Source organism: Danio rerio, chromosome 4 (assembly GCF_049306965.1).
Source record: "Danio rerio strain Tuebingen ecotype United States chromosome 4, GRCz12tu, whole genome shotgun sequence".
Classification (NCBI taxonomy): Eukaryota; Metazoa; Chordata; class Actinopteri; order Cypriniformes; family Danionidae; genus Danio; species Danio rerio.
In genome coordinates this window covers 7,150,353-7,294,531 of record NC_133179.1, presented here as the reverse complement: position 1 = coordinate 7,294,531, position 144,179 = coordinate 7,150,353, and the positions used below count along the sequence as shown (strand labels likewise).

Sequence of the window (144,179 nt, the reverse complement as noted above, 5' to 3'; positions counted from 1 at the left end):
AATAATATACACTCACTTTCACCTGCAGTGACTTACTACAAAAAGAATTATCTTGAAGACCTCTTACAGGGTTGTCAAAACACTTCAAGTCCACCTAACTCAAATGATTTTAATGAAGCAGTATAAAACATCAAATAAAGCAGCTGCTTGCTGAGTGAGCGGGCCATCTTTAGATTTTTAACAGCGCTGTGAATTTTACTGACACCCTGTACAGACCCTCGGGGTAAACTATTAATTAATCATCAGAGTTTACATATATGCAATGAATACATATATTTAAACTTAACACCCATTCATCGGTTTCTTTCTTCATTTTCAGTGGTTTTGTAAAGACATGCATCATTTGCATTCATGTGGCTTTGACCGATATTGTTGCGCTCTATTGGAGTATGCATGCATTGAATATATTGAATGTGGCATTATAATGAGGATTTCGCACACTAATTCAGTCATTTAAACTAATACACGACTCAATCAGGTGAACAGAGATGCTGAAAATGCTTGATTATAAAGCTACATTCACATCACTGCAATCCAAAATGTGAAAATGAAGATAAAAGCTTGTTAAATGTTTAATGGTACGCTAGGGTATTCAGTCATTGAGAATTTGTAATGGGGTTGTGAAGGATTTTAGGCTATTATAGTTTCGTTATAATTTAACATGTTAACAATTAATGTGCATTTTTAATCAATTAAAGTTAGCTAAATTTTGATGCCATTGCTGCTGCTTTGTGTGTGAAGCTGAAAAAACACACACAAACACACACACTCACAAGATTTTTGCAAAAAATAGCAATAAAATAAAATACTCCTAATTATTAATTATTTATAAATAATTATGAATTTTAAATTATGAATGAATAAATAAATAAATAAATAAATAAATAAATAAATAAAACTAACAAACAAACATATACATTAATAAATAAATTAACAAACAAACAAATAAACTACATAAATAAATAAATAAATAAATAAATAAATAAATAAATAAATAAATAAATAAATGAATACATAAATAAATGTATATAAATAAATAAATAAAATACAGTACATAAATACTCAAATAAATAAATCTATACATGCATGAATAAATAAATACATACACAAGTACAAATACAAAAAATAAAACAAATAAATACATAAATAAATAAATACATAAATAAACCAATAAATAAATAAATAAATACATACATTCATGCATAATTAAATGAATACATAAATACATAAATAAATAAATAAATAAATATAAAATAAATAAATAAATAAATAAATAAATATAGAGGTAAAGTCAGAACTACCATTATTTCTTTTTTAAATATTTGCCAAATGATGTTAAACAGAGCAAGGAAATTTTCACAGCATGTCTGATAATTAGGTTAAGCCTAGTTAAGTCTTTAAATGTCACTTTAAGCTGTATAGAAGTGTCTTGTAAAATATCTAGTCAAATATTATTTACTGTCATCATGGCAAAGAGAAAATAAATCAGTTATTAGAAATGAGTTATTAAAACTATTATGATTAAAAATGTGTTGGAAAAAATCTTCTCTACGTTAAACAGAAATCAGAGAAAAAAAATAAACAGGGAGGGTAATAATTCCGGGGACCAATAATTCTGACCTCAACTGTAATTAAAAAAATAAATATATACTAAAAGGTTTTTAGAAAGATTTGTTTACACAAAATCTGCCTGATTACAGAATATTTAATTCTACAAAAAATAATAATAATAATTTAATATAATTTTTTTGATTCCCGGAATCCCCTCTAAATGCATTTAACTCTAATATGTCAATATTATTGGATTTGTTTATTTAGTTAGTTAGTTATGGCATAACATATAAACCTGGTGCAGAGTGCAAATCTAATTCTGAGTATTTCTAAAGGTCAGCCAAAGAAAAAAAAGAAAAAGAGCATTTGTTTATGCCATTTAAAACAACAATAATCCACAGGTCAGACAGAAAAACAGCCTGATGACATTATCTAACAAAAAACCCATTATGATGAGAATGCTTTTATTGTTTATGCTTTATTTTACCAAAACTATACTGAATTTAGGAAACACCACAGAGACAGAAAATGCAATGGCACCTCCTCAACCTCCTCAATCTAAATTTGATTTGACTGATCTTGAATCATCAAAAGAGTCTCTTTATACATTATGCAACACTTCAGATCACTCAGAAGTGCAGCTTTATAATCTGACCGAGCTCCCTCTAGTGGTGTGTTTATCTGTGTCCTCATAGGATTCTGTTGTCAACCTGTCACAATAAAATATGTACTAGAAATAGTTTACCCAAAAATTAATTCTAAAATCTAATTCATTTATATTAATTATTTTTCTAAAAATATGTTCCCTAGCATATTAATTTGGGTGTACTAATTTTAGCAGCACGATCTTAAGCTATTTTCTTATTAATTCCAGTTTTGACTTTGCTACTTACTAACCTAATCATTGATTCATTCATTTTCTTTTTGGCATAGTCCCTTTATTAACCAGGGGTCGCCACAGCGGAATGAACCGCCAACTTATATGTTTTACGCAGCTGATGCCCTCCCACCTGCAACGTAGCACTGGCAAACACCCATACACTCTTGCATTTGCACGCATACACTACGGCCAATTTAGCTTATTTAATTCACCTGCATGTCTTTGGACTGTGGGGGGAAACAAAGCACTTGGAAGAAACCCACACCAACATGGGGAGAACTACACAGAAATGCCAACTGACCCAGCCTGGGGTCGATCCAGCAACCTTCCTGCTGTGAGGTGATTAATCTAATCATATTTACACAAAAATATGTATAACTTAAAGTAAAGGTTTACTGATATATGCTAAATGAGTAATGATAAACAGAAAACATTGTCAGGCGTCATTGATCACAGTATTGAATGTCAATAGTAAATCCTCCTCTAACCATTTGCGATGCTTCTTATAAGCGCAGTATTGTGCTGTTTGTTGCACATGGTTATCAGTGCAGCAGCTGGACTCGTGGCAATGCTGACACTTTGACCAGCTGCCTGGCTAAAACACTGTGTGCTACACATTTTCTATATCTGTATGCCCTTGTTAACTCTGCAGGGTTAAATAAAACAACTCTGATGCAAAAAATGTTTTTGCTATTATTTAATCTTAACTTCTACTCTAAATGCTTAAAATAGCCCAAACTGATTTGTAACAAGTCAAGGATGAGTAAATTATTTTTGGATTTGCACATTTTTCACTGTTTGTGTGAACTGCCCCTTCAAGGCAGATTGAATCAATCTGCATCAACGTGTGCGGGTTTGCTTGAACAAGCACATGTAAATATATTGCATTAACAGAGTTATTGATTAAAAAAATAAGGAACATTATTAATAATAACTCCTAATAAGCATGTAGCTCTTAAAATTATGAATACCAATAATTAATTTTGCAGATAGAAACACCACTAAACAAGATGGCCATTGCAAACCTGTATCTAAAACTCTTGCACTATTGTTTATTCATTTTCTTTTCGGTTTAGTCCCTTTATTAATTAGGGGTTGCCACAGTGGAATGAACCACCAACTTATCCAGCACATGTTTTACACAGCGGATGCCCTTCCAGCTGCAACCCATTACTGGGAAACATCCACACACACACCCATACACTACGGACAATTTAGCTAACCCAATTCACCTATACCGCATGTCTTTGGACTTGTGGGGGAAACCGGAGCATCCGGAGGAATCCTACACCAACACGGGGAGAACAACGGGGAGCCAACTGACCCAGCTAACATGATTGGACTTAAAAATGCAAGACAACCCTGTAATTTTTCTACAGTGTAGTATTTATTTTGCTCATGGTTTTATCGGACCAGGCTATGTGGCACTAGTTTTGCACGTTTAAAGGGATAGTTCACCCAAAACTGACATTTCTTTCATCATTTACTCCCCATTAAGTGATTTTAAACCTTTATAAGCGTCTTTCTTTCCTTAAACACAAAAGCAGGTATTTTGAAGAATGCTGAAATTGTGTAACCATTGACTTCCATTGTAAAAAACAAATATTATAAAAGTCAATGGCTACAGGTTTTCATCTATTTTTCTGGCATCATTTAGTCACTAGCAAATGGTTGCAAACCTTTATGGGCTTCCTTCTTCTGTTGAACACAAAATAAGACATTTTGAAGAATGCTGTAAATGTGTAACTATTGACTTCCATAGTAGAAAAAAAAACAAACAAATACTATAGAAGTCAACCTGGCTACAGGTTTTTAGCTATCTTCACAATAACTTCTACAATCAGAATTGTAATAATTTCTTTCATCATTTAGTCACCAGCAAATGGTTTCAAAGCTTTGAGTTTCTTCCTTCTTTTAAAAACAAAAGAAGATACTTTAAAGAATGCTGTAAATGTGTAACCATTGACTTCCATAGTATTAAAAACAAGTATAAAGGAAGTCAATGGCAACATGATTTCATTTATTTTTCTGTCATCATTTAGTCACCATCAAATGGTTTCAAACCCTTATGAGTTTCCACTGTTGAACACAAATATTTTGAAGAATGCTGAAAACGTGTAACGATTGACTTCCATAGCAGTATAAACAAACATTATAGAAGTCAATGGCTACAGGTTTTCAGCTCTCTTCACAATAACTCTGTATTCAGAATTGTAATAATTTCTGTCATCATTTAGTCACCAGAAAATGGTTTCAGACCTTTATGAGTTTCTTACTTCTTTTAAAAACAAAAGAAGATATTTTAAAGAATGATGAAAACGTGTAACCATTGACTTCTATAGCAGAAAAAACAAATACTGTGGAAGTCAGTGGCTTCAGGTTTTCATTTATCTTCACAATAACTTCTGCAATTAGAATTGCAATAATTTCTGGCATCATTTAATCACCAGAAAATGGGTCAAACCTCTATGAGTTTCTTCCTTTAAAAACAAAAGAAGATATTTTGAAGAATGATGAAAACCTGTAATCAAACTTTGCAATTTTTTTATTTAACTCTCAATTTATTAAACCCCCAAATGAAAAAAAAATGTTTATATTCTTTATTTCATTTCAGAGGATCTGTCATTTATTAGGCTACTGTGGCAATACAATAAAGTACTGTACCTTATCTAGCTATACATATACCTGAAACAAAGTAATGATACTTTAAGGCAAACACATTTTGACTTACGATGACTCATTTTGACTGCAACTGTATATAAAAGTAGGCACAGTTGACACACAATACTACATTAAAAACATTAATCCTTTACAGAGCAACGTGTACACATAGCAGCCGCAGGAGGACGTGACAGCAAAATCCATTACAAAGCCGGCGGAAGTGTGTCTTATGTGATGACGTCGACGCATCCCGTGTTGTGATTGGCCCTACTGTTTCCAGGTCCACGTGAAGCAACGCCTTTTTAAGCGCGTCATCAGCGGTCGTATAAAAGCGCTTCGCGGTAGCGCGCAGACACAGCCCTAGTTTGTGAGGGAAAATGTATCGCTCGCGCTCCAAGTCTAACACCGGAATCGCTTTTAATACTTTCCTTTTCACTGTGCCACTGGAATATACTCAAACGAAAAGACATTATAGTAAAAACTGGTCGTGTATTGGTTGATTTTAGGTGCGGATCTACTCATTTAAGCAAGATGCCACGGGCCAAGAAAAGGAGCGGCAAAGGTAGGTAGGATGGAATGTCTGGAAATGACCGGTTGTTTTTCGTGGCCTGCTTCGCGGAAGGGATTCTGGGATTTGTAGTTCTTTAACACGGCGCTCGCGCGATGAAATGGAAGGAAGGGAACTACAAGTCCCATGACAAGGCTACCCGTTTGTTTGACAGCCAGGAGTGTCTTTCTTTGATACAAACAAAAGAAAAATTCACAGCACGAGTCTTTGACAGGTGTAAATGTACATCTGCGCATCAAATTTTGGTGTTTGTTTTTAAAGGAATGCTTATTTTTAAATATTAGCGATTGTCCTACTAATGACGTTATTTAAACGACGAAAGTTACAGATTGTAATTAATTAATATATGTCATACTATACAATGTGAATAATAATAAAACAAAGCTATTTATCTTGTAATGTAAACGTTAGCTTTAAGATCAATAAATTATTTTATGATAAAGTATTTGATCTTTTGTGAAATTAACTACTTAAAATATAACATGTATATAATATAGTACTATATATAATATAGTATTATAATACGTGTGATCTTTATATTGTTTAATGTAAGTCAGTGTGTGTTTGAGGTTATTTGAGGCCACTAGCCTGCTTATATAACAGGCCTCTTTTAAGATCAGCTAGAGGACAGGAAGAAAGAAGCAGGGGCATAAAGCCCAAATATTTCAATATAAATAAGTTTGTACCTTGATATTGACTGTTCTCAGTCCATCTGCTCACTGGATCTGAGAAGGTTTTTGAGAAGAGACTTTGTTCTGGCACCCTGCTGTAGTCCTTCACACCATCCCACATGTTATCTGTATCTCTGCTGTGCTTTTCAATACCCAGTATTTACTTTAGTCTGGGAATCTTCACACAGCAGCTGTTTTGTTTGTATAATCTCGAAAATAGCAGTCATTGCATTCTCTGACCTTGCCAAACAGAGTTGGGGACACTTTGTACTTTCTGCAGATGACTGGCTTTTGCCGGGTGGTAACACGTGGCTGACACACACACACACACACACACACACACACACACACACACACACACACACACACACACACACACCCACACACTCATTAAAGGACTCAACAGTTCATTAGGGTCAAAGTGACATGTCAAAAATGACTGGCTGATATTAATTGTCAGACATGCTTCACTGTAAGTGTCATAATGAGGTTTGTCACCGTTTAAAGTATACTCATAAAATGAGATCATTTGTTTATTATATTGAAGTTCATTCAAAGTACACTATAAATATATAAATAAATGTATATTATTATTATTATATATAAATAAATATATTATTTATTTATATAAATAAATATATAAATAAATATTATTTTATTTATTTATTTTTGCTTGTTCAAACTCATTTAAAATGAGCTCAAACAACAATTCTTGAGATTTCATTGGGAAAATTTATTTTATGTTCAATCCACATAATTTGTTAATGTTAATTTAATCGATTTGTGTTGGGACAGCATGAATTAATTGTGTGGAACCCTGCATTTTTTAGCGTGTATGCTACTTTTGCATAACTTTTAGTGATATTTACATTTTATTAAGGCATTAATTTAGTTGGATGCTTTTAAATTGTTTTAAATAACCGTAAAGACAACAAGAACAATAATAATGTTACAAATATTTCTATATTAAAGTAAATACTGTTCTTTTGAAAGATTGTTTAATAATTTAAGTATAACAACTGTATCCAACATTGATAAGTAGTTAGCGACTGTATATTAAATTAAAATATTCTGCACATTAAAGTATTTTAATATTTCATAATAGACACAGAAACCTGGAATACTTGTATATTAAAATATAAGAGACTGACATTAATCAATTTAAGCCAGTGTAGGAATAAAATTATACAATAAATTCTGTAGTTTTGCCATTTTTAATGTTTCTAGTTCCTCTTTAATCCAGTAAAATGGTTATTGTTGGTAAAAATACAATCTTCCTGCTGTCATACTGTAGTTTCTACAGTACTCCATTAAAAGGCTGCTTATATAAACTGCTCTTTTGAACATTAAAACAAGAATTTTACCTCTGCACATCTCTATGGTTGTATATAAAACATATTTTTACCCCTTAAAAAGGGATTTAGCTTACTCTTTTATTTTTATATATATATATATATATATATATATATATATATATATATATATATATATATATATATATATATATATATATATACTAAATTAACAGCATATCCATGTTAGAGAACAAATGCTCAAAAATAACAAACTGATTTTGCTTCTCATAACACTTTTTACAATTCTGAAACCTAAAGTTATAAGGGAAAGAATGGCAAATGAGCTTTTATAATGGCTTTCATGATATTTTACTTGTTTTCTAGCAGGTTTCATCATTTGGTTAAGCTTTTGGCTATAGTGATGTGGACTAACTGTACCAAACTTACAGTAGGAAAACTCTAATGCATTGAGTAATGCAGTCTCTATTGTCAAGGTTATGTCTGACTGTAGTCTTCACCAGTGACAGCAAAAGAGATGACAAAAGCAGCGTAATCTGCTAAAATGTTGGCGACAGTCACTTTTGCAAATGGATCGCATTACCAAAAATGATTGAGGTCATATCCAAATATCACATAAGTCAATAGTATTATTGCAGCACGCCTAACTGGCTCATTTTCAGCATTGATCTGAATCTGTTCCAGTCTTGTACTGCAGCTTGGCAAGAAAGTTGTTATCGAAGTGTGAAACTGCTTTTTGTTTTTGCAGGTGGACAACAGGGAAATGTCCAACCGTTCAGTGATGAAGACGCATCAATCGAGACGCTCAGTCACTGCAGCAGCCTCAGTGAAAGAACCAGTGCTGCAGAGGAAGGTGGGTATATTACTGCTGCATGATATTAGAAAAAAAACCTGATATTACGGCATTTTATTTGTTTACTTATGTGTTGATTTTGAGTAGAAAATGTTTTTATTTAAATTTATATATTAATTTTTTTCTATTTATTTTTCTATTTATTTATTTATCATTTTATTTATTTATTAATTGCTTTATTTTGTTTATTCTACATTATTATTATTATTATTATTATTATTATTATTATTATTATTATAAATATATAAATAGCTATATTTGAAAAGAATTCATTAATTTAGATTGATTGGGGGGATTTTGCAGGGCAGTGTATCAATAATAATGTAATAAAACAAATTACTAACATGGATAAAAGTGGAAAAAAACATTGATTTATGGTTTTCAAGGGAGTCAAACACTACTGAAATTGAATAATGCATCGTAAAATATCACTATATTGTCTTCACTTTATAAATAATTTAATAATATTTTAAATCCATCTCAATTATGATTCAATAAAATTATATCTGTCTGAATGCTTTGAACTCCTTTTCCACTATCAACCAAGACTGCGTGTTATAGAGTATAATTTTACCAGATTTAATTATTTATGTAGAAAGATTTAATCATTTTAGATGCATTCGGATGATTCTATTGGATGCAGTTATTGAGTTTGGATCAAATATAATAAACCAGTCACAAGCATTAATAAATACAAAATATCAAACCGCACCGCATACTTCACATTTATTAAAGTTACAAATATGTCTTATTCCTGAATGCTTTAAAGTCACCTTAAATGCTCACACAGTCACACTCAAAGTTACGTTTTGGTAACATTTATGGTTGATTTTTACAATGACTTAAATCAAGAGTGTTTTGAAAGCTATACGAGTTTAATCCCTGTTCAACATTTTAGATTCTGCAATGTAATTATTGGATGAGCACATGGTGATATTGATGCTGAAACGATGTATTGAGCAGCTCTATATTTTCTAAGATAAATTCTACATGTCTGATTTCTCCATCTGTATTTGACAGCTGGTGAAACTGAAGAGATGGCTGAAGAGGACTTCCAGTACAAGCTGAAGGTGTACATCGACAGCACGGTGGATAAAAGGTTTGTGCTTGAGTATGTTTCTGAAATCGATTGTTCTGAATAATCCATTTCTGCCACAGTCTTGAACTAATTATGCTCCCATTCCAGTGCCAAGACCAGACAAGGTGCCCTTGATGGACTAAAGACTGCCATGGCAACCAAAATCCTCTACGACTTCATTTCCGAGAGAAGGATGACCATCACGGACGGCATTGAACGCTGCTTGAAGAAAGGTCAGTTTTGTTTGAGAATGCTGAATAGTTGAGTAATGAAGGATTGAATTTAATGTAAACCAGTTTGTTGCAATGCTATCGGTGCTGAAAGTTGGTTGAGTTTGGCTGTTTGCATTTGCAAACCAGGTAAAGGAGTGGAGCAGAGTGCCGCAGCCTCGCTGGCGTGTCTCCTGTGCATTCAGCTGGGTTCGGGGATTGAGAGCGAAGAAGTTTTTAAGAGCCTTAAACCTGTATTCAAGACCATCCTCAATGATGGAACGGCTAACATTCAAGCCAGACAAGCTGTAAGCTACATCCTTACAAGATGTGAATGTGCCCCTATTATGCATTTTTAAACCTTCCTAATTTTGCTGATCGCCTTTTTAAGCCCAATACCAATTAAAGTATTATTATATATATATTTTTTTTAAACCCCTTCACCTCGGCTCTTGAAATTAAGTGTGAAAGGGAAGGGCTTCAGTTTTACCCCTAAGAAATGGGACAACACCTACACACGTCATCATATGTAGTCACAAGTTTATACTTCGTATGAGACCTGCTGTAGTTATTGCAGTTGCATTATTATTTTTGGTATTCATCTTCAGGAAATCACTGAAGGCTATGTAAAAATCTATTGCAATATATTGTTTTGCTTTGTCGCAATAAATAATCAATGTTTTATTGCACAAAATTATTAGTTTACCCGACGTCAGTGTCACTGTCACTCCTCAATATCCACCATTCTGTTTGCGGTGGGCGCTGTTCGAGTAAATGGGCGCAAGCAGCAGCCAGTGTAGAACACAAGTTACAAACAACAAAAAAAAGGAGCGCTGGGGGAATAAAAAGGGTGAAAAATGGCGAAAAACAATTAATAAAGTGGGGAGACACTTCGGGTTTTACGGGACAGTCGATGGAAAGGCACTGGAGAAAAACTATGCAATCTGCAAAAGCTGTTTTGCAAAGATTAAATATAACCATAATACTACAAATACACCTTATTTGACATCACAGTGAACTACTGTTAGGAGATAATGTTGGCAAACCAAGTCAGCCGACAATCACTACTGTGTTTAAAGGCACAGAGTATAAAGCACTTCACAGTAAATTACTATCGATGTTTCTTGGTTTACACGCGTTAATTAATTTTCATGTTGTTGTTTTTTTTTTATGTTCATGCACTTTTACCTGTATAGCTGTACAGCGTTTACCATTAAGACCAGCAGGCAGTGAGTTATTATGCAAATGCATATTTCTTTGCACAGTGTTGGCATTAATAAATGCATAAGATTTCCTTATTATGGTTATTTTGTTCTTTGTCAGTCAGGTATATCGTGTTATATCGTTGAGGAAATTTCGCGATAGATTTCGCAAATCGTGATATTATCATTATCATGGGCTGCATATCGCCACAGAATTGAATCGGGAGTTACCTGTATCATCCCACCCCTAATCATGTTATCATAATTATATAATGTGGCTCGTAACTGCACCATGTATTTATACCGTGGCCATATTATAACTACGCAAGAAAACAACATTATAGGTATATCAAACACTGTAAAAGTGTTCACAGTTTTCTGAAACGGTTCAAGCATACCTATAAACCACACCAAATAAGAGACGAATAACATCTGAAAAGCATAAAGGGGCACTTTTAAATAAAACTTTGAAATCCTGCAAAATGAGAGACTAACAATCTGCTGATCTACACTTTGTGTTTCAGTGCGCGACAAGTCTAGGCCTCTGCACTCTTGTAGCAGAAGATGATATCATGGTAAGTGATGGAATGCAATAGAAGTCTTCTAGACTATTTACACTATAGATGTGTACATATGAAGTTAATAACATTTCTAAATGCTAAAAGAATAAAGAAGTCCATATAATGCACTATTAAATGAAATATGGATTTAAAAATGTCATGACGAAAGCTTTTGTTTAACCTTTAATTCAGGGGTGTCCAAACTCGGTCCTGGAGGTCTAGAAAGCCTAGTAGGAGCATGATTAGGTAGCACAGGTGTGTCTGATTGGGGTTGGAGCCAAACTTTGCAGGACAACGGCACTCCAGGACCGAGTTTGGGCACCCTTGCTAACTTATTTATATTAGACTTCAACATTATTTTAAGTTAACACATTTTAACTTGATGTTTTAAGTCTGTCTGTTTGACTTGTAAAATAAATTGGGTACAACTTTAAAAATCAAAGTGAGCAACCATTTTTATAAAAACCCTTAAGATCATTGGAGTCACATTGAGATGCATATTAAGAGCCTCTGACAACCAGTCATTGTGACCGCTTTCATTTTTGGGTGAACTATCCCTTTAAGAGCTCAAAGTGATTCGGAGTTCAACTCAAAACTGCTTTCTTTAAGCACTGTGATGCATGAAGTGGTTTCTGACCTGATGTTTTTGTCTCCTCCAGGATGTGTACGCCACCATGGAGTGCTTTGAGAGCCTGTTCACCCGCTCGTACATCCGGGAAGACGGAAGCAGACCTTCAGTGAGTCCTCCAGTCACGCAGCTCCACACCAACGCGCTCTTATCCTGGGCTCTGCTGCTCACCATCTGCACCGGCAGCCACATCAGAGCCATCGCGCAGAAGTAAGTGCTGGAAAACACTATATTCAGTGCAATGGGAAAACTGTACACGTAATAAACTGTAAAAGAACACCACAAGCATCCATTTATTGAAGAATTATTGAACATTAGCATGTAATCTCAGTTTATCTTCCCTCTTCATAAGGCATATTTTATTAGAAAGTGAACATTTGAAGACTATGAATGCAGTTGCAAACTGATATTTGATTGTTTTATTTAATTTTGTATATTATTTTTTATAGACATCTGGCTAAACTTCCACGTCTGCTGGAGAATGACGATGTCAACATGCGGATTGCTGCTGGAGAGACCATCGCCCTCCTGTTTGAACTCATTAGAGATGTTGAGCCTGTAAGTTGTGCAATTAATTAATAAATACATTTTCCTCAATTTGTACGACATATTTAAATGTTTATTCATTCTGTTCAGTAAAGTATTAATAATGAGAGGTAAACCAAGTACATTTAAATCTTAAACCTAAAAATGCAAGTAATTATTTTAATACAATTGTTGTATATTAATACATAATACATTAATAGTTAGTAAAATAGTTTAATTGTTGTATTTTAAGGTTGCTGAAATTTGCATTTGTAAAATATGTAACTTATTACTAACTTTTTGTTTAAATGATTAAACTTTGTTTATTTTAAATATTACAATCTAATGCTATTACTATTATTCATCTAACATGTATTAAAATAAAATGTCATTTTTTAAAATGTTATTGTAATAACATGATAGTAGCACGATTTAAATAACATTTTCCTAAATCTTACTATATAGCTAGCAGTTAATTTTACTTGTATTAATTGATTTCAAATGCATTAAATATGAATTATAGTAATTAAACAATTAACAAATGTTATTTTAAACGTGAATGCATTTCTTAAATATTTCAGTGAATTCATGTTGTTTATAAAATTATTCCACAAAATGCATGTTTGATACGCTTTTAATATTTTGAACAAATCTTGTTATATATTTTGTGGTTTTATTTATTTTATTATTATTATTTCTTTGTTCCTAATCTACCATAACCTGTAATTTTACAGGAGTTTGATTTGGATGAGTGGGAGCCGCTGTGTGAGAAGCTGAATGCTTTAGCCACAGACTGCAACAAACACCGAGCCAAAACGGATAAGAGGAAGCAGAGATCTGTTTTCAGAGACGTCCTGAAGGCTGTAGAGGTGAGACTGAAAGTAGACCGAAAGTTGACAGACTCAGGTGTGCTGTAGTTAAGATTCTGACCTCTACTCTACTCTACTCTACTCTACTCTACTCTACTCGGACCAGGATGGAGATTTCCAAAGTGAAACAATCCGATTTGGCACAGAGCGAATGCTCATCGACAGCTGGGTCAGAAAGAGAACTTATGACGCCTTCAGAGAGTTCGTCGGCTCTGGGATGAACTACCATCTACAGGTAAAACTCTCAGATTGGATGAAAATGAATCCAAAATTTTAATAATAAAGTATTTTTTGATTGATTAATCAATACTTTGATTAATTGATTGATAATGTTATTTAATACAAGTTATTTGTTGCCTTCAACTTTTTTCATTATATGTCGTTAATAATAAAATAATTAATTATTAAATTAAACTTAATCTTTAAATAGTTTGTTTTGCTTTTGCATTAAACAATCTTAATAAATTGAGTTAACAATAGTAATATAGATAATTATTTTTTAAAGTTGTTTTAATGTTGTATTTTCTTCAGCAATATATGTAATTTTAATAGTTTTTTTTAATTTTATTATTATTATTTTTTTACCTAAGCATTAAACAAATTCAAAAAGAAAAAAAAAAACTTACTAAATCTTTTCTTTTTTTTGTTTTCTTCCATCATTTTACTTGGGTTCACATTACTAAAACAAATTTTCATGTGATTCCAAGTTTCAGATAACTTTTGTCAAAATAAATTGTCAAAATATGCATGATGTAAAACTTTAGATTTTAAATCATATAAAAAGTTTGATTTTTAAAATGCGTCCAAAAAAAAGGTAATGAAATATGAGGTTTATTCTTCTGTCCACAGGCAAACGAGTTTATAAGAGACGTGTTTGAACTGGGACCACCAATGTTGATCGATTCAGCCACTCTCAAAGCCATGAAGAGCTCCAGACTGGAGAGAGTAAGCAAACTGCAGCTTCTCCATGCTCATTTCTACACAAAGTTCTTTCTTTAAAATATAAAGTTATAAATATATCTTTTCTTTCCCCAGCACCTCTACAATGCAGCTGCGTTTAAAGCTCGAACCAAGGCGAGGAACAAATGCCGAGACAAAAGGGTGGATGTTGGAGAGTTTTAGGAAGTTTTGTAAAGCACATGAATTCTTTCTTCTATTTATTCTTTGCATTCCGGTCATTTTTATAAATACAAACACATTTCTATTAATATATATGTTAATATTTGCTATTGATTAACTCACTAATTCCTCATCGATCCTAATGTATGTCTGTATTTAAGTGGTGTTGGTGTGGAGTCAATTTTCCTTCTACTGTAGTTTGTGTATTTGTAGGTCTGTAATGTAATGAGTGGGAAAGTATTTATGACTCTTGTGTTTAGGGCGGTACTGTAGTAGTGGCAAGGCTGTACAAAATGATTCAAAAAAGTTAATAAAATTAGATTGATTGCCCCTATTCTGAAGTGGTTGTTGTTGTTTTTTTTTTTTGGTCTGCATGATTATAATATACACAGTTGAAGTCAGAATTATTAGACCCCAGTGTACCCCCCCCCCCCCCCATTTCAGTTTAACACACTTCTAAGCATACTAGTTTTAAAAAATGATCTCTTATCTTTGCCATGACAGTACATCATTTTACTAGATATTTTGAGATGCTACTAATACAGGAATCAGATTGAAATGCAATACCTTTTAAGACTTTCCATTCATTTTAGGACCTCATTACTACAAGTTTCTACCAGTAACATTGCCGACATTTTAACTTGCAGTACATTTACTAAATGACTCACACTTTACAATAAGGTTCATTAGTTAATGTTAATTAATGCATTTACTAACATGAACAAACAATGAAAAATACATTTACTACGATATTTGTTCATATTAGTTAATGAAAATACAGTTGTTCATTGTTAGTTCATGTAAACTCACGGTGCGTTAACAAGCATGGACTTGAATGTTAATAATGCATTAGTAAATGTTCAATTATGATTTATAAATGTTGTACATGTGTTGTTCATGATTATTTCATGTTAGTAAATGTATTTACTAATGAACCTCATTGTAAAGTGTTACCACTAAATGAAAACTGATTGCAAGACACAAATTTTAAGCTAATACTCTATTTATATACTGAATAAAAATGTTAATCCAGCAGGTGGATAAACCTTCACAACAGCACTAATAACAGTGTTTTCCTGGTTACTGCAGTAAACCCAGCAGCATGATGTCAAAGCAGGAATTATTTTTTTTTTTTTACTTCATAAGCTAAACAGCATCCCAATATTCAAAGATTAAATTCAGGTAAACTTTAGCATACTGATACTGCATTTAATACCTTGTAAAATAGCATTTAAGACTTTTTAATACTTTAAGGGCCTTAAATTGATTTAGCAATTTAATACTTGTATATACAGTTGAAGTCGAAATTATTAGCCCTCCTGAATCATTAGTCGCCCTGTATATTTTTCCCCCAATTTCTGCATGGAAAGAAGATATTTTCAATGAATTTCAAAACATAATACAGGGCTACCACACTTCTTGAAAGTACATAAAAGTACTTAAATTTCAGACATATGGATTCAAGGCCTTGAAAGTACTTTAAAAAAAAAACACAGGTTCTTAAAAGTGCTTTAATTAGGTTTGAAATTAAATTTGACTGCACTAAAAGAGAAATTATTAAATTACAAATCTTAAATTTAAATCTTGTGCAATAAGATTGCTAAACAAGGCACATTTTTATCAATATTTAATAATCTAAATGTGAATATTACAGAACGTGACCTTTAAACGATGGTTAAAAGATACATTTTTATTGTAAGTAAAATGTTAAAGTACAGTAAAGACTTTCATGGCGCTATTTATGCCAAGTATGAAGTACTAAGGTGCGTAATTTAAAATTAATGGTGATTTTAAAAAGTCCTTAAGTCACTGAATCTGCCGTTGGTGAAAGCTTTGGGAACCACTTATTAATTTCTAATCACTGATTTCTTTTATCTTTGCCATGATGACAGTACATAATATTTGCCTAGATATTTTTCAGGATGCTAGTATTCAGCTTAAAATTGCATTTAAAGCTTAACTGAGTTAATTATAGGCTAGTCATTGTACAGTATATCTGCAGGGACTTAATGTCTTAAATTAAAAAAACAAAAACAAATTATAGGCTTAAAGTCTTAAATCCACTGAAATTAATTTCCTATGTTCTATGTCTTAATTTCCTATGTCCATGTAAAGCTATACCCAATTGGACCAACACTTATCCAAACACTAACAATACATTTTAATTAAAGTTTTAAGAAACATTTATTTATTTACTCTATTTACTTAAAATTGTAGTTTAACGATCTTCCTTACAATAACATTATCTTCCTAACCATTTTATTGTTTTTTTTTTTTTTTAAGTTTTAACTTGGCTATTAAAAAAAACAATCGTTTAGCCTTTAAGTCTGAAATCTCATTCATTGTTGTCTTAAAAAGGTCTTAAAGTCTTAAATTTGACTTGATGAAACCTGTAGAAGCCCTGTTAAGCAACAGTGGCTTGTTCTAGTCAATCAAAAAAAAAAAAAAAAAAGGTTGCTTTAGGGGGCTAATATTGACCTTAAAATAGTATTTAAAGGGTCATGAAGTGCTTCTATTCTAGCCAAAATAAAACAAATAAGACTTTCTCTAGAAGAAATATTATTATAGAAAATACTGTGAGACATTCCTTGCCCTGTTAAACATTATTTGGGTAATATTTGAATAATAATTTAAAAAAAAACTAATAATTTTGACTTTAACTGTTTAATAGTAGATTTTTGCTATAAGATAAGAGGCAAGGAATGATACATGTGGCGTCCTCCTGAACCACCATTGCAGTTTCAGGGATCTGTTCACTTGTTTGCTTTGTTCTCTGTTGCCATGGACACACATTCACCGAACCATGTGATGTTTTGTGATCAAACAAGCACGTCAACACCACATGATCTTGAGGACTCCGTGTACCACAAACACTTTTCCATAATAAACCCCTTTCACAGACCTTACGCTATTTTCAATGCAATTATTATATAAACAATATTCATTGTATTTAAAGGATAATATTAATTAAAACCACTTTTATAGACTTTGTTCATTTATTTTATTTTCGGCTTAGTCCCTTTATTAATCAGGGGTTGCCACAGTGGAAAGAACTGGCAACTTATCCAGCACATGTTTTGCGCAGCAGATGCCCTTCCAGCCACAACCAAACACTGGGAAACACCCATTCACTCCTGCATACGCACACTACAGCCTTAGCTTATTCAATTCACCTGCATGTATTTGAACTGTAGAGCACCCAGAGGAAATCCACTCGTAGACCTTATGCTATATTCTCAATGCAATTATTATGTGCTTCTGCATTCTGTATGAATAATAACTGCATATGCGATATTTCTGCTTCACTGTCATGACTAGTATTTGGCCAGTTGTTCACATTGTTAAATTATGAAGCATTTTACGAGCACATTTTTGTTTTAAACAGTCATAGTAGTGATTTTAGCATCACTGATGCACTATTATGCAGTTTTATATTGTTTTTAAAATATTTTGTTTAATTTTAACTATAGTATTTATTAGGTTTTAATTTGTACTTGAACAAAACAAAAGTGAGAAATATTGAAAGTACTACAAAGGTTACTTTAGTCATTTCACCTGCATTTATTAAATACATACAGTGTAAGTCAGAATTATTTGCCCCCTTGCTTAATTTTATTTCCCCAATTTCTGTTTAATGGAGAGGAGATTTTTTTCAGCACATTTCTAAACATAATAGTTTTAGAAACTCATCTCTAATAATTGATTTATTTTATCTTTGCCATGATGACAAATAATGTTTTTCAAGACACTTCTATACAGCTTAAAGTTACATTTGAAGGCTTAACTGGGTTAATTAGGTTAACTAGGCAGGTTAGGGTAATTAGGCAAGTTCTTATATAAGAATGGTTTGTTCTGTAGACTTTATATATATTTATATATATATGAATATTGCAGTAGTAATTTATGTAATATTTCTGCTCTGTTCACATTTTGGAAACCTTTTCAATTAATAAGTATTTATGAACGGTTAGTTTTTTACGGTCAAGGTAGTGCTTTCAGCATCACTGATATTATATATTTTGATATATACATATTGGTTTAATTTGAGCTAAAGTTACGTTTTATACTTGTATAGATTTTATTAGGTTTTAATTAGCACTTGAACAAAAAAAAAGAGAAATTACTAAATTTATAGACTATATTAAGTATTACATTATGTCTTAGTTATATTTATGTATTTATTAAATATTTTAAAGAAAAAGTGATCATACGAAATCATATTTGATTTATAAATGCTGTAAAAATTATTTCTGATTAATATCAATGTAGTCCACATACCTATGGTAATCGTTTAGCTGTTGAATTTTTTTAAAGCTTAGATGAGATGTAAATAAATGTATGGTACTTACCTAATAAACGCTGTGGTCTCTTTGTGAGTTTGACATGTTGCTTCAGGGATTTTCTGCTCTTCATTCTCCACCCAATTTTGAAATATATTTAACCTTAAAGTTTTCTTCAGATCCTGTCACAGATTTACATTCAGGTCAGGAGTTCATTCAGCCATTCAGGACATACACATGTACTGCTAGACCATTATTAGAGTTTGCCAGGGCTTCATAATCCTTCATTAATAAACTGATTACCTTTCTTGACTGAACCGACCGGGTTTTTAATTTACTTGCTCATTAACCTTCGGATCTAAGGTGTTATTGGTTAATTTTGATGATTTGCTAACGATGTTATTATTGGCACAGGTGTAAACCATGTGGTTGCCCTTAAGACAAGGTGATACCCTCGGAAACGCGTTAAAAGAAGACGTTCATTTCAGTATTTATACCTGTAAATATGAATAAAGGGCTGACTTTAAATACACAGCTTCATAAAGACAAAGCAAACAAACATAAATTCCCGTACATCTCACTTTGATGATGAAGTTTGTCTTCAACTTGATGTCAAACAACCCAAACAGGCAAAACAGCGTTAGCAAAAGCAATGGAAAAAAGCGCGCGATTGATGAAACGAATCAAAAATGGCGTCTGTGTAATTAAAAAGGCTACATTTAGAATCGAAATGTGTAATTAAATATATATACATGTTTCAAACACTAACAAAAGACACTGAGACATTTCAACAACAACAAAGAGAGAAAATTGTAATTATTTACTCACGTCTAAACCTGTTTGAGCGTCCTTTTTCAAAGATATTTGGAGGAATATTGTGAACCAGTAGCTATTGACCTGCATAGTATTTCCCCCTACTATTAAGTTATTTATTTTAAATTTTGGATAAAATATACCCTTTTAAGTTAATTCCAAAATGATGCTTTTTTAATGAAACACAATACTTCATTACTTAATGTACATTACTATAAGTCATTATACCAGTTTCCAACATGATTCATATTCAATTTTGGATGAACAATACCCTTTAAATTAATTCCAAAATGATGAACTTTTTTCAATTAAACACAATACTTCATTACTCATTGGTCTGTTTTATACATAGAATCCTATCAGCAAATAAAGCTGTGTGTCTGAATGCATCTCTGGTAAAATAAATAAATAAATAAATGAATACAAATCTGTCATTATTTACTCATAATTATTTACTTTCTTTTGTTGCACAAAGATATTTTGAAGAATGTTCCAGTAGCCATTAACTATGTATTTTTTACTTATATGTTTTCCCTACTATTAGTCAATGGCTATAGCAGTTTCCAACATGATTTATCTTCAATATTTGGTGAACAACCCATTTCATTCATTTATTTTCTTTTTGGCTTAGTCCCTTTATTTATCCGGGTTCACCACAGCGGACTGAACCACCTTTACCCCTATACATTAATTCCAAAACTAATTCATTACTTATTGGACTATTTTAGCCATATCTAACTGAGCTCAACAATAGAATCCTATCATACATCAGCAAATAAAGCTGTGTCTGGCTGCATCATTGTAAAAAAATATATATATATAAAAATCTGTAATTATTTACTCATAATTATCTCATGTTGAACATAGGTATTTTGAAGAATGTTCCAGTAGCCATTGATTTATATATATATATATATATATATATATTCCCTTCTAAGTCAATGGCTATACCAGTATCCAACATGATTCATTTTCAGTTTTGGATGAACTACCCTTTCATTCATTCGTTTTCTTTCCGACTTGGTCTTTTTATTAATATGGACGCCACAGCGGAATGAACCACCTGTACATTAATTCTAAAATTAATTCATTACCTATTGGACTGTTAAAGCTTTCCATATCCAACTGAGTTCAACAGCAGAATCCAACATCAGCAAATAAAGCTGTGTGTCTGACTGCATCTCTAGTAAAAATAAATAAATAAATAAACAATCAGTCATTATTTACTCAAAATTATTTACTTTCTTCTGTTGAACAAAGATATTTTGAAGAATGTTCCAGTAGCCATTAATTTATGTATTTTTTTACTTTTATTCCCTAATCCCTACTTTAAGTCAATGGCTATACCAGTTTCCAATTACCAGATTCATTTTCAATCATTGATGAACTATACCCCTTCATTCATTCATTTTCTTTTTTGGTTCAGTCTCTTTATTAATCCAGGGTCACCACAATGGGATAAACCACCTTTACTCCTTTAAATTAATTCCAAAATTAATTCATTACTTATTGGGCTGTTAAAGCTTTCCATATCTAACTGATTTCCCAGAGATGGGTTGCAACTGGAAGGGCATCTCTGCATAAAAACTTGCTGGATAAGTTGGCGGTTCATTCAGCTGTGGCGACCCTGGATTAATAAAGGGACTAAGCCGACAAGAAAATGAATGAATGAATATATAAACTGAGTTCAACAGCAGAATCCCATCATACACTGTAAATATATATATATATATATATTTACAGTGTATGATATTTACAGGTTTGGATTTTGGGTCAGAGTGGGAATCTGATGAACACATTTACAGTCAGCAAAATGCACAAGAATGTCAAAATGCATGAAGATTCTCCCAATGCAAGATTAAATTAAATATATGAATAAATAATATTTGTTGTTAAATATTTAAAGGATAATATATTCATTCAAAACATTAATGACCATATGCATATATAATAAATGTTAAACATACCATAATATTAAAATATAAAATGTAAGTAATATATTAATAGTAGATATTAATTATTAAATATTCAAATGCTGACATATTTAATTAATATTAAAATATATTACATTTATATTATGCATATAATATTAAGCAATATATATATACACACGTTGATTAACAGTTTCCATATTTTAGTGTTTTCCCTTTATTTATGGTTATGAATTAAATTATGAGATGTTGATCTCTGCTCAGTCCACTTTTGATGTTGAAAATGAAATATGAAGTGACATTTATTGAGATTTTAGTCATGCAATGTATAAAATATAGCAAAATAAGTCTGTAAAACATTTTTATTGTTATTATTATTACAACCCCAACCCCATGTGTCACTTTAAACTCTTAAAAATGTTTTATAAAAGTTGGAAAAAAGATCAAGCTCCCATAATGCAATTCAAAAACATATTGGGGGACAATAAATAACTAAAAACGTGAATAACAAAATATGAAAAGCTGCTAATTTGGGGATATTTTTATCAGCAGATAAAGCTGTGTCTGACTGCATCTCTGGTAATGCAGTGCTGTAGCTTTCATAAATCAGACCTGATGTTTCCTGACAGATCTCCTCCTCTCCGGTCTGCTTCCCGTTGCCACCTTCCTCCTAGTTCAGACCGAGCGCCATGAAAAATTCATGCACAGATTAGAGTTGTTTTGTCACTGCACATGAAAACAGCATCTTCAGACGTTTACCTTTGGAGTTTCCATCTCAGATCTCTATAAAACCCTCCATTCAAGGCCTGTTTGGAAGGAATAGGGGATGCAGGGAGTTGCCCTGACCCACATATTTCATGGCACAATGGCGGCCTTGTGTTTATGTGCGACCTGCATTGTGGTATAATTAGCTTCCTCTGGCCTCAAAACGCAGCATGTAGAAGCCAACAGCAGGTTTGGATTTTGGGTCAGAGTGGGAATCTGATGAACACATTCACAGTCAGCAAAATGCACAAGAATGTCAAAATGCATGAAGATTCTCCCAATGCAAGATTAAATTAAATATATGAATAAATAATATTTGTTGTTAAATATTTAAAGGATAATATATTCATTCAAAACATTAATGACCATATGCATATATAATAAATATTAAACATACCATAATATTAAAATACAAAATGTAATAAATTAATAAATTAATAGTAGATATAAATTATTAAATATTTAATTGCTGACATATTTAATTGATATTAAAATATATTACATTTATATTATGCTTATAATATTAAGCAAATAATTTTTTATATTAATTATATTGATGTATATCATTTAATAAATGTCATAGATGTATAAAATATAAATGTTATACATAATATATTATTAATTATATATATATATATATATATATATATATATATATATATATATATATATATATATATATATATATATATATATATATATATATTCTGCACTATATAAACGCTAATCAAAAGTATTATTTTAATAATAGCTAATATTAATTGTTAAATAATAATATATAATATAAATCCTGATTATTGTCTGACAATACAAGAAATATAGACTATTATAAACAAATATATTCTAACATTAATTATTTCAAGTTGAATACATTAATGCCTATATTTAGATCACAAATATATCAACGTTATCATTTTTAATGCACAAACTACATTGTTTTAAATGTGCCATTATTAAATTACAATCCAAAGTACTATATTTAATATGAAAAGTGCATAACATTTAACATGAAAAACAACAACCAAAACAAACATATTAAAGGTGTGTTTTAATCATGTCAATAGATCAATGTACTGTATGGTTCATAAACAGCTTTCTGCAGTAGTTGAATCTTCCAGCAGATGGCGCTTGTTCACTGTTGAGATGTTAAGTCTATCATCATCCTAATGAGGTTACATCATTAATCAGACAACAAACACATCCGCAGCAATTTATACCTATTAAAACCTACAATTTAGACAGGTCAGCAAACATTTAACAGAACTACAAAAACTAATATATATATATATATATATATATATATATATATATATATATATATATATATATATATATATATATATATATATATATATATATATATATATATATATACATACAATACTTTACCCAAACACTGAAAATAATTTTACAAATAGTAATTCGTCAAATAAAATGAAAATACACCTCATTAGTGTGGTCACACTTTACAATAAGGTTCATTAGTTAATATTAAGTAATGCATTTACTAACATGAACAAGCATTGAACAATACATTTACTACAGTATATATTCATGTTAATAAACATTAGTTAATGAAAATACAGTAGTTCATTGTTAGTTCATGTTAACTCATGGTGTATTAACTAATGTTAACAAGCATGGACTTGGATGTTAATAATGCATTAGTAAATGTTCAATTATGATTAATAAATGCTGTACATGTGCTGTTCATGATTAGTAAATGCATTAACTAATGAACCTTATTGTAAAATGTTACAATTAGTGTCAAGCGGAGTGTGCAAACAGCTTAAGGCCATGAAAAGACATGTATTAATGATATATTTCTGGAAATGGAAAGCGGCTTGTGCCAGCATGTGATGTTTTTTTTAATATATACAATCTTAATCTTTAATTTAAAAAAATAAATAAAAAAATAGGCCTACTCATTAGGTCAGAGGTGTCCAAACTCTGTCCTGGAGAGCCGGTGTCCTGAAGAGTTTATTTCTAACTTGCTTCAATACACCTGCCAGGAAGGTTCTACTGTAGTATATCTAGTAAGAGCTTGATTAGCTGGTGCAGGTGTGTTTGATTAGGGTTGGAGCTAAACTCTCCAGGACACCGGCCCTCCATGACCGAGTTTGGACACCCCTGAATTACGTTAATGTGAAAGTGTGTCTTATGTTTGTGTGTGTTTTAAGATTAAGGTTTAAGACTGTAAGAGATTACTGTTAGCCACTGAAAATAGTCAAAATAATCTGTCAAATAAAAACAAAACACGACTCATTAGAGTCATGTGGAGGGCACAAACAGCCATGATAAATTGTGTATTAAATACATATTTCTGGATCTGGAAAGTGCGCGTGCCAGCTTGTGATGTGAATTTCCCTGCCAGGCGCAGATGTGTGGTGACTCTTCCAACAAATAACGCGTAAACATAGAATAGTCGTGTGTTTAAACGCTTACTCCGATGGCCAGGCAAAAATATACGCACGGAGTTGATTTATTGTGTCACACGGTGGAAGCTGGAGCTGCACGAGCTCGTGATGGAGATGGTGACACTTACAGTCGCCTACAGGGCAGGACAACTGTTTACCGGCCGGTGCCAAGCAGGGCAATGCTGGAGTTCATGCAAAGGCACCTGTTCACGGGCAGAATGTTGGCACGGGCATTGAAGAGCACCGAAAAAAAAGATTCATTGGATTTACTACATTTATTTTAAGGTAAGTGGTTGCAAACAATGTATATTGGCTGAATTTAAACAAATTCAGTTTAATAATGTTTAACTTAATGTGTTTATAAAATTCAAAGTTTAAATTATGAATTAAGTTTTATTATAAAGTTTGTAAAATTTAGCCCATATACATCGTTTGCAACCATTTAAATTAAAAATAATGTAGTAAATCCAATGAATCAGGTTTTTCAGGGAGCAGCGGGTGAGATGCTTTAGCTGCTTCATTCATCACTGTATTAGATCACTGCTAGAGCTCCATTCACATAGAGCCTGAACAAGAGGAATGATGGTATAAAAGATTGATATCATAATGGATCTTATACAAGGTGTCATAGGTCTGAGTCTCTTGTCAGTGGGTTTGATGGTGTTGTGTGTCATGGAGGCCTATTACATGCTCATTGCACGTTTAGACAAAGATTATTCCTAATAAATTTTAACTTGTGTTGTCTATTTACCTGTCTGTCTGTCTGTCTGTCTATCTATCTACACATCTGTCTATCAATCCATCCGCCCGTCCGTCTATCTACACATCCATCCATCCATCCATCTACACATCTAGCTACACATCCATCCATCCGTCCCTCTGTCTGTCTGTCTGTCTGTCTGTCTGTCTGTCTGTCTGTCTGTCTGTCTGTCTGTCTGTCTATCTATCTATCTATCTATCTATCTATCTATCTATCTATCTACACATCCATCCACCTATTCATAAATAATAATAATAATAATTCAGAACTAAATTGATGCTATCTACCTGTAGATACGTAGATGAAGAGGCGCCCTCTAGTGTACCTAGGGTGATAATGGTCTGTGTTCGAACTGGCTAAAATGTGTAATGACGTTAGCCGTTTCAAACATGACAGGGGGCGCTAAACTGCGATTTTCTCTGTGTTATTATCTATGATGTTTATCAGAGTAAATGAATGTTCATATCTATCTATCTATCTATCTATCTATCTATCTATCTATCTATCTATCTATCTATCTATCTATCTATCTATCTATCTATCTATCTATCTATCTATCTATCTATCTATCTATCTATCTATCTATCTATCTATCTATCTATCTATCTGTCTATCTGTCTGTCTGTCTGTCTGTCTGTCTATCTATCTATCTACACATCTATCTATCCATCCATCTGTCCGTCTGTCTGTCTATCTACACATTCATCCATAGCTATTATCCATCCGTTTTTATCTGTCTATTCGTCCATCTGTCTATCTATCTGCACATCTATCCATCCACCCGTCCGTCTGTCTATCTACACATCCATCCATCCATCCATGCATCTATCTAATAATAAAAAATAAATACTAAAATTAATCAAATACTACATCTAATTTAAGAAAAATAACAAACAAATGAACACCAATCGGACTGAAATAAAAATAATAACTATACCATAAAGCATTTAAATAAATGATGCAATACATTTGCCCTGCTTGTTTATATGGGCATTAATATACAATTTACATATTATTATTATATATAAAAATGGTTTTAATTAATAAATAAATATAAACATTTTATTTCATTTTTTGATTTGATTAAAACTAATAATAAAACTTTGATCTAACGTTAAAAAAGTGATAACACTAGATAATAATAAATTGCTGTTATAGAGCTCCGTTCACACAGAGCCACGAGCTTGTCCAAGAGTAATGATAGTAGAAAAGATGGATATTATAATGGATTTTACAAGATGTTACAGATCTGACTTTCTTGTCAGGTTAGATGGTGTTTGGTCATACATCACAGGCTTTTACTGTACGCTTCACACCATGAAATAAAGGCCTTTATACTTTAAATCCAGCTATTATTAGACAGATGAACAGAATGTAAAGGGAAAAAAAACGTGATTATAACTAGTGCTGTGAAACAATCAATCCTATCCAAAATAAAAGTCTGTATTTACAAATTTAAATGGACGAAACACCCATACACTCTCAATCTCATACACTACAGACAATTTAGGTTACCCAATTCACCTGACTATAGCGCATGTCTTTGGGCTTGTGGGGGAAACCGGAGCACCTGGAGGAAACGCATATGAACCTGGGGAGAACATGCAAACTCTGCACAGAAATGACAGAAATGCCAACCAGCGTCCTTCTTGCTCTGAGGCGACATTGCTACCCACTCCATGTCAGCAGATCTGCAGGCTATATATCTGTTCAGAAAGCCTGGAAATCTGTGTGGAAAGACGAGCAACACTTTATAATTCAGTCTGTCCCGTTACAGCAGCTAAATCAGCATCGCTCCAAGTGAAATGTAGGTTATGAGGGCAGATTTCAGTTCATCCGTGGTCAGTTAAATAAGAGCAATCAGGAGTAAATAGCACAGGGCATTCTGGGAGAAAGGCAAGAGGACGGGAACTGCAGCGCAAACACCCAGCTGGCCTTTCAGAGACCAGTGTGCGTGTGTGTGTTTAGATGAGTCCTTGCATTGTGTATGTGTGTTATGGATGTGTGACTGTACAGTATGTGTGTGTATGTGTGAATGTAGTTTGTATGTGTGTATCTCTGTGTGTTATAGATATGTATATGTGTGTGTTTGTATGTTTGTTTATGTGATGGATGTATCTGTGTTAATGTGTGTGTGTGTGTGTGTGTGTGTGTGTGTATAAGCATGTGTGAATGTACAGTGTGTATATGTGTGTATTATAGATATGTATATGTGTTTGTGTGCATTTGTGAATGTGTATGTGTTGCATGTGTAAATGTACAGTGTGTGTGTGTGTGTGTGTGTGTGTGTGTGTGTGTGTGTGTGTGTGTGTGTGTGTGTGTGTGTGTATGTGTGTGTGTGTGAACACGTGTGTGTATCTCTGTTATGGAAATGTATATGTGTGTGTGTGTGTGTGTGTATACGCGTCTGTGTATCTCTGTTTTGGATATGTATATATGTGTGTGTGTATGTATACGAGTGTGTGTATCTCTCTTATAGATATGTATATGTGTGTGTGTGTGTAAGCATGTGTAAATGTACAGTATGTGTGTGTGTTTGTGGGTGTGTATATGCGTGTGTGTATCTCTCTTATGGATATGTATATGTGTGTTTGTGTACGCATGTGTAAATGAACAGTATGTGTGTGTGTATGTGTGCATATGTGTGTGTGTATCTCTCTTATGGAAATGTATATGTGTGTGTGTGTACGCATGTGTAAATGTACAATATGTGTGTATATGTGTGTATATGCGTGTGTGTATCTCTCTTATGGATATGTATTTGTGTGCGTGTGTGTGTTTACGCATGTGTAAATGTATAGTATGTCTGTGCGTGTGTAATACAGTAGATGTTTGTTTATGTGATGGATGTGTGTATCTGTGTGATTGTGTGTGTGTAGTGTGTTTATGTTATGAAAATGTGCATGTATGTATGTGTAAATGTACAGTTTGTATATGTGTATCTCTGTGTGTTATGGTTAGGTGTGTGTATGTGTATGCATGTGTGTGTGTTTGTATATTTGTTTATGTGATGGATGTGTGTATTTGCGTGTACAGTATGCGTGTGTTTAGATGAGTCCTTGCATTGTGTATGTGTGTGTGTGTCATGGTTGTGTGACTGTACAGTATGTGTGTGTATGTGTGTGCGTGTAAATGTACAGTATGTATGTGTGTGTTATAGATATGTATATGTGTGTGTTTGTGTATATTTGTGCTATGTATGGGTGTGTGTGTGTTTTGGATGTTTTGTATATTTGTTTTTGTGATGGAAGTGTGTATCTGTTCATTGTGTGTGTGTGTGTGTGCGTGCTTGTACAGTATATGTGTGTGTATATGGCTGTGTAAATGTATAGTATATGTATGTATGTCTATGTGTGTGTGTGTGTTATGGATGTTTGTTCATGTGACAGATGTGTGTGTGTGTGTGTGTGTTATGGATGTTTGTTTATATAATGGATGTGTGTATCTGTGTGATTGTGTGGTTGTGTGTTATGGATGTGATTGTATGTGTGTGTATGTGATGGATGTGTGCATCTCTGTGTGTTATGCATACACTTTTGTGTGTGCACATGTATGCATGAATATAACGTGTATGTGTGTTATGCATGTATTCTGTGTATGTAATGGATGTGTGTATCTGTGTGTGTGTAAATGCATGTGTGAATGTAAAGTATGTGTGTGTTATGGATGTGTATGTATGTGATGGATGTATGTATCTGTGTTTGTGTGTATGTGTCTTATGGATGGATGTGTGTGTGTGTGTGTGTCTACTATTGGCTGCTCAGTAGAATGATTAAAGCACACTTGCCCTGCTCTGGGGGTTGTTGCCAAGGCTCTGAAGGAGAGAGCGATCTGATTGGTTCCCTAAAATGACTGAGAATCCCAAACTAGTCACATTAACCCATTTAAGGCAAGACACTGCAGGTGAATAGGGGTTAAAAACAAAAGAACAGAGTTGTCATCAGGCTTAATCAAAACTTATGTATTCAGACGTTTTAAAAATATATTATGCAAATTATGTATTATGCACTAATTTGCATGAATATTCTGAACAGGTTAAGACATACACAGGCAGATTGTTTTCTATTTAATTTTTACTAAGAGATTTTGGGAATCTCTTTTTGCTGCAACTCTCAAAACGGCCCCAAAATTAAATAGAAATGATAATACCATGTTTTTAAGATAAAATGACACCTTTACAGGAAAAATTAAAATGATAATGTAATGTAAACAGTCAGACAAAAACCTTTAGTATACACTGCCTGACGTAAGTCTTGTCACATATCCAAGTTTTAGGAACAACAAATACTTCTAGTTGATCAGTTGGTATCAAAAGTGGCTTATATGAAAGGCAAAGGCCTCTAGATTAGGCTTACGAAACCAGAGCACCCGGAGGAAACTCATGCCAACACGGAGGGAACATACAAACTCCACAACGAAACACCAGCTGACCCAGCCGGGATTCAAACCAGCGACCTTCTTGCTGTGAGGTGACAGCGCTACTCACTGTGCCACTGTGTCTTTCTCTGAGCTTTTCAGCACTGCCTTTCCCCGTTACCGTCCATCTCTGACAAGTAGCTTGTGTTGCACTTAGTGTTTGTTTGACATTCTTGCCAGATTTTTAAAACTTCCGCATAACCTCTGATTAAGCTAGATTGGGTCAGCCCATCTCAAAACCAGCTAGCCGTTGCAAATTGGGCCAAATGCTTAACATTTCATGCTTTCCGCTTCATTCATTCTTCCGTGGCGTGCAAATTCATCCCGCCACAGCTGCATTACAGCTTCCTTTTCAAAATATTTGGTCGTGTTTTAAATAGCGGGTTAAAAATCGCACCGAAAACGTATTAAAAGTGAATAATAACAGCGCAAACTTTTCTGTGACCGTAGTAGTGCTGTGCGTTCTGTTAAACCCTTTAAGGTGACGTACTGACTGACTGACAGATGCGTGATGTGTGAGACCAGCAAACACGGCGTAGCTTTCAGTTATGATGAACACAGTTTAATTATACTTGATTTATAGATAAATGTCTGTGGCTCTGCATATAATGACTTTATCTTGCTTGAGTTTATAGCCGTTTCACTTTACTTCAGGACGCATTAATGCCGCGGTCCGCTCCGCAAGTCTATCAGAGATATTGATAAATATTCCTAGCAAATCTAATAAATGTTGGAGACATACTCGGTACATAATGCACTAAATCACACTTCAGTCGCGTTTATTCGAGGGCGCGCATGAAGTTTTGTGCACGAACAGAGGAAATCAGCGCTCAAGCAGAGATTGACATGCTCGTAGGCTATTACATGAATGCGATCTCGACTCAATACTGCGCCCATGACATTTGTCAATGAAATAATGCCACATGTAGTGATAGATATGTGTAAAATGGTCAACCGAGTCTGCCGCCACAGCTGGAAAAAATCCTAGAGGAAACACTGCATTTATTATTATTATGACTATTATTATCCTCACAATCATCATCATAACATTCACATCTTGCAAAAGATAAAAGCTGCCTGCATGTAAAAACAATCAACCCAAGCTCATTCTGGAAAGGTAGCCCCGTGGACATTTCTGGAGACTTTTTTTATCGAGCGAACGCTGCGGGGCGGTGTGATGCCACTCCGCTCCTCCTCTTCGCGCTCGCCGGCTGACAGCTCGCCTCCGTGTGGAGGGCTTTCCCGCCTCAACCAGTTTGTCTGCTTAGCTCGCATCGTTACGTCGTCGGAGCGGAGGCCCGGAGGGAGGAGGAGCCGGCCACGGCGACGACCGGGATCGAGTGCGGGGAAAAGTGGTTCCAGAAATCAGGTAAGATGAAAAACAGAATCCAAAAAAATAAAAGTGAACGAGTTCACGACGCGGCGAGATCTGAAAACGTGGTCAAAATCGGACGTGGGCTTTTGCTTTTTTTTTCTGGATGGCTTTTGCAAATCATCACTTGGGTTTAGAGAAGGAGGAGGAGAAGCTCAGTTGATCGTTCAGTCGTTCAGCCAGTCAGTCCGACGGATGGTCGCTCTACCGCGGCCTCCGGCGACTTTTCACGTGAGAAAATCGCGGGCGCGAACGGCATGCGCTCCCGAGAGGCGTCCGAGACACGAAAAAGCGCACACAGCGGCCTTTCACAGATTTGCAAAAACAAACACTGCTCGAATACGTACATCCCGGGACGTATTTCGCGGTCTCTAGAAACGTCCGTGGGGCTACGCTTCCACAATGAGCCCGGGTTGAAAACAATACATAAAAAAAACCCCAAAAAAACTGACAGGCCACATTTAAAAAATGGTCCGGTCCTGCTGGCATTTGCCAGAATTGCCAGATGGCCTATCCGCCCCTGCTCTGGACCACCCCTTTATGTAAACGGTGTGTATATTTCCACTTCTGTGCGAACTGCCCCTTTAACTCAGCAAGAACTCTACCAGAGAGCACGTCTCAGTCAACAACTCTTACAGAAATCCATACAAATCAATCCCACAGTTCACGTTAATTGATTCCTTTGAAGGTTGCCTTTCATTTTCAAAGAGTTCGGCAAGGCCGAAGTGGCATCATTGGCAGACGACGGGCGACTAGACGGAAAATCGCATTAAAATTCACGGCGTGCTTTCGCAGAGGTATAAAAACCCGAGACGTTTTAAAGAGCGGAGGGAGATTTTTAAAGATCGAGATTTTTTTTTTTTGTCCCAGCTTTAGGGATGATGGAAGGTCAGAGATATCGCTGTTGTGGATTAACATTTTTCACTGCACAATTTTCTCCTCTGTCACCCTGTAAAATATTCTAATATCGCTGATAACCTCTTTTACAACAGCTCGCAGAAAAACACACGGCTGCTCAAACAAAAGGCACCAATTACTGCCAGTCATGATTTCATGCATCTCTCGTCTGGTTTATTATGCACTAAGGCTTCAAAAGTATCCCGTTGTCAGCCTTTTACAGCTGTTGTAAATAAGCTGGTATTATTTATTGGGCGGCCGAGTTTCTCCAGCAGGCCTGAATGTTGCTTTTGTGCCTGTGAAGCAGAGCTGCTCCTGAAATTGTGATTTCATTAAATGTCTTTAATGTACAGTGGGGTATTTTATATTGTCCACAAGAAAAAAAAAAAAGTTATCTTGTATAAAAATATGCTTTTATAAGTGATATTTACTCACAAAAATAATAAAGTTACTTGTATAAAAATAAGGGTCACACTTTACCATAAGATTTAATTTGTTACTAACATGAACTAATTATGAACAATACTTTTACAGCATTTATTATTCATAGTTCAACATTTACTAATGCATTGTTAACATTCTCACATTGGTTAATGCACCGTGAGTTAACATCAACTAACAATGAACAACCAATTAACTAACATGTACAAACACTGTAATGAATGTATTGTTCACTGTTTGTTCATGTTAGTAAATGCATTAACTAACATGAACTAATACAACCTTATAATATAGTGGTACCAAAAAATGTAATGTTTCTTTATAATGTTGATAAAGGATGCGTTAAACTGAACAAATATGTTTACCGTCTATCTTCTGCTGTGCCATCAGAAATAAAATATATTTTAAACTATATTAAAATTCAAAACACAGAGACTTTTATTATGAAATACCTTTTGGGTTTATGAAGCAGAGCTGCCCCTGAAATTAGTGTTTTTCATATCTCTTATATACAATTTTGTAAAATATTATTTAAAATATTAATGTTCACTTCTGTACAACTTTGCAAAAAAACTTAAGTAATATTTTTCTTTATAATGTTGATAAAGGATGTGTTAAATTGAGCAAATACTTTTACCATCCGTATTCTGCTCAGCCCCCAGAAATAAAAATACATTTTTAGCTATTTTAAAATTAAAAATACAGAAACTTTTATTATGAAAATTCAGCCATCAATGAAACTTAAAAGGCTATTTTGAAAACTGTAATAGTAAAATGTTAAATTCTTTCTGAATTTCATAATCAATTTTGCATAAATATACAGCATTTGTTAAAAAAACTCTTTAATCAAATGTATTAAAATATTAAAAAAAGTTTTACACAAGTTTTACACTATATAATGCATAAATAATTTATATTATTTATATATATTAATTTATTTATATTTATTTATTTATATATTATATAATTTATTTAATTATTTAATCAAATAAAAACATTTTAAAATGATAAAAAATACAAATAGTATAAAATTTAAAATTATATTATTTAACAAAATATTTATTTTATTTAGATTAAAATTAAAATTTGCATTGCAATCACAGTAATAAACAATATACATTTACAGTTGAAGTCAGAATTATTTGCTCCCTTTGAATTTTCTTTTCTTTATTAAATACTTCTTAAATGATTTTAACAGAGCAAATACATTTTCACAGTATGTCTGATAATATTTTTCTTCTGGGGAAAGTCTTATTTGTTTTATTTTGGCTAGAATAAATGCAGTTTTTATTAAAAAAAAAAAACATTTTAAGGTCAAAATTATTAGCCGCTTCAAGCTATATTTTTTTGTCTACAGAACAAACCATCGTTATACAATAATTTGCCTAATTACCCTAACCTGCCTAGTTAACGTAATTAGCCTAGTTAAGCCTTTAAATGTCACTTTAATCTGTATAGAAGTGTCTTGAAAAATATCTAGTCAAATATTACGTGCTGTCATCATGGCAAAGATAAAATGAATCAGTTATTAAAACTATTATGTTTAGAAATGTGTTGAAGAAATCTTCTCTCCTGGGGCTGTGGATATTGCATTAAATAAGTATTTATTATTTTTTTAATTTTTATACTTAAAATTTTAATGTATTTTAAAAACAATATATTTGCACCATTATTTAAAAAAAATTAAAGCATAAATAAACAAAACACAGTCAAAACAATCAACATTTTGTCTGTTTAAAACATACAACTGTCAAAATTTTATTCTTCTTTCCCACACACAAATCTCAAACCAAAAAGTACTGATAATCTGACGTAATAATGCAGAACATCTGAATGTTTTGCATAATCCAACGACATTTTATCACACCAAAACAAAGCATAATGAAAGCAAACGTCTCCATAAATCCCCTTCAGTCTACAGTGTTGTGTGTATTTGAGTGTTCAGTGTTGTGTTGCATATATGAGTGGTCAGCGTTGTGTTGTTTGGCTATAAGTGTTCAGTGTTGTGTTGTATGTCTGTGAGTGTTCAGTGTTGTGTTGCATGTCTACAAGTGTTTAAGTGTTGTGTTGCATGTCTGTGTGTGTTCAGTGTTGAGTTGTATGTCTGTGAGTGTTCAGTGTTGTGTCTGCAGGCGTTTATAGAGTGTCCTCAGCAGACCCTGTGTGTCCGCTTCACTGCAGATTTCCCACTCCATCTCACATTTTTTTTCATCCCGCTCCACAAACAACCTTTTCCCGCTTGATTATTCCATCTGTGGAAATGCCATTGTGAGATGTGATATTTCTAATAAAATCCAAACGTAAGACAACGGCCGCGTGTTTCTCCACCGATGATCGACAAGCAACAAATGAAAATCTAATAGATAATGCAAAAGGCAAGGCTCCAAAAACACACGAAAATGGTAATCACATTTCAGACGAACCCATGCATATCAAATCAGAACATCCAATCTAATGCTAATCTGCCCTGTTTCTTTCTCCTTTCGTGGTTTGCATGCGAGTTTGCGTCGCAGTTGCACCGAGCATGAGCATGGATGAGGGTTTCTGTGCTTGCGTGGGGTTATGAGTGTGACAGCATTATATTTTTTGATGATATTAGCTACTTTATTAAAGAAAAGCCTTTGCTGAGTGACAAGAGGATGATTATCATCTAATGGCTGCTGGGAATAGAAGCAGGGTTTCTAATTTGAGCTCTCATGATCAGGCGGGGAAAAAAAATCGTCAGTGCTTCTGTTCACATCTCGTATAAGTGACTAATATGAAATAAAAAAAATATTAACAAATGCCGAGAAATATAAAGAGACCTTATCTTATATTTGAGCATTAATTCATTCATTTAATTTATTTTCAACTTAGTCCCTTTATTAATCTGGGGTTGCCAAAGCGGAACCGCCAACTTGTTTTACGCAGCGGATGCACTAACTGGGAAACATCCATACACACCCATTCACACACATACACTAGGAACAATTTAGCCTGTACAAATTCACCTACACATCATGTTTGGAGGAAACCCAAGTGAACACTGGGAGAACATGCAAACTTCCAGACAGAAATGCCAACTGACCAAGCCAAGGCTCGAACCAGCGACCTTCTTGCTGTGAGGCGATTGTGCTACCCACTGTACCACCCTTTAAAATGGTATTATTTAATAATAAATCATTTTAATTGAATTAACTTTTATAGCCTTGTGATTACAGCAACAAACAAAATATGTATTTAAAAAAATATTACAATCGTACAAATAAACAAACTGGACACAGTGGATTTTATACAGTGGATAATTGAATATGTATTTATTTTATAATAATTAATTAAATAATTACAAATATATACATTATATATATAAATTATTAAATAATTACAAATATATACATTATATATATATATATATATATATATATATATATATATATATATATATATATATATATATATATATATATATATATATATATATATTGTTAAAGTCAAAATTTTAATAATTAAATATGTATTTAATATTTATTTGTTAATTAATTGATATACTTTTTACAAGTATTTAAAAAACATTATTTTAATAAAAAATGGCAAACAAACAAAACAAAAAATATAGTAAACAAAAGCACACATATGTATATAGTCCACACAGACACAGATACATATAAATATATTTATAAAAAAAATTATACAAATAAAATATACTTTATACAACACACATAAATATACTATAAAATAACAAAAAATGTGATAAGTAAATAAGAAAGTAAATTATTGCACAAAAAATAATTATAGCTTATAATATGTTATTTCACATTAAGATGTTCCAAAAAAATATTATGTAAATACAACTGCAAAAGATTATTTTGCAATATGTCAATAAAAACACAATAATATAATATAATATAATATAATATAATATAATATAATATAATATAATATAATATAATATAATATAATATAATATAATAACAAATACATCAAAACAAAAAGGCCTACAGTGCATTAAGAAAGTACCAAATACACAAATACTTCAATAAATATGACAATATAATTAGGAAAAGGGCCTAAAATATGATATTTTACATTAACTTAAAAAAATATATAGAATCAATAATTATGCAAATACAAAGACAAAAAAATACCAATTAAATTCGCAAATAAAAACAAAATAATAAACAAAAAATAAATAAAATATAATAAAAGGCCTACGGTGCATTAAAGAAGTACCAAATACATAAATATATCAACAAATATGATAATATAGTTAGGAAAAAAAGCCTAAAATACGGTATCCTGCATTAAAATGTTGCAAAAAATATAGAATCAATAATTATGTAAATACACAGGCAAAAAAAATATTGTTGTAATACATCAATAAAAACACAATAACATAACTTAATATAATATAATATAATATAATATAATATAATATAATATAATATAATATAATATAATATAATATAATATAATATAATATAATATAAAGGAAAGGTCTAAAGTGCATCGAGGCAGTACCAAATACATAAATATTACAATAAATATGACAATATATTTAGGAAAAAGCCCTAAAATATGGTCTCCTGCATTAAGATGTTACAAAAAAAAAGAAAGAAGTAATCATGTAAATATAAATGCACAAAAGTATAGATTGTATTAAGATCTACAACTGAGCATTTTGCATTAACTCAATAAAAATATGCAAAAATAAATGTGCAAAAAAACGTGAACAAAATATAGAAATGCACAAACACACAGCTACAAATACGGTCCTTTACGCAATCTTCCAGTATAAACCCCTGATTTTTCCTCCGAACACAAACAAACAGCATCCAGACGGCGGAGAATAATTCAGCGACATTGTGCATCTAATTTATCCGCCGTCTCTCCTGAGCAGAACATCATACCCCATAGACAATATCTTGTGACTCAGGCATAAATCACGACGCATAATCTCATTATGGAAATAAGGCAGAGGAAACACATCTTGCCAAATACCATCACAGCATCCAGATGTTGCATCGACCAGCTGATATACGAGTGCTGGAGCATTCCTGAATGCAACGGATGCGATACAAATTCATCTTTAACGCTACCGTGTGCCAAATCTGGCCTGAAAATGTCCCTTTGCATATTTCCATTTGTTTTTAACCTGTTGAACGGTGTTTATCTGTAGCCGTGCTCCAAATCCTAGTGAGCTTTATTCTTGTAGGGAATAGGAATAGGCAGGTATGTCCAAAATTGTTGTTTATTTCACCTAGGGCTGGGCCGAAAGTAACAGTGTGTGAATATATCTAGCTCTTAATATTGTACAAATTCATCATTTCACACTTTATAAAAACTGGCATCCATATAAATGGTCCACCCTGTAGTTTCTGGTTATATGGATTTTATTTCTGTTTTATTTTGTTATTATTGTTCTTTGGTGCAAAAATTAAGAGAGAAAATCCATAAACATGCACTTAATATTAAAATAAGCACATTGAAAAAAATACTCCTAAGCATTTTTTAAAATTGCCACAAGGTAAACACTTTTCCATGCAACTTCCCTGCATTTAATACCCGACTGTGTGCATTAAACAAAAAAACAGAGACTTGATTACAGCAGTCTGTCAATGCAAAGTGCTGTTCACAGCCATACCTAATACTCCAGTTACTACTTTTCATTGCATAGAGGCTCTTTATCTGTTAAACCCCAACCTCTGGGTCTCAAACCAGTGTTCAGATGCCCGTTATTGATGTCTTTACATTGGCCCTTTGCTTCGGCTCCTCCCCATACACCTTAATTCATTGCCAGAGCCGTCTTGCCCTTTTAAAACTGCAAAATCATTTCGCCCTCACTCTGTGATTTAATGTTATTGCATGGCAAGACTTTTGGGAAGCAATAATAGCGTGAACAGTGGGACGGTTCAAGGGTGCAACTCATCCGCAACCCCTGCAGAATGACAAATATACCAAGAAAGCGGAGAGGATGATTTGCTAACATCCTTGTAATGGTTATCAAGCCCAGATAAATAGTTTGATATGATACAGAATAGACAAGCAGGCAAATCGATAGTCTTGAGAAATCATTTAAAGTCGGATAATGTGTCAACCATGGATATTACTCACAAAGCAGAGATGTATGAGGGGTTTAAGGGGTTAAAGCACCACTAAAAGTCGTTTTCTGTGTGCACTGTCACCACAAGTGGGTTTTAATACTGAAACACTCCAGAGCCACTATGAAACAGCTCTCTAAAATGAGAATGGGCATTTCACGTTTATATTTGAAGCTTATATTGAGGTTTTATGAAGGTCTGTTATCATATTTTACAGTCTTTTTGTAATATATAAGTGTGTACAAGCTATTAGATGGCCTTGAAGGTCAAAGCCTTTCTTTTTGTGCAGCAAACTTAACAGCAAAGTTTATTAAAGTTTCTAAAATGGATCTGTTTTGCTGATATAAAATACTAAACTTCAGGAAACACAAACAATGAATGTAAAACAATTCTGTAGTTTATGAAGATTCAGTTATTATGCTCTATAAATGCTGGGTTGTTTTAACACAACATATGGTTACATATGGAAATACCGAATCGTTTAAAATGAATTACATAGCCAAGGTTAAGAAGTGTAATTTAAACTTAAATAAATTAGCCTAACATAGGGTTTGTTTATATTTGACCTGAAGTTGGGATACAACAACCCAGCCTTTTTAAACATGTAGTTCTTTGCTGTAAGTGTAATTAAAAAAATAACCCAACATGGGGATTTTAATGGTTGTCAAATTATTAATAAGTGTAATTTAACTTTAATTTAAAATTAACTCAACATTGGGTTTTCTTCATATTTGACCATTTGTTGGGTTACATCAATCATGTCTTTTGTTTTTGTTGCAAGTGTAATGTAAGTTTAATTAAAAAAATTAACCCAATGTCGAGATTGTCAATATTTGACCCATAGTTGGGTTTACAAGCCATCATTTTTTAAAGTGTTTTTTTTTTTTTTTTTTTTTTTTAACATTAAATTTAAATGACAAAAATTGCAATGTTGGGTTTCCAACCTCGGGTTATCATTTTTTTAAAGAGCGTAGTTGTTTGGCTGTAAGTGTAATTTAAGTTTAATTAAGAAATTAACCCAATATTGTATTTGTAAAGGTTGTCAAATTATTATTAAGTGTGATTTAAATTTCATAAAAAAATTAACCCAATGTTGGGATTGTCAATATTTGACCCATCATTGGTTTACAACAACCCAGCATATTTTTAGGTAGGTTATTTTTGTATGTGTAATTTAAACTTAATTTCAAAATTAGCTCAACATTGGGATTGTCAATATTTGACCCTGCATTTTTATGTAGTTTTTTTGTTGTACGTGCAATTTAAATTTAATTTTAAAAATTATCTCAACTGTGGGTTTGTCCATATTTGTACCTGTGATAAGTTACAACAACCCAACATTTTTTAAGTTTAGTTTTTTGTTTTAAGTGTAATTTAAATTACACTGAGTTTGTCCATATTTGACCCTACAATGGATTACAGCAACTCAGCATGTTTTGAGTGTATTTTTTGTTCCAAGTATAATTAAAATTTAATTAAAAAATTAACTCAATGTTGGGGTTGTAATGGTTGTCAAATTATTATTCAATGTAATTTGAATTTAATTAAAAAATTAACCCAACATTGGGTTGGGTACCAGACACAATGTTGGGTAACAACAACGCAACATTTCTGCAGTGTATTTTTTGAGAGTTTTTTTTTTTGTACGTGTAATATGAAAGTTAATTAAAAATTTACCCAATAATAGGTTTCAACAACCCACCATATTTTAGAGTGTATTTTTTATTTTTTTTTGCTATAAAATAAAAATAATTATTAGGAAACATGAGGAATATGCATTTGAGTGCATGATATTCAACGGGTTAATGCATTACTAAATCCAGGTCATTGTCTGCTGCACAGTCTCCACAAGAGGGTTTAATACAGTAATGCCTCAGATCAGCTATAAAACGCTGCTTTAAAATAGTACTAGCGGCGTATGTGGATATGCACACACAGGTCGTGACTTTGAATGAACGAATGAATGACTGAATGAGACAATGATTGCTGTAAGGGGGAAAAAAAACAAAACAAGAGAAGCAAAATGGTTTTAAGAGGTGGAGTGGGCGGACTGAATCAGCAATGTGAATGCGGAGCTGATCATTCATCTTCTTGAAGAGCAAGCAAAACATGCAACCGGCTGAGCGACGCTCCTAATGGAGTTTAAGACGGAGGTAAATATGTTGTTTTTTGCCTCAAAACACGTTCACAACCCTGATCTGAGGCTCTCATGAATGTTTACAGAGAAGACTTTGAGACGATAAATAAAAAAGTCAAGACAACCAAGTAGCCCCGTGCCCAAATCACACTATTGATTGAACTAATGTTGCTATTTTCAGCACATTAAACTAGTAAACAGTAGCAAAATGCTAACATGCACCAAGCAACAATACAGAATACCGTAAAGTAAAACTACATAGCAGCAACACCACGAATGGGGAAACATCGAATTCTCCAAGTTTGATTACATTTAATATTCGGAATCACCAATACAATTAAACAACAATGGATTTCTGTGGTTTATAAACGTTTGGATTTGAGCTGCACGAAATTTGGAAAAATCAAAATTTTTCTGCGATTAAATACTGCGATATGAACACAGGTTCACAAGATGAAATAGCTCTGTTTGACGGTTTTCTGGGGAGTCTAACAATATTCAGATACAGATATTTAATAATGCAAAAAAAATGCTTTTCTTATTTTGCTTCGTCTCATTTCTAGTCTAGATATTTAAAAGTTCTTAGATCAAGTAATGAAAACTGTTTTACCTTTAGAAGAAATAAGTCAAAATTAAGAGTTTAAGTAAATGGGGTAAGCAAAACAATCTTATTTTCAATAAAAATAGTAGATACTTAGACTAGTAACGAGACAGAAGGTGTGTCCCAAATTGCATACTTATGCACTGTTCTACGCCATTTTGTAGTATAAATTGTGTAAGTAGTGCATTCACACTGAAATTCTACAATTAATGAGTGCACTTTAATTACCAGGATGATGCACTTATTCAACCGGTAAAATGAAGTGTGTAATGTTGGACACTTCACGTATTCAATGGCCGCTAGCAAAACGGGTTGAGCTTTCGGGCGCTCATGTTGGATTACTTTGGCTGTTTCTCAATTCCAAGAATGCAGAGAGTGGACTTGCATTCTTGCTAGGTCACCTCAGAAGAACGAACATTGTGCTTATGATCGCACTAAGTGAACACAGGGAGATGGGGTGGGATTGGGGGAGGCATCCGCTAAGCCACTGGCTGTGACCCTAATGGCTCCAGTTTAACTATAATTCAGACTCAACTTTGCATATCCTATGATCAGTGGCGGATTTAGACATGGGAATTATGGCCAATCGCCCAGGGCGGCAACTTGCTAGGGGCGGCATGGAGACCCCCAGATCTTCACATTCGTCCATGACACCAAAACACAACCCACTTCACTTTAATCTGAGACACCAAATCCCCCACTCTTCACTTTCGTCCATGACACCAAAACATCCCCCTTTCACTTTAGTCTGCAACATCCAATCCCCCACTCTTCACTTTCGCCCATGACACCAAAACATCCCCCTTCTTTACTATAGTCTGCAACACCCAAATCCCCTCTCTTCAATTTTGCCCACGACACCCAAACACCCTTTCCCCTTCTTCACTTTTGTCTACAAAACCAAATCCCACCCCCCACTCTTCAATTTTGCCCGCGACAACAAAACACCACCCCACCTCCTTCTTCACTTCACTCGCCGACACCCCCGCTCTTAACTTTCATCCAAGACCCCTCCCCCTTTCATTTTAGTTTGCAACAACCAAATCCCCCCTCTTCACTTTTGCCCACAATCCCGAAACACCCCCTCCGTCTTCACTTTAGTCTGCGACACCCAAACACCCCTCCCCACTTTCAATTATGCCCACGACACCATCTTCACTTTCGAAAGTGGCATGAACTCTTTCAGGGGTAACGATCGCCGTTTGCCTAGAGGGCCAGTTAGGCTTGCGCCTGCCCGCGATGTATTACAAATGTGCACATATTGCGTTATCAATGTTGAAATCATATATTGTATCACTCGATGATTGGCTTCTGTACTAGAAGGTGGGCTTCATTCGCCATATTGACTTATTTAAAACCATACAAACGACATGTCTTGTGTATTCTACAGTCTTTGGTTCTGAGAAGAATGTGGCTTATCGACTTCTTTTGAGACAACGTCAAATTGTAAAGTTTTCTCAAAGTTTTCGAAACTGTATATTGTCCTTGCATTTTGATCTCCATTAAATTATTTAAATATACAGTTTGTTTCAGCCTGAAAATGACAGTTTGGTAAGAAATGACCACATTATTCAAGGTACCACACAGACACGTTGAGTTTTTAAATATTCTGAAATCCAAATCAAACTTCAAAAGGGAATATAAGCAGTAACCTTCAAGTTTAGGAAATTGTAGGTTGTCCTCGCATTTTGATCTCCATTAAATATTTAAATATACTCAGTTTGTTATATATAACAAACTTGAGTTTGTATGACCCTGAAGAGGACTGTTCTGTAGATATTACCACATTATTCCGGTTACCAAATAATCTGAAATACATAACATGTTGCTCTTGAGGACACCAGAATAAATACGGTGCATTAAAGTGCAACGGTTTATTTGTAGCATCTTTGCAGCAAATATTTCAGCCTTGAAGCACTAAATTATAAATCTCAGTTCAAATTCGCATATTGAATCACGACAGAATTTAACCAAGGTTGCATATCTAATTAACCCAGAAAAATGAATCTACATCTATCATAAATTCCTAAACTGCATCCATCATAGATTCGCAAACTGCATTATTCTGTAATCACAATCCATTCTTATCCTACACGTGAACTCTTTGTCTCCAGGTGTTTTAAATTGTCCTCATGAGACAAATGGAGGGATCGCGCCCTCGTCTCTGCTTTGTAAAGTGGAATCGATTAAGATTAATTTCACGTGTACTGAGAGTCTCGTGTGGTCATAAGAGAGAACATAAAAGGCTTGCTGCTTTAAAAAAAAAACTCCCTCTCTCCCTTTCTCTTTCATTAAGTTATCTCTTTGACAGTGTTAAAAATATCAGCAGAGCTAGGCTTTGATGAGCTTTGGTTAAAAAGCCAAACTTAGAAACTCCATTTAGTTTAAGCAGCTATGAATTTAAAAAGACGAATCTTATTTTATGTCATTAAACGGGTAGGAAGAAACTCCTTTATCACCGAATGAGGCTGCTCGGCGTACGATTGGGGTGAAAATAACATGATTTATCAGGGCTGTGAGACTGGAGATCAGTTACAGGACTGTAAAGCTGTCAAATGCAATTTTTCTAGAAAGTTTACTGGAGGGTTTTTGTGATCTCGAATGAAATCGAATGGGTGAGTAGGCTGCATAGAACAGCTACAAACAGATCAATTCTTTGCACATCTTTCTTTAAGCGTATTTGTACTGCAATATTGAACGCATCAATATGAAAGTGGTCCACACATATCACAGTTATTCATAGATTGATAGAAAGTAGTAGGAAGAAATGTACTTCTCTTTGAAAAACTTTCCAACATGAGGTTATAGCATCATTAATTCCCTAAAAAAAGCAGTTGCTATAGTATTTGGAATGCTTTTTAGCATGTGACTGTGCTGCTGCTAGGGTAAATTGTGTGGTTGCTAGGTCCTTACATCCTTGATCATGTCAACTTCCAGGCTTCTAATGTGTTCAGAATGTTTTGTGACATCATCAAAGCTGTTGTTATGCTGTTTCTAAATGGTTGCCAAGGCATTCTGAATGTTGCTATCCAGTTGCTAGGATGATATGGGTGGCTGCTAGGTCCTTACATCCTTGAGTGCATCAACTTTCAGGCCTTTAATGTATTCAGAATGTTTTAAGGGCATCTTTTTGACTATGCAATTTCCCGTAATGCTGTTTCTAAATGGTTGCTAAGGTAATCTGAAGGTTTTTATGCAATTGCTAGGGTGATGTGGGTGGTTGCTAGGTCCTGACATCCTTGATCATGTCAACTTTCAGGTCTATAATGCATTTAGAATCTTTTATGACATCTTCTATGCTGTTGTTATGCTCTTTCTAAATGGTTGCTAAGGCATTCTGAATGTTGCTATGCAGTTGCTAGGGTGATGTGGGTGGTTGCTAAGTCCTTATGTCCTTGAAAGCGCCAACTTCCAGGTTTTTAATGTATTCAGAATGTTTTAAGGGCATCTTCTTGACTATGCATATTCTTGTAATGCTGTTTATTAAGTGGTTGCTAAGGCATTCTGAATGTCGCTACGCAATTGCAAGGGTGATGTGGGTGGTTGCTAGGTTCTTACATCCTTGAGACATGGATAGCATGGATAAATTGTGATTTACGACACGCACTGCATAGATTGAAGCTGTAGCAGTTGATGACGTGCGCTCTGAATGTTCTAATCACACCGGTGTGATCGTATACTTCAGTGACCAGCCAAGGCTGATCACACCGGTGTGATCACATGCATGAAAGGGTTAAATAAGTAGTTTAAAAGGCAGCAAAAGTTTTTTTGACGGTACATGCCTATTTATTAAAAGTGTGTTTACACCAACCAACAAGCTAGCATTAGCATCAAAGTAATGTGTTCCTCAGCATTACAGACAAATTAAACAGCTGAGAAAGCAAAGCTCACTTCTCTAATAACTCCTCAGATGGATAAAAAAGCAATAAATGTGGTAATTACATTTAGAGCAACTGGTTGCTGCTTTTTGGACAAGCACTTCTCTGCATTTATGTGGATAGACAACCCTGTCATTACAGTTAGCATTTTACACAAATTAACACTAGCCTTATGAGTGTTGGTGTTTGGATATTAATTAATGAAATCGTCTCTTATCCCCTCTAATTCCATTTAATCAATAACAGTAAGCCCTTGATGTTGAGGGTGCTTAAAACAGATTTGTTTTCTCATCGTTTTTTTTAAGTGAGATAAGCTACAAAAAAATAAATAAATAAATAGAACATGCTGTTAATTATGAATCAGGCTGAATGAATTATGAATCAGGTCTTATATACATTGAAGGCATATTAAATACAAGCAAATTGGGTCATATTTTTAGTTAAGGTAGAATTCTTGCTATTAATAAACCATTAACTATGACTTTCAGCTCACAAACTCATTCAATTAATATTTATTAAGGTATTAGTCAGGTTAAGGTATATAGGAATAAGGATGTAGAATAAGAGCATGAAGAATATGTATTTCATAAGCACAAATAAACAGCCAATAGTATGCCACTATTTCTTGCTGTTTGTTCAAACTACTTATTCTTGAGATTTTTTGGGAAAAATTAATTGTTTTATATTCAATCCACTTAAATTTGTTAAGTTAACTTAATGGATTTGTGTTTGGACAAAGAAAACATTGCTTTTTTTACAGTGTAGTTAATTGTGAGAATTGGCACTTAAACTATAGTGTTATTTAAAATTTTGTTGAATAATCTTTATGTGGACAATGCAGTTCCAGTCTTGCAGTTCTGTATTGATACACACTCTTCAATACACATTTGCTACACCTTGTACTCAATGTGATTAAAACAGTCACTTTTGAATAATTTATTTTTAAACAAAAAAAACAAAAAAAAAAACAAAAAAGAGCATTTTATTTCATTTTGTTGTTGTTTAGTTTTAGTTCACAAACTAAGCCCTGGCTGCAGCTACTAATAATTTGACATCTAAACAGGTTGGGAAGCCTTTTTTATTGGTTTCACTTTTTGAAAGCGATATTTGTAACATAGATAGAAGGTTCAAAAAAATGTAACAAGTATTGTGTGATCAGTATTTACATCCTGTTTAGGTTCCCTCAGAGTTGTTTTGTAAAACCTCAGATTTCTTTCTTTAAATTTTAATGTATAATAATTGTTTATAGTGTCAGAGAGACATAAACATGAGATGACATATTTAAGATTCATTTTTAAAATTAAGAGATATAAAAATGCATTTTTGATTAGTTAAATTATATATTTTTGTTTAATTAAGAGGTTTTATCAATTGATTCTTTTTAACACTAAATTGTGAGTTAAGAAGTCAGAATTTGGAAATTAAAATATAAATGAACAAATAAAGTCTTTTGTGTTCACCTCAGAATTGTATTTTGTAATTTACAATTGCATCTGCAACTGAATTGTGATAAGAAAATTCAAAATTGTTGTTTTATTTCTGCCAAATTCTGACTATTTTTCTTTGCAATTCTTGCGTTTTGTCCTTACAATTACAAGTATTTATAGATAGTAGCTTTAAAATGATAACTTAATAGTATTTCAGGGTCAAACAGTGGTCTTTTAATAGGTCATCAAATTGTTCTCATTGTAAAAACATCTAATTACATTTTCTTCATCCAAGTTTCACTAAATCACATTTTAGTAGCTGAAATCTGTAAATCATGCTAAAAACACAATATTTGGTTTATTAAAGTGTTACACATTTTAAAACATTAATTAAAATGATCACCAAACCATCTGGTTTAACTTGCAATAATAAACTAGCTACTTTAAAAATAGTTTTCAGGAAGCAACGAGTCGGCTTACAAACATCAATCTCTTCTTAAAGTGGCATACAGTAGAAGAAGACTTACAATGCGAGTTCCCATTCCTCCCATTGGTCCACAAAAGATTTAGTAAGCCACAGCCAACTAGACCTGCAAGGCAAGCATTGCACCAATTTTAGCACAGCTAGCAAGCGTACAATGAGTTACACTACAGTCCAAAGCAATCCAACACAGTCGCTTTTCTGTCTGACCCACTAATGATATTTATGCCCTACTTGAAATTGCTTTTCATTTCTCCTCTATTTTTTGGAGAGACTTTGAAAATGAGTCGTCCGACCGGGATCCTAAACGCTTACACAGGCCTGCGAAAAAAGACGGTGTTCACCGAGCACGCCAGGGGGTGATATTATAGAATTGATTTATATGTTCAGAAACGTTGCACTCCCCCTAATAGAGGCTCACGACAGCATGATGGACGGCTCTCTGAATACACTGCATTGGTGCATTTCTCCCCGTTAAAAGCGCAAAATTTATAGTAGCTCTGTCGTGATAAATTAAACGCACGCACCGATTCCGCATCCAAGGCTTTTCACTCTAATCAACTGCTTTGTAACACTGCCAGATTCGTCAAAGAGTGCTGTGAAGCCCTCTTTTCGTTTATTTGAGGAATAATGAACACTTTCGTGCTTCACATCCAAAGACGTGATGGTTTATTTGCGGCTGTTAACAGATAAAGTACTCTGTGACATAGAAGAGATCCTGACTGCTCTTTGCGGTGAGAGGAATATGACATTTGAATGCGAGTAAGAGGGCTTGATATCTGCGGTTTTACACTTGATTCAATTGCTTAGTCAGAATCCAGGATCGTTTTCATCTTTCTCCCCCTGCTGGCTTCTATTTGCCTTGTATTTTTTTTTTGGTTAGAGCCAGTATTGGGTGTACTTAGTTACTGTAATAACATTAATTATCCATACTATGTATCTTTTAAAAAGACAACATCGGGCAATTGGAAAAAAAATTTAATTGTTCTTTGCATTTGTTTGTATGGTATTAACGTTTGTGTGCATATCAGAAGATTAATCCTGGAATTTGGGTTTATTGAAAGTGTACACTCTAAGAAATGCTGGGTTATTTAAACCCAAATTGGGTAAAATGGGGACAAACTCTAAACATTGGGGTACATTTGGTCTTATGGATTAAATAAAAAAAATTACCTAGCAATTGGTTTATTCCAGGGGTGCTCAACCCTGTCCTGGAGATCTACCTTCCTGCAGAATTTAGCTCCAACTCTGATCAAACTCATCTAAACCAGCTTGAAGGAGCACTTGGTAATTAAAGTCAGGTGTGTTTGATTAAGGTTGCAGCTGAAATCTGCAGGAAGGTAGATCTCCAGAACAGGGATGAGCAGCCATGGTTTAGTCCATATTACACCCAAAATTGGGTTGAAATAACCCAGCACTTTTAGAGTGTATACTTGTTGACCAAATAAAACGTATTGACCAAAAAAGTAATATAATTGCCTTAATTACTGTAAATAAATTGGTTAGAGCCAGTATTGGGTGTACTTAGTTACTGTAATTCCTATAATTATTCATACCATGTATCTTATAAAAAGACAACATCGGGCAATTGGGGAAAAAAAATGTTCTTTGCATTTGTTTGTATGTTTTTTAATGTTTGTGTGCATATCAGAAGATTAATCCTGGAATTTGGGTTTATTGAAAGTGTACACTCTAAGAAATGCTGGGTTATTTAAACCTGAAATGGGTAAAATGTGGACAAACCCTAAACATTGGGGTAAATTTGGTCTTATAGATTAAATAAAAAATTTTACCTAGCAATTGGTTTATTCCAGGAGTGCTCAACCATCTTCCTGGAGATCTACCTTCCTGCAGAATTGAGCTCCAACTCTGATCAAACCCATCTAAACCAGCTTGAAGGAGCACTTGGTAATTAAAGTCAGGTGTGTTTGATTAAGGTTGCAGCTGAAATCTGCAGGAAGGTAGATCTCCAGAACAGGGTTGAGCAGCCATGGTTTAGTCCATATTACACCCAAAATTGGGTTGAAATAACCCAGCACTTTTAGAGTGTATACTTGTTGACCAAATAAAACGTATTGACCAAAAAAGTTATATAATTGCCTTAATCACGGTAAATAAATTGGTTAGAGCCAGTATTGGGTGTTCTTAGTTACTGTAATTCCTATAATTATTCATACCATGTATCTTCTAAAAAGACAACATCGGGCAATTGGAAAAAAAAATGTTCTTTGCATTTGTTTGTATGTTTTTTAATGTTTGTGTGCATATCAGAAGATTAATCCTGGAATTTGGGATTATTGAAAGTGTTCACTTTAAGAAATGCTGGGTTATTTAAACCTGAAATGGGTAAAATGTGGACAAACCCTAAACATTGGGGTAAATTTGGTCTTATAGATTAAATTAAAAAGATTAACCTAGCAGATGGTTTAGTCCAGGGGTGCTCAACCCCGTTCCTGGAGATCTACCTTCTTGCAGAATTTAGCTCCAACTCTGATCAAACCCATCTAAACTAGCTTGTAGGAGCACTTGGCAATTAAAGTCAGGTGTGTTTGATTAAGGTTGCAGCTGAAATCTGCAGGAAGGTAGATCTCCAGAACAGGGTTGAGCACCCATGGTTTAGTCCATATTACACCCAAAATTGGGTTGAAATAACCCAGCATTTTTAGAGTGTATACTTGTTGACTAAATAAAACGTATTTGACCAGAAAAGTAATATAATTGCCTTAATTACTGTAAATAAATTCAACCTTTCTATAGAAACCATTTCAAAGAATCACATTAAACTTATTGCTTTGTTATACTAATATATTTTTCAGAATAGCTAGATTTTTTAACTAAAGAAGGTTATGTTTGTCTGACAAATGCACATGCTTAAACCATGAATTGACTCATATCTAAAATGACAATATTATAATTTGCATAAATATGCACATGGTGTCATCACTTTGAATCATTTAATGATATATTATATTATTTTAATATAAAATAATATCATATGATAGTCACATATGTGTGGATTTCATTAAACTCTGCTAGCCACACTAAATCGATTTACTAAATTGAACTGGTTCATAATACTCATTTCTTATTCACAAAAAAAAAATCCAGTGTAAGAGTCTTTAGATTAACCCAGACTTTTCCATTGCTTGCATCTATTTGTCATATAAATCACACTGGATTGTTCCGCTTCACTGGAATGAATCGGTTCACAAGAGTCATTTGTGTATGAATAGTACACAACTGGTTGGTGTGTATGGATATGCACTAAAAAGAACTGGTTTGTGAGAATCATTTGCTTGTGACTCGCAACTGCTTTGGTTGGACTGAAAGGTTTTGATTCACTAAAAGAACCAGTTCATGAGAATCACTTCCTTGTGAAGCATACAGTACTGATCACCCAGTATGGATTTCATTCACTAAAAATATCCAGTGTAAAACTTTTTAGATTTAGATCTACCCATACTTTTCATTTCTTACATCTTTTTGTCATACAAAACACACTGGATCGTTCTGTTTCACTGGAATGAACCAGTTCACATGAGTCATTCATGTATGAATAGTACACCACCGGATGGTATGTACGGATATGCACTAAAATGAACTGGTTCATAAGAGTCGTTTGTTTGTGACTCAAACTGCTTTGGTTGGACTGAATGGTTTTGATTCACTAAAAAGAACCAGTTCATAAGAATCACTTCATTGTGAAGCATACAGCACCAATTATCCAGTATGGCTCTAATTCACTAAAAAGATCCAATGTAGGAGTCATCCTCTAATTTATTTTGATTCACCTACACGTTTCAATTTCTCACACCTTTTTTTTAAACTTCTAATGAGGATAATTGTCACATTTGGGAAGTTTGGTATCCTCACAGTCATAATCTATGATTCCAAGTGTCTGATCCAATCAACTGTAGCGATTCGCCACAGGCCCATTGATGTGATTGGAGGAGTCCTTAGCATATCAGAGACTGATTGACCCTCGTGAGTCCTCCGCAAAGTCGTTGAAAACTCATTCACCTGCTAAATGGCACAAATCTGCTCTAATCACGTAAAGTTATGGAGAGGGCTTTTTTGTGATTTTTCGAGTGCCAGGATTTGATTCAGCCATCAAGGACTAATGGGTCTTGAGCCCTGACTCTGCATTTATAAAGCAGGGAGACGAAGCTGTGGAGGCACACATAAAGACTTTGTGGGAAAAACTAAATTACTTTAATTAAAAAAGGCTACTAGCACGCACCAGATGTTGACGTTATGTGCCGCAACATCTAATGAGCCCCCCCCCCAATCGCTGCCAGGCAACTACTCTGAAACGCTCTCAAACTTAAAGCTCCTTTCACAGTCGCACTTATACTTTTCTCACAGCAAATTGTGTTGAACAAGCAAGGAAGCTTATACTGTTTAATATTTCTGTGACATGACATCGGATGGTATTGTGCCCTATACATGCAGAAATCAGATACCATTCCCGCAGGGGCCGATTAGATTTGTTTCCATGCAAGACTACATTTCTAGGTTGTAACGAGCAGACTGTGAGCAGCATTTTAATGAATTGGGAGTTTGTAGAGAATCTAGTGATACTTTGCTATTTATTAATACAAATGTCTGGAGGCGTCAGTGCATATATAGTTAGTTATTAGTGGTAGTATAGTGGTAGTATTAGCCAGTTGCATCCCATAGCAGCAACTTAATGCATAATAGGGATGGTACTTCAGAAACTGCTGATCTGCTTTGGTTTTTATGCACATCCATGTCTATGGCTACCCAACAACAATCAGTAATAGGATAGTATTCAGTTCTGTGGTGTAAAATACCTTGTTAACCCTCAATAAATGTATTTATGTCTATTCATATATATGTATTTGAGCATCGTTTTTATGTGATAACAATAAATGGAGCTTAGTCATTTTTGGCTGTATTGATAAGACAAACTTTGAAAACTGTAAAAAAAAAAAAGCTTTGAAAACTGTAAAGGGTTAAGACAGACTGAACAGATTACAGAGTCAATTAAAAGGAAAAGTAACTCAAAAAACCACTTATTGCTAAGTGTCCAAATTTTTTTGTCAATAAGATAGCATTAAGCCTTAATTTAATCAAAATTTACAATGCTAATTTTTCTAGCACACATTAGCTGTTTCCATCCAAAAATGTGAATGAACTTTATGCGCATGTGCAAAACTGGATTATCGCATAAAAGATGTGCGAATAAAGCAGCCAAATGAGTCAAAGCGAACAAAATCGTCACTTCCTGATTAACTGGCGCCGAATATCAACAGTAAAAAGGGAATTTGCTGTGGTAAGAGAAGCTGTGTCAATCTTTTCTTCATTTAATAAATTACTTGCACCTCAGAAGGCAATCTTGACACGCAGTGAACGCACAGTGGCATTTGAAGGTGTCAGACGCAGAGCACAGACGCTCTTGATTCTGGAGGTCATTAATAATACAATAACACTAATACTTAAACGGTAAGGCATTTTAGAATGACCAAAACAACATTTGAGATGGTTTACAGTGTGCTCAGCCAGCTGGTTTGTCCATCATCACATGATCTCTTATCACAAAATCACATGACCCTTTTTAATGCGCATACTGAAATTTGTGTGGTAAAAGTGTTTCCATCATAATTTATGCGCATCTTTTCTTATCGAATAAAATGTTTATCCTACTCAGTTTTGTGCATAAGTTTTACACATTTTCAAAATTTATGTGCATCATAGCATTTCCATCAACCGTTTTTTTTATGCGCATACGCAAAATGCACATAAAAATAGGGGGATGGAAACATAGCTAAAGTTATTCTTTAGATGAACAATTAATTTGTGAAAGTTATCCAGTACTTCCATAATAAAAAAAAAGTTTGTTTTGGTAATCTCCACAAAAGTCTCACAATTTGCTTCCATGTTTGGAGTGAGAGTCCTTCCCCAATGATGTCAGTTTGATGTTTCAGCCGCAATATTTCTATCCCCGCCCATCTTACTGTTAGTTTGCTACAATGGAATGATGTGTAAAAAGAAAGCCCCGCCCTCTATACAATGTTCCATTTGCATTGGAAGTACATTAAGAATCGGAAATAACCTCAGCAACTTCTAGTTCACTCCAACTTAGGGTTGTTAAAAGCATAGAGTTTGGTACAAATCGGAATTTCTATTGAGCACATAAACATGATAGCCCATCAGCAGTCAGAATGTGCTCCAAAGTTAGCGGTAAATGAAAGTTTTTAAAACTTCAGTACCAAAAGGTATCGAACTCGATACTTTTGTTTTGACAACACAACACAGATTTAAACTACTTTACATATTGTCAGAAAAGTCTCGAATTGCTACAATTTAACTTGTGCAAAAATATATTATTCGTTCATTTTCCTTTGGCTTAGTCTCTATTTCAGATGTCGCAACAGTGGAATGAACCACCAACTATTCCAAAATGTTTTACGCAGCGGATGCCCTTCCAGCTGCAACCATGTACTGGGAAACACTCATACGCACTCATTCACATACACACTCATATACTAAGGCTAATTTAGTTTATTCAATTCACCTATAGCAGGGGAAACTGTGCAGGAAACTAGAACACCTGGAGGAAACCCATGCCAACACGGGCAGAACATGAAAATTTTGCAGAGAAACGCCAACTGGTCCAGCCAGGACACAAACCTGTGACCTTCTTGCTGTATGGCGATTATGCTACCCAATGCACCACCGTGATGCCCTAATTGGCACCCTAATGCAAAATGTGGACAAACCCAATGTTGGGTTAAATTTTAAATTAACTTTATATTACACCTACAACAAAATAAACTACTAAATGTTGGGTCAAATATGGACAAACCCAGTTTTGTTCATTGTTTAGTTAAATTTAAATTACACTTACAGCAAAGAATACACTTCAAAAATGTTGGGTAGTTTGTAACCGAACGTTGAGTCAGGCCCCTAACCCAATGTTGGGTTAATTTTTCAATTAAATTCAAATTACACTTGATAATTTGACAACCATTACACCACCATGCCGGCCAGTGAAAATGTACTTTAAACCCATTTAACCCAACTACTAAACCCAAGGATGAGCAAGATGTATTCTAAAATGTACAAATGAGGTCGTCAAAAAGTTATGAATTGCTCTGATTGCAATAAAAACCCTTAATCTAATCATTGATCATTCTCTGTATATAGTAGTTCTCTATGGAAACATACATAATGCAAACGACAGAAATAAAATGACTCATGCCACCGCTTTCCTGTTACAATGAGTTTGTCGTGTATCAAACACTCAGTTGTGACCCTGAGGCGTACAGGACAGTGGCATTTCTGAAGCACCGGCGCTCTTGACCTTCACTGCGGTTTTACAGCAGAGCCCAAATGGCTCCATTGGGTGTCATTTCAAATAACCAACCTCCCCCCCCCCCCCCCCACTTCAGCCCACTCACGTCCTGAAACCACAGCTCAATGGACTCAATTACACAGAGTACAGCCACAGTTAGAGTGCTTTCTGAAAAACAGCAAAGTGAGGCCTGAAACGCTTCCTGGGATGGCCAATCGTGTGTTTCTGTTCCCATTGGAACCACTCAACCTCCCCCATTATAACCACAGCGATTATATATAGTTGAAGGCAGAATTATTATTGTGTCTGGAGAACGTGAAATCTGGGGTTCTCTCCTAAAACTGCTGCCCCCACAACCCAGCTCGGAAAATCGGATGACAATGAATGAATGAAGATTTATTTATTATTATATAAGACATTTCTAAATATAATAGTTTTAATAACTATTTTCTAATAACTAACTTGTTAAAATCTTTGCCATGACGACAGTAAATAATATTTGACTAAACATTTTTCAAGATACTAGTATTCAGCTTAAAGTGACATTTAAAGGCTTAACTCGGTTTACTTAAATACTGTAACACTTTATAATAACTACTCACAATAAATCATTTATTAAGCATTAGCATCTAGTGAATTTATTATCTGTTAAGCATTAACTCTACATTAATAAACGTTATTAGACAGTTTATAACTGCAGCTACAAATGCTGTATTCTTGACTTATAACCACATTTATAATTTGCCTAATGATTGTATTTTCATACTTTGTTAATTATTTATCTTTCATTACTTAATTACGTATTGCATTATTTACAAATCAGTTATTTAAGCATAGTTGGTTGTTTTTTAAGATCATTCAAAATGAGTTAGTAAATGAATAATAAACTATTCAAATCAACATTTACAATTCTTATTATTCAGGCATCTCCTAAATGTTAATTTGCATGTTAATAAATGCTTAATTAACACAACTTCATCCAGTTTTGAGACCTAATCTAAATTAAGGACTACTTATGCTTCATAAATCCATTATAAATGCAATTAAAGGGTCAGTTAAATTCTAAACAGGAAAAAGGAAAATAAACGACTTTATTAATTTCTATTCGTATAAAGATGCACAAATGAAACTGCATCAAATGAAAAAAAATCTTTGCAACCTTATCTAAAAAAAAAAATTACTGTACAGTTGAAACATTGCATCCTTTTATATTGCTAAATTATTATATTGTTGTTGTTTTATCCAGTTTTATGTTGTATTTTGACACTCCTGTTATTCAGCAATGTTTAAACTTTTGTAACGGAGGGTCTGACACAGTGGGATCCATTTGCAGTATATTTAGTAAACAGAGTTTAATAACAACAAACTCACATAAAACACGGTTGTAGTTAGTCGAAGGGCTGGCGGCTAGCAAACACAGGGTGAGTATTCAGGCATTGGTAAAAGGCAGGCGGTGAGGATCAAAGTCAGGATGCAGGCTAGAGTTCAGGGCAGGCGGCAGGCAAGACAGAGTCGAGATACAGTCCAAAGTAGTCAACGGGAAAGCAGGCAAGGATCAGGAAACACTCAGTAGTGCTAGCCGGGGCAAAACAAGACTTCGCCCTAAACTGGAGTGAGAGTGTGGCTTATATAGGTGAGTGTGGGTCGTTAGCAGGATGAGGAACAGGTGTTTGTACTTATCAGTTTAAGTGGATGACGTAATGTCTAGAAGTCCGGTGATGATGACCTCTGCTTGCCAGAGAGGGGAATGACTGGGACCAAGTCGGTGACAACTTTACATTTATTTTTACTTTTTAGATAAGATTGCAGACTGTTGCTCATTTGATACTAAGCCTATAATAGTCATAAGGGATTTATAAAGCATAAATAGTCCTCGCTTTAGATTAGGTCACAGAACTGCATGACGTTGAGTTAATAAAGCATTTATTAACATACATGGTAATTATTACTATATGCGTGAATAATAAAATATATAAATGTTGATTTGAATAGTTTATTCATCATTTACTAACTCATTCTGAATGATCTTAAAAACCATAAACTTCCCTTAAATACAAATGGTTTGTGAATAATGAAATACTTAATTTAGTAATGAAAAATAAATTGTTAAGAAAGTATGAAAATACAATAAATAACCACATTATATATGTGGTTGTAAGTCAAGAATAGATCATTTGTAGCTGCAGTTATAAACTGCTTACTAACGTTTATTAATGTAGAGTTAATGCTTAACAGATAATGAATTCACTAGATGCTAATGCTTAATAAATGATTTATAGCATGTAGTTATTATAAAGTGTTACCGAAAAAACGGTTTGAGGCTGCTAATATTCTAGCCTAAATAAAACAGACTTTCTCTATAGGAAAAAATATTATAGGAAATACTGTGAAAAATTCCAAGCTCTGTTAAACATCATTTGAGAAATATCTCTGAAAAAGAAAGAAAGAAATCACAGGAGTGCAAATAATTTTGACCTCAACTGATTGTATCCTGTGGAGCGGTTACAGGCCTGGTGATGATCTGGCAACCGTCCAGAACCACAATACTAGTTAAGATGACTTCATCAATTTGCTGAGCGACCTTTAACCAAGATTGTTATCTCCAAGCTCTGTTCTCCAGATCGCCTGCCGCACTGAAATCATTCATTAGCCTATCGAGCGCCTGCTTCAAGGTTAAGTGTGCATGTGTTGAGGGCTCTGCATGCTCGCGGGGTCAGACGGGAACACGCAATCACGTCGCAAAAAGGAGACCCGCGGAGGAATGCAAGCCAAGGCGATCGATGGGTTTCGCTCTCGTCAAAGGATGAGAATGAAACTCAATTTTAATCAGCTGACTGCTGCTGTTTATTAGATGAGGTGGTGTTGATGGTGAAATGAAGAGTGTTCTGCATCGATACACGCATGGAATATTGGTAATGGTTTGAATGGAAGCAAATGAGAGACATTGTTTTGTGTATTTCTGTTTTTGCCTTTCACTTGTATTGATGCATTTATTGCTATTATTTAATTGTACTCAATTCTTAATTCCAATCACTTAAAGGGCACCTATTTTACCCCTTTTTCAAGATTTAAGATAAGTCTTTTGTGTTTCCACAATGTATCTGTAAAGTTTTAGCTCAAAACATCCATTAGATTATTTATTATACATCTCAGAATCAGGAATGTTCTGCTCTGAACAGAATGTAGCTGTTTTTGCTGCCTGTTCCTTTAATGCTAGTTTTCCCCTGAGGTCAGAGAATGCCTCAATCTCTGCCTTGTGTGCGTCAGATAAACAGCACAGTGACAGACATGAAGAAAGCAGATCTCATGTAACGATTTCCCCCACAGCCCAAAGACATGCGCTAAAGGTGATTTGAATAAGCTTAATTGGCCGTAGAGTATGTGTGTAAATGTAAGAGTGTATGGGTGTTTCCCATTGTCGGGTTGCAGCTGAAAGGGCACCCACTGCGTAATACATATGTTGGATAAGTTGGCGGTTCATTAATAAAGGTACGAAGCCAAGAAGAAAATTAGTAAATTAATGTTAGACTAAGTGGACAATTGGTTGACTGAGATTTTGCTAAAAGGGAAACAGCTGCAACCGAATGTTAACGAGAAATAATTATATTATTTATTAAGTTACCCATAAATTATATTTTATAACATCCACCCTCACACTAAATATCAACCCTCACATTAATAAAACAGTTATTATACTGAGCATTATTAATATTATTTATTAAATTACCCATTAAATTGTATTTCATTAATACTTACCCCTACCCCAATCCTAAAGCAGGTCGCTGGCTCAAGTCCCAGATGGCTGTGTGGAGTTAGCATGTTCTCCCCGTGTTGACGTAGGAGTGCTTCGGTTTCCCTCACAGTCCAAAGACTTGTGCTATAAGTGAGTTGGTAGTTGGTATGAGTGTGTGTGTGAGAATGTGAGATTGTATGGGTGTTTCCCAGTAATGGGTTGCGGCTGGAAGGGCATCCGCTGCGTAAAACATATGCTGGATAAGTTGGTGGTTCATTCCACTGTGGCGACCCCTTATAAATAAAGGGACTAAGCCAAAGGAAAATGAATGAATGAATGTCTGATACATGCAGAACTATATCAGAGTGCTTGAGATGCTGCTGTTGACCGTTGGCAAGGCATTAAAGAGGGTTGTTAAGATATCATGGGGTGTTATCAGCATGTTTACATTTAATTAACAAAGTTGTCTCTCTTTTCCCTTTAAATGGAAAACATTTCCGTCATCATGACATTATATTACAGTAAATGTTCATAATTTATCCTTCTCGAGCATTTTCACATTACTCAGATTGTATTCTCAGGTAATGGTGTCATTTTTGTGTGTGTGACAGTTTTCACCTCTACTGTCCAGGTCAGTCATCATTAAGCTCACCAGCAGTAGATTCAGGACTGACACCTTCCTGCACCACTGAGAGGATGAACTATTCTGAAGGGAGCAGAGTGTGTACGTGCGAGTGTGTGTAGCTTGAAAAATCACACACTAAATTCAGGCGCAGTCACTGTCAACTGCTTCTAAATTAGGCTATTCCGTTCGACTGCCCAATTGCCCCACAGCTAAGAAAACCAGAGAAAGAGAAGAAGAAAGAGGAGTTTTCCTCTAAAAAAGGAAGAGTCTTGGAAAGGCTGATAGTTTTGGGTATTTGCATTATATCTGGTCCACATTATGACTTACTTTTAGAAGTAGAACCAACTGGAACATCAACCAACCATGGTTCATTTTCTTTCTTGAGCTGATATTGGTTCTGAAAATCTGGAATGAGAGACATCAATGCGGGTAATAAGCTAAAAGGTTATGGTTATACAGATATTACTATGAATACACTAGTGGCCACTTTAGGTACATCAAATGGTGTAAAAGTGCAGATACCTACATAAAACATGACACCAGTAGAAGTATAAAGTCCTCCTTTACAGTGTTTCATAAGTCATTGTACAAAAGTGCTTGATTTTTTTTTATGATTTACTTGAGTAATAACATTACATATTCATGGATGTTTATTTTGCTAGAAGATTTAATCACCAAAACCCATCATTCTCTGATAACCATATGATAATTCATATGAAAACAACAGATCAGTTTGAATCATTTACTAGTGACTCTACAAGAGGCCGAGTCGGAAATCGGCAACTACTCAACGCTACATTTTAAATGTAATTTACTAGACATCAATTAGATAAGTTTAGTCTAAATAAGTATGAATCCGGGTAGTATGAATGGAAAATCAGATGTACTACATCTGCCATTTTTCATTAATATTTGCTTCACTCCCGTGAATTCTCTTGCAAGGCATCATAGGATAGTATAGTATTTATTGGATGCACACTTTAGAATCACACGAAAAGTAGTAGGTCATCTGTGTTCTTCTTGTCTACGTTTTTTTAATTCTATGAATTTGCACATACTACTACGCTTGCATACTATTTTCACATACTATAGTAGGGAAGTATGTGATTTCTAATACAGACCGAATCTGAACTGATCGTTTGAATCACTGAAGACTCACTCTAAACAGATTATCTGAATCAGTGACTATGTTTATATGGACATCAGTAATCAAATTAGAATCGAATGGAATTTGAATGTTACTTTCACGATCCTGTTTTACATGTTAAAGCACATAGATCGATTAATGTCATTGCGTCACCTCGCTATCCACTTTTCCTCTGGAGTTTCACGTAATTTCGGGTGTTTAATTTTTAATTTGTCTATTTTAACTGCAGTTTGGACTTTCACTTTCATTCAGGAACATTTCATTCATGCCCCCATAACAAATTGAGATATTGAATTTATTTATTTATTTTTTAGGAGTATGCTGTTGTATTTTTTCACTGTCCTTTTATTTGCACTGTCTGTATTTTGCACTGTCGTTGTATTTGCACTGTCTGTGTTTGTGTGTTTGTCTGTGTTGCACTGTCTGGAGCCAGCACCTAAGCTTTTCACTCATCATAGCACACGTGCTGCTGATGATGTGACAATAAAAGTGATTTGATTTAAGATATTGAATGCGGGTATGAACTGCTGGAAGAGTGTTGCTTTAATCGAGTTTGATACCGGCGAAAAAAAAAAAACTCTGCATTTCGATGCAGATGGTCATTCACTGACCTGGTAGGTGCAAAGAATAGTGTCAAACAGCCGTGTGTGTATAGAAAATCCTACATGACGCTGCGTTTGATTAAGGTGTTTACATGTCTGTACTGCACTTCAATAACGCCACTAAAATTGGCATACTCAACATGTCTTAATTTCATTTCTGTTTAGTTTGATTATGACCTTAATCGCAATAACCAAAAATCGATGTTTACATAGTTATTGTCTTAATAGGATTATTGGTGTTCACTTACTCAGTGAGTCATTTACTGGAGACTCGTTCTGAATGAATGATTTGAATCACTGAATCACTTACCGGAGACTCACTCTAAACCAGGGGTCACCAATCTCGGTCCTGAAGGGCCGGTGTCCCTGCAGGGTTTAGCTCCAACTTGCCTCAACACACCTGGCGGGGTGTTTCAAGTATACCTAGTAAGACCTTGATTAGCTTGTTCAGGTGTGTTTGATTAGGGTTGGAGCTAAAATCTGCAGGAAACCGGACCTCCAGCAACAAGTTTGGTAACCCCTGCTCTAAACGGATCATTTTAATCGCGAATCATTGACTGGAGGAACATTTGCATTAATGAGTTGTTGATTTGTGAACAAACATCAGTCAAAATCACAAATGAATATTTCAGTGCAATTTGTTAACCAAAGTTAATTGATAAAATTCAGCATGTTCACAAATTAAACGCTCATCTCACCTCTAAACAAGTGGAAAACTCCCCCCTTTCAAATAACATTTTACTCAGCTTCATTCTGTAAATGCAGTGTAGTAAAAAACATTTAGTTTTAAAAGATAGTGAAGTAAAAACTTCCTAAAATAAAAATACTCAATACTTGATCACAGTAGTGAAGTAAACTTAGTGACACTAGGTACAGCTGATAAACTCCTGATTAATCCAAATATCTTATTAACCAATCACATTGACAGACATGTAGACATGACCAAGATGATCTGCAGAACTTCAAGGAAGCATTAAAATGGGGAAAATATGTGACTTTGAACATATATGTCTTAGGTTTAATGAAAATAATCTGAACAACAGAAATATGGAACGATCAGCATATATGAGTGAAAATACTTGAGCACTAGTACTTGCAAAGTGTACCTAATAAAGTGGCCAATAAGTGTACATTAAAGAAAGAAAAAAAAACTACATTTTAAAATGACACAAACCTTGCATATCTCAGCAATTCCTGTAAATAAATCCTCCTCCCAAGTGTTCATCCTGCAAACACAAAAGTATCAGTTTATTCAGCCTAAACCACGGGTGACCTAAATGGATAAGATACACGTTATTGCCTTTTAACTCCAATATAAGCACTCTATCGGCTTATTCAATGAACTCCTTCCTCATTTGCGAATGCTGGCATTGAATTAAATGACTGTATTCAATCTAAAGCATCTGCGGGGAGAGTCTATTTTAGACAGAAGTCCACTGGGTGAGTTTCTATCTGCCATCACTCTGTCTCTCCAGCCTGGCTTTGCTCATGACAGGTGAGCTAATTACCCTTCCAAGGTTATTTGGCTACGTCAACACTTTTAATTTAAGCTATTCTGCTGCAGCTGTTTAGATAAACAATTTGAAATCACAATTGAAATCCATACCAATGAGCTCTGAGACCATATATTTACGCTGGTGGGGATCGCGCTGCTGGTAAACAACATGCTTAATTGATTCTGCTGCCGAAGTGTTTTTCTCAACATACTGGTTCTAAAGTTGCCAAATGTCCTAATCGGTTCACAAGTGGACCATACTAAATACGAGTGCAAATGGGAGTCCAGAATGTTTTGAGCATGTCCAATTTAAGAGGTAGGCAAAAACAAATTAGACCAGGCTGCTTTTGTAGTATAAACGTTAGCGTTGACAAATGCATTCAAGGCCTCCTTTTCCAGCCAATATAGCATCAATTCATCTTGGGAATGATGGATACAAGTCCTGAACAGGGGTCAGAGGGATCTTGAGCAATTTTATTTTATTTTTTTGCTGAGTAATAGCCAGGTCACAACGTGATGTTGATGGAAGAACATGTTTTAAGACTCGCTCCGCCAAAGCACCCCAAAGTGGCTCAATAACATTTAATTCTGGTGACTGTGCAGGCCAATGGCAGATGTTCAACTTCACTTTTATGTTTATCAAACCCCTCTATCACCAGTTTTGCTGTGTGTACTGATGCATTACTACCCTGATACATAGCACCACCTCCAGGATACAATGTTTGACCCATTAGATGTAAACTGTCCTCCAGAATGTTTTGGTCACCCTTGGAAGTGACCCAGTGCTCATCTAGCATAAGTATTGGGCCTAGAGCTTGCCATGATATAGCACCAAACCATAACTGATCAATCTCCATGCTTCATTCTGGCCATGCAACAGTCTGGGTGGTACGTTTCTTTTGGGTTTCTCCACACTGTAACTCTCCCGGATGTGAAAAAAACGGCGGAGATGGAATTTGCCAGGGGAATGAACAATTTCAGACTGGAATGAATACCAACTGATATACAATGGTATACATTATTACAGTATGTATATGCACACCAAGTAAATGCGCATTAATACAATGTACAGGGTTTCCACTCTAAAAGTCGGAGAATTTAGCATTTGACTTAATCACATGAAAGCTTGATGGCTCAATAATATTTACATCTGGTGATCGTGCTGACCATGGCAGATGTTCAACTTCACTTTCATGCCCATCAAACCACTCTGTCAACCAGTGTTGCTGTGCATACTGACACATTATCCTCCTGATACATGACACCACCTGGATACAATGTTTGAACCATTGGGTGCACATGGTCTTCCAGAATGATTCGGTTGTCCTAGGCACAAGTATTGGGCCTAGGGAAATTGTCCAAACATCACTGATCCACCTCCATGCTTCATTTTGGGCATGCAACAGTCTGGGTGGTACGCTACTTTGGGGCTTCTTCACACTATAACTCTCCCAGAAGTAGGAAAGACTGTGAAGAGGGAATTTGCCAGGGGTATGAACAATTTCAGGCTGGAATGAATACCAGCTGATACACAATGGTATACATTATTGCAGTATGTATATGCACAACAAGTTAATACAATGTACAGGGTTCCTATAACAGTGAGAAAATTTAGCATGACCTACAATGAATATAAAAACAGACAGCCTTTGTTTTTTTGTGATTGGTTCTTTGTGATTCAAAATCCCTAATATTGACTTTCAATGTCTGGAATAGACTTTGTATATTTCCATGATATTGGAAGGTAAAAATGGCAAAGCATTTCAGCTAACCACTTGTGGTTGTTCCACTGAAAATGCATGTTAACATTTGGAAATAGGGCTTGCTTGGTCAAAACTTTCAATTAATGACTGTCTGCAAATGTTACGTTATGATTCTGACCCAATATGGCATCTGTTTACTCATGGCTGATGCATCTGGACTTGGAAAGACAAACGAAGCCCCGATGACTGTGCGCGTTTGTTCAGCGTGCTCTGACTCAGCAATCCTCTATAGGTGAAGCAGAGCACTGCTAATTCAGTTTAGAGGATGAATATAGCCCTAATCTAATCAATGCATAAAACATTTTTGGTACCATGAATCACTGACCTCAGCGGAGATGGCGTGCTCTTCCTCTGCAAACAACAAGAAGAAAAAACACTCTCTTTAAATCAACAAGTGGCAGGCAGTCAATTCTGGAGGGTAGGTCATAAAACTGACATAAATGCTCTCCATACCTTAAAAAGACAAACAGGAAAGATTTTCCCCCTTCACTTTGAAAGAACAGCCTCAAGGTAGCCGTAGTTCACCCACCTGCTGTGTTGAACTAATAAAATGCATGAAAGTGACTCTGAAATGTTGCCTGGGAGATGTGTTCAGCAGCAATGAAACGCAGGTCGTGCTCTCTAAAGGACGAGAATGAACAAGCTGACAGAATCACAGTTTCCATGACATCACATGCCCTGTTTTCATATACCTGAGATGGTATATGCTGGCTATATATAAAACAGCACATATAAAACATTGCCTCATTACTCTATTTGTTTTCTATGCCCTGAGTTATACAGTGAGCATGAATCTGCATTAGCAAGGGGCTTGATTCAGAACACTGGGACATTGGTGACTCAAAATGCATTAACTCTAATGTCCTGTTATTTGCCGTCAAAAACAGTGCAGTGGAATATGCTGTTATGCTTTATTTTCCAATCTCCTGAACTAGAAAGCTGTCTACGACACACCAACAGGGTTTCTGCAGGTTTCAACTAGTCCCATTGAAGACTTTTTTAAGACCTTCACGAATTACATATCAGACTTGTATAAAGCTTGTAATGGGCCAGCAGAAAAAAAGATTTACTTGCCCCATCAAGAAACAAATTCTAATTAGTTTTATATACTTTAATAAACAAAATGTATGCATATCAGACTTTAATAATATTAGTTTAGTTATAAAATAGAGTTATAAATATAGTTAGTTATAAACAAATTAGTTTAAGTTGATGAGGTGGGGGCCAAGCTGGAGCACTCATTCCGATCCCCTTGACTCTGCATTGGTTGGGGAAAATCCAAAGTGGACCAAAACCAAACGATCACGGTTGGCTTAAGATTGGCAATGGAAATTTGGGAAATGCAACCAGCAGAACCTGGGTATTAAAAAAAAAACATAAAAACAAATAAGTTGAGTAAATGGAGTTTTTCTACGGCTGTGTGTTGGATTGATTGGGTAGCTTTACATAAATAAAGGGAAATTAAGACCAGGGGTATGTTCTTCGTATGTGGACGATTTGACATGATCCAGGATTGTTTTATTCTTCAAAACTGATCCCAGAGTTGTTGTCATAACAACAGGTCTGGTAGCTCAAACCTGCTGGGGAGCAGGCTCATTTCATATAAACAGGATCAGACCGGTTCATTTCAAGCAAAGGTAATACTGAAAGTACGTACCTAATGCTGATATTTTATTACTGTAGTAGTTATATACACTTGGGAAAATAGTCAAATTGTTTAAAAAATGTATGTATACATTTATAATAATTAGTAACATTTAATATTAAATAACTAATAATATTAATGTTTATATGCATATAAGAATTTTTAAATATATGATTAAAACAATGCAGTCTGCACTCCGAAATAAAAGTACAAATTGGGTTTTTTTTTCCCCAAGGGGGAAAAAAAAGAGAACATTTATTAATATGGACTTTTTAGGCACAAATGCGTACTATTTTAAGGTATGATAATAGACAACATGCACAATATTCAACTGTTTTTTTTTTTTGCTTTGTTTTTTTTTTTAAAGAATATGCGGTCATGCACATATTTGACAGCTAATCTGTCGGTGATTTGATGCTTTGCAGACACTTTTACCTATGTCACAATGCTTTTTTAAAGCAAAATTAATTTAAACTCGCTGATTAAGAAACTTAAATAGGTGTAGGCTACTATAATAAAGAAATCCGCTCTCAGAAATGAAAAACGAAATGATATTTAAAAATACTAAAAAATACTCTTGACACATGAAAGTGTAAGCCTGCAGCTCAAAACAAATGTGGGAAGTTATTGCATATCATATTAAACATACTGTTTACTGCGACCTTTATGTAATTTTGCTCACATGAATAACTGAATATTAATCAGATGATGTCATTACGCTGCTGTGCCGTCAGCCAATCCTTATCTTGCTGGTCGTGATTTCGAGGATCGATAGATCTGTCCTTTACAACACACGCAGCGATCCCAGATCAGTTCATCCAGACATTTTAATCTGATTCTGAAGAACCAAACTAGCCTGAGATCAGTTATCAAGATTAAAAGATCCAGGATCTGCCAAATCCTTAGCTCATTTAAGTGAGGTACGAAGAACGGACCCCTGTTTAAAACAATTTAAGACCTACAAGACAATAATGTGGTGAATATAAGACTTTTTAAGGCTTTAAACTTTTGTTTTCGAAATTTCATACATTTTAAGACCCCGTGCACAAGTGCTTTGGAAAGTAAGCTTTGCAAACTAATCATCACTAAACAGAAGCTCATACTGGATCATCTACTTACCAAACAGCTTATTTTAAACTGTCTTTAATAAAGGACGCTGGTCTGTTGATCAAGAATTAAAAAAAGAAACCCTTGAAAAAATAAAAGAGAGGGAAAGAAGGTGCAAAACAAAATCATGGCATGATAACGATTAAACAATTGCTTTTGTAGAGGGCATAAGTAACAAGTAAATCAGATCAGCTTGTACAAAAAAAAACAAAAAAAAAAAACAAGCAAAACCGTCTATAGGTACAATTAGAGTCCTTATTTTACTTTGACTGCGTATATTCCAATACAAATGTCACCGAATACAAAGAACCCACTTAAAAGTTAATAAATTAACAAGGCACTGATAGTCTTAACACTGTGCAAATGCTTTTCTTTAGTAGCACAGATTTTAAGTGGCTATATGGCGTATATAGGGCACATAGATAAACAGAAAAAGTAATCCTATGACAATAGTGTTCAATCATGGCAGACAAAACCATAAGGCTTAGTCCTAACTCAAATTAAACTTTAGAATCAAAGCATTTGGATATATTAGAAAAGCAGGTGCAATCTAAAGCAGTGTTTCCCAAGCCTGTTCCTAAAGGCACACCAACAGTACACATTTTTAACCTCTCCCTAATCAAACACACCTCAATCAACCCATCAGAGCATTAGAGAAGACTCCAAAACCTGAAATGAATGGGTCAGATAAGGGAGACATCCGAAATATGTACTGTTAGTGTGCCTCCAGGAATAGGCTTGGGAAACCCTGATCTAAAACAAGACATCAATTGCTAGGAGCAGGATTGAGTTGTCCGCTTAAAGTAAACATTTCAGAGCACTTAACTCAGTAAACAATACCCCCCCCCAACCCCCCAAAAATGTATAGAAAATATAAATGGTGTTGTATATACACATCATATAAATGTATCTGAACCAGTTGGTCTCCTATGATCGGACTAGTTTAATACCCTGCCCTGTGTCAAGTATGCTGGGAGGAAACCATGAGAGTTTGAGTCTCCTGACGCAGCGCAAACACACACTGCACAGCCATAGGAGGTTGAGTCCGCAACACCAGTTTGCTACAGCCACCAATGGATATGTGGTTTTGGGGAAGTGTGTTTTCCAGTGCTTGGCCACATCGCTCCCGGTGGGCAGGTGAAGGGCATAGTCGCTCCAGGGTTTGGAGACTCCATATATAGCCGATATGACCCTTCCTCTCTCAGACCACTGCACGCCGCTTTCAGGATCGCAGTTGTATTTCACCCACTCAGAAGTGAAGTCTCCCAAACGTGGGGCATCCTGGCCTTCAGCATCCTGGACGGGGCTTAATTTGGCTCCCTGTACTGCCACATACATCCCTTCCACTTTGCGCACCGCCTTCACCCACGGAGCGGAGTTCTCGGTGTCCAGGACCAGAATAAGGCGGGAGGAAAAGCTGGAATTCTGTTCCCGCCACATATCAAGGATCTGCTTCATGCGCAAGTAATCGCCACCTATAGACATGGAAATACAGTCAACAGAAGCTCTCAAGTGCAGATCTATAGATTTAGTCAACCCAGGGCTGGACGATATGACAAAAATCTAATATCGAGATATAAGTTTACTCATATCCTGGTATCGATATATATCGCAAAGAGTCAAGCTAGGGCTGGACGGTATGACCGAAGTCTAATATCACGATATAAGTAATCTCATATCCTAGTATCGATATATATATCACGATACAGTCAACCTAGGGCTAGACGGTATGACAAAAACGTAATATTGCAATACAAGCCATCTCATATCCTGATAACGATATATATAAATCACAATATAGACAACCTAGGGCTGGATGATATGACAAAACTCTAATACCATGGTAGAAGTCATCTCATATCCTGATAACAATATATTTATATATCACGGTATTTTACCATTTCTGTAACTTCCATCAAATTTGTATTATTTTATTTAAAATCTTTGTGAATACAAAAAATATGATGAAGATGATCAGCACATAACAGTAAGTATAAAAAATACTTGTTGTTAAATAATAATAATGCAACAACAATGGTAAAAGTAAAAGGATAAACTAAAGAATTAATGACAGACATTTACTAAAACAAATTACATGTATGTATATATATATATATATATATATATATATATATATATATATATATATATATATATATATATATATATATATATATATGTAATTTGTTTTAGTATATGTCTGTATATACAAACTCCACACCAAAAGAAGAGCAATGATACATCTATACATGTTTTGAAATAAATATTAACAAAAATAATAATAAACAGATAGGTTGAGACATTCAATCAATCAATATAACTTCAATCAATGAATGGTTTATGGTACGTAAAAGACTTTAAGTTATCTTATTAAAATGTACTCACTTTATTTAGAAGTTCAGGACAAATGTTTGATTAAAAATGTAGAAATATCAAATATGATTGGTAAAATATGAAACACTTTTCAAAAACTAGCAATTACAGGTCACATATAGCTAAATGAAATGCAGAATATATGAACGAGTACCATTTTACATCCAATTTCTGAGATTTCACAAAACCTAAAAAAATATATTTAAAAAATTGGGTCTAAAATTTTGCTCTTAATTTAAAATAATTTGTTGTATTTATTTATTTGGTAAATAATTAACTAACCTATTTGCTATTATTCTTTATGATTGCTTTTGTAGTACATTTGAACTATAACGCATGGAACATTCATTCATTCCATTTTCTTGTCGGCTTAGTCCCTTTATTAATCTAAGGGTCGCCACAGTGGAATGAACCGTCAACTTATCCAGCATATGTTTTACCCACGGATGCCCTTCCAGCTGCAACCCATCTATGGGAAACATCCATACACGCTCATTCACACTCAAACACTACGGACAATTTAGCCTACCCAAACGCAGGGAGAACATGCAAACTCCACACAGAAACGCCAACTGACCCAGAGGCTTGAATCAGCGAACTTCTTGCTGTGTTCTTACCTCTGATTATATATTTGGAAGCACATAGTACAATCATCCTGATAACTTTATATAAACATGCTAAAAATAAATAAATGGGGCTAAAGTTGTGCAGTGGGAACCCTGGATTAAGGTCTTCTACTATCCAAATGACTAGAATAAGCTAGCTTACTCTTTTCAGTCATTTAGTCAAACATCTGCCAGCACAGGAGTACCTGCACCAGTTTGCATATGGTAAAGAAATTTCCATTCACAAAAAAACAGAAAGTGTGGACACAGAAGTGACAGGGTGATGCTGAAGGGGAAATGGAAAGAGACGGTGCGATCAACACGGTAAAGGTGTAAAAAGTCTGACAGTTCGTGATACTGCGGGAAAGACTGCAAATAACACTCTGGAAGTACTTCGTTCACACAAAAAAAAATGAAGGAGGATTCCTAGCTGTTTCTCACCTACCCTGGTCTGATCAAACAGTATGACAGAGGCTGTGACATGCCATATCGCTCATAAGGATTAATACCTCGGCAAGTTGCAGGGACGCACACACAGTCAGGAAGATAAAGCATAGTGGAGGGATGGAGCCAAGATATATCTTTACAGTTCGAAGAGCTTTCAGAGCGATAAATTGCTAAAGCCCAGGCAAACTAAAAGTGCTCATTCTTTGATCTCTTTTACAAAGACCTGAGAAAAGTGACTAAAGCAATATTGATTTTAGCATTCGAGAGGACCTATAAATAATTCCCCATTGGTGCTTGGCATAGACAAAAAATGAATTTCACTCGAGTTTTCATCAATACACATTAAAAACTGCCAAGACATGAACCAATCCATAACCTTAACACTTAATTTAAGGGTGGTTCACACCTAGGCGTTTCATTTAGAACCTGGTGCGTTTGCCCCTTTTGCTTGGTTTGTTTGAGCGTATGTGAAACCTGTAATCATGCTCTGATCCGAACCAAAACAATTGGTTTGATTAAATGAGGATGTCTTGGCTCAATTAAAACTCTTGAGTGGTTTGGTTGTAGAGAGAAAGCGATATGATCCAATGAACCAACCAACCAGGGTATACCACTGTGATTTATGACAATGTAAAAGGCATATGTATGACTAGAAGAAGAGAGAACGATGAGTAGAGATATCATTCGTATCGATAAGAGTGCATTTCCTGATGAATGCGAAAGTGAAAGCATGTAGTTTAACTAAACTATTAAATGTATTTAAATATATTTAGCCACATATGGCCACAGCCATATCACCATGCAGCCATATCATCCAGGGCTGAGTCTGGTCAGTACCTGGATTGGAGACCACATGGGAAAACTAGGTTGCAGTTGGAAGTGGTGCCAGTGAGGCCAGCAGGGGGAGCTCAACCTGTGGTCTGTGTGAGTCCTAATGCCCCAGTAAAGTAAAGGAGACACCATACTGTCAGTGGACGCTGTCTTTTAGACTGTCTTTTAGTAAAACTGAGGTCCTGACTCTATGTGGTGATTAAAAATACTATGGTACTTGTAAAGAGTAGGCGTATAACCCCAGTGTCCTGGCCAAATTCCCTCCATCAGCCACCCTTACTCATCATGGACTCCCAATCATCCCCATCCTCCGAATCGGCTCTTTCAACTTTCTTTATAGCTGGTACGTGGGGAGCATCCTGTGGCTGCCGTTGCATTACCTAAGTAAATGCTGCACACTGGTGGTGGTATGGAGACCCCCCCCCTCCCCTCATGATTATGAAGTGCTTTTGGATGCATGGCCTTACACAATAAATGAGCTATATAAATACACATTACTTTTTTGGTTAACTCGACTTCCGATATAGAACCAATATATATTTTACAACCCTTGACAGTTGAAATGAAGCTATGTATGAGACATTCTTACCTCTGATTTATATTTGGAGGTGATGATCTGTTTGCGGGTGTCACCATTTAAAATTAAAGCACATATTTTAGATTGTATTTAATTTATCCTCATAATAAATTTAAATAATGACGTTTGGCGCCTGAGCAGAATCCTAAAAAATAAACCAAACTCTGACTAATGTGAGGAGAGTTTACTCGCACTTGACTTGTTTTAACTAGTTTGGTCTGATGAGAAACTTTGCGTTGTGAAAGCGAACCACACTAGTGATGGGTTGTTCATGAGCGATTTGTTCATTTTGAACAAATCTTCAATATGACTCGGGAACTACCAGTCCTCTCAGGGAGTGATTCGTTCATCCATGCGTGCGCACATTTGTGCAGGTGGTATCGTTCATTTAAAGTCTTCATCACATTTCGAGTCGTTCATCGCGGAAAGGCAGAAGCCAATCACACGCGTTTAGAGCCGAAAAAAGAATTGAACCGTTCATCTCTCGAGTCCTCGGGTTTGAGTCATTCTATCACGTAAATAACGAACGACTCAAGACTTGAAAGGTGAACTAATTTTCATGGCTCCTATCGGCTCAGACTGTGTACATTGGTTAAGATTATATGTGACTGCCAGTGTAACGTGAACGAATCACTGACATTTGAAGTCATGAAGAGGTGCTGAGCAAAGAGACAACAATACCTTCATAGACATAAGAGCAGGTAAACATTGAAGTATTATTTTCTCCTTCTTATAGTATTCTATTTATGACTTATTTGTCGTGCAATCAACCTTTTGGGCTAGTTGTAGCAGTGTTTGGAAGCAATTCGTAACATTTTATTAACCTTTCGGCAAATTGAACCAAATGAACGAAATGACTCGAAAAAAGATTTGTTCATCTTGATGAACGAGACTTAAAGATCCGAGTGAGTAAAATGATCCGAACTCCCCATCACTAAACCACACTAAGAACAAAAATCAAGATTGTTACAATTTTAATCCCTGCAAATTAAAACAATCAATCCCCAGATGTGAAAGCAACCTAAGATAACATCCGCCCTAGCAATTGGGACTGCATTCCAGATCTTACCTGCAAGAGTCCAGTCTCCGCTGGGAAGCGTGTGGCCGCTGTAGTATAAAATATAAGTGTCGTGCCTCGGGCCTTCAGCGGTGCAGAGCTCCAAAAAGGAGCGCAGCTTGACAAGCAGGGTCTCGAGGCTTAGACTGGTGGAATAGTCACACCCGAACGTCTGGATAAGGTGATGGGAGAAGAGTCGCTGCACTGCATTCAAAGTAGATGTGGAGTGCAATTCCTGAACTTGTCCTGGAGGCAACAGCACCGGTTGACCATCAGCACTGCATCCCATTTAAAAATGAAAAAAAGAGGAAAAAGTGATCGGTGAAATATGATAGAGAGCCTTGTGCTTTTGAGTTTCTAACTGGGTCACCTTAACTTTGAGTGTACACAAAACATCCACAATGAAAAGCAAATTCAAAAAGGCTTTAAAAAAAAAAAAGAAGCACAAACACAGAAAATAATACAAAAGAAGAAGAAAGGCTGTAGCGAGTATGATGTTAATTCAAGAGCAAGCAATTCAGCAGCTCTTCTCAGGGTCAACCTAACCTGTTCTGCCTTTCGAAAAGAGCATGGCAAAGACTTTCTGCTGTAAACATCGCTATGAACTGAACTCGCTAATAACAAGTCGATAAAGAATAGAAAAGTCCGTTATGACCTTTCCATACTGTGTTCCCCAAAAATCATGATAATAAATTTAAGACTGAGTTTTTGATGGCAGGATTGAAAGACTGGTTCCCAAAGGTTGCCATGCTTGCCGAAGACTGAAATGTAAGGCATGGTGACCCGTAAAAACTATCTAGGCAGGTGCTGAGCTATTCAAGCAGAAATGACTGCCTTTCTGAGTTTGTCAGGACTCTATTCTCCTCCTCCTCCTCGCTCTCTCTTTCAATCGCTCTGCATTTTCTTCTCCATCCATCTGCTCAACCCATCCGGATACAATGCCTCCCTTTCATAAACGACAGCATTTTATGCACCAAAAATACCCTCATGACCCAAAGCCAACATTTCTGCTGAAACGACATTATCCTCAACTTTTAGCTTTTATAAGCTACATGGCATTTATGAGAGGATATAAACACAATTTTCATTAAGAGAACTAACAAATTGTGCACAGCTTTTATTAAGAGCTACTCAAATGCTTTCTGGGTGAGCCATCTAAATTTCTGGAGGACGGCCAGAGCTTGTTCATTTATAAGTGCGAGAGGAACCAGTACAGTGGCATCTGTTAAGAATAAAAACAAGCTCTCGCTGGTAAAAGCAAACCTGTCGACCTGAGCATTTCATCCCTCCCTCCTCTCTCATCTTCCCAAGAGGCCCTTGTCATGGTATAAACATGATCTGTACCCATCAGATGGAAGATTACACCTTGATACATTCCTCTTCTGCGCTTGCTTTTCACCAAGAGTGCTGGAATACTGAGCGTGAAGAGGCTGTGGAGCTGCATCCTAATCCACATCATAATCAGCGACCTGACTGACGGCCTGCCCTGCACCCCATCCTCGCTCTCACTCAGTATGCATGGCACGAGCCTCTCCCAGCGGGACTGGCAATAGAGCAAGTTTATTAAAGCCTTTGAGTTTATTTAAAGTTTGCATGTGTTTATATAGATCCAATCAAGGGCGTTTGTTCCACTAGTCTTTTTTCTGGAGATTTTTTGCAAAGGACTAATGAGCAAGAGAAGGGCAGCAGATCATTTCCCTTTACGTTGTAATTATGTTCATTAATCATCTTACTAATTTAGGTGCACATCCGCTGTTTTTGAACTTCTTTTTAGCAATTCATAGTAGCATATATAATATCAAACTGGTTCATTTCATGAGCAACAACCAATAAAAATGCAAAGAATGGCTAGCCAAATTAAAAATGAGGCCATTTACATCACATCTAATGTACAAATCATAATAAAAAAATACAAAAAAAATAAGATATTCTTAATTTAAAACCTTTCTAACTGAACTAAAACTCTAAGGTTGTGGATTTGTCATTTACAACCAGTGGTGGAAAGATTACAGAACAATCATACTTGGGTAAAAGTACTATTACTTGCCCAAATATGTAGTGCACTACACTAATTGGAGTAATAGTGGAGTAATAGTATTGTAAATATTACTCAAAGTATGACCTCAAAGTATAGACCTTTTAAAAGTACTCAAGAGTATTACACTGTAAAAAGCGGATGCATTTACATGTAATTAGTGAATGTGTGTAAACGTAACATTCTGTAGTAGTGCATCTGTAGTAGTAACATCAAAAGACGTTAATATTAGGTTAGATTTAGGTTGTGATGTCAGGTGACCAAAATTCAATGCCTAGCCAGCGTCTAAGCACAACACTATTTTGATGTCCAATAATGACGTTGATGTTCGGTTGATTTTAGGTTGTGTTAGAAAGTGACCAAAATCCAACGTTGAACTAACATCATACTGAAGTCAAATACTGACATTTAATCGTGAGGTATGGCAACCAGAATCCAACATTTGATAGACGTCATAGTGGTAATAGAGGATAGACATTGATATTTGGTTGAATTTGGGTTGGATGTTGGGCGTTTGAGTTCTGACGTCAAACCAATTTTGCCTGTTGGGTGTTTAAGGCCATTTCGGTCATCATACAGTAAACATCCATCATCATGGCATCAGTGACCACGTTAACATGGACATCAGTAACCGAATTATTTACTTTAATCTAATTAAGAGAATAATAAGACTAAGGTGTACATGAGTTGCTTTTTGAGTGTTACTTTCATTATCCTGTTTTACATGTTATAGCACATAATTCGATTAACATCATTGCGTCACCATGCTATACGCATTTCCTCCTTTAGTTTTATACAATTTCAGGTGTTTAACTTTTTATTTGTTGACTATAACTGCAGTTTGGCACTTTCACTTTCATTCACAAACATTTCATGCACGCCCTCCGTGACTAACGGGATACTGGATGCAACTACGAACTGCTGGAAGTGTTGTTTTAATGGAAATTCATACCGCATGCTGAATGGAACAAAAAAACAACCTCTGCATTTCATGATGCAGGTGTCTGGTCTGCACTATTGGTGCAAAAAGTGTCAAACAGCCGTGTGTGTGTTTTTAGTGTGTGTGGACTAGTCGCAAAACGCGGTGAAAAGTCCTACATGATGGTAATAGTTTGATTGAGGTGTTTACATGACTGCACTTCATTAATGCGACTAAAATCGGCATACTCCACACGTCTTAATTTGACTTATTTTTAGTTCGATTATGACCTCAATCCGATAAAATTAATCCAAAAAAATCGCTGTTTACATGGTAGACTCGCATTAAAATCGAATTATTGGTGTCCATGTAAACGTAGTCAGTGACATGCATCTAAACAATCTCTTACAGAACGTGCATTTGTTGAAATTTACCAAAATAAATCCAAGGAAAGTATTTAAATGAATAATGAAATGTAATTTTCAATGATTTGCAGTGGGTTTTTTTTTATTCAGAGTTTAATTTATTAGTATTAGTGTATTTTGTACATCCCAAAAGCATGTGTTAAAAAAGAGTCACTACAGACTTTTCATTCTATTAACTTCATTCAAACGTATGCAAAACACCAGAAAGGGAAAACAAGCAAATGCATAGTGTTTCCCCCATTTCACTGCATTTGGGTAAATCTAACCTGCAAACTGATATCACATGAAGGTGTGTGGCGCAAAATTGAGATTTCAAGGGAATTGGCATTGCAGGGAAGTCCAATAAACTTACATTGTATTATTCTAGATTTCTTACTGTTTGCTTTGTGCTCTTAAATAGAAGCTGCAGAGCATCAACAACTTGCAATGGATAGTTTATATCAGCGCACATGTGACTGTAAACATGCAAGTCAGAAAATAACTTTGTACACAATATAACTGTTCAAAGAGTATACTATGTATATGTGCATTTACCTGCTGTAGCAAGTGGGAATTACCACCGCATATCCAACGCAGGTGCCTCCCAAACCGTTGCCCAGTTCATGGAAGAGCCCATGAGCCAGAGACTCCAGTGGCAGGACCACTAAAAACACACTCATGAAGAGTCCATTAGCGACCTGCAGAGAGGAACCCTCAGTGATCAACAACTCAGAAGTCAAATCAAAGGGAAAGATGTAGCACATCCCATCTATAAAGTCTGACTGCAAGGCTAAGTTTAAAATCATTCCCTTTAAAACACAGCTTCTGTTTCCAGACACGCTCGTTTAAGGTCTCCTATGCATTCTGACTCACAAGCAGCTGATAGAACAATATTTACAAGAAAAATTAAGCGCTGAATTCGCTTCACAAGTTGGATAATATTAGCACGCTTCTAATGACTAACTGCAGAACACATCTCACCATTAATCCTCAAGTGGATTACTATGAAGGTTATATTAGGCACTTGTGCCCAAAGCGCTTGGCTGGTTTATTGAGTTGTCCCCAATTAATGTTGAGGACTATTAGCGTACATAAGACATAATCTTGTGCAGTTTTTGGTTGTTAACTTACAGTTAACAGATATTTCATTTTAAAGAATGCTATAACAGACCATTAAGCAAAAGTTTGATTGACAGGTGCCAATCAAACCAATCAGAATGCTGATATTGTGTTCCCTGTGGTTATCCAGAAATGTAGGTGATCAAGCCAGCATGTTCTTCAGCTCTAACAAGCTTATCATATTGACGGCTGCTTTAATTCTACATTTTTTTTAATCTATTAAGGCATATATGAAACCATCTGTTGTTTTTCTTGTTTTTTTATGATCTTTTCTCTAATCTACATTGTAAAAGTGCAATTAAAAAAACAAATAAATAGATTTTGCTGAATTGATTTAGGTTAGTTTTATCAGTAACCAGAGGGCAGTATCTTATTTATTTATTTATTTATTTATTATAATTAATGAAATGTTTCTTAAAATAAATTATATTGACACTTTTCACATTTTCGGGTTTCTCGGTATCGGAAGTCGTCATAGCTGGGAAAACTTAAAGCACAGTGAATGGGGGAGCTCAACAAATAATTTTTTCTTAATCTTATTTGCTCAAATAATAAAAGAAAAAGTCCACGATGATGTTATAAAGACTTTCAGAAAAAAGAAAAAAAATTGAGACTGATGATGGCAGACAGAGGAGAGAATAACATCAAATATACTCTCAGCCCTATAGACGCTATATTAGAAACACCTTTTACAAGTGATAAACGCATCATAAAAGGTTTGTAAAAAAGGGTTCATTATGTTCAATGGGGGAAAAAAAAAGTTGTTATTTTTCAGACATTTAAAAAAAAAACACATTTCAGTGCAGTAATCACAATGCTGAGATATTATCATACTGTCAGAATCATATCAGGGTTTCATCAAGTCATTTAAGACCATCAAAAATCAAATTCCAGACTTAAATAGGGCTTAAATAATAAAAAAAAAAATACTTATATCCTTTTTGGTCCAGCAGAAAATTATTTTTTACTTTCCTCATTAAAAAACTCTTATTAATTATTTCTTAGCCACATATTTTAAATAATGTCAAAACCAGCAGAGCTCTACACATACCCTTTTTTCTTACTTTTTTTTCATACTTACTTTTTAAAAACGTAATAAACTAAATGTATGCACAACAGACTGTTATAATGTTAGTAATAAACAGATTTGCTGAATGTTTTGTATTATCAGTGTCTGGCTATCCTTTGTTACGATCCAGTATTTATTTATTATTATTAATATCATTATTATTATTGTTGTCATTTGGGAGTGTTGTTTCTTGATTATTAATTGGTATTTCTTTTTCTTTGAGGGTAACTTCGACTTGCACCTACGGCTAATTCCTTTATAAGCGGAAGCTGAATGTGCGTCTGGATGGCACTTTGTTTTTACTCTGAGGCGAGCATGACCCGTACATGCTAAGAATCTCTATGTATCTTGCTGTCGTGAAAGGCTTGAGAATTCTGGGTGCATCTTATGCAGCCGCTGCTGAGGAGCCATGCTCAGGGGTGATAGCGTTCCGGCACCACGCCGGATTTCCGGCGTACTGTGGCTGCGGGTATAGGGTTGTGACGGTGAGGAAATTTCCCCACCGGTTAATCGACATGTGACAACACCGGTAATACCGGTATCACCGTGGGAGTGGGCATTTTTTCATTTCCTCTTTTTTTCTGCTTTTAAATAGCTAATAAATGCGTGCGTATAATACTTTCACTTTCAGTTTTGCGGGAGTTGCCAATTCGGTGTCAATTGAATGGACAGAAAGGAAACTACAAAAAAATTCCTGTTATTAAACAAAACATAACTTTTATTTACATAACGAATAAAACACAACACTGCTACAGGCTGAAAAAAACTGTGTAAGTTGGAACCACACAAATAACAACCATAAACGCCTATGTTATATATTAACAGCTTAGTCCTTATGAACAATCCGTTTATAAAATACATTATTAACGAATCTATAGGCTATTGAAGAATAAACCGAATATGAAATATGATCCTTGCATAATGATCACAACTAAACAAGCGAGCACTCATTTTATATTTAAACTATATGAAAAAAAATTAAGAATTGGAACATTATGTAAAAAATCAAAGGGCAGGCTAAATAAAAGCGCCTCGTCAGAGCTAAACATCACCGCACATGTGTCAGTTTACAGCTTCTGGAAAGATCAGACAACCTATACAGATCACACAATCTCAATAAACAACATGTAAATGTATAAATATTTCGATAAGTATTGTTATGGAATATTTATAACTAAATGATCTTGCTTTTTGGTTTTATCGATACAGCTTTGATCTCTCTTACAAGCGGCAGTTACAGGCGCAGCATAAGGGCGTCTCACACTGTCAGTGGCGGAATACACACAGCACTGCCAAGACGTTTTATTTTTATTTATTTTTTTGTTGCAGATTTGCGCGTTGTTCCTTTAAAAAAAAAAAACCTTTTATTTTTTAATTCTCTCAAGTTAATGTTGTCTATCGAGTAACTATCGAGTACCTCGGATTGGAGTTCAGTGCGCATTAAGACTATTGACCAACCGCCCTGTAAGTTTAAACACTACAGGTCCACAGCTCTGGTGTGGTATGAATTAAACGTTTTAAATGACAGCGAGACATGCTACGTTTAGTTTTTATTGTAAAATATACATTATAACCCATTACACGGTAAAATTATATGTTTTGAATGGCTTGCCTATTGACGGCGTATAGCCGTTAATTAAATATGCTGAGCATATTTTCATTAAAATTAAAACACATTAATACAAATTAGCCACCCTTTGATTTTTTTTCGTTTACGTATATTTTTATCAAACGAAAAATGCAATGAATTGTTAATTTTAGTTTTCATTTTATTAGAATTAATAGGCCTATAATTTATAGGCTACACAACTCATATCTTTGGCTCCAATTGCGTTTTTACAGATATCCTACCAATAGACTTTTTTGGCTCAAAGACATTTATGCCTATTAATTTCAGAGGTGCATTTTGATAGATTTCGTAAAGGCTTCAGCTATTCTACCTGTCAGCTGCACCTGCCTAAGTTTTGCAACTTGACTTGTGTTGTGGCTCGATGTCTGAATGAGAGAGAGAGAGAGAGAGAGAGAGAGAGAGAGAGAGAGAGAGAGAGAGAGAGAGAGAGAAATCAGTCCTCAGATTCGATGTGTGGCCGCACGTCTCAGTTACTTTATTGCAGTTTTTAATATTGGCTCATCTAAATAAACTTTTCATATATTAAAAGCCGAAATATTGCCAGACAGAAGAAGCAACTTTCGGTTTTTGAAGAGAGCGGCCTCAGTTATAAAAGATGCGCGCACACACAGGATTCGATCTTTTTGGCCTAGACATTATGGATTTTTTTGACATTAAACACATAATCAAGTGGAAATAAGCTGAACTTCGGAAAAAGTCCTCACGTTGCCACGATGTTTCTCTGCAGTTGGATTGTCAATGGCGCGGCATTGCTAAATCACTCGTTTTAATTAAACAAAAGATAGGCTATTTATTATTAAACATTGTGAGATGATGGTCGCGTGATTTTTTTTAAAATGAGAGTATGCGTTGCGTATTTGTCTGTTTGATCAGTTTGCCTTCTCAGATCATCACGACTTGCCTAAAATAAAAGATATAAAACAGTTCAAGTATAAAACAATGGTAGCTTAAACGTTAAAGAATGTGTGCTATTAGGCGCATAGTTTGCTTATAAAAAGCTTGCAGGACATCGAGGCGCCAGAGCAATCACTTGCATTTTTTCAGTGGGAGCAATTTAAAGTTATCCGTCATTTTTGCTCACAAAGTACGAGTAATACATCAAAAAACGTTACAGCGTTTTTATAAAATAAAGAAAACCAAAATTATGCGCTTTCTGTCGTCTTTGAACAGGAGCGCTTAACAAAATGAAGCAAAATGTATATGCCTCACAGACATAATAAATATATTTATAGAAAGCTTTAAATTATTACTTAACGAAATAAAACAAATCGAAAACAAAAAAACTCCTTCATGTAATCCGTAAAGATGAATTTCTCTCTAAAGGCGAGTCCAAGAGGAGATTGCCAGTCAGGATCTTTGCGACACTGACTCAGAATAAGTTTATTAATAAATAATTTAGATATGTCCTTACTCTTTCCTCGACACATTCATTGTTATTTGTTTTTGCCGGTGCTTGGGGCGAGTTTTAGCTTATTGTGTGCGCTTGAACGCGGATTCACAGTAGCAGTTTTAACATGGAGTGACACGACATCTGACGTACAGATGACACTGGCACATGCCACTGAGTAGTGACACTTCCGGTGGCACGTACGGTTTTCCACTGTCATGTGTCACTCGCTAGTGGCATGTGTAGTGACCTGTGTCACTCAGAGTGTCGCGCTGCATGTCACTGCAGTGACATCGACACCCGGCGAAGCTTATGACATTAATTAACACGAGCAAAACCATATTTAATCATTGCGCGACTTTTAACCTAATTTATCGCGTCGCAAATTAGTTTATTTGCTGAGCTACTCCACGATGTTTTAATTTAAACGCATTTATTTTATGTATTCCTAGTCATACTTCCGTACGTAATATAGTCATTTGACAGTACATGTCAGTCAAATTTATTGTGGCATGCTTATGTATGGGAGGGGTTACACTTATCTGTTGTACTGTATATTATTGCATCCTGGCAGTTCCTTTGTTCCCTACAATATGGACTTCTCTATGTTTTTAATTCATTCGTTTATTTTATTATTTAACTTATTTTCATTTTAAGGTATTTCAAATAATATCCTTTAAAAAGTTATAATAAAATGCATGTTGAAAACTCGTAACATATATGCATGTAAGATAACAGGTGTCATTTGCCTAATGATTTTTAAATATTAAAGCAAAGAGACTTATAAGCTTAATGTGCTTATAACGTGCTTAGACTGACATCTACTGGCACATGTCACAAGATCACTGACACTGGCATGTGTCACTGACATTACTGGCATGTGTCTAAAAAGAGCCACTTGACAATAATGATGATCAGGGTTACACATAGGCTGTTAATATATTTGGGCCCAGGGGCCCACAAGTTATGTGTTAAAAGTGCGTTGCATACATAGTACCCCCACCCCTACTCACCTCAGGGGCAAGGAAAAAAAGTTCAGGCTCAGGAATTTTTTCCACTATCAGCCCTGCATGCTGGTGTTGTTACCGTTCATTTCATTCTATATTGATCTATGTTTTATGATTGTTTGTTTGGTTAATTATTTATTTTGATTGATTTAATATTGCTAAATTAAATAAATATATATTTTTTGAAAAGGACACTCATGTTTGTCTCTAAATAAATAGAGAATTGTACTTCCTTGCGTGTCCTTTTTATGTTGCTGACATAAACTACGAAAAAGTAAGACCTGCTAAAAATGATTTAAGACAAAGAAGACAATATTTCAATGACTATAAGACTTTTTTGAGCCTAAAATTTTGTTTTTCAAAATTTTACCGGCCCATGTCTAACAGTTTTTAGACAAGACTTTTTTTAATGTGAACATAAAATGTTTTACCTGCCACGAAACAGCCCCAAGGATGATGGTGGACATCAGGCAGAAGAGCACGAGCCGCTCAGAGATGAGGCAGAAGTGCCGCATGCCCCTGGAGGCCATGATCCTGTCCAAATTGAGCGTTTGTAAGCGTTGCGCTGCCCACATTTTCTGACACTCGCTTAGCTTGGTGTGGAAGCACCACAGTGTGACGAGGAAAACCATGTGGCAGAGGATCCACAAGAGGCCAAAGATGCAGAAGCCAGGTATGACCAGATACCAGTCTTTCAGGTTACCCAATTTAAAGGCACAGACCACAAAAAACACCAGCTCAACGAGTGCCAGCGGTAATAGAGAAAACCTCCTCCACAGGCGGCCGGCGGAGAGAAACTGCTTCCAGCGCTCTGTTGCAGTCAAGCTGCTGAAGTAAACGTCCAAAAGGGGCTCGCAGATAAGCCGTCCCAGGTAGCAGCTGAGCGCGAAGGGGTTTGTTTGGATTTTTAAGGACTGGAAAAAAGTAACGGCGGCGATCACGGAAAAGCAGGCTAGATTAGGTAGAGCCAAGGGTGACTTCATGCGGAGGTCTATAATGAGGGCGGTTAATGCAAACGTTAAAGCAATCATGGCTAGAGATTTATCAAAAACCAAGCTGATGCTGGCAACCCCAAATCCCAGAAGCTCTAGAAGCTCGGACGAAGTGATCACAACTGGTTTGTATTTGGGATTAGCACACAGGCGTTCTGTTAACGCCCAGAGCGTCCGGATTGAAACACTAGAAAGCAACAGGTAGTTTGTGACCTGCTCTTTTATTTCATCCTCTAGAGACGGGCTGTTCAGGAAGCACAGGAGACCCTGGAGGAAGCCGAACCACAGGTGGAAGAGACTTAAACTGGCAGACTCCATTGAGAAGTAGTAGTAGAGGATGCAGGCGATGGCCGAAACGAACAAACCCAAGATGAAGAGGACCAGAATCATGGGCTCCGAGGTCTGCTCCCATCGTACGTACATTCCCAGGCACACGGCTACCAGTAAGTTGAAGCTGGAGAGATATCCCAGACAGCGGAGGAAGGACCACATGTCCACACTCTTGTCTGATTTCTCCTGGCCTGACATTTTTGAGTATTACTGAAGATGATTAATACTTCACTCCGCAAAGACTACAATACTACAGAAAATGATGAGGCATTCCACTGAAATGAATGGAGGAGATAGAAAAAAAAGAGAGTTAGAACCAACAATAAACAACTACCACTACTACATAAATGCTTGCTTATGATCCTGAAAAGGCATACTGATAAAACAAATCTCACTTTGAATAACCAATCAGACAATATGTCATGTAATGTAATCAATGGCATGGTATAGCTTACAAAACGTATTTTGGAAGTGATTAGATTATTTTAAGGGATACAGCTCCAGCTTTCACTCAGTTAAACCTCCAGGTTTGGAGTCTAAAGTCCAGTTACACAATTGTGTGTTGTATCTTAGAGTCGGAATTAAATGATTTTACTCTAAACAGCTTTTGTGAAAATCTAATGTTAAAATACATGTGAAGTTATGTTCCAACATCAGACAAACATATTTTTATATATTTTATATATATATTTATATATTAAATATATTTATATATATATATATATATATATATATATATATATATATATATATATATATATATATATATATATATATATATTTTATACATTATATATTAAGATAAAGTTGGTTTTATATTTGCACATTTTTGAACAAACACAACTTGTGACACTGTCCTATATTATTTACCACACTACTTTGAATATTGGGTCTGAAATTGCATGCAAGTATGCCTTCAAAACAACATTAGCACTATTTAATTGACAGTGAACAATGGTGTACGTATAGTCACTGGCTGCTAATGGGATTTTCCTATTAAGAATTTGCAAACAATACTTTCTGAAATGATATTTTTAACGAGAAACTCTGAATGTGCGAAAATAAAACCAACTACACCTCAGTACACACATTTAGTATACATAAAATGCAGTACACATATAATTATACGTATAATTATGAAAATGTATACTAAATACAGCTACTTATATATAAAGATATATATATATATATATATATATATATATATATATATATATATATAAAGATATATATATATATATATATATATATATATATATATATATATATATATATATATATATATATATATATAAAGAGACAGAGATGAGATGTTTGAAGATATTATGGCCATACGAATGTCTGACAACGACATCTGCACATAATAGATAGCGTATATCTCTAACAGATTCCGTTTAATGTATATTTACCTCTGCGTTTGTTCAGTATGTAATGTCAGACCAGAAACTGCCACATACTCAGTCTTGACTCTCAACTTTAACACTGTAAACACCCTGTAAGGATTTAAATACCGCACTAACGAATCAAAACATGAGTACTGACTACTGGCTCTCCGACAATCAGATCATATTTCTGTAAATATTGAAGATAAAAGCAATAGTATTCTTACATTTGTTTATGGCACAGAGTTTTTGGCTTCCCGATAGCCATGATGCTTCCGGACTCTAAACTACGGCGGCACATGAGGGTCAAAGGCGAAATGCAAAATCAGCGTAGTCATACTTCACTTTCTTTATACACACAAAAATCAGGGTTTGAGTCCAAACCAGTGCTTCAAATAACGCTTATACACTCAATAAAAAAACAATGTTTGCTGTTTGTTCAAACGACTTATTTAAAACGAGTTTAAACAACACAATTTGTGACGTTTTGGGAGGGACAACTTAATTGGTTTATGCTCAATTCACTTAAAATTGTAAAAACCAAGTAATTGAATTCCTTCATGTTATCCACAAATCGATTGTGTGGAACCAGCCTTTTTTACTGTGCTGAAGAAGACTGTGTTTATTGCTTTTTTAAAACCATTCACATATTTTTATTATTATTATTATTCATCAGGTAAGATTTTTATACTTTTTGCTAGAAAAAATGGCAGGATAAACTTGCTTACAATGAAAGAACTGAAATGAAACTCGCCATTTGATCTGCTATTCTTCTCCATAATTTTAAAGTGAAGCACACTTCCTGCAGTGAGGCTGTTTATCATCATCAGTGGCGCCTTTAGTGTTTCACCATGCTTAAGAATGATCTGTATTACTGCGTTTATTCAGGACGTTTATTTTATTTTTCCCCATGCTTAAGAATGATCTGTATTACTGCGTTTATTTAGGACGTCATGTTTTATGCTCAATTCATTTAAAATTGTACAAAAAATAAATAAAATAAAATAAAAAGTCAACTTTATTCCCAATCGATTGTGTGTGATTATTTTGCAGTGTAGGCTAAAAAATGTATGAGCCCAAAATAAAGCTAGTCTACATGTGTATTATATACACTACCAGACAAACTTATTGTCGCCTATCCAAGTTTTAGGAACAACAAATAATAACTTGACTTCTAGTTGATCAATTCACATCAGAAGTGGCTTATATGAAAGGCAAAGGTCTCTAAATAAGTGTCTTATTTTACCAAAATAAAACATGATCGTACCTTGATTTTGAACTATTTAATTAGGACAGTAAGATCTGACTTTGCTTAGACAAAAATCTTGTCACTTACCAGAAATAATGTCCAGTATAGAATATAAAGTCATGATGCAGTGTTAAAAGATTTAATATCACCTATGACTCCCATGATTTTGGAGGACTGCATCCATAAATCTCTGCAATGACTCAAATAACTGATTAATAAAGTCATCTGAAATGGCAAAGAAAGCGTTCGCGCAGGACTCCCAGAGTTCATCAAGATTCTTTGGATTCATCTTCAATGCCTCCTCCAGCTTACCCCAGACATGCTTAATAATGTTCATACCTGTTGACTGGGCTGGCCAATGCCAGAGCACCTTAACCTTCTTTGCTTTCATTAACTCTGATGTGGAGGCTGAAGTATGAGAAGGAGCGCTATCCTGCTGGAGAATTTTCCCTTCACCTGTGGTTTGTAATGTAACGGGCAGCACAAAAGTCTTGATGCCTCTGATTGTTGATGTTGCCATTCCCTCAGAAGATCTCTCGCACGCCCCTATACTCAATGTAACTCCAAAACGTGATTGTTCCTTCACCAAACTTGATTTCTGTGAGAATCTTGGGTTTCAATAGGTCTTCTGCAGTATTTGTGATGATTGAGATGCAGTTCAACACACGATTCATCAGAGAAATCTATCCTCTGCCACTTTTCCAAATGATCAACTTGAGGTCAAGTTAATTGTTTTGTTCTCTTACAACTGGGATTGACGACAAGAGTTGTCAGGTAGTGTAATATTTTAGAAATGCAAAAAAAAAAAGTGTTGACCCACATATAAATTAACAGCCAATGTGTGTTTGTGTGTGTTATTGTTTTGTATATATTATTAATCAAGCATTTGTGAGTGGATGGAGAAGAAAAACAAAGTCATTGAGTTTTTATAAAGCACTTAATTGATTTGTTTATTTGCACATGACATTAAAAATAGCCTCATAACTCTCATATTCTCAGAATGGCCATCTGCATGTTGTTCCAGTGAAAAACAAGCTGCAATTCTCACCCTTACGGCTGAAAATAAAACACTTAAACCAAACATTATATCAGAAAGCATGAATCTCTCCGTTTGCTATACGAACAGTAATCAGTGAATGCTTGCTCTCCTTTTATGATCAACCCTGAAAATGGAGCCTTAGAGAAGAAGTGTGGCATTTTCTCCTGCGTAGGTAGAAGCTCCCTGACTGGGTAAATACAAGGCAGGCTGCCTCCCACACAAACTTCAGCATGCATGAGACCAAAAAAGAGGAACAGAGAGAAGTCATGAGCTCCCACAGCTGTCTACTACCTACATCAAGCAGGCTTGTAATACCTGGAGAAAGCTTCTCCCATTTATCTCAGTGGTAGGTGTTTGGTGCATGCATGGCAAATGGTTTTTGTTAATGGATCACGGTTCTTTAGGAGAATGATCGAATGAATACAAAAAATAAATAAATAAATAAATAATATTCAAAGTCATCAAATAAATAAACAAACACTATTTTAAACCACATCGCAAGTATAATATTCAATGTCTAAACAAATCCCATATACAAACTCTGAAGCAGATTCATATACTTGCAGAACTGGCAATATTTGATCAGTCATGTTTTTGAGTTACTTGACCTTATTGTAAGAAATTAATCAGGTTTCAACTTTATTTTTGAAGTTATTCAACTTTTAACTCAATAAATAAATAAGTATTATTTAAAAAATATGTATATTTCTATGCCAAGCATATAAATAATAAAGCATAATATATATCCAAGATCAAATTCATTTACTTATGAAGCACATTTAAAAACAGCCACAAGACTGACCAAAGTGCTGTAGAAGAGACAGAGTAAGGTATAGAGACACTTACAAAAACATACACTCTCAGAAATAAAAGTAGTGAGCTGTCAGTGGGATGGTACCTTTTCAAAAGGTACACATTTGTACTTAAAGGGTCCATATTGGTACCTTAAAAGTATATATTAGTACCTAAAAACATTTAGAGGAACACGTTTGTACTTTTAAGTACAAATATGTACCCTTGAGGTATTTATATGGACCTTTTAGGTACATTTTTGTACCTTTTGAAAAGGTGCCACCCCAGTGACAGCTCGCGTACCTTTATTTCTGAGAGAGTACCATGAGAAAAACAAAATAAATGTAAAAATAAAGCAATCGACAAAACTATTATTCATTCATTCATTTTTTTTTTCGGCTTAGTTCCTTAATTAATCAGGGGTTGCCACAGCAGAATGAACTTATCCAGCATATGTTCTGCGCAGTGGATGCCCTTCCAGCTGCAACCCAGTACCCATACACTCCTGCATTCACACTCATACACTACGGCCAATTTAGCTTATTCAATTCACTTTTTAGCGCATGTCTTTGGACTGTGGGGGAGCACCCAGAGAAAACTAATCTGAATACGGGGAAAACATTCAAACTCCACACAGAAATGCCAAGTGACCCAGCCAGGGCTTGAACCAGCAACCTTCTTGCTGTGAGGCCACCATGACTCCCTCAAAACTATTATAATATTAATATTAAAAAGCCAAACTGAACAGGTGAGTTTAAAAAAGCAATTTAAAAATAAATAGTGATGGTGCCAATACATAATATATATTAACAATATATAGTAGTGATGGTATAGTATATATTATTATTTCAAAAAATAAATATACACAATTTTAAGTATTTATTTGATGCAAGTTGAAATTAGTTTTAAAGTTAATCTGGCTTATTGTGCTTTTTTATAATCAGAATCAACTGGTTCTTATTTAAAATACATGATTTGAGATGTTTTAAATAGTATTAATATTCATTCATTTATTCATTTTCCTTCAGCTTAGCCTCTTTGTTTATCAGGGATCGCCGCAGCGGAATGAACTGGCAACTTATCCAGCATTTGTTTTACACAGCGGATGCCCTTCCAGCTGCAACCCATCACTGGGAAAATCATTAATATTGTACATTAACAATAATAGCTTTTGTTTTTAATATTATGCACAATATATAATTTTAAGTAAACACAAAAAGTGTAAAACTTTTGTAATATTATAATAAAAGAGTAATATTTTATAAACTAATACTTATTTAAATATTAAGTAAAAATTTGGTACGAGGTTTGGCTGGGCAAGTTGGCATTTTTGTGTAAAGTTTGCATGTTTTCCCCGTGTTGGCGTGGGTTTCCTCTGGGTGCTCCGGTTTCTCCCACAGTCCAAAGACATGTGTTTTAGGTGAACTCTGTAAGCTAAATTGCCTGTAGTGTGTATGAGTGTGAATGCAAGAGAGTGGGAGTGTTTCCCAGTGATGGGTTGCTGCTGGAAGGGCATCAGCTACTTAAAACATATGCTGGATAAGTTGGCAGTTCATTCCGCTGTGGCGATCCCTGATTAATAAAGCTGAAAAGAAAATGAATAAATGAACGTACAGATTGAATAATATCTGGATGCAGCCTTGATGATGCAGGCTGAGACTGCATATCTCAGTGATGCAATGCCAGACACAATGCACTCAGTGACGTCATTGTGAGGGGTGGGGTTAGGTGAGCGCATTAAAAAGCATTAGATGCAGCTCAGATTGCACTGCACCAGATTAGGAGATTTAGAGTAGGAAAACAAAACTAATTTTAAAATTTTCACTTCATATTTTGACAAATTGCATCAACAAGATTTCACCAAACAGTTGAACAGTTTTGTAATTATATTTTAAAACACTTATGATACTCAGTCAAATACTCAGTGCACACATCTGCATTGCATGCTCATTAAAAAACAGTTTGCAATAGCAGTGATGTTGATGAACAGGTTTGCATGTGTGGGATTACAGTTTGTGTGTGTGCAAACATGATAATAGACATATTAAAAATAGGAAATAGAGAAGTAGAGAAAAGGAACCGTGCTCAGCAGAGTGCATTGAAGGGTCATACCCTTTTATAAATACACCCAATTAGTCACATTCACCTTTTTCTGAATGAAATATTGAGGTCATTCTTCACAAAATAGGCCGTGTAATTCTGAAGGAACAAGATAAGTGCGACAAAGGGAACCTGGGATTTTTTTTTTAATTAGCGCTGACGGTTGAATGTATAATTGAGAGGTCTGAACCAGTCCAATGGGTTTGAATGTTTCCTGAGTCACTCAAACACAAATAAGCAATAATCCTTGTATGCTTTCTTTGAAAAATGTTAATTTAATGCAGAAGTCTACGATGAATGTTCTGCTTTCTGGATTTTCCGTGGGCTAAAATGACTCCATCCACCTCCTCCTCCTCCGCAGAGAGAAATGTGAGAAACAAAAAAACTATGAATTATGCACACCTGTACACCTCCACACCACCTGGCAACCCGCATGGAGCGCCGCATTAAAAAGGGGCATATGAAATATAAATATCGCTCTTCCGTTCAACTGCATGGCATGAAATACGAGCGCTGAGAGTTTTCGATCGGGCACGGACATGACGGGAAATGTTGACTAAATGTTTCCCGGAGAGGATACAGTACATGTACTGGTTAATTCTGTGTCATGCTCGGCCATGCAGACGGCATATGAGCTAAAAACTGCCACGCTGAAGAAAAAAAAAAGTGAAAATGTGTGTGTTTGTTGTTTGCTCAAGCATGTGGTGTAGTGGGGAAGCATATGGACTGCCCCTGCCTTTTGGATAGAGCTCCTGATTAGCTTCAACAAAAAGATTATGGTGGCTCTGGGCAGTTTCTATGTGTATTTTCTAGCGAAAACGAAGAACTGTTTTGGATTTACATACTGTTTAAGGACAGATTTCTCTGTGGCCCAGTGGTTAGCACTGTCGTCTCACAGCAAGAATATCACTGGTTTGAGTCCCGGCTGGATCAGTTGGCATTTCTGAGTGGAGTTTGCATGTTGTGCCAGTGTTGGCATGGGTTTCCTTCGGGTGCTCCGGTTTCCCTCACAGTCCAAAGACATGCGCTATAGGTGAATTGGGTAAAGTCAATTGGCTATAGTGTATGTGTGTGAGAATGTGAGTGTATGACTGTTTCCTACTAAGTTGCGGCTGGAAGGGCATCCACATACTGGATAAGTTGGCGGTTTATCCTATTGTGGAGACCCTTGATGAAAGGGACTGACCCGAAGGAAAATAATTAAATGAATAAATAAAATGAAATGTCATTTAAAAAGAAACATGTCAAAAATAAGTAAAGGATGAATAACTCACTTAGTAAGATATGTAAAAATTAGATTTCTACTTTAAAACTCTTAATATTTGTAAAAAAAAAAAAAAAAAAACATACTTTTAATTTTAAGTGTTTTAATACATTTAATCGAATACATTGTTGTGTTTCTAAAAGAGTGTTCATATCCATAAGTGTAACCCCGCCGGTCCTACGCCACCCAACCTGCTCCGGGATGGTATTGAACCAGCGACCTTACGCATAGGAGTCAGTTGCTCTAACAAGGAGGCTAAAGACCATGGTCTATAGCCTGTGTCGCTAGAGCACCTTTTAGAGGTCAGAGGAGTGAGGTTTACCTGCACAGCACCTACCAGCTGGCCTCTGTTACATAAGCATGTTAAATGCAAGTGTAATATCTATTTTATTGTTTCAAAATGTAGGTAAAATCACTTTTTATAATTATGCAGCATCGCACATTTTTATTTCATGTAAAAATAAAAATAATACTTATTTTGACCGGTACTTATGAAAATAATTAAATGAGTAATGATCTTGCTAAATATTTATTACATTTTAAGTGAAAACAGACTTTCTGCCTTTGATAATTTTGTCTGAACTAGATAACATTGTGGATTGAATAATAGCGTCAAAACATTAAAACCTAAAACGACAATTACTTAGTTATGTGAGATACACTTTAAAACATATTCATAAATCAGCAGCTGTCCGTATTTTGTGAATCATGTTTTAATTTGTTATTTTCCCCCATTTATTTATGCTTTTAAATAGCTTTATGGTACTTTAATCTTTCTTCCTATAACTTTTAACCTTGACAATTTTAAAAAAAGGGACTTTTATAAATGTTTTAATAGATTAAAGTGATATCTTGGTTGGTGTTGTGGATTATAGTACCAAAATCTTCTAATAAACTGCCAGTACATTTTCTGTTATGTTGCAGACTTATCTCTCTCTAAATTATTTCCTTTATGTTACATTAATTCAAGCTACTAAAATGTCACTTTGTTTTTTGACAGTGTATATAACCTTTAATATATGTATATATTGAGAATAACTATTAAATTGGATACAATACCATATAAGAACATGTATTACTTTGCATGTCTTAAAGTACATTCATCATTAATTTTCCCTTTCATCAGGGGTTGCCACAGCAGAATGAACCACCAACTTATCAAGCATATTTTCTTATGCAGTGGATGCCCTTCCAGCCGCAACCCAGTACTGGGAAACACCCATACACACTCATTCTCTCACACACACACACACACTACAACCAATAGTCTATTCAATTCACCTATAGTGCAGGTCTTTGGACTGTGAGGGAAACTGGAGCACCTGTAACCCACACCAACATGGGGAGAACATGCAAACTCCACACAGAAATGCCAACTGGCCCAGCCTGGACTCAAACCAGTGACTTTCTTGCTGTGAGGCAGCAGTGCTAACCACTTATATATCATTGACCTAAATATTATTGTTTCCTGGCATTCTAATGCACTCCTTCTTCGGGAAGTTGCATATAAAAACAGACAATCGGATTGGACCCGGTGATTTCAGTCTGCGCTTGGCATTTTTCTGTGCAATATTCTTTAGACAGTCAGTAAATGGACTGTTTGTGCTTTGCGGGTTCATCGTCTGAAACTAGCATTAGACCATAGCCGTCATACAGTAAAATACGCAGCCCAAGCTAATTTACCCTTTCCTGGTATTAGGGTCAGATTCAGCCTTCTTCAGCTTTTCTCTTGTGCACGGAAAGCATCTGACAAGCACAGAATCAGCAGCACGAGCTACAAATCTCATTCCCACAGAAATCAATATGATGTAGCGAGTCTCATAAAGAGGCTGTTTGGAAAGGCAGCCACATCACAGCCTAAATCAAGAAGCATGTCATGCTTCAAATGAAACGGACGGGGGAAAAAAAAAGAGTCAAATGTGTGTGATGTATTACATTTGTCATACTGCATTCAGTCGCATGTTGTTGCAAGGCAAAAGATCCAGATTGTTGTGCGTTGAACGCTGAAGTTACGAATCATAAAATCCCAGCCTGATCTTACGAGGAAATGTAACTATTTTATATGTTGTCAGTTTAGTGGCTAATTTGTATGAATTTGTACCAGTTTAGTCGTATAAAAATTTACGATTTTAAATTTTAAGCAGGCATGGCCCCAGCACTGTCCCTAAACCCAACCTTCATTGGGGGATGAGCAAATTGTAGTAAGTTGTACTAATATAAATTATCCTCTGAATCAAACTGTTACGAATTGCAGTGAGATTGTGTTGAAAATGCCTCATGGTTTCATTCTTCCATGGCGGGGCGCAACACCAAAATTCATCCCGCCACGGCTACATTACAGCGTCTCATTCAAAATATTCGGTCGAGTTTTAAATAGTGGGATAAAATCGCACCGATAACGTATGAAAAGGTAAGTGAATAATAACAGGGCAAACTTTTCTGTGACCGTAGTAGTGCTGTGCGTTCTGTTAAACCCTTTAAGGTGACATACTGACTGACTGACTGACAGATGCGTGATGTGTGAGACCAGCAAACACGGCGTAGCTTTTAGTTATGATGAACAGTTTAATTATACTTGATTTATAGATAAATGTCTGTGGCTCTGCATATAATGACTTTATCTTGCTGGAGTTTATAGCGGTTTCACTTTACTTCAGGACGCATTAATGCCGCGGTCCGCTCCGCAAGTCTATTGGAGACATTCATAAATATTCCTAGCAAATCTAATAAATGTTGGGAGACATACTCGGTACATAAACGCACTAAATCACACTTCAGTCGCGTTTATTTGAGAGCGCACAAGAAAATCTGCACTTGAGCAGCGTATTTTTGAGGGCGAGCAAGAGGTTTTGTGCACGAACAGAGGAAATCGGCGCTCAAGCAGAGATTGACATGCTCGTAGGCTATTACATGAATGCGAGCTCGACTCAATACTGCGCCCATGACATTTGTCAATAAAATAACGGGGCAAAATAATAGGGCAAAAAGAATCTTTCTAAAACAGGTGTCAAACTCAGTTCCTGTAGAGCCGCAGCTCTGCGCAGTTTAGTTCCAACCCTAATTAAACACACTTAATCAAAATGATTGAGTCGTTCAGGCTTGTTTGAAACCCACAAGTGTGTTGGAGCAGGGCTGGAACTAAACTGTGCAAGGCTGCAGCCCTCCAGGAACTGAGTTGGACACACCTGTCCTAAACTTTCTCATTAGACTCTGAAGATTACTGGTGCAGGTCGGATGTTCTTTTTTTCAGGATTTGTTGTATGCATGGCACTCAAAGTGACACTGTGACACATAATACAATATATCTATGTTAAAAGGAGTTTTTGTCTTAATCATTCGCAATGGCGATTCACAAAGTAACTGTTTTAGAAACAGTTTCTATTTCTGTGATGACGCAGCTGGAACAACAGACAAAACGACAACAAAACACAGGTCAAAAATGCAAAATTGATTTGATGTTTACCTCAGATCTTGAAAATAAAATAACTAGCAAAATCAAGGCTCCAAATGAAATTAGAGGAGAGAGACGAATGGGGAATAATGAATGTGGCTGATGCATTTCAATTTTACATACTGCATTCGGATCTTACCTCAAATCTTGAAAATAAGATAACTACCAAAATCGCTAATAGTCATCCATCTCAATAAGACAAAAGGATTCTTTCATCCTAAAATATCTTGTCAGTCTTTGAGGATAACCGGTGCAGGTCAGACTTTTGTTTCACGATTTGTCGTATGCATGAATAAACATATCTTATCTACGATAAAAGGAGTTTTTGTCTTAACCCTTTGCAATGGCAATTTGCAAAGTTACTAGTTTGTAAACAGTTTTTATTTCTGGGATGCCGTTGCTGGAACAAAAGACAAAACGACATCAAAAACCCGTCAAAAATGTAAATCAATTTGATGTTAAAACCTTGACGTCCATTTGACACCCACACACGGATTGCCTTTTGATCACCAAAATGCTGACCGCACCAGCAGATAGTTTACCTCAGATCTTGAAAATAAGATAACTAGCAAATTCAAGGCTCCAAATGAAAGTAGGGGAAAGAGTCGAATGGGGAATAAAGAGTCAAATGTGACTGATGCATTTCATATTTGTCATACTGCATTCGGACGGCATGTTGTGGCAAGACAAAAGATGCAGATTGAACGATGAAATTAAGAATCACAATTAGTCATCCATCTCAATAAGACAAAAGGAATCGTTCATGCTAAAACATTTGGAAGATAACCGATGCAGCATTTTTTTCAGGATTTGTTGTATACATGATTTTTTCCATGTTAAAAGTAGTTTTTGTCCTAATCATCTGCGATGCCGACTCGCAAAGTTACTATTTTAGAAACGGTTTCTATTTCTGCAATGCCATGGCTGGAACAACAGTCAAAATGACACCAAAAACACTTGAAAACACGGGAAAAATGCAAATTGATTTGATGTTAAAACCTTGACGTCCACTCGACATTGATTTCCTTTTGATCATGAGGATAATGAGACAAAAAGTATTACAATATTAGAAAAGTTTCATTCATTTGAAAGCTTCAATTCCAAATGACAATTTTACTCAGAATATCTTATCCCTGCAAAGTACTTTGATGTCAAAATAACATCAAATTGACATCTAACATTAGCATCACAAACACGTCAAAAATCCATTACAGGACTCTCCTGTAGTTTATTTTTGATGTGTGTTTTGACAGGAGTGTTAGACTTCGATTTGATGCCGTTTTGACACAGGTAGTTACATGACATCAAATCAATTCCCGTTTTTCATGTGTTTTTTTATGTCGTTTTGATATCAAGGTGTTGGCTGGGATGGCAGTGACTACCTAAGAAGCTGATTATGGGCTTTATTCAGTGTTTAATGTTATTAATGTGAGACTAAAGATTATTTTAAATGGCATTACTGAAATCGCCAGCAGATAGTTTACCTCAGATCTTGAAAATAAATTAACTAGCAAAACAAAGGCTCCAAATAAAATTTGGAGAAAGACACAGACAGTAAATAAAGAGTCAAAAGTGAGTTATGTATTTAAATTCACCATACGACATTCAGTCGTAAGTTGCAGCAAGGCAAAAGATGCAGTTTGATGTCTGTTGAAAGCTAAAGCTATGAATCACAATGATAAAGTTATGATTCACACAGTCATCCATCTCATTAAGACAAAGGAAACTTTCGTCCTAAAATGTCTCATCGTTCTCTAAGAATAACCATCGCAGATCAGACATTTAAAACAAATTTTTGTCAGCAATTGTTGTATATACATGGCAGTTGTGTAAAACTCTATATGATTCAGTTAACATGTCACGGCATGTCATTTGAGACAGTGTGCCTCATACTAGTGTAATACATTGGAGCATTTCATTTAGCATGAATTTATCATGTCGCCCAGCAGATTTTCCCCAACAGAACTGGAAAACTTGAAAATAACAAAATGCCATTTCTGTTTCAGCCCACATGAGCTAAATATATACCCTGGCTGCTGTACATTTAGCCCTCCACGCTCTCTGAATAAAAGACGATCTGATCATGGTGGATCTTAAACATTAAGACATTTCCTTTTCATGCAGGTCATCTCAAAGATCACCTTCAAGTACAGCCAAAATGGCTTTTTAATAATCTGACCTGTTCAATAGCCGCAGAAATGACGGCGAGATCCATTAATCGAGGTGACTGCGAGGAAATTGCAATTCACCATTAATCTGTTTGTTGAAGCTAAAGCTCCGGGACGGGACTGCAGGCTGTTGCACGACTATAATACGGCCATCACGGCCAATTATGAACTTACTAACATAAGGAGGCGTTAGTCACCATATCCATGAGAAAATAGATGAAATATTGATGAAATCTTCTGGTGGGGATATGTTTTGGCCGCACAATCTTTCAAGACCAAATGAAGCGTCCCATGTGGGGATGTTTATTGGAACTGACTGGTGATCTTCCGCTTGATTGGGATTCAGAAGTTACACGCGTGCATCTCTCTGTCTGAGCCATTACTTTCCCTAATCAAAGATTGGAAGTAAATGAAATTGATCCCTTAGGAGGAATCCTGGGCAAAGAGACAGTTGTTCCTCTTGGCTCTAAATGGGAATCGTCAGATCAATTAAGCTGAGCGGGCAGTTTGGCGTGGGATATTTCGGCTCGGGCATTGGAGTGCAGACTGGACAGATGGAGAGTAAGAGGGTGGCCCACTCGCAGATGCCCCCCAATGCCCTGTCAATGACAGTGACTATGGAAGATTCAGGGTCAACTCATCCTCTCGATCTGACAGGCTTCTTGCTCTACAGACTGTAGATTCACTCAAGAGTGCACTAGAATAAATTAATAATTGGATTCACTACATTTTTTTAGGGTTGTTGCATAAATTTGTTCAGGCATTTAGAGCATTATTAATGCATTTATATGGGCTTTACATATAAATTAAGCAAACAAATGAAATTTAGTAATGTTAAACTTAATCTGTTTGCTTAAATTCAGCATATAACTTGTTTGCAACCACCTACATCAAATTACCTTCAACCTTTTTGCCTTTACATTCTTAGAAATAAAGGTATGGGAGCTGGCACTGGGACAGTACCTGAAAAGGTACATATTTGTACCTGAAGGGTCCCTAAAGGTACCTCAAAGGGACTTTTTAGGTACATTTGGGTACAAATATGCACCTTTTAGGTACCACTATGGGGTGATTAACTTAATTTAAATGCAATGCTGAAAACAAAGTGCTATGTAATCTATAGAGGGTTACATTTTTCCATAGTTCCTATAACAGCTGGCATGAGTGGGCTCTAATACAGTAGCAATCTGATATATGGAAATATATGCAAATTACATACATGCCATACAAGTTCATATTTGGAATTTGCATGTGTAAAAAATGTCATATTTGCAACATATATTTCACAATACTGCAAAAAAATAGCTTATAATTATTTAAACTGTTGGAGTAACGAATATGTACTGTGTATAGTCAAATATATTAGACATCATTATATAGTCATGGCCAAAAGTAACCCAGGCAAATTCTGATTTAAAGTTACTTAGTTTTTTTTTTTTTTACCTGGAAATGACACAGAATTCTCCTAAAATATAATAAAATTATGTACAATATACATGAAAATCTTAATTTTCAAGCCAGAATTGAACTATTTTATTGTCTTTCAATATAAGCATGCACTAGACACACACACATAACTGTTACATTTAAACACAGGAGTTCATGAGCATTTAAGAATGAGTTAATGATATTGTGCCCCTCCAAGTAAAGTCATGATATAATATTAAATTCATGTTAGGTAAACTAAAGTGTTCAACACTTAACAGACATGTATTAACAATATCTATTTTTTTCTGCTTCTCACTGATTAGGCTTTGCTTCAGGTTTTACACTGTTTCAGCCTCGTTGTAAACTCAACACCATGGGAGCTAGGGCATTCTCTTACCGAGCACCCAAACTTTGGAATGCTCTTCCCACAAACATTAGGCTTGCTGGCTTTGGACTCTTTAAAGAATCTACTTTTAGGACTGTTTTTAATTTGTGATATCTTTTTTTTTTTTCACAGTGTTTTTTACTGTTTTCTTTACTGTTTTATTGTGCTTTGTTTTTTTTTTACTGTTTTGTAAGTGCATCGGGTCTGAGAAAAGCACATTATAGATAAAATGTATCATTATTACTATTATTAGTGCATACCTTAACTAGCTTATATTGAACTAACAGTTAATTTACATTTTAGTACATCATAATTCAGGCTTGATTGTATATAGCCCTGTGTTTATATATAGCTCTTTGAACGCATATTTAATAATATAGCTAACATATTGGAGCATATATGTACATATTTTTAATTCCATGAATTCAATTTTTGCTATATTTTGAAGGATATTTAGCATATATGACATCTTAAATATTAGAAACCACCTTAACATGTTATACATGTAATTTATACGTATATAAATCCCAAACAAGCGCACAACCTAGTTTCTTTCACGTTCACAATATGAATATGTCAGTATGACAGCTTATACATAATCAGTTTATTATGCAAACTGAATAAAACGCATCATCTAATGGACATTTTACAGTGAAAATCACCAACCTGGTGCTTTGTTTTTCCTGAAAATAGGTCTCACTGTACAGTTACAGTTACTGGATATTTTTTGCATGATATAATGTCACTTTCCACAGCTTCTTTTCTCTGTTAACTGTTAAGTTATGCGGCTCCAAATATTAAAACAAACCCAAGTAGCTATCAATGAATACCCCTTTACTGACCTTCCAACAATGACCAACATAATGTCTTTCTACACTGAAAACTGACAAGCCAACAAAGCAAAAATCACATTAAAATCTTAAATTACTTCAGTCTATTCCAAGGTTTTTTTTTCCCAGGTGCTTGTCTAATTTAATGATGCATGACAAATCAAGGGGAAAAAAATTATCTTCTCTCCTCAAACTTTATTGGTAAATAGCTAGACAAACCTAATTTGTTGATTTAGTTTTAGAGTGTTTTCCACCATCTGTAATCAACTAAACTTGCAAAACAAAAGCTTGGCCAGACTAAGAAACATTCAAACCAATGTTTTCCTCCCTGGAAGATTGCAAAGATTGGTTGTCAGTAGGCGTAACATCCTAACCAATTTCAAGTTGGCTAGTGGGACGTTGCATTGAGTGGAATCAGCAGTTTTCAGCTTGAGCTCACTTTGGACAGATGGAGCGTATGAAGGTCCCTCATGCCCCTCAATGCCTTAAAGTGACAGTGACAATGAAATATCCAAGGTCAAACAACTGTTTATTTCAGTCCGATATTATTTGGTAACGTAACATTGGGTGACAAGTTGTTGACACAATGATTAAGCCTATTGCAAAACCTGATTTAAAATAATCAAGCACGTCGCAATTGCATACTCTATTCAAAGCATGACGGTATCTTAGAAACAGCTTAAACTTAGCTTTGGACTACAAGGTCAAGATGTGTTAAAATGAATATGTGTAGAAGATATATTTTCTTTAATTAAGAGGGTGGATTTACCTGCTTCTCTTGTATTAAAATCATTCATGAGAGTATTTTGGTGTCATGCACAAATCAATGACCCTGACTGACATGCTGTACTGTATATTACATAAATGCTTAGCATTGAACATCTAATTATGTGTAATTTAATAATTACTACTATAGTTTAAAAGAGAAGTATCATTATATGATTGAGCATGCTGTTCATTTTGTTGGTTTTGATGCTGATGTCTTTTTGATGTTTGAGAGTGTGTGGATTTTTCTTCAGTCATTCTTTTGAGATTTTTGGTTAAAACACCTAGCTGTGATGGTGTGATGAGTGCTTGATTGTTTAGGCCCAATCCCAATTTTACCCCTTAGCCCTTCCTCTTACCCCTACCCCTTGTTTTGCACGTTTATGTGAAGGGGTAGAGGTGGCCCAATTCTCTTTAGCTTGAAGGCGTAAAGCTAAGAGGAAGGGCTAGATAGCCCTCGAAACGAAGATTTTTCAGGACCACACTCGGAACCAAGGGGAAAGAAAATTTCACAAAATACAGCCAGCATAAGGCATATGGAAGTAAATAGATGCACAAATTAGTATTTTTTGTCATTTATTATGAATTTTTACAACAGGCGAAGCCGAAGGAAAATGAATGAATGATTCTATTAATATCCGTGGAAATATCATGAAAAACCTTTTAATTCTATGAGTTTCAGTGGAGAAAGTGTGCTTCAGCTTCATAAAACATTGTTTAGGTTATGAAATTTCTTTCTTTTTCTCTACACTGTTTTTTGGGGATCTGAAAAAAGTTGGTTCGTCAATGCATCTTTATTTTTTATAGTGTTTGCTCTGTGGTTTCAATTGATCCATCACTTTCTTGCAGAGTTAAACTTTTCCATTAGGTGGAGTGGACATACAAAGGCACATGGGACGAGAAGCGTATCTCAACTAGTTTTTTCCATCACACTCTATTATCCGTTGTGTTGAACATTCTGCCAAAAAAAGGGGAGGCTGAAATTCACCATCCAGCAGTAGCACCTGGGATTAGGCTTTTTGGCCAGCCAGCCATGAGTGATAGCAGATCTTCCTGAAAGATTCCAGGAGGGAACGGCGATCCTCCCAAAACACCAACTGCTCCATTCATCAGCCTTCACATCTCCCAGCGCTCCACGGCCCCGGCCAGAGGGAGTCAGGGGAACACGAGAGATTGAAAAAAAAAATCAAAGCAGCACCACGAGCCAAGCGCCACTTACCCTCCTTCTGCATCGTACTATGCCTAGTCAGAGAGTTTCCCCTTCCCTACGCCAGACAACGCTGAGCCCCCTGGGAAAGCGCTTTCAGCCGAGCAAGAGAGCAGGCGTTTAGATAGATAGAGACAGGGAGAATGTGTGTGGAGGGGGCTTGATTCAAAGCCAAAACTCTTAGAGAGAGAGAGAGACAGAGAGAGAGGGAACAGCCATGTGATTATTTCACTCTATCCTTATTACTCTCTGAGATATGCACAGTCTCCAGGACCTGATGAGAAGGTAACGGAGCAATTTAGTGGTTGTATTTGAAAAAAAATGATGGCTTTAGATAATAAAATATCAATCCAAACGGCATCCAGTGTAGAAAGTGATCCATTTTTCCTACTAAATAGCCAAATGGTTTATGTAATTTCTTTAAAAAAAATTATTATGGAAAACTTATAAAAAACTATACATGCATATACACTCACTGGCCACTTTTTAGGTGCACCTGTCCAACTGCTCGTTAATGCTAATTTCCACTCAGCCAATCACATTGCAGCACCCCCTTGCATTTAGGCATGTAGACATGGTTAAGATGATCTGCTGCAGTTCAGACCGAGCATCTTAGTATTTGAGAAACTGCTGATCTACTGGGATTTTCACGCACAACCATCTCTAGGGTTTACAGAGAATGGTCCAAATAAGAAAAAATTTCCAGTGAGTGGCAGTTCTGTGGGTGCAAATGCCTTTTTGATACAAGAGGTCAGAGGAGAACGGCCAGACTGGTTCTGGCTGATAGAAAGGCAAGAGTAGCTCAAACAACTGAGGTCTGCAGAAGAGCATCTCTGAACACACAACACGTCAACCTTTAGGCAGATGGGCTACAGCAGCAAAGACCACACCGGGTGCCAAAACTGTCAGCTAAGAACAGTAAACTGAGGCTACAAATCGCACAGGCTCACCAAAATTGAACAATCGTAGATTGGAGAAACGTTGCCTGGTCTGATGAGTCTCTGATAAGTTTCTGCTGTGACGTTCAGATGGTAGGGTCAGAATTTGGCATCCATCCTGCCTTGTATTAACAGTTAAAACTGCTGGTGGTGGTGTAATGGTGTGGGGGATATTTTTTGGCACACTTTGAGTCCATTAGTATCAATTGAGCATCGGTTCAATGCAACAGCCTACCTGAGTATTGTTGCTGACCATGTTTATCCCTTTATGACCTCAGTGTACCCATGATGGCTACTTCTCTCTGGATAATGCGCCATGTCATAATCGCAAATCATCTCAGACTGGTACCTTTGGGATGCAAATCTGTGCAAATCTGCGCAAATCTGCAAAAGTGCATGATGCTATCATGTCAATATGGACCAAAATCTCTGAGGAATATATTCAGTACCTTGTTGACTCTATGCCACGAAGGATTAAGGCCGTTCTGAAGGCAAAAAAGGGTATGCACAGATTGACACACTTATAAAATGATAACTTAGGATATTCAAAAAATTACACTTACAGCAGTATTTATATATGTTCTAAATCAAAAGTCTTGATTGGGTTACTGAATTAAATTAAATACATTTTTAAAACATCATATATTTAATCTTTTAAATGTTTTAAAAGCCAGCTCACCGTTGCATGGCTCTAAATTAAATAAAATAAATTTTTAAAGATGTCCTATTTTAGTCACACTGCACGCTTTTTCTGACCACTTTATATTTCCTGTCCTTCTAAAACAAAAATGAATCTATTAATTAAACATCATAGAGAGCCATTTTCACCTCAAAGTTAAAATAAAAAAACACAATGAGATGGAAATGGCCTGTCCTTCAATATTTTCAAGTAAATTCTACCCATTACGAAGCAAGCTTGTGAAGGCCAACAGCTTCTAAAGTAACTCTGAATATTAACTTGAAAAAAAAAAACTCTGATAACAACAAGGTCAAATCCGTTCATATGTTGAAGTCATTGGAAAGGGAGTGTAGATCTGAGAAATATCTCATAGTATTTTTTTTATTTCTGTGATGTTCATATATTTTTAAATTTGGCTGAATTCTGTGAACACTTTTTAAGGCCACTCCACAAGGACGCACTGAAGTGTTTGGCAAAACACACGGACAGAGCAAGAGAGATGATGTGACTGCATGAGGAGCTCTGATCATCCACCCACTACTACACCAATGATCTAATCCACCTCCTCTTCTGATTGGTGAGTCAGTTTGACACACAGCAGCGACACTTGACACACTCTTCACTCCTCTAATACACACACATGCTGGTATTAGTGGTTTATGAGGACTCTTCATAATAGGCGTAATTTATTTTATACAGTAAAAACTATGGTAACACTTTACAATTGCAGTACTAATATGTAAATAATGACGTACTAATATGTAAATTAAACAATACCTTATTATGATCTAATGATGAATTAAGACATGCAATAATCATGAACTAACAATGGCATTAATTATTTGTTACTATATGTTTGTTAATTAAAGTATTAAACACTTTAGTTTAAGTTAAATGTGTAATGAGTCTTGGTACAATGTGGATGAGGATCCAAGTGCAGTTTATTAAGGAAATCGTCGGCCAAGCAAAAGGTCAAGACAGTGACAGATAGGAGCATCCGGACAATCTAAAAGCGAAGTCAGTGTACAGGCGAATGGTCGGGACAGGCGGCAAAACAACGTAAACAGTAAGCAAAGGTCAAAACACAACAACAAGGCAGGACAAGGAAAACGTTATGCTCACTCACAGTTTATAAGACTCAGCAAAGAGTGCGTGTTAATGAACTGTCCTTATAGTCCTGGTAATCAGTCTATCATTTGCTTCCAGCTGTGTGTAATCAGGTAGAATCAGGAACTGGTGAGTGAGTGCAAATATTTCTGGGAGTTGTATTTGATATAGTGGCAGATGTGTAGTTCTCCAGCGATCTGCACAGGCTACATCGCTAATGATTGTGACAGAATGTAACTAACAGGAACTCATGAACTGTTAATGTATCTTTGGGTCATGACTTCACTTGGAGGGGCCCATTATCATTAAAACCCTCTTCATGAACTTCTGTGTTTAGATGTAAAAGTTATGTGTCTCTGTCTAGTGTGTGTGTTTACGTCAAAAAACAATAAAGAAGTGTTCTGTCTACATTAAAATGAACAGTTTAAACACAGGAGTTTATAAAGAATGAGTTAATGATAATATGCCCCTTCAAGTAAAGTCATGACACAAAGCTACATTAACTGTTTTTGAGATCATGTTAGTTACATTTAGCTAAAGCTAATGTTTAGATTTTTCATTATATGTAATTTATGAGTCGTTTATCCCTTGAGGAACAAATAATGCCCCCACAAGGTCAACATTTACTGGTATTGCTATACTTGTGGGGACATTTGGTATAAGAAGATAAGGTACACAGACACATACATACATACATATACACACATATATTCACAACCCAAGCTCATTCTGAAAACGTAGTCCTGTGGACGTTTCTGGAGACCGCGATTTACATAGACGGAGGTACATATGGCTGCACTTCATTTTTATGTCATTTATGAGCGCTTTATCACTGAGGAACAAAAACTGTCAACATTTACTAGTATTGCTATAGTTGTGGGGACATTTGATCCTCATATTGTAAAGAATATAAGCTACACAGACATATACATACATACATACATACACACATATACACACATATTCAGACACACACGCACATAATTACACAGATACAAACACACACTCTCACACAGACACACATTCAAGGTGAGCAAGCGAGCCACTTTCACGCTTCATCAAAGCGGTAATGACAGAATAGACACAGCGGCAGAGATGCTTGATTGCTCTCAGAATGAATCGTAAAAAAAAGGACACCCTTGGCCTCACACGCATGTACGACCATACGCTCGCCCGTAGATCACCACTGTCATGATAAAAACGGGTGGGAGTCTTTATGCATCGCTTTATCAGGGTCACCGCACACTCAGAATATTAACCAGAGACGGTTAATGTGTCCAAGCTGTTTTTGAAGTGCCGTAATGCTAGAAAGTGGGCGTCCGCTGCTCGTTTGCATCTAAGACGGCATGTTCTCCTCTCCTGAGAGACTATTCTTCGGCTCTTAAAACTAGAACATGGCACAGCTGGAAGTCCGAGAAGTAGCACGACAAAAATCAAGCGACGCAAACAGACACATATGCCGTCCTGCATGCCGTTCTTGTGTTACTGAGCTGTCATGTTTCCGTCGATCATGCAAAATGATTAGACTTATTTTATTTATTATGCACTGTAAAATATCAAATAGTAAAGACAACAAATATTTTTATGTTGCTTTAACTCAAAAACAAATTGAGTTGAATCTATACATTTCTTGAGGTGGTTTTGAGGACAAATTTTTGTTTTATGTTTGATTCACTTAAATTTGTGAAAGCATTAAGTTAACTTAATCAATTTGTGTGAAGGAATTGTGTGGATGTTAATCAGGTTTCAACAAATTTTTTTTTAGGTTACACAAAGTTTAACTTAATATCTTTGGTCAGTTGGATTGATTCAATTAAGATGATGAGAAAAGTTGATTAGTTTTGTAAAAGGTTTAAGGTGGCAAGAATTTTTTACAGCATGCAACAACAACACCAACAACAAAAACAGACAACAATTTGTTGAATTATTAATAAATAATGTGCATTATTTTCCAGTAAATCGACAGACCCCAGTCCATTATTCCACTCATACTTTGTTTACCACCCCTAAAAACATTGTTCAGACATTATATTTCAAGTCAAATATCAGATTTTTGTCCTCAAATTGCGAGTTACGACATATCTAATACAAAGTTTTTTGTTTTGTTTAGATTTCTTGACTGTTGAATGTTTCAAACAAATAAAATGTCTATGAATTTATATGAATTAGCCCCTCTTCTGACAACACACAAAATAGTTAAGTTCCTCATAAGTTGTGAATGCAAATACAGCATTAATTTGTAAACATTTGTATGATCTCATTCATGCATTTTAGTTTGATTAGCTCATCGTAGATTTAGAGGTGGGATTGGGGGGGATCAGAATCAGAAGTTTTGCCAAGTGTGCTTCACACATACAAGGAATTTGTTTGCCTCTTTAAAAAAAAATGCAATTACATATGAATTCATACAAATTAGCAATTTGTCAAAGTACACGCAGTGTAAGTACAAACAGTTACATTTCCCCAGTGGAGGAAATACAGCATTCATTTCAGCTAACTGTATACAGTAGCTTCCAAAATCAAATGTCACATGCTCAGCTTAATGAGATTCGGCCCTGACTGCCACCATGAACATCTTATATTAGACAAATCCCAAAACAATTTGCAACTTTTTCATTTGGTGGCAAATTTGTAGACATTTGTACAATCCCATTCATGCATTTTAGTATGATTTTCTCATCTTCCAATGAGAGTTTAGAGGTGGGATGTGGGGGCATGCCTCCTTAAAAAATGCACATATTCATATGAATAAGCCATTTTTCCGACCACACGCAAAATAATTCAATCTTGCTGAAAATACAGCAGTCATTTCACTGGCTGTATTGCTTGTTGACAAATTCTAATGTCACATGCTTCGTTTAAAACGTTTTTGCCCCAACTGCCTTCCATAATCCGATAAATTAAAATAACCAGCCACCATAAACATCTGATTTCAGACAAATTGCATGACAATTCCAAGGCAATTTGTAACTTTTTGATTTAGTGGCAAATTTGTAGTAATTTATACAATCCCATGCATGCATTTTAGTAAGATTTTCTCATCCCCCACTGTGAGGTAGGTTTAGAGATGGGATATGGGGGCATCCTTCCTTTAAAATTTCACAAATTCATATGATTTAAAACATGTAAATTTATACGAATTAGTAATTTTTCCAACCACACGCAAATTAATTCAATCTGGCTGAAAATACAGCAGTCATTTCACTGGCTGTATTGCATGTTGACAAAATCAAATGTCACATGCTTCGTTTAAAGTGTTTTTGCCCCGACTGCCTTCCATAATCTGATAGAATAAAATAACCAGCCACCATAAACATCTGGTTTCAGACAAATTTCATGACAATTCCAAGAATTTTAACTCAAGACAAATTTTAAGACAATTTGTAACTTTTTGGTTTGGTGGCAAATTTGTAGACATTTGTGCAATCTCATTTGTGCATTTTAGTATGGTTTTCTTATCCTCCAATGAGAGTTAGGTTTAGAGGTGGGATGTGCGGGCATGCCTCCTTAAAAAAGAATGTGAATGAGCCAATTGTCTGACTACACAAAATAGTTGCTTGTTGCTGCATTGCTTGTTGACGAAATCAAACGTCACATGCTTCGTTTAATTAGTTTTGGCCCATACTGCCTTCCATATTCAGCTACCATAAAATAACAAGCCATCCTTGAACATCTTCATACAAACTCCAAAAAAAACTACTTTCTCTCTTATTTTAAAATCACATTTGAGCTGTTCTATGGTAGTTTGATGGGCATGACCATGCACAGACCCTTAAGATAAAGACGTAAGTTCTAGATATCTCCCCTCACGTGGAGAGGAGTTGATTGGATATGTGTGAAAGGGACTCTCTTGTTGCCATCCACTGGCCCGTGCATCACTAACAGCACGTGACCACACTAATGGAGAGCCTGGAGCATTTTTTTTTTTTTTTTTTACAGACGGTGGGATGAGGGAGAGTTAAAAATAAATCGTTTGCTGGAGGGGCTGGTTTCAGCATTCCCTCTCTGAGACGCTGTCAGAAAGTGTTGGCCACCTCACGACTGCTTCCCTCACAGGAGGCTAGCTTTTGTTTATAGTTCACCGTGATGAATGAAATGTCCAGCTAAATCACATTAAAACCTTACGTGGCATGATGTATGTATGACATTTCAGGGAGAGATAATGTGATAATCTTTATGGCAGGTAGAATAATGTGCATTATAAATGGAAAGGATTACTTTCCATAGCAACATGGCTGGGTTGGCATGACGTGGACAGCTTATGGAAGTCAACAAAAATGCTTTGCAAAGTAATAAAGTCATAAAGACATGATTGATGTTGTATAGGGATGATTAAAGGCAGGAATCAAAAGTGAACCCATTTCACTTTGTGCATTCATGCATGATATTTCAATGACTACAGCTAGATCACATCAGCCAAAGACATTTTAAAAATATAGTCCAGTCATTTTACATTTGCTGAGTTTGCATCTTTAAAAGCACTAATCTAATTCAAATGATTTGCTCCACACTAAATTACTAAATGACTTTAAATAACAGTAGTTATTATATGTTAATAGAACAGTAATAAATGGTAATATATGACCCTGGAACCACAAAGCTAGTCATACAGTACGTGTACTTTTTTTTTTTTAGAAATTGGAATGTACAGTATGCATTATCTGAAAGTAAACATGTCAGGCTGAATAATTAAAATAAATCATTGACTTCTGTTATCTTCATTAGTTTCAAAAACAGAACTTGAAAAGACCTATTTGGATATCTTTCTTTTCTTTAGATATAAGGTAAAGCCACTGCACTGTTCAGGATCAGGGGATGTATGCATGATCTGAAAGTTGTATTAAAATGCTTTCCATTGATGTATGGATTGTTATAATTTGTTATACAGGACGATATCTGAGCGATCAAAAATAATAAAGATAATCAAAATACTGAGAAAATCAGTGTTTAAAGTTAACGAAGTGCTTAGCAATGCACATTATTAATCAAACATTGAGTTTTGTTGTAATCAATTTACTAAATGTATTCCTAGAACATGATCTTGACTTAATATTCTAATCATTTCTAATATAAAATTCTCAATATTATAATATTTCAGTAAAAACTTATACCATATATTGTATTTTAGACTCTTGGAAAAAATGTACCCCTTGTTGGGAAAATAGGAACCCAAACCAGGAGACTCGACAAGCAGAAGTCTTCACTGAGATGTGTTGGTTGTTCTGCAGTCAAACAGCATCTAACAAGTCTAAAATGAATCCAAAATGAGTATGATTATGGGCAGCGTTGTCCTTTCGATAATATGTTTTTAGAATTATGTGGCCAGAGGTGTGTATGGCCTTATTTTTAAAACGAATGCTACGACGAGGGCTGATGCCAATGCTTTTCGCACTTAGCTTTCCCGCTGTTACCAGTTCATCTAGTTAGCTCACCATTTACGTAGACGGATTTGAGATGTAGAGAGGAGCTGACCATGACAACGGGGCTAGAGTCTGGTGAAGAACGATTCCAGAAAGCGGGTAAGACGAAAACAGAAGCCAAAAAATAAACTAAACAAGTAAATAACAGGGTGAGAATGTGATCAAAAACAGGCGACGGATTTTCTTTTTCTGGACTGCTTTTGAGAACTGTTGGTTGGGTTTAGGGAAGACGGTGGGAGGGTCAATCAATACAATTCGTTGGGTTTAGGGAAAGAGGAGGGTGGGTCAGTCGATCGGTGAGTCATTCAGTCAGTTAACAGCGGCCTTATTTATTTGGTGGATTTACGCAAGAACAGCAGACACAAATGACACTCGCAGGAGAAATTTGAGATCTCAAAAAGTGTACACAGCGACCTCTGGTGCATTCGCGAAAAACAAAAACTACAAAAAAAGCATAGATCCTGCGATCTATTTGGGGCTGTACAAAAATGTATATAGGGGTACGTTTTCAAAATGAGCCTGAGTTTAAACATGTTGATGTAAACAGCTCCAACTAATGATTTATTTGCCTATGCAGTATAAAATAAAGACAAAGGCTGTCCTCTGGTTTTCATGGTGTAAACATTACCTTCACAGTATCTCTTTCAGTGTCATTTAAAGCATATTAATGTCATAGACGAATGTTAACGGATATACAGAAATAACTAAACATGTTGATGTAAACAACTCCACTAATGATTTAGTCGCCTATGTAGTATGGGCTACAGATTCAGAGCGCTTGTCCTCAGGCTTTTTATGGTGTAAATATTACCTTCACAGTATCTGTTTCAGTGTCATTTCTATATAAAGCATAGTAAAGTCATATAGACGAATGTTAACGAATATACAGAAATAACTAAACATGTTGACGTAAACAACTCCACTAATGAATTAGTCGCCTGTGAAGTATGGACTACAGATTCAGAGTGCTTGTCCTCTGTTTTTCATGGTGTAAACATTACCTTCACAGTATCTCTTTCAGTTCACCGTGCTGTCAGAAGCATTTGCACGGCGCACTGAAATGTCCTGAGTCACTTCAAACCATGGAGCGTAATTAGAGAGGACTGTAAAAAAAAACACCATCAAGGCCAACATGGCTGACGGTCGCCATGGCAACTCCTAAGTACAGAAGATGCTATACCGCTGTGATTAAGCATGTGTTTTGGTCATTTTCTTTCGATGTGAATGTTGTAATGTAAAGTGAGGTTGTAATCCCTATATCTGAGCACTTGGATTAGCTGGTCGCATTGCGCAAATGTGTGCAACCCCTCCTCCATTCCCCCCGCAGCCGTCCAGAGTGACCTTACACTGTCGAGCAAAGTGATCAAGGGTTGATTCAGGGCGCCTCCACTCACGGGCACACATACGGATGTTTTTTTTTTCAGGACAATCCCAAGCCTCTTCATCCCCTCTAGAGCTGAAAATAGACAGACTCCATCAAGGTGCACAAATCAAGCACTTGGGTAAAAGTACAGATTTTTAACTCCAGTAAAAGTGCTTAAGTGCTCCATGAATCGAATTAAAGACATTGCTTGTTTTTTTTGATGCACTCAAGTGTTAAAAGTATTACTGTACTTTTTGATGAGTGAGTCATTCACTGTAGACTTGCTCTGCAGATCATGTGAATAAATGAGTCATTCATTATTTAGAGACTCACTCCGAACAAATCATTTGAATCAATGAGTCGTTAACAGTAAACTCACTCTGAACAGATCATTTGAATCAACAAACCATTACCTGAAGACTCACTCTGAACAAATCATTTGAATCAATGAGTCAATAACTGTAGACTCGCTCTGAATGAATCATGTTAATAAACGAGTTAAAAACTATACTCACTCTGAACAAATCATTTTATTCAATGAGTTATTAACTGTAGACTCACTCTGAACGAATTATGTGAATAAACAAGTGAAAAACTATAGACTCACTCCAAACAGATGATCTGAATCAACAAACCATTAACTGAAGACTCACTCTGAACAGATGATTTGAATCAACAAACCATTAACTGAAGACTCACTCTGAACAAATCATTTGAATCAATGAGTCAATAACTCTACACTTCCTCTGAGTGAATCATGTGAATAAACAAGTCAAAAACTGAAGACTCACTCTGAACAAATCATTTAAGCAATGTATTATTAACTGTAGACTCACTCTGAATGAATAATGTGAATAAACGAGTCAAAAACTATAGACTCACTCTGAACAGATGATCTGAATCAGCAAACCATTAACTGTAGACTCACTCTGAACAAAGCATTTTTAACAATGAGTCATTAACTGTAGACTCACTCTGAATGAATCATGTGAATAAACAAGTCAAAAACTATAGACTCACTCTGAACAGATTATCTGAATCGGCAAACCATTAACTGTATCCTCACTCTGAACAAAACATTTTTAACAATGAGTCATTTACTGTAGACTCGCTCTGAATGAATCATGTGAATAAACAAGTCAAAAACTATAGACTCACTCTGTACAGATGATTTGAATCAACAAACCATTAACTGTAGACTCCCTCTGAATGAATCATGTGAATAAACGAGTTGAATACTATAGACTCACTCTAAACAGATGATTTGAATCAACATGTTGTTAACTGTAGACTAAACAAATCATTTGAAAAAAAAATGTTGTTTATTGGAGACTCACTCTGAACGAATCATTTGAATCAATGAGTTGTTAACTGTAGACTCACTTTGAGCAGATCATTTTAAAATTAGTTGTTATTTAGAGACTCGCTCTAAACAAATCATTTGAATCAATGAGTTGTTAAATAATGACTTACTCTGAACAGGTCATTTGGATTAGTGAGTCATTAACTGTAGACTCGCTCTGAGCATATCAATTAAATAAATGAGCTATTTGGAGACTCATTTTAAACAAATCATTAAATCAACAAGTCAATAACTGTAGACTTACTCTGAACAAATCAGTTTAATCAGTGATTCATGAATAAATGAATCGCTAGTTAGAGAATATCTCGGAATGAATCATTTGAATCAATGAATCTGCAAATCAACGAACAAATCATCGAACTCTGAACCGATCATTTAATTATATACGTGTTGTTATTTGAAGAATCATTTGAATCAATCAGTTGTTAACTGTAGACTCACTCTGAATGAATCATGTGAATAAATGGGTTGTTATTTGGAGACTCAATCTGAACAAATCACTTGAATCAAGGAGTCAATAACTGTACACTCACTGTGAACAGATCATTTGGATTAGAGAGTCTATAACTGTAGACTCACTGTGAACAGATCATTTGGATCAGTGAGTCATTAATTGTAGACTCACTGTGAACAGATCATTTGGATTAGTGTGTCATTAACTGTAGACTTGCTGTAAATGGATCATTTAAATCAGCAAGTTGTTGACTCATAAACAGATTTAATCAAATCTATTAATCGTTCAGATATGATTAACTGACAGGATTCAGCTTGAATCAGTTCACGAATCAGACACTTCTATCGATACTTAAGTTTCTGACTCGATGATGATTTCCCAGTTTAAAATAACTCAGAAATTCATGAAAAAAAAATGCAATAAAGTTCCAATACCTCAAGTTTCGAGTTACATATTTTATCGGAGCAAAACACCTACTGTCCACCATTGATCAAGCCAAGTATTCAGGCTATCTGAGACCTGGTTGCAAAAAAAGAAAGAAAAGAAAATCACTTTCATCACCCTAGGCACAAAAGCCATTAACATGCTTCATTTAATTCGGCTGCAAAGTCGTAAAAGTGCTTCTTCCTTTGCAGCCATTTCCATTTAACTGTTTGCATGTGGAATGCGACAAACGTCCCAGGATGCAACTTGATGCAATTTATTTTCCTCTGATTTATGAAGATGCTCGATGAGGTCATATACATGCTCGGTAAGATTGCATCAATCTGTGGAAATCTCGCTTGTGAGTCAGCGGCGCACAAGGGCCAGCAGATTTCGCCCTCCTTTTGTCCTCATTATCATGGGTCCAACTGGCAAAGCAGGCCAAAGTTTCCTAAGATGTGACCCACTTAACGGTGCGCTTTTGAGACAGAGCAAATATAGATGCGGGCAGCTTGCTTGTGGGCTGAGTCATGATATGGATTTGGAAGTGATGCAAAAATAAAAGGAGAACAAATAAGACAACAAAACAAACAGACGGCACAAAACACATCCAGGACGGCAGCACTCCTAATCAAGGTGATGGATGCGCGATGTAAAACAGAGCTATACTATACTGTGATATCTGCAATGAAGCAGAAAAGCCAGTTCACTGTAGGTAGGCAGGTTTTAATGTCGCTTTGCATCATCATAGCAATCAGTTATTAAAGTAGCCTAAATATATATGTTTTTGAAAGGCTTAGGAGCATAAAAGGTTTGTTATTTGACCGAAGGCGTTGATAAGATTATTATAATATAATTTTATAAGTTGTTATAAATGAAAGGCGCTTTATTATTGTTATTACACTGTAAAGAATATCTAGGCAGCAGTCTCTGGATTAGATTTTTGTTGTTTTACATTTTTTATTTTTTATTTGTTTATTTTATTTGTATATTTATAGGCATGAAGTGCATCATGGGACCTTGATCATTTTTTGTAGACGTAAGAAAGATAATTTTGTTTCATGATTTTTTTGATGCAATTTCACTCTGCAATTTAACAAAGTGACTTTATTGATATTTTAGTATAATATAATATAATATAATATAATATAATATAATATAATATAATGTAGTGTAATATAATATAATATAGTGTATTATAATGTAATATAATATAATATAATATAACATAACATAACAGAACAGAACTTAATATAATATAATATAATATATAATATAATATAATATAATATAATATAATATAATATAATATAATATAATATAAAATAATATAATATAATCTAAAACAATATAATATAATATAGTGTATTATAATGTAATATAAAATAATATAATATAATATAATATAATATAATATAATATAATATAATATAATATAATATAATATAATATAATATAATATAATATAATATAATATAATATAACATCACATAACATAACATAACATAACAGAACTTAATATAATATAATATAATATAATATAATAAAATATAATATAATAACAGAACAGAACATAACAGAAAATACCAGAACAGAACTTAATATAACATAATATAATATAATATAATATAATATAATATAATATAATATAATATAATATAATATAATATAATATAATATAATATAATATAATATAATATAATATAATATAATATAATCTCAGAGATGGGTTGTGGCTGGAAGAGCATCCGCTGCGTAAAAACATGCTGGATAAGTTGGCGGTTCATTAAGCTGTGGCGACCCCGGATTAATAAAGGGACTAAGCTGAAAAGAAAATGAATGAATGAATAAATGAATAATATAATATAATGTAATGTAATGTAATGTAATGTAATGTAATGTAATGTAATGTAATGTAATATAATATAATATAATATAATAAAACAGGTGTTATTAGCGTCATCTACAACACCAATGCAGACAACATTTCACTTTAAATGATTAAAAACATATATAAAAATCCCTTTTTCAACATCGCAAAGTTGTTCAAGGAAACATCAAGGTCCCGTAATGCAATTCAAAAGCATAAATAAATGAGAGGGGGAAAAAAGAATCACAAAGTATGGACAACTTGCTAATTTATGGATATTTTATGCATGACAGCCCAGTAGCTGCAGCAGAAGAATGACACATACCTTCCTGTAGTCCACCACTGCTGTTTTAGTTCTCAATTACTTGTAAAAAACTATAAAAGGGATTTTTTTTGTTAGTTTTTTAGTTTTTTGTTAGTTTACATGATAATAACTATTGTTTTCAAAAATAAAACCTGATTTTAGAAGTTAGTATTTTAGGCCTCCAAAATATACTTGTCATTAACATGTACAGCCAAATAATAATTAAAAAAACTGCCTCATTTTTAATTTTCTTTTTTTCTTTCGGCTAGGTCTGTAATTTAAAAGGGGTCGCCACAGCAGAATGAACCAGCATATGTTTCGTTGAGTATTGTTGACAGTATATCTTTTAAGCAGTGGATGCCCTTCCAGCTGCAAACAGTACTGGGAAACACCCATACACACATTTACACACACTATGGCCAATTACCTTCATCCAATTGACCTACAGTGCATGTCTTTGGACTGTGGGGGAAACCGGAGCACACAGAGAAAACCCACAGGAACACGGGGAGAACATGCAAACTACATCAAGGAAATGCCAACTGACCCAGCCAGGGACTCGAACCACCAACCTTTTTGCTGTGAGGCAATACGTGCTTACAACTTTCTTTACATGGAAACCCAACGTCGGGTCAAATATGGACAGACCCAATGTTGGGTTCATTGTGTCAATTAAATTGATTACATTTTTGACCCAACTTTTGGGTTTTGTCCATATTTAACCCAAAGCTGGGTTACAACAGCCCATGCAATAAATGCAATTTACCAACATGCAATAAAGCATGACTTCTAAGAACGACATCAAAATAAATGACTGCTCACCCTTGATGAACTATTAAAACTAAACATAAACAAATCCAGAATAAACGTGCGCGGCAAACAAAGTATGCAGACGATGTTCCCTCACAGGCTGCTGATAACCCGAGGCTGTCGATATAAGAGACTTTCAACCATAGCCCAGCTTTCTGGGATGGCAGAAACAGTGGGAATGACTGATAACAGATGAAGTGATTACAGGCCCTCTCTGACAGACTGAGATAAAGAAAATAGTGAGGGAGGGAGAGACAAGGAAAGAGTGCAAAAAATAATGCTCCTCTCCAGGTGAGCTCCTATTCTAGGGCATCTTCCCAATTAAATCTGCTCACTTGTTCCACAGCCTGAGGGAATCGATGCACAAATTTGTTTTGGAAAAGCATTTGCGGCGCTCGTCCATTTGTCTCTTTCGCTTATACACCCTACTTTCCATCTTGGTAAACTATATAATAGAAAGAGTTAACAAGCTGGGTCAAAAGATTACTTTATGACTGGCCTGCCGAATGCTGGCGAATTGAGGGAAATTTATGGGCCGTAAATATTTCTTACTGACCATGAAACTGTATTTTGCAGCATCTCATCATAAAACAGTCGCGTCCCGGTGACAGAGAAATATTTCACTTGTATATTCGCTGGCAAATAGACCGGGTTATTGTTTCAAACATTATATATTAACCAATCTGGCTGTGCTCTCACCTGTGTGATGCTGCTTTAATACAGCTGTTCAATAAACCCAGCCAAAAATCGAACAGACATGTGAATATTGTGAGCTGGCACAAAATGTTGCCAATTACTTTGTCTGTTTTTCTCCCACTTAGAGATTTCTAAATGAAGCCGAGCTTGTTTTACCACAACTCTGAGCAATGCATGGTAGTGTTTCAACAAATGAGATGAATGAATCTGTTGTGGTTAACATCTCTTGTTTGTTTTCTGTTGTTATATCTTGTTAATGAATCATCGTTATTTTGGTTATTAATTTTTCTCCACCTCCGTCATTACCTTGTTTAGCTAACTATTTTTTTTTATTATTATTATATTATATCCATATATTTCCATGCATCAGATTTCTATAAGGGAATGTTTTTTTTTTTTTTTTTTTTTTTTTTTTTTTGACTCTCAAAGTAATAGTAGCCATTAAATGCAGACTCACTTTGAACAAATCATTAGAATCAGTGAGTCATTAACAGTAGACTCAAACTAAACCTATCATTTGAATCAGTTAGTCATGAACTGCAGACTCCCTTTGAACTAATCATTTGAATCAGTGAGTTATTAACTGCAGAATCAGTATAATCAGTAGACTCAAACTGAACATATTATTTGAATCAGTTAGTCAGGAACTGCAGACTTTCTTTGATCGAATCATTTGAATCTGTGAGTCATTAACAGTAGACTCGCTCTGAACAAATTATTTAAATCAGCGAGTCTTGAAATGCAGACTCCATATGAACTATTCATTAGAATCAGTAAGTCATAAACAGTAGACTCACTCTGAACAAATTATTTGAATCGGTGAGTCATTAACTGCAGACTCCCTTTGTACAAATCATTTGAATCGGTGAGTCATTAACTGCAGAATCAGTATAATCAGTAGACTCAAACTGAACATATTATTTGAATCAGTTAGTCAGGAACTGCAGACTTTCTTTGATCGAATCATTTGAATCTGTGAGTCATTAACAGTAGACTCGCTCTGAACAAATTATTTAAATCAGCGAGTCTTGAAATGCAGACTCCATATGAACTATTCATTAGAATCAGTAAGTCATAAACAGTAGACTCACTCTGAACAAATTATTTGAATCGGTGAGTCATTAACTGCAGACTCCCTTTGTACAAATCATTTGAATCGGTGAGTCATTAACTGCAGACTCCCTTTGTACAAATCATTTGAATCGGTGAGTCATTAACTGCAGACTCCTTTTGTACAAATCATTTGAATCGGTGAGTCATTAACTGCAGACTCCTTTTGTACAAATCATTTGATTCTGTGAGTCATTAACTGCAGACTCCTTTTGTACAAATCATTTGAATCGGTGAGTCATTAACTGCAGACTCCTTTTGTACAAATCATTTGAATCGGTGAGTAATTAACGGCAGACTCCTATTGAATGAATCATTTGAATCAGTGAGTCATTGTCATTAGACTCAAACTGAACATATCATTTGAATCAGTGAGTCATGAACTGCAGACTCCCCTTGAACTAATCATTTGAATCAGTGAGTCATTAACAGTAGATTCACTCTGAGCTGATCTTTTGAATCAGTGAGCCATGAACTGCAGACTCCCTTTGAGCAAATCTTTTGAATCAGTGATTCATTAACAGTAAACTCACTCTGAATAGATCATTTGAATCAGTGATTCATTAACAGTAAACTCACTCTGAAAAGATAATTGAAATCCTTAATAAGTCTTTAATTTAAGGATTACAGAAAGATTTATTCACATAAATTCAATTTAACTGTGCATACTCTGAGGGCAAAAAAAATAAACAGTTAATCTGCATTCTGGGGTGAACTATTACTTTAATTTTTAAGTGTTTAACATTCACATTTGCATTCAGTGATAGTCAGTTTTCGATTCGGTGGTCAAAAAACCCTCATCTTATCTGGAATCTCAGAGGAGCTCTAAAAGTCAGGGATCACAAAGCTAGTGATGCAAAAATCCATCTCACAGCTAATGCTGAGACAGCTTATGCAAATAATACACTTTCTCTCCTCATTCATTCCCCAATGACAAGCCCTTCACCCCTTGCAGATGTTTTCTTTGCATTTATTTATTTATTTCTTCTTGAATTTAATATATAAGACAGCATCTGTGAAGTTAAAGCCTCAAACTTTCCTCAAACTTCACAATACTCCAATAATCGAGAAAAATATCAAGTCATAAATCCTAATTTGCTGCTGACAGAACCCCTTTATGCGACATTACTAGAGCATGTTAATAATAATAACAATAATAACACCAATACACCAAGCGCACTATGGAAATATCCCTTGCTAGATGCTAATTTTGCTAATCGCAGTCGCTGAGTTAAATTTTGGTCCCATTTCCTCCAAATCAGCAACAACTATATTAAGCCTATTAGAGTAAATGAACACAATGAAAAATGTGCTGAACATAGCTCGAGTACACTTAATGCATTTGCCCCGAGGCGTCCCAATTCACAGATTACTACTGCAAACTATAGCCTAAAAGTTTGGGGTCGGGATTTTTATTTATGATTATGAAGAAGTCTCTAACTAAGGCTGCATTTATTTATTACTGCATTGAGAGTTGGAAGTGTGTGTTGGTATGCAAACACATGCGGAAAGTGTTCAGACACACACAGGGATATCACAACAGCTCGAACATTTGTTCTTGTAAAGCTCAAAGCCGCATGGATTATAGAGGCAGAGTAACCCGGTGACAGCCTGCTGTTTGGATTGGGATTTCAACATGCTAATTGGCCACGCAAAGTTGGCGTAAGTGGGTGATGAAGAGGCTGAGGGTTTGGACAGCTGTTGAGGAAGAAGAGGAGGGTGAAGGAAAAGCAAAGGCCGAGATAATGCCAAGCACGTGGGCCGGGACAAAAGCGCATGTCAGACTCCCGGCAGCCTGTTGACTGAGATAAGCAGAGCTGCGACTCGAGGAGGCGTCGATTCGCCACCTACAAAAACTCAATGGCACCGTTTGTTTTCATGAGACATGTCTACAAATCACATTAATTGGTGGTTCTTTATTTATGGGATTTTCATAGTGCTTAATTTTTAATGAAACAAACAAAATTAAATTATTTGAAGGTCACATTATAATTGCTTTGCAAAGTTCTTTATTAAATAGTCTATATGTAGAGAAAGCAATTATAAAAATAATGATAAAACAATTATAATGTGATTTTCAAATGCCTTTTTTTTTCATTTTATTTTGCTTCATTCAAAATGAACTCATTCATTCATTCATTTTCTTTTCGGCTTAGTCCTTTTATTAATCTGTGAATGGCGGAATAAACCGCCAACTTATCCAGCACATGTTCTACGCAGCGTTTGTCCTTCCACCTGCAATCCCTCTTTGAGAAACATCCACACACACTTATTCACACTCATACACTACGGACAATTCAGCCTACTGAATTCACCTGTACTGCACCTGGAGGAAACCCACGCGAACGCAGGGAGAACATGCAAACTCCACACAGAAACGCCAACTGACCCAGCCGAGGCTCGAACCAGCGAGCTTCTAGCTGTGAGGTGACAGCACTCCTTACTGCGCCACTGCTTTGCCTCAAAATGAACTCCTAAAGATTAATATTGCATTTATATTACTGTTTCATTATATTATATATACACTGTGTTTATATAACTGTAACTACACACTGTTAAAGTAACTGTAATATAACTGTAATATAAACAGTATTTTTATGTAGGACAGTTATGCAGTTACTACTGTGTTTTAAAGTTGCATTTATATTTTGCAGTAAAGATATATATACTATTGTTGAGTCGATAGACAATGCCATCACAATGCTGAGCCGGCATCCCACCCTCGTCGCAGCAGCAACCCGCTCGCAAAAAATACACACTTAGGCCCCGTTTACACGAATACGTCTTAGTTTTAAAATGGCATTTTAGAACGAAAAATAATCCACGTCCACACTGGCGTTTCATCTAGCATTTCTGAACAGATCTCCGTCCACACTACACGCACATCACGTGACCACACACACACTCATGCGCTGCATTATATCCGCACATCTGAACTTCAGGCAGTCAGCAAATGCTTTGAACACAAAACCTCAGAGAGCAGTGCACGTCGGACAGCTTATCAAGGATGTACCGCTGGATAGTGTCTCACTATAATTGTTAATATTTATTTAATCTTGTCTCTATCTAGCGACTCTTTGGTCTTTGGAATTGTACTTAGTAATTTAAGCAGAAACCTCAAATACTGTTGGTTGGTTGTGCACCTTTTTATCAAACAAGTTTATAGACGCCGTGATAACAACACAGATCACTCTGCCTATCCATGCCACAGAAAAGTGACTGACAGGTGGTCGTTTGTGTGTAACTTATCTTAATTTATTTATGATTTGGTTATAGGTAAAACAAAGAGCATGCATGTCAGGTAGTTAAAACGGTAGGCTAAAAATAATTAATTCATAATGAATTAATTAGATATTCATGAATAATTAATTCATGCCATCGTCCATCATGTTTCACATTAGACATCGTATGATGCCAAATTGGTCGACATCGCCCAACCCTAATACATACAACTCTGTAAATTCATATACAGCAAGATAAATGTTTCTGTAAATGTCAAAACGGTATTTTTGCTGTATTTTATTTACAGTAAGTTACTGGCGAAACTGCTGCCATTACGTTATTGTAGATGCTACAGGAAACTGTAAACGCATGGTTTTCCCCAATGTGATTTTAAATCATTTTATTTATAATACTTAATAATACTTTAGGAATATAAATACAGTAATATGAATACAATATAAATACAGTAATTTAAATAAATACTGAAAAATAGCACTGTATTGTTTATTGTGCAAAGCTGATATCAAGTTATTATTAGTTATTTTTTTACACAACGATTAATAATTTTGCAACTTATTTTATTAAGCTTTCTGTACTTGGTTACAAAAATATGTAAACATAATGGATATATATATATATATATATATATATATATATATATATATATATATATATATATATATATATATATATATATATATATATATATATATATATAACACGGAGACATTGAAATTAACTATATATATATATATATATATATATATATATATATATTTTTTTTTTTTTTTTTAATATATATATTTTTTTAAACATTGTGCTTTCTATCTGATCTGCTATCTTGTTGAAAAATAATAATTTAATCAATATTTTAATGATATTAATAAATAATGATTGATATAAAATATTAATGATAACAATAATTTTATTTATTATTGTTATAATAATAATAATAATAATAATTATTATTATTATTATTATTATTTAATATGTTCCCACTCTCTATATCAATTGTTATTGTGTCTAAAATGCTTATGATTTCAAATAAAAAGCAAAAAAAAAAAAAAAAGCTAAAAAAACATGAGAAAATTTTCGAAACATTGCAGTGAACATTTTCTTCGCCAGTTAATGGTTTATATTAACATTGTGACACTAGTAAAGCAGAAAGGTTGGCAGAAGAAAGCAAAAATAAAATCTAATTACAGTCTGGAAGCTTTACTGTAAGCTTCATTATGATATCGGCAGGAACTTGCAAATTTAGTCCATCATCTGTTGACACAAATTAAAAATTTTCTATATTGTTGTCTTTCGAAACTTTTTCTCAATCTTGCCGTTTCATACTAGTACAGCAGAGGTCGAATAATTCTTTATGAATAAGTAAATGATTTTACAGCTACTCCTCATTGCACTTTCCATTTGTTGATGTACGATCAGACTCATTGCACTCGGAAAATGGCAAAGCTCAATTCCCACTGTTTGCTTAGGAAATGTGAGCCACCGTCCATATAGCCAATTAAAATGAACAAATTCAATCCGAGTGCTTCCGCGGAAATCATCTTCGTAATGATTAACAGCTCTAATGTTTATGTTGGACTTTTTCCACTGCTGTGGTTTCATATTTGTCCAGGGCAAGGTGGCGGCAGCAGCTAAAGAATTTATATGCATTAATCACATTTTTTTTTTCACCATAGCTTGTAACGAAAGTCAAAAAGAGACAGTCTCCTTCTTGTTTATTTTTTACTCCACTCTGTAGAATATTTCAATGATACATAAAACAATTTAGGCATATCATATAAGCTGTGCAATACTCCTACAATTGAATAACAGCTTTGTTTATATATAACCATATTAAATATGAATAAATTTGTGAAATTGTAATTATAAAACTGTAAAATCCTTTTGTGTGAGGTGCTGCTTCCTTATGCTATAGATTCAAATCTAAAGTCTAACTTTGCACTTACTATTAGGTATTAAATGTAGCATCTATGGTAAATGGTAATGGTAAAAATACATTATGTGACATAACAAAAGTGGAATGAAACAAATGGTGATGCAGATTCTATGGAGATACTGAGTACTGCATTGCCGGACAGACCTATAAGCCAATGCTTGCATTGTTCTAGAATGTTTGCTATAATATACATAGCTACCTTTCAGGTACACTTTAAAAAAAATAATTAATTTTACGGCTTATTTTCAGCACCTGGGGTGCCGGAAATAAACCGTAAACTAATGATCATTATTTACAGAAATTTACTGTAAAATATATTACAGAATTAAAAATTGTTTTCAGAAATTTAAATAAAAGTACATTTCTGTAATTTAATGTCCATTATTTTACAGTAAATCTTTGTAATTTAATGTCTGTTATTTTACAGTAAATTTCTGTAATTTAAAGTCCGTTATTTTACAGTAAATTTCTGTAATTTAAAGTCCGTTATTTTACAGTAAATTTCTGTAATTTAATGTTCGTTATTTTACAGTAAATTTCTGTAATTTAATATCTGTTATTTTACAGAAAATTTCTGTAATTTAATGTTCGTTATTTTACAGTAAATTTCTGTAATTTAATGTCTGTTATTTTACAGTAAATTTCTGTAATTTAATGTTCGTTATTTTACAGTAAATTTCTGTAATTTAATGTTCATTATTTTACAGTAAATTTCTGTAATTTAATGTTTGTTATTTTACAGTAAATTTCTGTAAATTAATGAACCTTATTTTACAGTAAATTTCTGTAATTTAATGTCCGTTATTTTTCAGTAAATTTCTGTAAGTTAATGTCTGTTATTTTACAGTAAATTTCTGTAATTTAATGTTCGTTATTTTACAGTAAATTTCTGTAATTTAATGTCCGTTATTTTACAGTAAATTTCTGTAATTTAATGTTCGTTATTTTACAGTAAATTTCTGTAAATTAATGTCCGTTATTTTACAGTAAATTTCTGTAATTTAATGTCCGTTATTTAACAGTAAATTTTTGTAATTTAATGTCCGTTATTTTACAGTAAATTTCTGTAATTTAATGTCCGTTATTTTACAGTAAATTTTTGTAATTTAATGTCAGTTATTTTACAGCTAATTTAAATTATTTTTCATTTGTTTTTCCTCCACCCCAGCTGCCGGAAATAAACTGTAAAATTACGGATTTTTTTTACAGTGCAAGTACTTGCCTTTTTTGCCTTGTAGAAGAATCAAACATAACTTTACCATGAATATTTTAGGGCACACGTTAAAGGTGTGGTAAGTACACCAAGTGGTTGAACGAGGTATTGCAGTACAAATAAAGAAATATTAGATATGGCGTTTTCCTTCTTCCGACTTGATGCACATGCAGGTTGCTAGATTTATGACACCAACAGGAGCTTTGATAAAAACAAAACGCTACAGGCTGATTTTCTTAAAAAGAGGAGGAGCTACTCTATGCCCTGCCCTCTCTTCATTTTTCAGTTGAAGTTTCATGAAATACCTGATAAAAAATGTACATTTTAAATCACTACATGAGAACTTTAAAATACATTTAAAAGAACTTAACTGCCACAAGTGTTGCTTAAAAAACAGTTTCTGAATTGTACATATAGTCCCTTTAAAGTGCAAACCATCTTAATGGTGAGCAGCTTGTTCCCTGTTGACAGCCGGAAGCTTTCTCATCAAAAGGGACACAAGAGCAGATTGTGCTGATAAAAGCCACCGTAGTCCTGCGACCAGACGAGGCCGGAGCAGAGGTGGCCACCCGGCTGCCATGCCACGCAGCCTTTGAAAATGTGATTCAGCTGTTCGCTTCTGTCTGCTCGCATTAATCTCTCTCGTGGAGAGACCAGATTCTGCGAAAAGACACATGTGTACACGGAAAACAAATTTGGAGTGCGCAAAAGCTTTCTGGGAAAAATAATCTCATTCCCAGGGAAATTGTGCTAGAAACAAACCAGGCAGCAGGTTTACTGCACTTTTTGCTAATCGAGGAAACAATCGCATGTGGATTGACTTCCTTTGAGTGTGTCCACATTTAGAAGTAGGTCAGGGTCTTTTGAAGCCTAAATGACTGCTCAGGATTTGTTTTTCAAAAACAAATGTCATTTAAGACCCTTAAAGCTCTTTTACATGGCAAAACCTTCCAGGATCGTGGCACCCACGCGTGCAGAAACGGTGCCAAGGTAATGCATCCGATTAAGCTGTATCTGATGTGAGCTGAGCTCATTACGCTCTAAATATGCGTCAGATAAAACAACATCACATACATCGATTTCATATATCCTTATTTTGATAATCCGTTGAGTCAGATACAAGTAAACTTTTGTGGGTTACTGTGGTGCAGCTTTAGCGTAATGTAGTGAGGCCTATTTTATATTCCACAATACCTACTGCAATATTTATGCACTATCACATTAAATGAATTCACATTAAATGTTACGTCCCATTTGCTGCACCAAGAGAGGTTAAAATAGCATCAAACTTTTTGCAAACAATAAAGGATAAAGTTTTTCGTCATGGAAGGAGGTCAGAGCCATTTTATATACTTGGAAACTTGGCATCACTTACATCACATATCACTTACAGTGTTGTTCAGTGTGTCTTGTTATGTTTTTAATCAAAGTATCAGATCGTTTGTAATAAAACATTTAGGTTGTATTGACCACTGTCTTGATGAATTTAAAGTGCTCAAACATTGTAACATGATCATTCTTCAAAACATCTTGTTTTGTAACAAAAGTATGTTTAAACGGGATATAATATAACACATACATTTGCATTAGTCACATTTTTATTGTACTTTTATTTAATTTTTAAAATATGCTATTACTTGCACCCTATCTACTTCCACTGTGTGAAAAAGAGCAGCATGACCATTCTTAAAACTTCTTCTTTGTATTGCAAAAAAAGATGAATAGGTTCGATTGTGGGTAAATGACTTGAAATTGAAGACTTGAAATTAATAAAAAAAAATAATGTGAATATTTTATAAACCTCTTTTTATTTTATTAAATTAACCGACCATGCTTTTATGCTGTGTTTTGTTGTTGTTGTCTTTTTTAAAGAGCTTAACATTCTTTGAACCCCATCTATTGTGTGTAAAGAAAATCAGCAAGCTCATTCTTCAAAACCTTTCCTCAGACTAAAGTTGAGTGAATGATGAAAGAAATGTTTGTGGATCCATTTAATAAAGTGGTAATGTTATCGAACACACAGTATTAATAATCCCAAGTTGTGACTGACAAGATTAGATGAGTGTGCATTCTTATGTTATATAACCTTTATCCTTATAACCTTTCATGCCTCTCCATGATTAATAGTATTTTGGGAATGCAATAAAGTAAGCCCCTTTTTGCAAATATTTATATTTATAAATGTATATACAGTTGAAGTTAGAATTATTAGCCCTCCTTAATTATAATGCCCCTGTATATATTGTATTCCCCAATTTCTGTTTAACCAAAATAACAACACATTTCAAAACATAATAGTTTCAATAACTAATTTATAATGACGGACATCTTTTATCTTTGTAATGATTACAGTACTTACTATTTGACTAGACATTTTTCAAGATACTGTTTAGATTGAAGTGCAATTTAAGGGCTTAACTAGCTTAATTAGGCAAGGTATTTAGGCAAATCATTGCATAACAAGGATGGGTCACACTTTATTTTGGTGGGCTGTTTGTTGAATTTAGGTATTTTTAAAAATTTTATTAACAAACTATTTTGGAAATCGCCATTGTCCCCGACCCCCTGGGTCATCATTTGGGAAATATTTAAAAAAGAAAAAAAAATTCACAAGAGGGCAAATAAGTTTAACGTCAACCGTATATGGGAGACAAAAAAGAAAGAAAGAGAAAGAGAGGGAGAGAATGACTGGGCTTTGCAGCAATCTGGCAGCCTTCCAAGGGCACCGTTACATTCAGTGAACAAACAAAATACTGGTCAGCTAAATATAACATTTCCCTTCATGAGCAAGCCTCAGGAAAGAACGAGAGAGAGAGAAAGAAAGACAGATGCAGTACTGCGGTAGAACATGCCAACGTGAGCTGGATGCTGCAAAAAAACTCACCTGAGGTGCTAGCAGAGGTCAGGCTTGTCCTTTTTGCACTTTGCACACCCTTCCAAAAGCCTTTCAGACTCTTCTTTATTAAGATTTGATTAAATTCTCTCTCTCTCAAAGCATTGAAACAAGAGTTTGCATGCTGTGAAAGATTAATAATTCACATTGTAGCCAAAGCTATGGGGACTTGTAAAATTATTAGGCGTTGTTTTTTTTTTATTAAACTGAGTTGGGCAGTCGTGCATTGTAAAAATATTGGCTTGGGATAGAAGCTGCTGCATTGTTTAAATCTAAGAGACTCAAAAAAGGGGCGCATGTTTATCATCATTATTCAGGAAGAACCCTTAACTCGCCTGCCGAGGATTTAAAGCAACTTTACTTAATCCGTCTTTTGTCTCGGTGGGAAATTTTAAAGAAGCGCCAAAGACTTTTGGAGAGAGAGAGAAAGAGAGAGAAGCCACGTCTCGCTAAAGGCTGTGTTCTTGCTCTGTGAAGAATATGGCTCCGGAGAAGGTCATAAGTAGACAGGGAACACTGCCTGACTGGAGTGTGTGTCTAGGAATAAAAGACAAAAAAAAAATAAAAGTGAAAGCTCGCACCTAAATCATCAACAAGAAACTCAAATAGATTGTGACTGGGTTGGAGGATCTTGAGGGCTTTGGATGCCGAGCTAATGACAGTTCTTTGGGTTTTTTTAAAGAGCCATGGTGTCATCCAGGGCTGCTGGTGCAGACCGCTGTCATTTTTGGTGTGTTTTGCGAAATCTGATGTGAGTTTTGGTTGAAGCGAATGGCTCTACCTGCCAAAAATGTTTTTGTGCAGAAAGGTGTTATTAATCCAAATGCAATCAGACTGACAACTGTATGAATGTTATTGCATTTTATTACTGCAGTAAGTATAGATTAAGTACTAATCCTATTTTTGTATAATATATTATATACGGTATTCCAGTTATTCAAATGGTTGTGACGCAAAACTTTAAAAAGAATTAACGTTGTGTGATAAATTACTGCCTTTAAAACAGATGATAGATAGATAACTTGATTAAATAGATAAGTAACTTGATTAAATCTTGGGGTGAAAAGTTCAAAAAGTCTGTACAGATGATTGGATAAATGATTGGTTGGTAAGTTTGTTGGTTGGTTTTTTGGTTGGTTGGTTGGTTGGTTGGGCGGTTGGATGGATGGATTGACAGGTGAAAGGATTATTAGTGTGGATAAATGGATGGATGGATGGATGGATGGACATATAGACAGATGTTTGGTTATTAACTGGATAGATGGATGGATGGATGGATGGATGGATGGATGGATGGATGGATGGATGGATGGATGGATGGATGGATGGATGGATGGGTGGGTGGGTGGATGGATGGGTGGATGGATGGATAGATAGAAGGATGTTTGGTTGTTGATTGAATGGATGGATGGATGGACGGACGGACGGACTAGATAGATATATAGATAGATAGATAGATAGATAGATAGATAGATAGATAGATAGATAGATAGATAGATAGATAGATAGATAGATAGATAGATAGATATATAGATAGATAGATAGATAGATAGATAGATAGATAGATAGATAGATAGATAGATAGATAGATAGATAGATAGATAGATAGATAGATAGATAGATAGATATAGATAGATAGCGGACGGACGGACAGACGGATTGCTAGATGGCTGGACATATAGACAGATGTTTGGTTTTTGATTGGATGGATGGATGGATGGATGGATGGATGGATGGATGGATGGATGGATGGATGGATGGATGGATGGATGGATGGATGGATGGATGGATGGATGGATGGATGGATGGATGGATGGATGGATGGATGGATGGATAGATAGACATATAGACAGATGTTTGGGTGTTGATTGGATGGATGGATGGATGGATGGAAAGATAGATAGATCAGTAGAAGCACACCAATATAATTTACAAGCTTTGCTTTTATTATATATATTAAATATAAACACATTCAACTAAATTTAAAAGCCTTAATTGGATGATTTACATAGCTTGAAGACAGATGGCGAACACTGTTATTATGAAAAACCTTCTATAGTAATAGCTTTAAGATTACTTGATATTGTTTTATATTTGGTTATTTTATGCAATAATGTTATGTAATAAATATCATTATCATTCACATAAGAACACTAGATTCATGAGTGGATGCGCAGAAATACAATTTACAAAGTTATAAGGTTTTGTTGTTGATTGTGCATGCATGTAGATGTACAGTCAACTTGAATGCAGTAACTTTGAATGAAAGCAAAATACATATATGTAATGTAAATGTATGTAAATATATTTCTCTTAAGGACAAAAATGAATCATAGGAAGGTTTCACATGACCTTTTCTGCATGTAAAACAGACATTGGTTTACAACAAAGGTGATAACTGTATTGAAACATAGTCCATTGTTTTCTGAGCAAGTAACCCTTTTAAGCCAGTTCTCAGATAAATCAATTGTTTTATTAAACCAGTCAGTTTACAAGCACTCACTTAATAACTTAATATGTAAATGTCTACAGTTAAAGATACCCAGCAGGCACGGGACGTTACCATGATGTCAGATTGACGTTGCACCCCAGTGTCATAGTTATTTGCAAATGAAAATCGAGTTGACGTCAGAACCCGACGTCAGTGTCTAACGTCCAACCTTATAAAACCAAATATCAACGTCTAATGTTACAGCTTGACACTGTGTGGACGTTACCACTGTGACGTCTATCAGACATTGGTTTTTGGTTGGGTTTAGTATTTGACTTCAATATAATTGACTTGATTTTGGTCACTTTACAACAAAACCTAAAATCAACCAAATGTCAATGTCATTTACAGTCATTATTGCGCGTCAAAATAACATATAGGATTGATCGCATAAATATTAAAAGTTCTTCGTGGAACCACTGATGCCAATGATAAAACCTATATTTTTAAGAAGATAACAATGAAAAACAAATCTGCAATAGATGCTACTGCCTACAAGATCAAGAGCTGTGAATGATGTACAGTAGTTCATTCCATCCAACCTCATCCCATAAAAACCCAGTGTCACATTGCCCTTTGACCCTGTGGTGTTAGCAATCTATCCATGCATGCATCCATAAATGCTTCAGGGCAAAAATAAAAAGAGCTAGCAACTACAGAGAGGCTGATCTTGAGGTAGCGACTGTCATAAGCATGCAATCGGGGGTCTGTGCACCCCTTTGGCTCGTACCTGGCACCCGGCAGGCAGTGCCAGCAGGGTAAACGCAGACGCTCCAGGGGAAGCAGCTGTCATTTGGCAGGGGGGCAGCTTTCCAACAGCTTTTGCAGTTATTATGAGAGTGTGTGCTGACAAGCTCTACTGTGATTGTGGTTCAACAAATAGACACACAAGCTCCCGTAGAGACACATCAAGTTCCTTTCAGTAAGGTGTGTGTGTGTGCTTGTTTCGCATAGTCAGGGTGACAGTAATGGCTATACTGAATTGAAGTGAGTTATTTTTCCAGATCTCCTGTCTTAGTTTGTTATGTTGAGTCATCTTTGCCCTTTTAAAAAAAATCCATTTTGAATTGTTGTTGGTTTTGGAGGAACATAGTCGGTTGTTTCAACGTTTTCACAACCTTTATGAGGCTTTTGAAACATTGTGTCTAATCAACCAGCTTGAATAAATCTTGGCAAAGAAGTTTAAAACCTCTGTAGAGATAGACATACGAGATGGCTAGATAGATGGTTGTTTGGTGGGATGGATGGATGAATGGATGGATGGATGGATGGAATGACGGATGGATGGAATGACAGAGAGATGGAAGGATGGATGGATGGATAGAACCATGGATGGATGGATGGATGGATGAATGGAACCATGGATGGATGGATGGATGAAACGATAGACAGAATGATGGATGGATGGATAGATGGATGGATGGATGGATGGATGATGGCTTGACATATAGACAGATGTTTGGTTGTTGATTGGATGGATGGATGGGTAGATGGATGGATGGATAGAAGGACGTTTGGTTGTTGATTGGATGGATGGATGGATGGATGGATGGATGGATGGATAGAATGACGGATGGATGGAATGACAGAGAGATGGAAGGATGAATGGATGGATAGAACCATGGATGGATGGATGGATGAAACGATAGACAGAATGATGGATGGATGGATGGATGGATAGATGGATAGATGGACAGACAGACAGACAGACAGACAGACAGACAGACAGACCACAGTAGTAGATTCATTCTAGTATATTAAAATAATGCAGGCAGATTTCCTGGAGCACAAAACAAATTCCAAAGAATCTGCATAGTAAGGATTCACTTCAATCAGATCACATTACAAATGGCTTTTTAGCAATGCAACCCCATGAAAGACCCTGGGCAATAGAAGCTGCTTTAGAATCTAAAGTATAATTACGAGTAGTGCAGAACCTCATTAGGCTGAAATATTAGTACCTCAGTAGAGCTGGCCTCCAGTCCCGCTGTCATGGGGGAATATCGCTCGCTTTGGCAGCCAGTCATTTGTTGATTTTGAAGCGGATCAGTGAAACAGGTGTGCCTGCTGTGTCGGCCTGTGGTGTGGAGCAGCAGCGCTCTTGAACTCCGCTCTGAACGATGGATCTTAGGATGCGCTGTGGCTCGCTGGCAAAACCGTCCACTCCAGCTGATAAACACCTTTAATCACCGGCCTCCCATGGTGGAGCATGCAGGGGTTGCCAGACATATCAACAAGAAAATAGATAAAACATTACAAATATGCATGCAACGTTTCCAATATCTGTGCATGAGGGATGCTGCTCAACAAAATTCTCATATATTAAACTGCTGTGAATGTCTAGAAATTTCTGGTTTAATATGTAAATGCCCAGTGTAAATCAGACGATGCCTGCAGAGATTTAAAGATATTTTTCCTATTAGTTTGCAAACGTTGCAATAGTTTGCTTGATTTTAGATTATACTTCATTATTTATGCATAACATTTTGGAATAAACCTTGCATGGATTGTCTGTATGCATTTTTTATTTAAAGACAACATTAAATAAAAAAATACATTCAATCTTTTGGTGTTGTATCATGCCTATGCAAATTTTTGGGGCTTCTGTTGGGGTTCACAAGTGCAATAAAAGAATCTTAAAATTGTAGGAAGACACTTCCATCTGGGTTCTTTCACTAGCATTCAGCAGCGGTGCAGCAGCTTTTCTAAATCTATAGCTTGAAACAGAATCCCGAACAGGACCATAAATATTAATTCTATCTTGTGAATCAATCGGCTTACAGCTAAAGTTCTGTTCTCACCAAGAGTGGGAATAATGCATAATGATAAAGATATAGTTTTAAAAATCGTTCTGAACAGTAGTCTGCACCAAAACTTTAACAAAATGGAGCAGGCAGTTTTCTAACAGTTTTATTTTCAATTAATGAATGGTAAAAAAAAAAAAACACTGACAGCCAATCAGAACTTATCCTGCCTTAAATAGTTTGCATATTTAAAGTGACAGACAGCAAAACTGCTTTCTAGAGTATTCCATCTATCCTTTATATACTGTAGATAGATAGATAGATAGATAGATAGATAGATAGATAGATAGATAGATAGATAGATAGATAGATAGATAGATAGATAGATAGATAGATAGATAGATAGATAGATAGATAGATGGATGGATGGATGGATGGATGGATGGATGGATGGATGGATGGATGGATGGATGGATGGATGGATGGATGGCGGGACGGACGGACGGACGGACAGACAGACAGACAGACAGACAGACAGATAGACAGATAGATAGATAGATAGATAGATAGATAGATAGATAGATAGATAGATAGATAGATAGATAGATAGATAGATAGATAGATAGATAGATAGATAGATAGATAGATAGATAGATAGATAGATAGATAGATAGATAGATAGATAGATGTGTCATGAATACTTATTCACACTGATTTTAACACCTCAATCTTAGAACACAGATGAGCGGCAGACCATATGGAGGCTGTGAGGGGAAAATGATCACATTGCAGAGGCGCTAATTATTGTGATGAATAAGATCTTAAAAGGCATTTGAGGATGCAGTGATGGTGTGTTATTTCAGTCACTCTCTCTCTCTCTCTGTGTGATGAATCCACACACCCACTGCACACCCACTGACACTCATTCATTCATACTCCAGCAGCTCGCTCTCCATTACCTGCTTTCCAGATCCATGTAGACGCTTCAAGCTCCATTCTTGGCTTAGACCAGGGTCATAGTTAACTAAAAGTAATATTGTTATTTTAGACAACTTAAACTGAAAATACTGTATGTATAAGGGAGCAAGAGAGAGTGTGTCTATTTGGATTGGGCAATAATTCAGTAATATGGTATACCGCGTTATCTAAAAATAGCAACGGTATCAGTTTCAATACCGTTATACGCATCTATCTATCTAAAAGTACGATGCATGGTTATCATCATGAAACAGCGTAGAGGAGAAAGAGTTAGGTGGAGTAAGATGGCGAGTCGCGCAAGTGACTTGGTCTCTTCTGCAGTTTGACAGTATTTCAGGTTTTGACCGTACAAGAAGGGAGAGGTGAGAGGGAGAGGCAATTTACAAATTGTGGAACAAAAAGATACAAAAGGGACAGTGTCCGTTGAAAAAACCTGTACTGATGCAGTGACAAATTGCTTAGCAAAGGCAATGAACTCTTTCCACACAGTAGAAAAAAAAAGTAATTTAAGGACATGGTAAAATTTAATTAATTTGTGTCTGCGTTTCTGCACGAAAATTGTTCTAATGTTTATGTTAATTTAATTCTGTTTGATTGTTGTATTTGCACTTTTTTTTTGCTAATAAAAGTTGTTAATATTGTTGTGCATATTATTTTGTGATGGTTTTACTATTAGTGTTTGATATTTAGTTTCTGAATGGTTTAGACACAAGCCAACAGTTTGGCGACGCAGTCTTAGCCTTAGGTTATAATTCTTTTTATTATTCACTGTAATATCGTATACCGAGGTAAAACAGGGAGGAGGTTTGACAGTATTAAAGTTTGGATACCACACAAGCTTAGTATATATAATATATATTTGTCTCTTGTTTTTTCCTCAAAGTTTAACGACTTTAAATAAGTAAAACTAACCAAAAATTACATTTTGGCATCTGCATCTACTTAAAAATAAATATATTTTATGATAATAATATTGTATCAAATAATAAAAGTAATAGTGCTTCATTATCATTCAGCCTAAGCCAAACTATTTTGTTAAACATACTTCCTATCATCTGTAGAATATATATTTATATAATAATCAATAACGTAAAAATTTTAAATCAATACAAACTTTTAAAAGACTTCAAAAAAACTTTTAAAACTTTAAAACATTAAAATTTTATTAATTTAATCAGGATATTCTTAAGCACATTTCTTTCTTTTTTGTCTATAAAACTACATCAAACAAAATCTAAAGCATTCAACTCTGAAAACTGCCATGAGACATTTTCCAGTGCTGCTTTGACACAATCTACATTGTAAGAGTGCTATAGAAATAAACATGAATTGAACTGAATTAAACATGCAATCATAAAAAAAAAATAGTTTGGGCATTACATCTCTCTGACACTACAAGACATTCACAAGCTCAGATCTGAAAAATGTGATGTGTTATGTATGACGGTTTTGACAGGTATGCTGTCTTGTGACCAAATGAACATGTCTTCTCATAATAGATTTCTCCTGATGTGTTTTACTTACTCACTGCCAGGGCCATTTATATCGAAGTTGATATTTAGCTGCACCATGTTGGTGTTTCGTAACATCTAATTTTTACGAGGTGGGTCGTTAGCTCAACCACCTGGAGGACCAGGACATACACACACACTACAAACAATTTAGTTTACCCAGTTTACCTATTCCTGATGTGCTTTAGATGTGCTAAATGGAAACTTTGACAACATGTAAAATCATTTAATTATTATTATTATTTTTTTTAGATGAATCTTGATGGTTAATAAATGAGGAAAAAATAGTAATTAACAATACAAAAAGAGTATTATTTTCATAAAATGACAGCACAGTCACTGTTTTGAAAGCAATTTATGTTTTTGAAGGACGTTTGATGCTTTAAAAGATATTTTTGATTGTTTGTCTCATTTCTTCAATCCCCACAAAAAATAATAAAATAAAACAACTTTAAAAAATGTCTCAAAGAAACAGAAAAGAAAGTTTCAGTAATATCCTTTAAATCTCTACTTCTTAAACCTGTTTGTAGCTGTATATAATCTCCTCTAAGGAATGTCAAAGTAAAAGAAAATTGCACATTCATTATGTGTTCCTGGAACAATTTTTGCACACAGGTTCACAGAACTCTTCATGTTGGAAATTACCGTAATCGAATGTAATAAACACTTGATGCAATTCCTTTTTTTTTAACATCCACCATCCAAAATAAACAATAATATTAAGCCACAAAAATAATCAAAAAGTAAACATTATGCAAAGTATGCATCTCCTCTTGTTTTAACATGAGCACCAATCGCCAACCACCAACAGTGACTATAATTACACTCTTATGTAAGAAGCTGCAATGTTGTTGTTCTCATGCATGCAAAACAAATAGGTCAGCATCAGAGATGATGCATTAGGCGTAAAAATGCATGGATATGTCATTGATTTTTAATGTGGTGAAGGTGCCCAGATGCATGTTTTGGGAAGCAAGCGGTGTGTTCATAAAGATTCGTGTCATGTGTGGTTATAAATCGACAAAGACTCGTCAACAAAGCTTCCTCTGATCAGTGCTGAGAGACTCTCTTTATCAAAACCCTGGCAAAAACAAAGCGGCTGGCTTACAGCGCTCAAGCTCCCAGTGCTATTTACAGTGCGAGCGCGGTGCCAAAAACAGAACATCGTTCAGCATGTACAATTACACCAAACAGAACGCAGCGAGGCTTTAGACTGAGCTTGTCGACTCGTGTGTTAGAACAGCTAGTGAAAGTGCAACAAATGCATCGGAGGGTTAATTAAATGGGCCTTGGTCTGTTTTTGGACATGAATACACTGTAAATAAATAGCTGTGAAATGTACAGTATTAATGGCTAATTTTGTAAAAATATTGGTAATTGTGGTGGCTAGTAATACTGTAAAATTGACAAGTGCGCTGTAAATTAACAATTACAGCTGTGCTGTAGTTTGACAAATGCCTGATACTGCCAATCCTTAATTTTAATTGCATTATTCTTATGTGAGTGACATTAATAGTATATTTTGTCTATAATTAAATAAATACTGTCACAAAATGATTCAAATGCATTAGAATTTAGTAATGCTGGCTAAGGATCATTCGTGATTATTAGCATTTACAAAATATATTTTTGTGTACAGTGTTTTTTTTTTTTTTTTGGATATAAATATATGCATGACTTTATATTTCTTAGATATGTATGTCTATATTCCCTGGGTGGGTTTCCCCCACAGTCCAAACACAAGCAGTATAGGTGAATTGAATAAGCTAAATTGGCTGTAGTGTATGTGTGTGAATGCAAGAGTGTATGGGTGTTTCCCAGTGTTGGGTTGTGGCTGGAATGGCATACGCTACATAAAACATATGCTGAATAAGTTGGCGGTTTATTCCACTGTGGCGAACTTTGATTAATAAAAGGACTAAGGCAAAAAGAAAATGAATGAATGAATGTCTATATTTCTTTTCAGTATTTTTGAATTTTATGTATGTATTTTATGTTGGATTTTATGTAATTAATAAAATAAATATATACAGTACGCACACACACACACAAAAAAAAATAAATATATATATATATATATATATATATATATATATATATATATATATATATATATATATATATATAAAATGTAAATATATCAAACTTTTATGTTAGATGGAATGAATCTTAATTACTTGTGTGACAGATCTAGAATTTAGTCATCACAATATTATAATGTAGAGTGTAAAATGTATATTTATCCTTATATTTTGTCTAGATAAATAAAAAAAAAAAAAGAATTCAGGAATCACACAATTGTTGTGTAGAATATGAAAAAAATATTAATATTATATTAATTTCTTTGAGGGCGACGCAGTGGCGCAGTAGGTAGTGCTGTTGCCTCACAACAAGAAGGTCGATGGGTCGCTGGTTCTGTGTGGAGTTTGCATGTTCTCCCTGCATTCGCGTGGGTTTCCTCCGGGTGCTCCAGTTTACCCCACAGTCCAAAGACATGTGGTACAGGTGAATTGGGTAGGCTTAATTAATTTCCGGTCTGACAAATTCGCATAGAAGTTTATGGGGAGAAACGTGCAGTGTGACCGCAGCTTCACTCAGCTTTCTAATTACATCCGTGCAGGTGTAATGAGTCAAATTGGAGCTAAAATCTGGCAATAGTTTAATGATTATACTGTAAGGTGTAAGATGAAAATGAATACTTCATGCTGTTTTGTCTAGATATAGGAAAATAAAAACTCAGAAAATGTGTGTATTAAGTCCTACAAACGGATATGCACAGACAAAAATGTGCGCAATCAAAGAAACATGTTACTAAATTATTAGTGTTTTCAACTTTAAATGCTTGTTCAATCATTCATTCATTCATTCATTTTCTTTTCGGCTTGGTCCCTTTATTAATCAGGGGTCACCACAGCTTAATAAACCAGCAACTTATCCAGCATATGTTTTACACAGCGGATGCCCTTCCAGCTGCAACCCATCAATGGGAAACCTTGTTCAAACATAATAAAAACAATCTAAAATATAAAATGGGAAAAATGTGCATATAAATATACAACACTGAACTAAAAAATGACTATATAGTCAATAAATGACACTTTTTTGTATGTGTTTGTGTGTGTGAAGATATTTTAATTTAAAACTGTCTGAAATCTGCATTAATATTACACACAGCACCTCATCTTGCATGCTTCACTTTCAACTCATAATAACTGATTTTTTTGCAATAATTTCTTTACACTGATGAAGGTTTTAACAAATGTGCTTAACAGAAGGACTTTCATCACAACCAGAAATCTGCAAAGCATTAACTAACACTCACAGGAAAAAAACCTATTTTCTAAATTAGCATGTTCAACCTGCAATTCAGCGCAGATGATTAATGCATGTTTTTCTTCGTTCGCATGTTTCTTTCTCTTTTTTTCTCCCCCTCCAGCTCTTGCAGCACAAGTGATAATGTAATAAGAGAGAAAGGGAAGGGCGGGTGCTAATGGCGCCCTAATTAGTTCATACGGCGGATGCTCAATATCAGTGTGCAGTGATTTGGGTCGGACGGCCCAGAATCCTTCATCAGCGAAGTCATCTTGTAAAAACAACTGTGTGCTTTTTTACATACACTGTCAGTTTCGCTCAGCGCGCAGCGGAAACCAGTGGCTGGCAGAGTGTCAAGAGCTGCTCCTCCTCAACATTGATTGTTGTTTTGTCATTAATTGAATTGGACTGTAGAATTTCCACCTCAGTTTATGTGGTCGGTGTAAATGGAGACAAACGTTAATTGTGGCACCACGTTGCTTTGAATCATCTCAATGTATTGAATTTTCTGTTTTTTAACACCTTTTGAAATTTTTGCTTGATGAATGTCATCTTTTGCAGTTTGAAGTCTCTTATTATGACTAATGTTGGGTAAGAACAATATTTTAGGTATGCTTTATGCAATTTTACTGCATACAATCTTGTTGTGTCATTTGTGAGATACATTTCAGGCCACATCTTACTTATACCTAATGCTTCTCAGCCAATCAGTGTTTGCCATCTTTAAAGGGATAATTAATTAAACAAAAAAATAAATAATAAATAAATAAATAAATAAATAAATAAATAAATAAATAAATAAATAAATAAATAAATAAATAAATAAATAAATAAATAAATAAATAAATAAATAAATAAATAAATAAATATGTGTTCGCGTGGGTTTCCTCCGGGTGCTCCAGTTTCCCCCACAAGTACTAAGACATGTGGTATAGGTGAACTGAATAAGCTAAATTGGCTGCAGTGTGTGTGTGTGTGTGTGTGTGTGTGTGTGTGTGTGTGTGTGTGTGTATGAATGCAAGAGTGTAAGGGTGATTCCCAGTGTTGGGTTGCAGCTGGTAGGGCATCTGCTGCATAAAACATATGCTGGATAAGTTGGCAGTTAATTCTGCTGTGGCAACTCCTGATTACTAAAGAGACTAAGCCAAAAAGAAAATTATAATAAATAAATAAGTAAATAAATAAATAAACAAACAAATAAATTAACAAACGGACGAACAGATGAATGAATGAATGAACAGACAAACAGATGAATGAACGAACAAACAAATGAATAAATGTTAGTGGGTATTCAGTGGGTATGGGTATTCGTTCCTGGGTAAAAAAGTTATATATTACAATCTTAAGCCTACTTAATGTAAAAAAATAAATAAAATAATTGTAAATTAACAAGCATATAGCCTATTTTCACATTAGGTACTTTCCTTTAAAATTAACACATTACATTTTTATCTTTCTTTCTTTTTTTGGTACTGAATGTTTTTTCATTAAAGTGGAAAGACGGAAGAACGAACAAACGAACAGACCAACGAACAGACAAACGAACAGACAAACGAACAAATTAATTAATGAATGAACAAATGAACGAACAAATGAATAAATGTGTGTAGGTATTTAGTCTATATAAGTATTTGGTGCTGGGTCAAAAAGTAATATATTACAATCTTAAGCCTACTTAATCTAAAACAAAGATGCAAAATTAACAAACACATGGGCTATTTTTACATTTCACTTTCCTTTCCTTTAAAATTAACACAAATATATATATTTTTACTGAATGTTTTCTTCATTAAAGTGACTTATGATTGTGATACATTACCTTTGAAAGTAACTTTACCCAACTCTATTCATTTTGTTTCATCTGTAGCTATATGTGTGTTTCCTATACTTTAGTTATAACTGGTAGCCATTTTATGAGCCCTTAAGACCAGGGCTTTCACTAAAATAATATTTAATGTTCATCTGAAGAACAACGTGACATAATATTTGTCCTGAGAGGGTGAGTAAATTAACAGCACATTTTCAATTTTGGGTGAACTACCCCTTTAACACGGTGTACGTACGACGTCAGCAGGCGGAGCTAACGTTAGCAACTGAAACAAAAACAACGGCTGGATCCGAAATCGCCCCCCATATATACCTAATAACTACATAATATATTCCACTATTATGAATAGTATGCATATGATAAGTCCACTACTTAGTCTACTTAATGGAGAGAATGAAAAAGAGGAAAGTGAATATACAGTAAGCACTGATTGCTCATGACGGTTTGCTTGTGCTGCTGTTTCCTCAGCTGAATTAATGTTTAAACTTCTTGGGCAGATCATAGTGATAATTATTTAACCATTAGTTGTCTTTAGTGTTAGTAAACATTAGTATTTTGATTTATATGGGCTGTACAAACAAATAACATTCAGAAACTTTACTCACAAACCATCACCGATTGGAATCCGCCGTGGACGCCATCTTGTGGTCCGACGTGGAAATACGTTTAGCGCGCAAACTCAGTGCATTATGGGTATTTTCTAGGTACATGGATTGTACACTCGTTATTGTAATGCATTGTGGGATTGACTGAGTACACTTTATGGTTTTAAACACCACTACAAATAGGTACTTACTTCAATAATGTACAATTAAAGGGAATAGGGTGGCGATTTTGAACACAGCCAATACAAAGCACCATGTTTTGTCTTAAAAAATAACATTGTGTGGGCTTAAATATTGCTGTAACTATAAAAACTGCAGCACCAAACACATCATCTCTTTGAATTCACCACATTTTAAAGCATCAGTTTCAAGGTAGGTAATTAAACCAAGTAAATAATGTTCAAAGATCCTGTTGAAAATTGCGCAAAACATGTTGTCAAGTTAATTTCCGGCTAAAATTTGATTAAAAAAAATGTAAAAAATGGGTGAAATATGGATAAACCCAACCATCCCGTTAAAAGTTTTATTTTAAAACATTAAACAGTTTAAACTGGTTATGTTTGTTCATATTTGACCCAAATTTTTATTTATCTATTGTAAATCTCTGATCACTTTATACACTTTTAGCAGTGTTTTATGAAAATTCAAAGGGTTTTCCTTAAAATGATACCAAACTTTTGCATTTACACCTCTGCATGTGAATTTCGGAAGCTTTTGAATTTGGGTAGGCAAAATCTAGGCGGAAAGCCCAAAATAGCACGACTTTAAGTGGCTAATCTGTTGAAAATTTGTCATTTCATGATGTTTAAGTGATTATTAGTGGTTAAGTGGTCCTTGATGTCAAATCTCTTCAAAAAATGGCTGTATTTTCTTTAACAAAACAAGAAAAAGGTCAAGCAGCCACATAGCATTAATAGGGCCTCTGCTGCGTGAAACACAAGTTGGCGGTTCATTCCGCTGTGGCGACTCCTGATTAATAAAGGGACTAAGCGGAAAAGAAAATGAATGAATGAATGTCTGTATAGTTTGTTTGGGTCTTTTGTGTAAAGCACTTTGTGCGGCCGTTTGAAAACGTGCTATACTTGAACAGCTCTTTCACAACAGCTCTGTCTTCAAAATTTAACGTTATTGTTAGAAATCGTATTATTTTCTTCCAAGAACCTTACTGTTGCAATCTATTTTAAGTAATATGAGTTTAATCTGTTGAAAATTTGTCATTTCATGTTGTTTAAGTGATTATTTTGGTCCTCAAAGTCAAACCTCTTCAAAAAAAGTTCATATTCATCCATTCATTCATTTTCTTGTCGGCTTAGTCCCTTTATCAATCCAGGGTCGCCACAGCGGAATGAACCGCCAACTTATCCATCAAGTTTTTACGCAGCGGATGCCCCTCCAGCCGCAATCCATTTCCGGGAAACATCCACACACACATTCACACACACACACTCATACACTACGGACAACTTAGCCTACCCAATTCACCTGTACCGCATGTCTTTGGACTGTGGGGGAAACCGGAGCACCCGGAGGAAACTCACCCGAAGGCAGGGAGAACATGCAAACTCCACACAGAAACGCCAACTGAGCCGAGGTTCGAACCAGCGACCCAGCGACCTTCTTGCTGTGACTACCTGCGCCACTGCCTCGCCCAAAAAGATCATATTTTCTTCAAAAAATTAATAAAAAGGTCAAGCAGCCACATCGCATCTCCACATGCCGCAACATTTTATTTATTTATTTATTGATTGGTTGATTGATTATGTATTATAGTTAGTTAGTTAGTTATTGCCGTGATTTTTGTTCAAATATCTTTAAAAAAACTAAATCAAGAAACTTTTTCAAGACAAGCAAAAATGTTTGTCTTGTTTTCAGAAAACGCATATGAAAATTAAGTGAGCTTCTTCTTAAAACAAGCTAAATAATCTGCCAGTGCGTTAGATAAAATAATTTAAAAACAGAGTAATTTTCCACCACAGTCAGATTACTTTTGCCTTTTTAGGGAAAAACTTGCATAAAATTTACTTGTTCTTTTCTCAAAACAACACCAATTTTTCACGTCTAGTTTAACGAGTCAATCAAGACAACATCTTAATTAAAGAATATTTTACTATTTGAACTAAACAAGACAAAAGCTTGCATTTTTACAGCGCACACACACACACACACACACACACACACGCACACACACACACACTCACACACATGAGTGACAGATAGTTCATCTGTTGTGATATACAGTAATAGCATGTTGCACAGCACTGAGTCAGTGTAAAGGATGGACCTGAAGAGGATTAGTTTGGCTCAGCCAGCGAACTGTACATTAACAGATAGACCAGAGAAACCCCAGAGGCTCCCGAAAGCCGCTCTGCTCCGTCTGCATGGCCTAATTCACTAAGACACCTATTGATCAAGTGTGTACTGAGGAAATACTCCTTCCTGCATTTACATTCACTCCCCGAGCTTATATTTTTGTTTTGAAGTAAATAAAGTTTCTCTGGAGAATTTGAGGAGGAAAGCAGTGACCTATCTGTTTAAGCATCCATTCATCAGTTGGAGGTTTTGGGGTTAGTAGACAGTTAAAACGGGAAAAAAAAGTGCGAGCATTTTGTCTCCATTAATTCCTGGTGCTCTTCTTTCCAGTGCAGGACCTGTGGACGCTGGGATGTTTATCTGTGGTTGTTGGCAGCAGGACTCTAGCTCTTCAACTTTATCTTGAGTCGAGGTCCTGGCACAAACATGCTGCTGGAGCTTTAGTCCAGGGAGATAAAGGAGACAGAGATGCATGTAAGGACACGAAGGCAGCGAGGCCTGCTCGGACCAAACACAGGTTTTTTGACTTGAGAGCCATCTTTTAAACTATTAGTCCTCAAAGTTGATTCAAAATATGTGTGTTTTCACAATCTGGGTTCATTCGGAGCTTGATGATGGTTACTTTTTTAACTTTTTAAGTAAGAAAAGACTGAAATCATTACTCTTTACAGGAATATTTACCTAATTTAAAGGAGCTGTATTAAATAAATAAAGAACATGACGTGATTTTTTTATTAAAAAAATGGATTTTCATTTGGACCCTATAATGGTTATTTTATAAAGCAATTACACCTTTTTATCTAAAAGCATGTTGTTTCTGATGTTTTTTTGACACTCTAAGTAAAAATCTAAGTAAAAAAAGACTGAAATAACTCTATACAGGAATATTTACTTTAATTAATTAACTATCTAGATAATAATTTATTT

General features: G+C 35.2%; 3 protein-coding genes across 9 annotated transcripts in view; 1 reads left to right on the top strand and 2 right to left on the bottom strand.

The window, feature by feature from the left end:
* The window catches only part of dock4b (dedicator of cytokinesis 4b), a 191,979-nt gene extending 179,578 nt beyond the window's left edge, over nt 1-12,401 (bottom strand). For both annotated transcript variants that reach the window (XM_073946666.1, XM_073946667.1), the window contains exon 1: nt 12,184-12,401. The gene's annotated coding sequence lies outside the window, so the exon portion shown is untranslated. The remainder of the gene's footprint in view (nt 1-12,183) is intronic.
* Nucleotides 5,469-15,021, top strand: ifrd1 (interferon-related developmental regulator 1). The gene is given in 12 exon segments (NM_001076555.1): nt 5,469-5,654; nt 8,393-8,497; nt 9,518-9,596; nt 9,684-9,808; nt 9,935-10,092; nt 11,511-11,561; nt 12,206-12,384; nt 12,624-12,732; nt 13,434-13,568; nt 13,675-13,803; nt 14,418-14,513; nt 14,604-15,021. Coding segments are annotated over 12 exon segments (1,284 nt in total). The 5' UTR covers nt 5,469-5,623; the 3' UTR covers nt 14,691-15,021.
* Nucleotides 15,022-67,056: 52,035 nt separating this feature from the next.
* On the bottom strand, nt 67,057-141,001 carry tmem168a (transmembrane protein 168a). Of its 6 annotated transcripts, none has more exons than XR_012401389.1 (8): nt 140,943-141,001; nt 131,926-132,158; nt 127,465-128,010; nt 82,707-83,872; nt 76,619-76,761; nt 72,718-72,983; nt 67,563-68,290; nt 67,057-67,386 (listed from the first exon to the last, which is right to left on the bottom strand). XR_012401389.1 is itself a non-coding variant. In XM_073945377.1 (8 exons), exons 5-8 carry the CDS (start codon nt 83,793-83,795, stop codon nt 67,743-67,745), a joined length of 2,046 nt encoding a protein of 681 aa, XP_073801478.1. In that variant the 5' UTR covers nt 83,796-83,872; nt 127,465-128,010; nt 131,926-132,158; nt 135,211-135,310; nt 140,943-141,001; the 3' UTR covers nt 67,057-67,742.
* Between the last annotated feature and the right edge of the window lie 3,178 nt (nt 141,002-144,179).

Excerpts from the sequence above, each read along its gene's own strand:
- tmem168a (XM_073945377.1), bottom strand. The coding sequence starts at position 83,795 with ATGTCAGGCCAGGAGAAATCAGACAAGAGTGTGGACATGTGGTCCTTC. Across the intron at positions 76,762-82,706 it reads TTGGGGCTGTTTCGTGGCAG|GTCGCTAATGGACTCTTCAT; the intron begins GTAAAACATTTT and ends TCCTCTCTGCAG. Across the intron at positions 68,291-72,717 it reads CGGAGACTGGACTCTTGCAG|GTGGCGATTACTTGCGCATG; the intron begins GTAAGATCTGGA and ends CCATGTCTATAG.